This window comes from Zingiber officinale, chromosome 6B (genome assembly GCF_018446385.1).
Source record: "Zingiber officinale cultivar Zhangliang chromosome 6B, Zo_v1.1, whole genome shotgun sequence".
NCBI lineage: Eukaryota > Viridiplantae > Streptophyta > Magnoliopsida > Zingiberales > Zingiberaceae > Zingiber > Zingiber officinale.
Window position 1 is genome coordinate 55,920,328 of NC_055996.1, and position 144,179 is coordinate 56,064,506.

General features: G+C 38.2%; 2 protein-coding genes across 6 annotated transcripts; both read right to left on the reverse strand.

The window, feature by feature from the left end:
- Window positions 1–21,238: 21,238 nt before the first annotated feature.
- On the reverse strand, window positions 21,239–51,332 carry LOC121992460 (F-box protein At3g58530-like). 5 transcript variants are annotated; one of them, XM_042546855.1, is made up of 14 exons: window positions 51,094–51,226; window positions 49,215–49,334; window positions 48,954–49,013; window positions 48,667–48,747; window positions 45,722–45,855; window positions 45,567–45,642; window positions 36,028–36,098; window positions 29,387–29,473; window positions 29,199–29,271; window positions 29,069–29,136; window positions 28,922–28,990; window positions 21,686–21,791; window positions 21,482–21,612; window positions 21,239–21,387 (listed from the first exon to the last, which is right to left on the reverse strand). In XM_042546855.1, exons 3-13 carry the CDS (start codon window positions 48,993–48,995, stop codon window positions 21,547–21,549), a joined length of 873 nt encoding a protein of 290 aa, XP_042402789.1. In that variant the 5' UTR covers window positions 48,996–49,013; window positions 49,215–49,334; window positions 51,094–51,226; the 3' UTR covers window positions 21,239–21,387; window positions 21,482–21,546. The 5 variants fall into 5 exon arrangements, with proteins under 5 accessions (XP_042402789.1, XP_042402785.1, XP_042402784.1 ...); XM_042546851.1 differs by lacking the exon at window positions 49,215–49,334 and having other exon boundaries at window positions 45,722–45,849; window positions 51,094–51,332; XM_042546850.1 differs by lacking the exon at window positions 49,215–49,334 and having other exon boundaries at window positions 51,094–51,332.
- Window positions 51,333–94,732: 43,400 nt separating this feature from the next.
- On the reverse strand, window positions 94,733–95,691 carry LOC121990989 (glutathione S-transferase T2-like). The gene is made up of 2 exons (XM_042545026.1): window positions 95,291–95,691; window positions 94,733–95,135 (listed from the first exon to the last, which is right to left on the reverse strand). Exons 1-2 carry the CDS (start codon window positions 95,689–95,691, stop codon window positions 94,733–94,735), a joined length of 804 nt encoding a protein of 267 aa, XP_042400960.1.
- Window positions 95,692–144,179: the final 48,488 nt, after the last annotated feature.

Below are 144,179 nucleotides of genomic sequence, written 5' to 3' on the forward strand. Positions count from 1 at the left end.
TGGATCTACAAAACCCTCAGGTAGTGTCATGTACACATCCTCGAGCAGGTTTCCATTCAGAAACGCGGTTTTGACATTCATCTGCTAGATCTCATAATCGTGGTATGCTGCAATAGCAAGCATGATCCGAATGGACTTAACATCACTACTGGAGAAAAGGTTTCATCATAGTCAATACCATGAATTTGCTTGAAACCTTTAGCTACCAAGCGGCCCTTATAAATAAGTCCATCCATGTCAGTCTTTCTCTTTAAGACCCACTTACACCAAATGAGTTTAACCCCTTCATGTGGATGAACCAAAGTCCATACTTGGTTGGTGTACATGGATTTCATCTAAGATCTTATGGCCTCTAGCCATTTCTTAGAATCTGGGCTCATCACAGCTTCCTGATAGGAGGTAGATTCATCCTCAATGAGCACAACGTCATCATGGTCAGACAAGAAAAATGAGTATCTCTCAGGCTGACGACGTACCCTATCAGACCTGCGAAGAGGTAGGTCTACTTGAACTGGTTGTTGTTCCTCAACTCCTTGTGGAACAACATCATCCACAACACTTTGTGGTTCCAGTTCAACTTCCATTGAGGCTTCAGTGCTATGGTCCACATCTTGAACTTCTTCAAGATCGAACGTACTCCCACTAGTCTTTCTAGAAACAAAATCCCTTTCTAGAAATACCCTAGTGTTAGCCATAACTATCTTGTGTTGACTGGGAATGTAAAAGTAATATCCCTTCGTTTCCTTGGGATATCCAATAAAATATATAGCACTTATCGGATTTGGGTCCCAATTTGTCCGAGACTTGACGTCGAACGTAAGCCTCATAACCCCAAATCTTCATAAAAGACACCTGGGCATCTCTCCCAGTCCATATCCTATATGGTGTCTTTATTACAACCTTAGATGGAACTCGATTGAGAATGAAGGCTGCTGTGTCTAGAGCATAGCCCCAAAGATACATGGGAAGATCTGTATGACTCATCATAGACCGTACCATATCTAATAAGGTACGATTCCTCCTTTCGGATACATCATTCCACTGTGGTGTTCCAGGAGGAATGAGTTGAGATAGAATCCCACACTCATCTAGATAGTCACGAAGCTCATGGCTAAGGTTTCACCACCTCGATCTGATTGAAGTATCTTAATACTCTTGCCAAGCTGGTTTAGTACTTCATTCTTGAATTTTTTGAACTTTTCAAAGGATTCAGACTTATGTGTCATCATATACACATAACCATATCTACTGAAATCATCAGTAAATGTAATGAAGTACCTATAACCACTGTTGGGTTTTTCGGGTCGCGAAAACCGCATTTTCGCGTCACGGAAACCCCGAATCACCCATGCCACTGGATCTCGTGCGAATGATAGATTTCAAAAATTTACATGTACGAGTTTCTACTTAGATCTACTTCTAGATCTACATGAAGAAAAGGTTATACCTTTGAAGCGCGCCCTTCGCGATCTCGCAAGTCCAAGGTACGCCGGATCTCGAAGTTGTCAACGTAGACAACTCTCTAGTGATATCCACACGAACAAGATGTGTTCTCTAACACTCAAGGATGGAGAAGAGAGCACCCCAAGTGTGCTAGCACTTTCTAGGGCTCTCGGGTAGGATTTGAAAGGAAGAAAAAGAGAGGATGCAAAAAGAATCTCATACACTCAAGAAGTAGTATCCTCCTTTGTGACCTTCACTCTTCCTTATTCTCTTGGAACTCACTCAACCACCTTCTCCTTCTCTTGGAAACTCACGGCAACCGCAAGCAAAGAGGAGGAAGAAGCTAGGAAGAAGATGATAGAATGAATGCACACATCAATACCCAAAACCAAAACCTCCACACTACATTAGTGTGGCTGGCCACACCTTGTAACCTCCCCATTTAATGTGGTCGGCCACATTAAATGGAATGGAATGTGTAACCTCCATGAGGTGGCACACCATGATGAGGTGTAGATGATGTGGAAAGGTTAGTCATGCTATGTAGGATGAGTCAACCTTCATGATGTGGTAATATCAAGTCAAACTTGATATTTCAACTTCCATTTGGTCAAGTCAAAATTGACCAATTTTCTTCCTTATTGAGTTAAATCCAACCTTTGATTCAAGTCAATTTCAATTTAATGAATCTCAATTCATTAATATAAATTGACTCAATGAATCAAATTTAAATTAGACTCATTCAACAATTGAATCTAATTGAGTCTAACTCAATAAGTCTAATTTGAATTAATCCGAATCTAATCCTTGGTGCATCATATGAACCTAATCCAATTGGTTCATCATATGAATGTAATCTCTATCCACTTGTTCTTTGTGTGTGACCCAATAGGTTCTTGTAACGTTGGCAATGTTTCTAAACTCCTTTAGAAACATAAGCAATAAGCGGCATCTAGCAATACATCATTGCTACCCAAGTTACAAGAATGTTGAGATCCAACATCACCTTGTGACTACTAATTGTGACTCCTCACAATATATGACAAGTGTCCTTCTATCCTAGATATCTAGATTGATCAATGTGAGGCATAGACCGTGTCATCCTCTGACCAATCTAAATTTTGAACTCCAAGTAGACTCACTAAATCAAATGAGCTCAATATCTCATATTGACTCATTTGGGCATGGCCATGCACTTCGTGGTCTCACTCTATCAAGAATACCAATGTCTCTCCCGTCATATAGGAGGGATAGATCCCATCTACATCACTCACATCCCTCTGCATAATTCGTTACATACCCAGTAATCGCCTTTATAGTCCACCCATTTACGGGTGCCGTTTGACGAAACCAAAGTACATAACTCCTTATGTAGGGAACCATGGTGACTTCAGGTCTAAGGACTAGTAGTCATACTAATAGCCACATGAGAAAGTATATGACACTCATATAACGATCCATGGTACTTTCTCATGGCGGGTCATTCAGTATACATTCTCTAATGCATACCCATGTGTCAACTTGATATCTCTATATCCATGACTTGTGAGATCAAGTCATCGAGTTGACCTACATGCTAGTCTTATTACATTAACATTGTCCCTGAATGTTAATATTCGACTAGGAATGATTAATAGTAGTGTTCCCTATATCATCTCACTATCGATTCAACCAATCGATTGATATAGGTAAGAACCTTCTACTCAAGGACGTTATTATACTTAGTTTATTTTGCACCAATACAAGTAAGTATAATAACCAAAAAATCAAATACCTTTATTTATATAGAATATGATACAATAAGTTCAAAATACAATCATCAAATGATTGGCTCTAGGGCTCTAGCTAACAAACCACCCCTAGCAGTGACATTGAAAGGTCCACATACATCACTATGTATAAGTCCTAACAAGTCAGTCACTCTCTCGCTGTGTCCACTAAAGGGAGTCTTGGTCATCTTGCCCAGTAGGCATGACTCGTATGTCTCATATGATTCAAAATCAAATGAGTCCAGCAAACCATCTTTATGGAGTTAGGATAAGCGTTTGTCATTTATATGACCTAAGCGACAGTGCCAGATATAGATTTGGTTCATGTCATTTGACTTGAACCTCTTGGTACTTATGTTATAGATAGGGTTCTCAAGGTCTAGAATATAGAGCCCGTTCATCAGAGGTGCACTACAATAGAACATATCATTTAAATAAACTGAACAACATTTGTTCTTTATTATAAATGAAAAGCCTTTCTTGTCTAAACAAGAAATTGATATAATGTTCTTAGTCAGAGCAGGCACATAACAACAATCATCCAATTCTAGTACAAGCCCAGAGGGCAAAGATAGAGAATAAGTTCCTACAGCAACAGCAGCAACCCGTGCTCCATTACCTACGCGTAGGTCCACCTCGCCCTTCGTCAATGCCCTGCTATTTCTCAGTGTCTGCACATTAGTACAAATGTGAGAAGCACATCCGGTATCTAATACCCATGATGAAGAAATAGATAGATTGACTTCTATAACATATATACCTGAAGTGGAAGTCTCACTTCTCTTCTTCTTAAGATCTTCCAAGTACACTTTGCAGTTCCTCTTCCAATGTCCGGTCTGACCGCAGTGGAAGCAGGTAGCATCCTTGGCAACCCCTCCTTTGGGTTTCAGTGCCTTGCATTTGCCCTTGGGTTGGGACTTTCCCTTACCTTTGGGCTTGCCCTTGCCCTTATGCTTTTGTACCATCAGAATGGAATTGGGCTTAACCTTCTTAAGGTTGAGCTCAACAGTTCTTAACATGCTAAGTAGCTCGGGCAGTGACTTGTCAATTTCGTTCATGTTATAATTTAGAATGAATTGACTATAACTATCTGACAAGGATTGCAAGATCAGGTCAGTGGGAATCCCAACCTCTGTAGGTTTTCTATGTACCCAATCATTTTGAGTACATATGGACCTACGGGAGTCCCATCTTGCATCTTGCACTGAAACAATGCCTTAGAGATCTCGAATTTCTCGTGCCTCGCTTGTCCTTGATATAGTTGACGAAGATGTTCAACTATATCATAAGCACCCATCAACTCGTGTTGCTTCTAAAGCTCAGAGTTCATGGTCGCGAGTATAAGACATGACACATCTAATGCGTCATCTTGATGCTTTTTGTAAGCATCTCGATCAGCTCGCGTGGCAGTGGCAGTGGCAGTGGCAGGATGTGCCTCGGGAATGGGCTGCTCCAGGACGTACAATTTTCTTTCCTGAGTGAGAACAATTCTCAGGTTCCTGTACCAGTCCAGGAAGTTAGCTCCATTGAGCTTGTCCTTATCGAGGACAGAACGCAGGGAGGAGTTCGTGTTTGACGACATGGTAATCTACAACAGAAAAATACATAAAATAAATATCATATTCCAATTAATCATCTAATTAGGCCTTTAATTAAATGATACTCCCACTGAATTATAGAACTTTTGTAGAATCAAGTCACGGACGTGGTCAAACCACACCTACTAGATTCTAACCAACTATAATTCGTGCGGGACAAGATCCACATCATACTACGCCCTGAGTTATCTTTGGCTAAATCACCAAGACTTAGTATGATCGGTAGGTAACTAATTACCAATTACATCTCTATGCAACTCTTGTTTATAGGATCAAGATCCGCATATATATTAAAACTTGAGTTAGCTTTGGCTAAATCGCCCAAGAGTTCATATAAATGTGATTTTGACCTATTTACCAACCATTGGAAAATGCCTATAGTTAAACTCGATCCAATTGAGTTAACTAGTTACTCAATCTAATTGAGTTGTACTCACCCATGCGTTGATAGGCGGGACCAAGATTGCCCCTCCGCACCCTACCAAGATAATATGCGTTGCTCTGTTTTGGCAGATTCAACAACATGTGATCGAGGTAGTGATGGGTATCACGACATGGTAGACATTTCAAGTTGACGCGATTGAGATCTAATCTAATCGACGATGTGTATCAAGTACGCGATTTAGATCGAATCTAATCGTTAAGGCACTAATTAATTACTAATCTAGCATGCATCACATACACATGCATAAGCAATTAATTAAATTTTGTGATTAGTCATGGGCCTACTACGATCTTCTCAAGCCAATGAGAAGATCGGTTGGTCAATCTAGGGTCAAAATGAGCATAACCTAGGAAAAGCTAGACAAGAGTCATCCAATAGCTATAGGAGTTTGGGATACAAACCTGAAGCCAAGAGGGATGTGACTTCCTTTCATAGAGTTCCATATAGCTATGTGACCAACCCTAGGTGTAGAGGTCAAGTCAAAAATACTAGGGAAGGAATCCCTAAGAGTACTTTTGACAAGACCAATGTGACTAAGACTTTTAAGAAGTCTAACAAAGTCACAAAGAAGGTTACAAGGGAAGTTATCCCTAGGAGTGACCTAGTAGAAGTGACCAAGGTTTCTAAGAAGCCTAGAAAGGTCCTTAGGAAGGTATCTAAGGAAGTTATCCCTAGCGAGTACCTAGAGCATCCAAGGAGCACCAATAGGTATTGGGTTCCTAGGAGCATATTCTCTACACCCTAGATGAGTTTAGAGGATGTCAACTCTAATTAGAAGGGTAGGTAACCCAACCTTGGTAAAGTTGACATTTGAGAGCATTTTCAAGGTTATTGTTAACTTTTGAAAATGAAAAGGATTATTAGTGTTACTCTTTGAAAGAGTAAAATATGTCAAAATTTGAGGAGTTGAATCTAATTTAAATTAGCACAATTTGGAGAATCATATGAACTACCAAGTTGGGATTTTGGTATGTTCTTAGGGAGTCAAGGGCAAATCTGATCTTAAAATATAAGGTGATTACTCCTTTGGAAGGATAAATATGCCAAAATTTGAAGAATGTGTTTAATTTTAATTGGCATAAATAAATCAAGAGATTAAAGAAATGTCAAGTTGGGGTTTGACACTTTATTGATGAAATTGGGCAATGTAGGATTTCATTTTAAGATTAGCTAAAGTTTAAGGACACTTAGATATGTAATCTAGGTATTTTATATATGTTAATTTGCCATGCTTTGTTTGTCCATCATATGTCATGATATCACGTGTTACATTCATTTTTAGTATGAAAAACACAAAAATTCCATGTCATGTTATACATACATCATATAGCTATAGCATTTTTTCCTTTTGAAAATTACTTATTTTGATGTATGCCATGTAACATCATGCATTATGTTAATTTCCTTGTAATTAAGGACAAAAGACATTTATCATGAATGGTAAATATCCCAACAAGTGGGATGATACCAAGTGACATCCTAGGTGGATGATTATAAGTTTCATAATGCCTAGATAGTTATGCATGATCCTTTAGTTTAGAGCAAATTCAAATATACATCTCACAAAGAACCATAAGGTGACTTGTATGTGTTTTAGTACACATTAGATGTTGGTGTGGTTAGCACTAACGGTCTAACCCAGGTTTTGATGAATGACAAATAGGTTAAGTTAGTTTTGTTGTTGATCTAACACTCTGACCGAGTGTGTAGGAGAATCCCAGACAGGTCGACGGGCTGACCGGATAATTGGCACGAAGCCCAGTTAGGTCAACGGGTCGACCAGATAGCTGACATGAAGTCCAAACGGGTCGACGGACTGACCGGGCGTTTGGCACGAAGTCCAGCTAGGTCGACGGGCTGATAGGATAGCTGGCGCGAAGTCCAGACGGGTCGAAGGGCTGACCGGACGTCTGGCAGGTAAGTGAAGGTAAGTCACTGGAGGGGAGTGACTGTGAGGACGCATTCCCGGGAAGGGAACTTAGGCGCCGATCCGACTTAGAACTATTTCGGAACTCTAAGTCGAGATCGGACTAGACTCCGGTCTCGGAAAGACGGAATATAAGTCATACTCTTTCTATTTTGAATTATAAACTGTGCTAATAATCTGTTTTGCAGGAGATATGAGTACCTCGGACTAACGTTTTTCTTGCAGGAAGGAATCTGCTGGAAAACAGGGTCCACGCGCCTAGGAGGTACCCAGGCGCTCGGAGGTCCGGGTGCTCGGGAGGTACCCGGGCGCCCTGAGGCGGAATTTTATCCCCAACGTCGTTGTGCCACATGGAGTTCACTGGTTGGCTCGGCTACGTCATGGTCGAGGCGCCCTGAAGCTTCCAGACGCCCCGAACCTCCTATATAAGGAGGGTCAAGGCTATAGCTCTAACAACAACTCAGAATATACTCTATTGTGCTCTTGCGACACTACGAAAAGTTCTCTGACAAGTGCCAGTTTGTTTTTAATTTTTATTCTATTGTCGGTTCTTTCTTTCCTAATTAATTCTGTACTTAATCTTGTAATAATCTTTCGAATTAATTAGTGATTGTCCAACAAAAGCACCCTTTTGTGCGGGCCTTGGAGTAGGAGTCGATAAAGGCTCTGAACCAAGTAAATCGACTTTGTTAGTCGTGCTCTCTCTTTTTGTTTTCCGCTGCGTACTCGTACTTAAAATTTTTTTCGATATTCACCCCTCCCCCCCTTTATCGACTCTTCACGATCCAACAAGTGATATCAGAATAGGTACCGCTTTGATTTGGTGTAACCACTAATCAGATAAGGGGGTGAAACTTTCCTTTTACTCATTTTTCGGCTTTCAATTTTTTCGCATAATTCCAAATTAGTATTATTATCTTTTTGGAAAGTTTTTTCGTTGCAATTAAATCTAAATTGGTGCGACACCAATTTAGTTCTTTTTATTCTTAATTCTTCCCGCACTACTAATCCAAGACCAAGTCTTGGGATTTTGTTTGTCGTTGCTTTATTGTGTGCAGGGTCATCATGTCTCAGATCGAAGGTTTCAGTACGGTACGTCCTCCCCTATTCAACGGGGACAATTTTTAGTACTGGAAGAAATAAAAGGATGGAAGTCTACCTGAAGATGAACTTTGACCAATGGCTCAGCGTCACAAAAGCCTACAAAACACCAGTCGACAACTCTGAAAATCCACTAGATCCGGAACAGTGGACTTCAGACATAAAGAAGAAAGCATCGACGGAGAACAAGGCAATCAACACGTTACAATGCGGACTAACAAGGGAAGAGCTGAACCGAGAAGGACCGCACCAGAACGCAAAAGAACTGTGGGACAAGTTGATTGAGTTGCATGAAGGAACCAGCGACGCTAAGGTGACGAAACGAGATTTGCTATTAAATAGAATTTTTAATATAAAAATGTAGGAAGGAGAAATGACAAGCCAGCTTCACGCGAGGATCAAGGACATCCTCAACGGGCTCCACGCGATAGGCCACCAGATGGAAAATAGGGATCTAATAAGGTACGCATTAAACGCTTTTCCGCGTAACTCTTTGTGGGCATCTATCGTGGATGCCTACAAAATTTCTAAAAATTTATCAAAATTAAAATTAGATGAACTGTTTTGCGAATTAGAATTACACGAGCAAACTAACGCTAGGATCGAGAAAGGTATTGCTTTGTTTGCAGGTTCCTCCAAAGAAAAGAAGAACAAGCCTGAACCTGAAGAAGATTCTGATCAGGATTCTGAAGACGAAGAGTACCTGGTGAACCTGATAAGGAAAATGTTCACCAGGCGGAAGAAAAGCTTCAGCAAGAAGGATCTACAAAAGATTAGTTCTCCAACCGAACCGAGGAACGTGACGTGCTTCGGATGCAACAAAAAGGGGCACTACAAGAACGAGTGTCCGAGATTGAAGAACGACAAAACGAAGCCAACAAAAAAGAAGGCCCTCAAAGCAACGTGGGACGACTCGTCTTCGGAAGGATCGGAGGACGAAGACCAGAAGAACCAGAGTTACCTCGCACTGATAGCCCACGAAGCAGAGTCGGAGGACGAATCGGAAGACGGGTCCGAACCCGAATCAAGCCACGAGTCCGTACTCGTTTTCGAAGGTCCCGAAGAGGTATACCTAAATTTAAATAAAAAGTTCTTTAAAATTATTTCTTTCTTAAATAGTAAATTAGTTAAATTAGAAAATGAAAATAAATTGCTCCTTGAGGAGAATCAAAACCTCAAGGAACAAATTACAAATAATAATCCAACTCAAGATCTAACACTTAAGGAAGAAAATTTGACACTAAAATTAGAATTAACAAATTAAAAAATATGTTAAAAAAATTTACAACAAAATCTAAGAACCTAGATCTAATCTTAAATAATCAAAAAGTAATTTACAACAAAACCGGACTTGGCTATAAGTCAAGTTCAAATAAAACATTTAATTCATTAATAACCCAACACAAACCAATAAGAAAAGCTTGGGTTCCGAAAGCGTGCTTAACCACGCAAGTAGGACTTAACCAATACTACATACCTAAAAAAAAATATACTATATAAAATCAGATAATTCAAATCAAAAACCTAAATACAAATCTAAATCAACAAATTCAAAAACTAAATATTTTAAAACCCACCAAAATTTAGAATATCATGAAGTTAAATATAACTATAAAAGAAATAGACATAAACCTAGAACGAAAAATTAAAGGCTTATAATTCAGGGGGAGGCTCCAGAATAGCTGACACCTTCAAAACCAACCTATCCGGAAAGATAACCCAAACTAATCTACCCGGCAGGGTACTTAGGACTAATTAGAAAGGGGTTCAAGTTTAACTTGAAAAATGGTACTGGTGAAGTTTTAGATGATAGTACGTTAGGGAAGCTTAGTCTATGCATGTCTAGGAAGATATGACTTCGACCTGGTGCATTTGACTAAGTGGAACTGACCAAAGCTACCCTTTATGGATCCTAACTAATTAGACCAAGGTTTTGTACTAAGTCCAGTGGATAGGATTATTTGGAAAACCTCGAAGGCATGGTTACTCTAATGATGTCTAAGTGACTCACCATAGCCCAGAAGTTTATCCAGAAAATATCTCTTTGTTGAACCCAAAGTTAAACCTGAATCTAATACAAAGTTAAACCAAACCCTAAAATTGAATCTAATTCATCTTACAAAATTATAGGATTCCCTGATTGAGAACGTAGATCGAGTGAGATGACTAACGACTCAATTAAATTAAAATTAAAATATTAAATTAAATTAAAATTAAAATATTAAATTAATTTAAAATTAAAATATTAAATTAAATTAAATTAAAATTAAAATATTAAATTAAGTTAAAATTAATTTTTAAAAAACTTAAAATCTTATTTTAAAATTAAACTTAATTTTCTTTAACTTAAAATTTTATTTTAAAATCAAACTTAATTTTTTTTAATTAAACTTAATTTTTTTTAAACTTAAAAACTTATTTTAAAATTAAACTTATTTTTTTTAACTTAAAATTTTATTTTAAAAATTAAACTTAATTTTCTTTAACTTAAAATTTTATTTTAAAATCAAACTTAAATTTTTTTAAAACTTAAAACTTTATTTTAAAATTAAACTTAATTTTCTTTTAAACTTAAAAACTTATTTTAAAATTAAACTTAAATTTTTTAAAAACTTAAAATCTTATTTTAAAATTAAACTTAATTTTATTTAACTTAAAATTTTATTTTAAAATCAAACTTATTTTTTTTTAATTAAACTTAATTTCTTTTAAACTTAAAATTTTATTTTAAAAATTAAACTTAATTTTCTTTAATTTAAAATTTTATTTTAAAATTAAACTTTATTTTTTTAAACTTAAAATCTTATTTTAAAATTAAACTTAATTTTCTTTAACTTAAAATTTTATTTTAAAATCAAACTTAATTTTTTTAAAAAACTTATAACTTTATTTTAAAATTAAACTTATTTTTTTTAAAACTTAAAAACTTATGTTAAAATTAAACTTAATTTTTTTTAAAACTTAAAATTTTATTTTAAAATTAAACTTAATCTTTTTTAATTTTAAAACTTAAAAATTAAACTTAAATTCTGTTGGCTTGAAAATTAACTTCTTAGATAAAATAATCAACCTTGAAAATAATTTTAAAAGACTAAAATTAGACTAACCTTAATTCCTACCTATTGTAGGAAACCTGGTGGATTTTGGACAGTGGTTGCTCCAAGCATATGACTGGAGATCACACCAAGTTCACCCAACTCACTTACAAAAGTCTAGGAACAGTTGCCTTTGGAAACAATGACAAACTCAAGGTAATTGATATAAGTAATATTGAGCTAAAAACTGGCTTTATTATTACAAATATGTTACTGGTTAAAAATTTCAAGTATAATCTTCTTAGTAGTTAGTATTAGCCAATTGTGTGACACATGATACAAAGTTAAGTTCTTAGCTTCAGAATGTTCAATCAAGCACCTAGAAAATCCTAAGATAAACCTAAAAGGATTTAGGAAAGACAACATCTATGCAATTAACTTAACCATTTAACACAAAAAGAAGAAACTTGGTTATGACATAGAAGAATGTCACACACAAATTTTAAAAATATAAGAAAATTAAATGGATTAGTTAGAGGCTTACCAAAATTACCTAACTTAGACTCAACCATATGTAATACTTATCAACAAGGCAAACAAATAAAATCTACCCACAAACCAATCAATCAATCTCAAACTAATTCAATATTAGAACTTTTACATCTAGACCTGTTTGACTCTCATGGGGTCAAATCGATAAACGGTAGTTTATATTGTCCAGTAATAATAGATGACTATTCTAAGTTCACTTGGGTCAAATTCTTAAAAAATAAAGATGAAACTTTTGAAATATTTACAAACTTTTGTAAACAAGTTGAAAATGAAAAAGACCTTAAAATCAAAAGAATTAGAAGTGACAATGGGGGAGAATTTAAATATCATAACTTTAATAAATTTTGTCTCGACAACGACTATCATCATGAATTCTCATGCCCTAAAACTCCCCAACAAAATGAAATTGTAGAAAGAAAGAATAGAACTCTGCTTGAAGCATCTAGAACAATGCTGAATGAATATAACCTACCTAAGTACTTTTAGGCAGAATCTGTTAGTATAGCCTGCTACGTGCAAAATAGAACAACACTAAACAAAATACATAATAAAACATGTTTTGAACTCTTTTATAATAAACAACCGAATATAAAATACTTTAAAGTATTTGGGTGTCTAGCCTTCATCTTAAATACAAGAGAACACTTAGGAAAATTCACATCTAAAATAGATAATGGAATTTTTGTAGGATACTCTCTAAATAGTAGAGGTTACAGAGTTTATAATAAGGTTACCTTAAAAATTGAAGAAACTACTAATGTAAAATTTGAAGAATCCAAACAAACCCAACTTTAACCAATTGAATTTGTTCAAGAAAATACTAATTATGAGGGAACCAATCAATTTCTAGATCACGAAGAGGAAGAAGAACCTCAAGAGAGTTAACCTCCCAGAACCATTAGAGTGAACCCAAATCATCCAACTAGTCAAATAATTGGTGACCCAGACCTAAGGGTTCAGACTAGGTCATCATTTAGAAACCTAAGTCAAATTTCATTAATTTCAAAAATTGAACCTAAAACAGTGGCTGAATCATTACTTGACCCAGACTGGGTAATTGCCATGCAAGAAGAACTAGCCCAATTTAAAAGAAATGAAGTTTGGGATTTAGTGTCACCACCCAAAAATAAAAAGATAATAGAAACAAAATGGGTATTTAGAAATAAATTAAATGAAACTGGGGAAATCACAAGAAATAAAGCTAGACTAGTTGCTAAATGGTTCAGTCAAGTAGAAGGACTTGACTAAGATGAAACATATGGCCCAGTGGCTAGACTAGAGTCCATTAAAATGTTACTTAGTTATGTAACCCACAAAGGGTTTAGACTGTACCAAATGGACGTTAAGTCAGCCTTCCTAAATGGACTGATAAAAGAAGAAGTCTATGTAGGACAACCGCCTGGGTTTGAAAATCTAGAACACCCTGATTATATCTTTAAATTAAAGAAGACTTTATATGGACTTAAACAAGCTCCTAGGGCATGGTATAAAAGACTAACTTCTTACCTAATTTCTAAAGGGTTCAACCAAGGTTAAATTGACCCAACCCTATTCGTTAAGTTAATACAAAATGATATTTTCATAGCCCAAATCTATGTAGATGATATCATCTTTGGGTCAACAAATTCAGAATTTTTAGATGAATTCACAAGTCTAATGAAACAAGAATTTGAAATGAGTTTAGTAGGAAAACTAACTTATTTTTTAGGATTACAAATCAAACAAACAAATGAAGGAAACTATATTTATCAACAAAAATATACTAAAGAATTACTTAAAAAATTCGGAATGAAAAATACTAAAGAAATAAAAATGCCTATGGCTGTGAACACAATCCTAGACAATGACCCAAATGGAAAATCGATTGACTTAAAATATTATTGGAGCACTATAGGGAGCTTATTGTACTTAACTGCAAGTCGACCTGATATTTTATTTACAGTTAGTATGTGTGCTAGATATCAAACCTGCGCTAAGAAATCACATTTAACTCAGGTTAAAAGAATCTTTAGGTACCTTAAAGGAACAACAAATGTAGGTATTTGATATCCTAGAACTAATAATTTTGAATTAATAGGGTATTCTGACTCAGATTATGCTAGGTGCAAATTAGACCGCAAAAGCACAAGTGGTGGTTGTCAACTACTAGGTCCATCACTTGTTAGCTGGTTTAGTAGAAAGCAACACTGTGTTGCGCTATCTACAACTGAGTCAGAATATATAGTCATAGGAGAATGCGTTGCACAATTATTATGGATGATACACACATTAAACGATTTTAACTTAAACCTTACAAATGTAAAAGTGTTAATTGACAATATTAGTTCAATTAATTTAACAAAAATTCAGTGCATCATTCCAGAACTAAACACATTGAAATTAGGCATCACTTTATCAGGGATCATGTCACTAAATGAGACATTGAACTCAGATACATTAAGTCAAAGTCTAATTTAACTGACATATTTACTAAACCCCTCCCTGAAAGTGAATTTAGCAATCTACGTAGAAAATTAGGGATTTGCCTAATAGATTAGGAATTTTAAAATTATTTTAAAAAATAAGCACTTTCAAATTCTAAGGTAAAATGCTTTTATGATTTCAAAACCTCCTACTTTTAGAATTTCAAAAGGTGTTAGCCTTAGACTAGAACAATTCCTTAGAAATCATGTTCCCCTAGGGCTAGAACTTGAGCATCTCACCAATACCCTAGGATTCCCTTGTTTGTGATTGCCAAACATAGAAAGGAGTGAGATGCATAGGCAGATTGCCTGGATTTAAGATGCTTATGTCAGTGCATCGATATAAGTCTGGACGTTAAATACCAAACATATATTAATCAAATTAAGTCAATCAGTATAGTCAAACACTAACTGATACTTAGACTTAACTTGACTAACCAAGTGAAAGCTGCTATCTTCTAAATAGTCAGTAAGTAACTAACCGGTTAGACAGATTTAATAATGTCAGATTCAGGGGGAGCAATAATTATTGTCACATCTATTTTTTATTAAAAATATTTTTGAAATTAAGTTTTGGAAAATATTCTTCTAAAAATGTTTTAGAAATGTACTTATGAAACCTAACATTTGTAAAACTAAGTTTTATGATTTTGAAAATTTTATGTGATAAACTTGGTTTGAAAATTGGTTTTGAAAATCGAATGTTACAAACTTAGTTTTGCAAATTAGATTTCACAAACTTAACTTTGAAAAATTAGATTTTGAACATTGAATTTTACCGATTTTTGAAAATCTTACTTTTGTAAAAAATTTTTTATAGAATTTATGTTTGAAAAATGTTTCAAGTTCAAGTTTATTTTGAAAAATTTTGGAACATATAAACTTATGTTTGGAATTTTGGTTTTTTTTAAACTTATACTTGAAAAATTAGCTTTTATAAATTTATAATTGCAATAATTATCTTTTGAAAATTAATCTGCAAACTTACTACTAAGATATGTTGCTAAATTAGTTATTTTTCTAACTTAGTCATTTTTCAAAACTTAGTTATTTTAGAAAAGTTATTAAAAATTACTCTTTCTAAGTTATCTTTCTTATAACTTAGCCATTTTGAAAAAGATAAGAGATACTCTTTAAAGCAAAATTTCTAACTCCCATGAGTCGATCTAATTTGTGTTTGCATTCTTTTTGCAATGTTTTTGTATTTATGTTTATTTGATCCATGTTTACATTTGATGAATGTCAAAGGGGGAGGATTAGGTGGTTAAGTTAGCTAAAACAAAATTGAAAATGAAAACTAACTTAAAAACCTGTTAATGCTTGTTTTACTTGCATTTTACACTAACTTAACCAAGTTATCATTTCATCAAAAAGGGAGAGATTGTTGGTGCGGTTAGCACTAACGGTCTAACCCAGGTTTTGATGAATGACAAAATAGGTTAAGTTAATTTTATTGTTGATCTAACACTCTGATCGAGTGTGCAGGAGAAGCCCAGACAGGTCGACGGGCTGACCGAATGTCTGGCACAAAGCCCAGCTAGGTTAACAGGTCGACCGGATAACTGACACGAAGTCCAAACAGGTCGAACGGTTGACCGGACGTTTGACACGAAGTCCAGCTAGGTTGACGGGCTGACCGGATAGCTAGCGCGAAGTCCAGACGGGTCGAAGGGCTGACCGGACGTCTGGCAGGTAAGTGAAGGTAAGTCACTAGAGGGGAGTGACTGTGAGGACGCATTCCTTGGAAGGGAACTTAGGCGCCGATCCGACTTAGAATTATTTCAGAACTCTAAGTCGAGATCGTGACTAGACTCCGGTCTCTGAAAGACAGAATCTAAGTCATACTCTTTCTATTTTGAATTATAAACTGTGCTAATAATCTGTTTTGCAGGAGATATGAGTGCCTCGGACTAACGTTTTTCTTGCAGGAAGGAATCTGCTGGAAAACAGGGTCCGCGTGCCCGAGAGGTACCCAGGCGCCCGGAGGTCCGGGCGCCCTGAGGCGGAATTTTATCCCCAACGTCGCTGTGCCACGTGGAGTTTACTGGTTGACTCGGCTACGTCATGGTCGAGGCGCCCTGAAGGTTCCAGGCGCCCCGGACCTTCTATATAAGGAGGGTAAAGGCAGAAGCTCCAACAACAACTCAGAATCTACTCTATTGTGCTCTTGCGATGCTGCGAAAAGTTCTCCGATAAGTGTCAGTTTGTTTTTAATTTTTATTCTATTATCGGTTCTTTCTTTCCTAATTAATTCTGTACTTAGTCTTGTAATAATCTTTCGAATTAATTAGTGATTGCCCAACGAAAGCACCCTTGTGTGCGGGCCTTGGAGTAGGAGTCGATAAAGGCTCCGAACCAAGTAAATCGACTTTGTTAGCCGTGCTCTCTCTTTTTGTTTTCCGCTGCGTACTCATACTGAATTTTTTTTCAATATTCACCCCCCCTCTATCAACTCTTCACGATCCAACATTAGATACAAGTGAGATGTTAGGATGTAAACAAAACTCAAGATGTTGATTTAGTGCATCTTGTTGAGTTTTATGTTCATCAAAACACATAGTTATGTGTTTTCCAATCATTGGGAAAGCCAATGTACAAGTTATGTGCATTGAACCCAAAGAACATGGTTGGATATTGAGTTTGAAAATATTTTTAAAATGCTTTTGAAAATCTTGGTGAAGACTATTTTTGATAGTATTCATCATTGAAAAGTTAGACACAAATTAGGAGAAAACATTGAAGTTTTCAAGAGTGTTCAAATTTGTCACTCTTTGAAAATAGGAAGTATTTTCATAGAAAATTATTTTTCCTTGATAGAATATACCCTAAAGAGTATTTACATGAATTTTTACGATTTTTGTAATTTTGTATAATTTTTGGGGAGTTTCTGAATTTCGTTGAAACTAAATTTCAAAAAAATCAAAAACTCAATCGATCAGCCGATCAATTGGGATGGTTTTAATCAATCAGTTGATCGATTGAGAAGCCAATTCCCGTGAATAGAGAGTCAGTGGATCGATCAGCCGATCGATTGACCCAGGCTGGATCGATCACCCGATCGATTCGGAGGGAATTTCTGCGAGCAGTAGCTTGCGAAATCGATCAATGGATCGATTGAAGTAGCTTCAATCGATTGAGTCCCAACTTCAATCGATTGGGAAGTCTGATTATGGCTGGAAAAGCCTGATTTTAGCACATTAAACCACTTCAAGTTCCAATAACCATTCCAAATCCCTTGAAATACATTTGTATACATTTAGGGGGAGTTTTCTTGATGAAAACAAGTATAGATTGGTTAAGATAAATCAAAGTGAAGTTTAGGATGGAGTTTAGTTTCAATTTCGAATTTTACAAGTTTCGATTTTCAAGGGTCATTAACCATTCCTAATCCTTTGGAATACACTTGTATACATTTAGGGGGAGTTTTCATGATGAAAGCAAGTATGGATTGGTTAAGGTAGGCTTAGGTGAAGTTTAGGTTGTGGTTTAGTTTCATTATTAAATTTTGAACCTCAAAACTTTAAATTTTGATTTTCCTAATTGTTTAGGAACTCCAAGTCATTGTTGGTGCAATGACAGAAGTTTGACCATGTTTTTAGGGGGAGCTACTCCTTGAATGTATGAAAAATTTATCTTCAAGGACCTTGGAAGAGGGTTAAACCTTCGTGATGGATAATACTCAGGGTCGAGTATTGGCGAACAACGGAAGATTGATTATCTTTATTGCTAGGATGATAAATGCTCTCGGATGAGCATTGTGGAGTAGGTTACTGCTCAAGGGGGAGCATTGGATTAATGAAGGGGATCAGACCTTCATTGGTAACGTGAAAAATGCTCTCGGATGAGCATTGAGAAGAAGATTACTGCTCAAGGGGGAGCATTGAATACAATGAATGGGAGTTTCATTGGGAAGTTGATGCAATCTCTAGGATGAGCATTATGAAGTGAAGTAGAGCTCAAGGGGGAGCTTAGGCGGCAATGAATAATATGAGATCTTCATTGTGAGGTTGTTAATAACATATGAGGTTGTAAACAACGTAGAGTTAACTCTTATGGAGAAGAATTTGTTTTCAGTTTTTGATATGTGACAAAGGGGGAGAATGGAAGGTTAAGTTAGGCCTTCATCCCAAGCAAGGGGAGTTTGCCCTCTAGGAAAGGGAGAGAATGAAGGAAACCTTAATTCATGTCTTGTCATAAAGAGGTTAAGGCTATGAGATTTAGCCTTGTGATAAAGAAGAGGTTAAGACTATGAGATTTAACCTTGGTATAAAGAAGAGGTTAAGGCTATGAGATTTAGTCTTGTGATAAAGAAGAAATTAAGGCTATGAGATTCAGCCTTGTGATAAAGAAGAGGTTAAGACTATGAGATTTAGCCTAACTTAAAGGTATTGTCAAATATCAAAAAAGGGGAGATTATTGGGGCAATTTCCCTAGGTCAAGGTTGACCAGTTTGACTAATCTTAAATTGAGTCAAGCTTGAGTCAGGATTTGAGTTTTGATGTTTGACAATATAAGGAGATTGCTGGAGCAATCGTCCGGTTGTGGAGATGGTCAAAGGATTGACCAGGTTGATGATAATACAAGTCAAGTAGGTCAAGGTTGATAGGAGACTTGACTGGGAAAGTCCTAACTGGATGTTAGACATTTGGAAAGTCCTAGTGAGGAGCTAGGCAGGAGAAAGTCCTGGTGAGGAGCCAGACAACGAGAAAGTCCTAGTGAGGAGCTAGACAGGAGAAAACCTGGTGAGGAGCCAAGCAAGTGGAAAGTCTTGGTGAGGAGCCAGGCAGTTGGAAAGTCCAAGTGTGATCTTGGCAAAGGAGAAAGTCCTGGTGAGGAGCCAGGCAATTGGAAAGTCCAAGTGTGATCTTGGCAAAGGAGAAAGTCCTGGTGAGGAGCCAGGCAATTGGAAAGTCTAAGTGTGATCTTGGCAAAGGAGAAAGTCCTGGTGAGGAGCCAGACAATTGGTAAGTCCAAGAGTGATCTTGGCAAAGGGTGTAAGTCCAAGCATGTGGTCTTGGCAAGGTAAGTCCTAGTATGACTTGGCAAGGAACACCCGACAACTAAAATGAAGCCGAAGGAAGCTCCTGAAGGCAAGGTGTGAAGGATGGAAGGATATCCGAGAGACGCAAGGCTGATGGAGGAGGCTAGAAGGCTAGTTTGAGGTTGGTCGGGTGTGGGCAAATGCTAGGCATGGAGACCCAACATGTCACGGTTGACCGGAAGTTGAGTTTGGGACTTTGGATTTGAGTTTGAGTCAAGTTCAGAGTGTTCAATCGATCGGGCGATCGATTGAACAGGGTCCAAATCGATCGATCGATCGATTTGGACCGTGCTGTGATTGTGGGAAGGTCCAATCGATCGACCAATCGATTAGGATGTGAAATCGCAAGCACAGAGACTTTCCCAATCGATCAAGCGATCGATTGGGAGCTCCAATCAATCGATCGATCGGGAGCTGCCAATCGATCGATCGATCGATTGGGCAGCAGAAGCTCTCACGCGGACGCGAGAGTACAGAAAGGCGCTGAATCGATCGGGCGATCGATTCAGGCAGTCCCAATCGATCGGTCGATCGATTGGGAAGTGACCGTTGCGCAGGATACAGGTGATGGACGACTGCGATGGAGCGGTGCTGACGTGACAATCGATTGGGGTTGATTTCAATCGATTGGAAGCACAGGATATAGCCATTGCGGAGCGTTTTCTCCGTAGATCTTTGCGATCTCTTTCCTGCGAGCTTACAACGATCTTCAGCGACTTTCTCCGATCTTCACCGCCAGTTCTTGAAGGCTCTTAGGAGTGTTCTCTCAAGGTTCAAGAGACAACAACAAGCAACAAGTAAGCAAGAAGAAGTAGCGTTTTCATTTGTATCTTGTACTCTCTTCTTGTATTTTTGTTTGTGTAGTTGTGTGAGTTTGTACAAGGCTTCTCCGCCTCCGGCTGCGATCGAGAAGGAGTGTTTCATTAGTGGAGATAGCGTCGTGTGTGGATCCTTGGATTACTCACCTCATCTTGAGATGGATACCAAGTAAATTCGTGTGTTAGCGTTGTAGTGTGTTTGTATTTTATTTTCCGCTGCACAACAAGATGAAGCAAACCGACGCAAGCGCGACGAAACGCTATTCACCCTCCCTCTTGCGGACACATCAATCCCAATAAGCTATTCACCCGTTCCTTTGTCCATGTCGACCAATGTTGGCCAAGCCTGTAAACGTGGCTGAGTCAGCCACGAGTGTCCTTTTCTTTCGTCGTGTCGAACAGTGTGCCTGAAAAGTATCCAAAGGTAGTCGTCCATGTGTCATACTGTTCAACAGGGGTATGCTTGGATGCTTGGTTTTGGTAAACCAACGATGGGCTCATGATTTTGAGCCCGAGGTTTTGTAAAAGTGACGCTATCCCGTCACTTACTCAAGACTTAGTGGAGAAGAAAGGAATCTCCGCATGTGACGATGGACCCAGTGAGCACCCGACATGCTCACGACATGTGACGATGCCCCTTTTCTTTTTCTATTTAAGTCCTATTGTAATGATGGAAGAGCATTGTACATTATTTTATCAATGAATGGACACATCTCGATCAGAACCAAACATTTCTTTGATTGGAAGGGAAATTTGATCCCTTATATAGCGTACATCAGGCATAGGTCTAAGTTGAGTCCTACCAAAACTACTAAATATAAAATTAAAACAATACTTTATTTCAAATTTCCATTAGAAAGGGTTTGACAAATTCATGACTGTGCTGAACAAAAGTCCAACAAGGCAGAAGGATTCATGTATTCATTAGTGGAGAATCAGATATTTGGCAATGATAGGGATCAACTTTATGTATTCATTTTTTTAAAAAAGGTAGATGTTCTACCATCAATTGAGTAGACACTACTAGACACCCTACCTGGCTCAGAATTTGCAGCAATTACCTCAATTTTATAAGGAAAACATTTTTTAATTGTGATAAATCTGGAGACAAATGATTATACAATCTTCTAATTATCCCAAATGAGGATATGTGACCCTCGGTAAAATGGGTTGATAATGGTTCCAAATCGCCAAACCTTATAGACAAAAGAAACAACTTGTTAATGTGGTAACAACATTCTCCAAACATATTAGTAAAAACAAATGAGATAAAATTAAACTTGTGTTTACCTCTGTTAAAAAATTGGCAAGTGGAGTTCAGCGAAAAATCTAGTACTGACGCATGAAGTTTCAAACTAACTATGCACTTTGAAGCACCTCAACAATGGGAATAAGTGTAGCAAATGCTCCCGGCTTCTTTTCTGAACATTCACAAAGAGAAAAAATAAGCTACAAAACACAATGAATAAACACGTGGAGTACTAGATACTTGACCTTGATGCCAACACAACCATTAACATCGAGTGTCATCAGTGAATTTGAGCTGAACTTTGATAAAGCTTCTAGACATGCATCTGTAACACTGATTATCCCATGTAAGCTGTGTAATAAACATTACATGAAGTTAATGTGATAGTGTGAAGTGTGAACCATAGTGTCTCCATAATCCCATCTCCATTAACATGATCAAATCTTGAACTTGCAAACATGCAGATAAGATTCTACCTGTAGTACCTAGGATGACTCCAATATCTAGGGACTAGGGAAGGAACAATAGAAAATTTTTATTGGAATATTTTTCTTTTGATGGTCTCCTAGGTTTAAGCATATAAAAGCACAAATCCCTCTCCCCTCTAATTTATACTATCTTTCATGCTCAAACTCTCTCCCTTTCTTCAATTGCCATGACTCATAATTCTCTTGCCCCACAAGCTAGCGTAGATGATTCATGTAATGGTGTTGCCACAGATAAGCCAGGGGTCGATTTCTAGCGGATGCAGAACCCTCGTGGGTTACCTCCCCCATGCATGCGCAACTGTTGCTGGGTGAAGCCCCTTATGATTTACCTGTATCTAGCTAGGGGATCAACGATATTGGGCTACCTAAGGTGAGCGTTATCACCTTTTGCCACAAATGACTCATAATTCTCTTTTGTACTAAATTCATCACCAAATGGAATCAAAATTGCAAAATGATCCCCTATTTGTAGCTTACTAATGGATTTATATTTGTATGCTTGCTATGAAAGGATTTAGAGAGTTGAGTAGCTATCAAAGCCATTAGAGAGTGATTTGTGATTGGATGAGGTAAAGGTGCAATAGGATTTAGAAGTTTAAAATTTATCATGTCATGCTAATCAAGTGCATCTCAGATCAAGAATGATAGTGTTAGGAATATTATTATGGGTGCTCTCATTTTTCATTGTAGACGGTAGGGGAGCCAGCTTTATGAAAAGGAAGAACCACCACGCAATACTCCATGCCTCCTTCAAGATCTTCTAGAACTTCACCACTTGTTCCAGCCCGCTGACCCATTGAGCAAAACCCAACTCAATCCATCAAGTCAAGATGCTCCATGAGCTCCATGTGCACATATATGAGAATTGTCAAAACTTAAAAACATGGTCAAATGTGACCATAATTTAGCATGGTTTCCAAGAATATCATGTATGCTCGCTCGAACATTATACCACACCATCCGCCAACATTGATTGCATTATTGAAAATTATTGCATGAGCTTATTTTTACATTAATTTTTATCCACATCATCTTTCAGATTATTAGGAATGTTCCATCCCCAACATTTCAATTGGCTTCAGCTTCAAGATGAGGAAACGGTGAATAAGATGAAGAAACACTACGACTAACGTGGTCCAAACGGAGGCACTAATACGAAGCTAGTTCATTGCACTGCCCTTGGATAGCAGTAGTCTAATCCAAACCTGATAATCTACCTTGTTGCAATGTAAATCTCATAAGAAAGGGTGCATGGTTGAATAATATTGCACTGCTAGAAGCAGGTTTGTTGCCCTTGTTGATTCATGAAATATTAGTGACTTATTGAGTGTAGATGCTGTGGGAAATCATGATTTGGTAACTATAAAAATATTCCATAAATTATACAATATGATAGCGTAGCTAGTTTGCATAAAAATTTGTTTAGTTGTGTTTATATAAGTTTGCTTAGAAAAGTGTGTTAAAGCTTCTAGGCTTTTTATTAGAAAAGGTATGATACTTCATGAAGAATAAGTATCGATCTTTAAGATTCCATGTATTAGACAACTTTGGAGTTAAAATAATTTTAAATTTCCAACATGAAACTAGAGTCGAAACTTGTTGATTGGGTCTTAGTACTAGTCATCTTATAGTTCACCATCATTCAAGCATTAGCACAGCCCTCATCCATGAACCATTCACATTTTGATACCTGGTTTGATTCCAACTCTCCTTGTTCTTTCCTTACAAATAAGAAGCTAATTCTTTTTTCTTTCTTTGGTATTTTCTATCTTATTCCTAATCTATCCTCTCTTTATCTTTATGTCCTTTTAATCTTATTTTCCTGTACTCTAATCCCTTCTATTCATCCATTTTTAGTCTTTCTATTATCATTCCCTTGTCTTATTTATTCTCCTCTTTTTCACTCCTCCTCTCGTTCTACATCTTTTTGCTTGTCCTACATTTTATTTATGCCTTCTAAACATTTCTCTTGCTCTCTTTTGTTTTAATTGTATCCTCATTCTTCATCCTCCTGTTATTATTTTCGTACTTTGCATTTTTTTAAGGACATTTTCATCATATTTCTAGTTAACTACTTAAACTCCTTTTAATTATTTATTCTCTTCTTTATGTTTCTTTATTTTAGGTTTTATCTTCTTTTTCTTCTATAACTCATTATTTAGTTTTTGATTTTTTTAAAAAAATATTATTTCACTCCTTATCATCCCATATGGTTTCATTCACCACATATCGCATACATCTACTATCATCTCCACCTTTTACCGTTTTGTTCCAACATTATCATATAAGTCATAATATTTTCAATATATCGCTAGTATTCTAAATGATGGCCGAGGCAGGTATCAACCGCACCGCCTTTGCCTTAGGTAGTGCTTTAGGCGGTTAAAGATAGGCAAGGCTAGTGAGGCAGGTGAGGCGCATGAGGCAATCAAGGGTTTAGAGTTTAGGGCAAGACGGTTAAAGTCAACAAAATTAAAAAAAATCCTAGATATATTAATACACTTTCTCTCCCTTCCAAAACATAAATAACTCCACAAACCCACCAAGTCACCCACAACCCACCTCCTACCTAGAGCCACCCCTACCGCAGCTGATTGCTGCTACTACTAACACATTAGGTTAGCTTTTGTATTTTTTTAGTGAGTTCTTGTTCTAGTTTTTAATCTTTTATTTAATTATTAAAGATTAATGGTAAAAAATGAGAAACAACCAGAGGCGGAATTGAAACGAAAGTCTAGTGATATTGTTTGGGATTATAGGGTGTTATATTTCAAAGAAAATAGAGATTGGATCACATGTAAATTGTGTAAGAGGCTTATTAAGGGAAGAGTTTATTGGATAAAAAATCATATTGTGGGTATTGTAGGACAAGTTGAAGCATATCCTAAAGCATCCGAAGACAAAAAAAAAAAAGAGTAAGAACTTATCTTGAAAATAGCAAGAATAAGAAGCGAGAAAGGGTGGAAAAACTAAAAGAAGAGAGGACGGAAGTAAATATAGGTGTTGATGTAGAGGATGATAATTGTCAAGTGGAGGGAGATTCTTCTAAAAAGAAGTCAAAACATCTCAAGTCTATTAATAAGTGGGCATCCGCAATCGATCCAACAATGGCAAGATAATAAAACATAAAAGATGCATTGAAGTTAAAATTTACAAATGATGTGCATGAGTACCTTGCAAGATAGATTTATGAGATGGGGATTCCTTTTCATGTAATTGACAATCAAAGCTTTAGATAATTTGTAGAGGTGGTTGGCCAATTTAGCACGGGCTACAAACCTCCAAGCCAATATCTTCTAAGAGAGCCACTTTTGAAGCAAGAAGTTGAGAGGACCAAATTATCTCTAAAAAAGCATGAAGAAGAGTGGATGAAAAATAGATGTTCAATTATGGCCGATGAATGGACGGATTGCAAGAGAAGAAGCATTATGAATTTATGTGTTAATTGCAAACTAGGCACTTCATTCCTTAGTATATACCATAGAACTTTGACTATTACGAGGAAGTATACCAAGAAGAGAGATATTGTGAGGCCCGGGGTGACTAAATTTACATATGATGAATGGAGAAAAACAAAATTAAGTAGTGTGAAGGGGAAAGCGGCGGAGGCAATGGTAAGAAGTATCTCTTTTTGGAATGGTGTTTCTTTAGCTTTGAATGCTTTCACCCCTTTAGTGAAAGTTTTACGCCTCGTTGACGGTGACAAAAAACTCTTAATGGCCTTTTTATTGGGTGTACTTAAACAAGTCAAAGAAGAGATTAGAAGGCTTTCAAAAAACAAGATCATGTCACCCCTATTTTGAAGATTGTTGATGAGAAGTCTAAGAGTAGACTTGATAGTCCTTTGCATTATGCCCCTTATTGAATTATATTTTTTTACTTCAAAGATCCAAACATACAAAATAACACCAATGTTATGAATAAGTTCTTGATTGTGTTGACAGAAGTTTTCCCACCGATAAGGGCATGCAATCCACCATTTCTAATGATGAATTGTTGAAGTATAAGAGTAAATCTAGAAACTTTGGAAGAAAAATGACGGTTGTGGCATATGAGAAGGGAATATATACCATGACTTTGATCCGGGTACATCTCTTTGCTTTATTTCTATTCACTAACAAACATGTCTCTTTTACCTATTTTTGGGTTTATTATTTTTTTTATCTCTTTACTTTTTAAAGTTGGATGGTGGTCCAATTATGGTGGTGCCCCTCCAAACTTACAAAAAATAGAAATGACATTTCTCTTTGACAAGTAGTTCATCGGGGTGTGAAAAAAATTGAAGTCAATTTGAAGGGGTAAGTAGTAATTCATAAATTATGTTATCTATTCTTTATTCTTATTAGTTTTTAATAATTTTCTAATTGTTAGATACATACTACGAAGAGGAATAGGCTCGAGACATCAAGATTGAATGATCTTATATATGTCAAATTGAGCATCAATCTTATAAAGAAAAGTAAGAGAAATGGACGGAGATTTGCTTATATCCTCTTAAGCTAGTGAAGCTCAAGGTTGGCTTGTTGATGGTGGTAATGAAGATAAGGTAGAGCCAGGTTCAGGATTTACTTGGAGAATGGTGGCGGAGGTCTCGAGAGTGGATGCAGTACTACAACCAAGGAGTGCAAGAAACATCCCCATTAGAGAACTTGATGAGGATTTAGATACATCAAAGGAGGAGAACGAAGAAGATATTGATTTTGAATCCAATGATGAGAGGATTGTGGATGTAGTTGATTGTGCATGTGTAAATTATTTAGAAGATTAGTTATGTTTAGTCTAGTCCTTGTTGGTTTGTTGTCATGTTGGATTGAAACTTTGAATTTTAAGCTTAGGCTTTTGGTAAAATTAATAATATTACTTTTTTAATATTAATATGGTAATGAATCTTTATTAATTATCTTGTTAGTTATATTTATATATTATTTGTACCTATATAAATTGTATTATATTAAATGAAGCTTATTTATGCATAAAATCATTTAATTACATATATTACATAAAGAATGAAAATTATTTATAATATTATGTATAAAAATAGTAAAAAAAATCAACTGCTTAGGTACTGCCTAGGCCGCCAAGACAGTAGGCGATCACTGACCGCTCCACCACGGCCTACTGCCATTTATAACATTGAATATTGCTTGAACAATTTGTATAAATATACCTATTCGACTATAGTAATAAATCAATGAAGTAATTATTTCTTTCGTTCTAATTTTTCTCTTTCAATTCTGATTCTATTATATTTTTCTCGTGACGCCTATAATTAATTTGCCCACCTTTTTTTAATTCCTTCCATAGTTACACTACACCTAAACATACTAATTGTACATACTTTTTTTTAAAAAAAATATCTTACATTCAATCATGTCGTTGTCATCTTAAAAAAAGATCTAAGATGCCTTTCGTATATTCATAATCACGTTGCACCTTTCCTCACTATTTTCCTTTAAAATCTCCACAAGTTCCTCCTCTATTGCTCCTCTCCATCTTTATTTTATTCTATTTCCCTAATGCATTCTTCATTTCTTCCTCCTTTACGGGAATCATAATTTCCTTTTAGATAAGTTCGTTAGAATTTTTAGAAAAATCAAATACAAAAGCCTGTTAGAGTTGTTAGAGTTTTTATTTTAAAAAATTTATTAATTTGTGAAGAATAACTCATGTTATCAATCTATGGGGTTAGGATATCATATAATAGATAAGTTCGGAGTTAATATATTTTTTTAATTTCCAACATATGTTACATGTTGATCAAGGACTTTATCAATATGATGATATAGCGTGGAGTGCCCATTAAGGTTGTTCAACAATTGTACGAGGATCACATAATCAAATTTTTGCACTCAGATTTTTTATGGCATCTAACTTTCAGATTTCCATCCTAATGGGTGAGTTCCCGCTGAGAGTCTTTAAGGAATCTGAGTTTTCTCATTGGAATACAGGAGATTAGAGTCATTGAATATCATTTGTGAAGGCCATGGAGAAGCCCCATAACAATGGAGGAAAAAAGAAACTATGATTTAAAAATTCACTTCATTAAAATATGGAAAATGACAATATGCTAGAAAACAAAGGAAGAAGAGTGAGGTACTGACAAGAGGAGAGAAGTTGTGAAGAAAAATATAAAAGATATGCGGGGACTTTATAGGACCATACACAGGTGAGATGGTTTAGGAGAGAACATCTTGCTGCAATCTGAATTTGCTTGCAACATGTCTAACATCCATGGAGACAACTTTTCTTGGTGGTGGAGAGGGGCAGTGTTGCCCAGTTAATAGGGTTGCACCAGCGGGTTGATGTAGTTGTGAAACAGCGATAAGAAAAGAGGCAGAAATATGATCAACAGACAGTAAAGGGACCTATAAAACAAATCTGCAACTTGTGGTAGGTGAGAGAATACAGAAAGTGCAAGGTGAATGAGAAGCTTTGTAGAATAATGAAAGATGGTTGCTCCAGTGGATTGATGTGATTGTGAAGTAGCAATAAGAAGAGAGGTAGGTATGAGATCAACAGATGGTGATGAGGCCTATTAAACAAATTAGAAATGTGTTTGGTGAGCAAGAAGGGTAGCAAGTGCAAGGGAAATGGGAGGCTTTGAATTAATTCTCTAACACCCATGCCATCAGTGCTATTTATTATTTAGTAGCTCTGCCCGAACCACCTACAGCGGAGTGTAATAAGACGAGATACAAGGGGACAATGGAAAAAAAAGGTGGTGGTGTGAGGGGGAAGGGGGGTCGATGTGACTAAACAGGGAAAAAAAGCAGGGACAAGCAGTAAACTTAGGATTATAGACATTGTGACACCAATTACCAAGTGCACAGATAGCTTATTTCTTTATTAAATTGAGCTCCCGATGAATAAAGAGGCATAGCACTGTAAACTAAAATAACTTAAAAAAATTATCAACACTTGAAATAGGACTAGTCTTTAACCAAAAAAAAAAAAAACCTTGTCTTTAGATACACGAATTACACTAAATTTTACCTCAAAAGCTCAAGAGATCTGCAACCTTCTGCTATGGCAACCACTCCCGTATCAGTGACACGTACACACCTTCCATATAAAACATAAGAGTTTCAAGATTCATTGGTCTTCTTGGAGATCAGATGAAAGCATTTGCCAATAATTTACCATGTCAAATTCAAGGAAGCAAGATTTTTGCATCCTGCTATGCAGGAAAGACCTTCATCAGTTAGATTCTGAAATACAATTAGTACAGTTAGATGTCCAATAATATGATCAATATGAATTTAACTATTACCTGAGCACCACAGAGATCTAAGAATGTGAGATGAGACAAGCATGCTATCTTTTTATATGCTGCATCAGTTAAACTGTACGAAAATAACAAAACTATGACAATAAATACAACTCAGCTCTGTTAGAGAGCACAAAAACTTTCAATTTTTAATCCAAAACCACATTAGATCCAAGAATTTCAAGTGATACCTTGAAAGAGCATAGAGGTTCAGTCTTTCAAGCAAGGAGCACTTAAGCAGTATCTGTTGTAAACCACCATCAGTTAACTTTGTGCACCTGGAAAGCATGATCTTGGAGATTGAAGGCCAGTAGCAACCAATATAAACATAAGCAGGCAAGAGAATTACTGATCTTCTTCAATATATTTGATTAACAAATATATTGAAAATAATAAAATATACAGAGTGCATAGCAAACTAATGCTATCCAGGAAGGATGAAAAACATTGAAAAGGTTGTATTTAAGGCATTTTCCATTTTCCAGATATTCCCTATTATTCCAACCATAAACCTAAAAAAACAATATAGACCTCATGTCCAACTTCTTACCATAGGTATGTCGATATGGTTTAGTCAACATTAGAGAGGAAACAGTTTCTGGAAAATCTCCTGCTTCCACTGTTTCTTGAAGTGTGTGATTTATGCTACCACGTTGACAAGAGTTTGTGTCTTTGTGATATCCTATCATTTAATTAATTATTATTTGGCTTTAGTTAATGATAATTGATATTTTAGCCAACGTTCCATGGCTAAAGATGGCCCAATTAACTTTAAGGTTTGGCTGAACCTATGGGTGGTTTTGATTTGAATATAGGCTTAAAATTGGCTAATAATTTGGTTGATACAAAGTTCATTTGAGGTTGAATTGACTGAACTAAAATAATTCCAACTCGTCCACTTGTTTAAACCTGAGATTTAGTTTCAGGTCATCACCACCTTGTTTTCATTGCATAAATTGTCTCCTTCTCCCTGGTACCTGATTCTCTATGGCCTCATAGTGTGCCTCTAGATGCTTCCATCGTTGAGCACTCTAGCAGCATTCAAGGACTCTCCTTAACAAGAGCAACCAGGGGCGATGCCTTTAAACTAGGTCTAATCATGATGATATCCCTTTTCTGCTCTCTTAATTTCTTCTCTTCTTAGCAAAATGGCAATGATCTTTGCCAATCGGTAAGCAGTGGACATACTAGGCAGCAAGGTTCATGCAGCCTCCCCCTCTTGTATGTTAGTTGCCCTCCTATCTGTTGATCAGATGTCACTGATTGGCGACTTCAAAGCAATAATGATTCATGTCTCCAACAACATTGACACCTATGTTGGCATTGGGAGTGCAGTGCTACAGATATAGCACAGTGATACTGAAGATCTAGACTCCAATGAGATGTAGTAGTTGACACCTTCGTGTGTGGAATCATTTTGATATGCCAACAGTGTATATTCGCTGGTTACCAGCTGTTTTGAGCAGAAGCTTTGCATCTATGTAACTGACACAACACCTCTTTTTGCTAGATTGACAAACTATTCTTAGATTTGTCGACAGCTAAATTTCGCCTTTAGTGTGCCATGCAATGTGTTCTACACGGAAAAATCAGTGACAATTTTATCAATTTGATCAGCAACCTCCCTTCATGTTGGTAATCGCTAACCTTTTATCCCTCCTTGTCTATGCTTAATGTGCAAATTAAATTTACTTATGTCTCGTGTTAAGGTTCAGCACTGACCAAAATGAGCAATCTTTTGGAAGCATAGATGGAGAGACTCTCTGCCTTCCTAAACCAGCATGAGTTGGATCCCTTCTTTCTTGTTGGTTGCAGTTTATGTGGTTGCAATAGAGTATGATTGGATCTTTGTGTTAGGCATATCAACGGAACAAGAGTTCAAGAGGCCATGTAGCTTCTTTCTGGTAATCCTTGATACATCATCTATAGGCAAGATTTTTCTCTCTTTTCATTAATTTGCGCCATGATGTTTTCTTTTGCTATTTGATCCATTTGTCTTATTTTGTATTGTTAAATTGTGTTGCATTCTTTCTGTTTGTGTTGATTGTTGCTTTTGTGGAAGTACTCCCTTGTGTTTGCATATGTGCTAGTGATTGCAATAGGTATGAGATCGTGATATTATTTCCCAAGAGGTTTTGTGCTTGTCATGATACATGATACATGATAGATGTTATAAGGGCTTCCAATGGTTGTTTTTAACGGTGTTATAACTGATTTTTGGTGTTAAAACCACTGCAGGTCGGCGTTAATGCCAACGTGGCATTGAACACGTTCAATTGCCTTCTTTATAAAAAAAAAAAAAAAAAATACTCGAACGTGTGCTCAATTGTCTTCTTTATAAAAAAAATAATAATAAAATAAGATGTTTATAAAAAAAAATATCTCACTTGTCACGCACTGAGTTTATCTTCTCTTGAACACATGAGTGTATTTTTTTATTTTTTTAAATTTTATTTATTAAAAAAATTATAAATTTTAAAATGTATTAAAAATAATTATTATTATTTAAATATTTTAAAACATATTTAAAATGTATTTATTTAATATGATATAATTTTAAAATGATTGAATGGACTGTGAGATCCATAAATAATGAGTGTTAATGTTAAAAGGAATGTGGGTGAAAGAGATATGTTGTTATAATGAGTATGTGGTAGTGGACCCTATGTTTTTTGATGAAGTGGTGGATGTTATAATGGGAGTGGGTTGCGGATGCCCTAACACTGCTTGTATAGAGGTTTTATATATTTTTATGTTAGTCGAGGAGATATAGTTATTTGTCATATGTTAGTTAGACTATTTGCTGTGAAGGCTAAGTACTAACTGATGCATAATATATAATATGCAAGGACATATTGTTTATCATGTCATACAATGTGCCAAGCTATTCTTTGCTTATGCTCATATGTGTAGTTTTCGCCCTACCTCATCTTGATACTGAAGCAAGAATGGACCAATTATGCCCTTACCTTTAAAGATCAATATATCAAGAATCCTTGTGAGCATTATTTCTGATAAAAAGTTCTAATTGAGATATCAATAGCACTCACAAATTCCACGACATAAATGTGTGTATGTTTAATTCATGCATCATGGGGCATTTCAACTAAAGATTGAACCAGATGGATGAGGTCATAAAGTATTCTAGCATATTCCTTAATAGAATCATTGCATTCTGTTGATAACCAATATTCATAGAAAGCTTATGCCACGGATTGGAAGTATAGATATTTTTTAAGCCTTATTATAATTATTTTTTTTGATAATCCTATTTGAGCTTTCGGTCCAACTAGTCCTCAAGGATGATGGCCGGCCCCACAAATCGACCACCACGCAAATCCGGAAGTGCGAGCGGCTCCTCATTCAACAGCCAACGTCCCAAATTTTTCATAAGGAAAATGTCCTGTAATGCCTTAGTTGAGATTTGAATCGTGAGTGCTTGAGAAACTGCTTGAGCACCTTGCTGTTTCACCATAGCCCGAAGGGCTTGAAGCCTTACTGATGTTGGAGCTAGTTTATCTGAAAATAGCTAGATAATGCACACTCTTCCCCTTTTGAACCTGGGTTTGGGTAGAGCTGATTAACTCTAACAATCTAGTATCCCTACACAAATGCATGGAAAACTTGATAAACATACCAAGAGATGGGAGTCCTAAGTGTTTGGAGTTTACTGAAATATTGGCATAGTTAGCAAACGCTGACCATCTCATTGCTAGTGTAAAATACGGCACCTAAACATAAATAAAATACTAAGGTTATTTGAGGAATAACCTTAACGAAATTTTTAGGAAATTTTAGAAATTTTCTGAGAATTTTTCGGAGCCCGTATGGTGTATGTTAAGGGGATGCATGTATAGGCTAAGGAAAAGCCTGCTATGGATGTCCCAATTAAAGTGGGAATTAATTATTTTAATTAACCTAGGAATAATTATCTAAACCTAAATTCCTAACCCTATTTTTCCTCCTCGCCGCAAGCCCCAAACTCTCTACCAAGGCCGACTTTTCTCCACCTCCCGATCCCTTTCCTCTACCCGATCTCTTCCTCCCTGAGCTCGCGACACCACCGACCCTTCTCCCCTTTCTTCACGCTGCTGTGCCCTAGTTCTCCTCGCGTCGACGCCCTCTCTGCCGAACACCGAAGGCCACAACCGATGCCCTAGGTGTCACCCTCTTCCTCTGCAGCGCGCCGTCGCCGCACGGAACAGCGCCGACCGCCTTCTCGCTGTGCCCTAGTTTCCCGATGCCGATTTCTTCCTCTCTGCCGAGGTTGCGTCACTGCCGTCCCCTGCGGACTCACACCCGACACCGCCGAGTTCACTCTTTCTTCATCGCACCGCCGCCGACGATACTTTGCTTTCCCTCTGCCCTAGTGCCAGTAGCCGGATCTCTTCCACCTCCGGCCGCTACAGGAGCTAGTCAAGTAGTGTCGAGCTTTTCTCTCGCGTATCTGCCCAAGAGCCCTCCAGCCGACCGCCTCTGGCCGATCGCTGTTCTTCGTCTCTCCTGTGCAGCTCCGTTTCGTTGACGAGGACCGATTGAGGGTAGGTTGTCTAGCTTATAGTTAGTTTGGGTACTTGGTTTGGAGGTGAGATTGCTAATTTAGGATCTTTGGTTGGTGGACAACAGCTTCGTCTACTTCCAACAGCTACTCCTTTCCGGTAGCAAACACCCTAGCAGTGAAGTGGCTATGAGTTTGAGGTAAGGTGTAGAGAATTGGATCTTTTCTGTAGATCATGGATTTATTTTTAGATTGTAGAGAAATTGTTTTCTTTTTTTTTGTAGCGCACAAAGATTTGAAACTAGGAAAGGTTAGGAATAAACCTAAACTTATATAAGTTTAGGTTGATTTTGTATAGATTTTAATCTAATTGAATAGTGGAATAGTTAGGGTTAATGTCTATGATCGATTAGGATTTTCCCTAATTAGGTTTGGGTATTTTATTTAGCTGTTTAATTAATAGGAATTTAGCTAAATAAAATACATGTATTGATTGATGCAGGACTTTGATTCGAGTCGAGCGTCTCGACGACGGATTGGTTGATACGATCTTCTTTTTGATGCGAGTACTTCTGACTTATCTCTTGATATAGTCATGTATATTTATAGTGGTAATGATTATGCTTGCATCTGCTTTGATATGCCACTATCTGGTTCCTGTTGTCTGCCTATATTCCTATCTGTTATACATTTCTACTTATATTTTCCTTGATTGCCGTCATGTGTATCCCTATTCATAGAAATAGTGACTTACATTGCCTACTGTGTAGTAGTCTTGTTGTTGGTCATATCTGATTTATGTACTTAGGTTTTGATACCTAGACCATCGTATGATTTACTTCCTTTTTGTGCATTTTATATGGAGGGTATATGGTCTGTATCTACATGTTTAGTGTTATGCACTATCTTGCATGATTGCATGCTGGCGATGGTCAGCTCCATTATTGTTGAGTGCATCGCCAACTACATGATCTGCACACACAACCACTCATGAGTTAGTGATACATCAGGAGGGTGTGTGCATCTTGCTCTGTCAGGACTCCGCCGATCCGCTCGGTAGCGATGACTGCATCGTATAGCGGGCAGGGATCCCTCCCCTATGATATAGGGAGATGAGAGCATTGAGCTCCCCCACTCTGTTTGGGGTAGGAGGATAGGTGTACTCCGATAACATCCTGTCCACTCGGTCACTCAATAGCAGTGATGGCAGAGTGCACAGTTGTCATAGCCCTACCCACTCAGTCTCACCATTGCGTGTGAGATGGCTGACTGGCGTCAGGGGTGACACATGTCATTTTTGCACCATATGCATAGATTACATTTATTGTCTGTGATTGCTGCATTTTGGATGCTGCATTTGTTTGGGTTGCATATGTTTGACATGTATATTGGTGACATTTGTATCTGGTTTGACGACCCTTATATTCAGATAGGAGGTCCTGGTGAGTACAATTTTCTTCAGCATTTCCAGTTTGCATTTCCTATCTTTGTTCATAAAACTGTACCACATGATAATTACCGTTAGTTATATCTTATTATGCATGTCTATCTAGTATCCGCTGAGTTGTTGAACTCACCCCATTGATTATTCTTATTTCAGGTTGAAGCCGTCAGGAGATTCCAATTGCTAGTCCCTTTGTCACAGGAGTATACGTTTTAGTCTTTTGGTTTTCCATTTATTTGCCTTGAAACTAAGATCTAGACTTGGATTGGTTTGTACTTTGGATTTTGTGTGGTTTGTCTTTACGTAATGTACTGGTTGGGTTTATGTTTGTTTGGTGGAGTTTTATTTGATGTGTTTTGCTACGTGTCTGTCGATCGGCAGAAGAGGTAAGTTTAGATGTTGTTTTGCTTTCTTTTGTATTGTGGTGATAGCCGGAAGCTGGCTTTATTATAACTGCGTGGATGGTTTTATTTTTGTTTGTTATATATATACCAGCCGTGTTGGCTGATGAGTGTGAGCCCTGAGGGCAATGTAGAAATGTTTCAGGTTGTCACCCGTACAGGGGAGATGCTGCCGAAATTTATTCTGGCAGAGACTACCTGGGGCGTGACAGCTAGAGATGTGAGTCCTAAGTGTTTGGTGTATACTGAAATATTGGCATAGTTCACAAACTCTGACCATCTCATTTGTTGCAAGTGGGTGCATAACAAATGTTTGAGAAGGAATACAAACAGTTCTACTTATATCCTTAGTTTTCTAGTAAGATCACTACATAATGCATAATGATCAAGTGTCAAACAGGTTGTAATTTTTCAAAAATGAATGAACTCCATGAGAAAATAGAAACACAATGATTAGCTAGTTAAGTACAAAGCACAACATAGACTCACCTAGTAATGTCTAGATCTTGTAACTTCTGGTAATTATCACCAATTAGATGCAAGCAGTGATCAGAGATATTCTGCAATTTTCCAATGAAATTATAAACAAAACATTTCATAGTCATTTTACAGACATCAAAAAGTCACAAGTTTGAGTCGCACAAAGCCTCAGCCGTAGACAAATATTATTCAATAGCCAGATAACACATATTTAATGAAATTAGTACAATATCCATATTAAATTGAACAGTGTCATCAGAATATCATCCTTCTAGTTTAAACCTCTTATTCCATAAATCCAAAATGATGGAAAGACAAAGTTTTGCAAATTAGATGTCAATTAAGTATAGTATGATAGTTCAACATACTGAATCATAGTATAATGTAGAAACATGTTGTCAGCATGCACAAAGCATGCTCGGACTTAACATTACAACAGGGGTATCATGACTAATGTGGTGCAGGTTAATCATTGGATAACCTCAAATATGCTTGTGTACCTGAAATAGTTAGACCAAATGACCAAAATAGTTCCAACTTAACATCCAGTGCATGGTCCTAGCTCTATGTAAGCCAGTTATTAAAGTGGCTATCTGTAATCAATGCTATGCAGCACATAATTATTGTCTGTTTGGTGATGATGCAAAAAGAATTAAATCCCTCCTAGAATTATTTGTATTATTATTGCCTTGAGAGAACAAGTCATACTCCCTGGAGTTAGCCCCCTAACTCAGTGGCAAGGCTGGGCATAAGGATTGGGTCATTGCTCCTTTAATCCAGTCTATTGGTGCAAGGCATGCCAAGCAATGATAGGATTTGCGGTAATGCACGGTGGCTGTCCAGACTTGGATTGTGGCGAGCAGATGCGATGATTGGACGTGTTGGATCTGAGCATTTAGCCAAGAAGACTTGTAGGAAACGCGAGCAATGGCATGCATCGGGTGCATGCAATGCAACACGATGAATGGAACAGTAATCGCCTAAGTCCACGGCACTAGGCCTGGACCAAGTACAAGGCATGCAAGCTGACCTATGGCATGGTGGCAAGACAGTAAATGATGTGGACAAACAATTTGTACATGTGGATAGTAGTTGACAAAACTGTCATGTAACCGTCAAACCAACTGCTACCTATCCGTTATAAATAGGCAAAGTTAGGCAACGACAAAGGGAGATGAATGTGTGAGCAAATCTGTAAAGAGTTCACTTTGTAATCCTTTATTGTGTGAATAATAAAGGTTGGAAGTTTTTTCTATACATTATGTGTTGCTTGCTTGTGACTTTTGTAAGTCAAATTCGAGGAAGACATTCTCTTGCACTTTTGTGGTGCATTTGTGGGCTAAATCAAGTGTGGGACTTGGTGACTGCGCAAGAAAATTGCTAAGGCAGAAATTGACCTGTGACAACGGATATCAGAGCCTAGAAAGATGGTCGGAGCAACCATGAGAGAAAGGATTGCAAATCTTTCCTTAATCAGTTCTATCCCTTTGGGAGAAGATAATTACAATTTGATTGCAAAGATTGCCAATTTGAAGGCTAATATGGAGCGCATTCAGTGGTCTCTGGTTCAGATTTGTAAGGATAATGACGATCTGCACTTTGAATTGGTTATTCCGTGAAGGGCAATAACTTCTAATGCAAAAAAAGGGGCTGGTCGTCCAATGGTAAGAATTCCAAAATCAAAATCTTTTAGAAGCACACTGAGTGCAAGGGAACTTGAAAATTTGTTGTGGGATATGGAGCAGTATATCTTGACTGCTAGGGTGCCTTAAATTGAGAAAGTGACAATTTCTAGCATGTACCATGTCGGTGATGCAAAGTTACGGTGGACGATGCTAGTGCGGGACGATAGAAAATTGCCACTTGGGATCGGTTGAAGAAGGAAATGAAGATTAACTTCTTTCGAGCAATACTTCATGGATTGCACGAGACAGGTTGACACGTCTCAAACAAAACAATTCTGTGAGGAACTACGTCAAATAATTTAATTCTTTGATGTTTGATATTCAAAATATGTATGAGGAAGACAAGTTGTATAATTTTTTATATTGGCTGCAGTCATGGGCACAGATAGAACTTCGAAGGCCAAATATGAAGGATTTGCCTAGTACAATTGTTGCTACCGACACCTTGGTCGCCCTTCACATAAACAAAGACAATCTGAATACTTCTTCATCTTCCAAATCCAAGAACACCCAAAAGGATTAGAAAGGAGAGTGGAAGAAAGATGGCAAGAAGGATGGGAAAAAGAAGGATATGGGAAACAACTAATGGAAAGGGAGAACTGCCGCTAGGAAAGGATAACTTGAAGAACTAGGGTTGCTTCTTGTGCAATAGCCCTCATATCGCCAAGGGTTGTCCCAAACATAAGAAGTTAAATGCCCGCTTGGCGAGGGAGAATGTGGAAGTCTTATAATAAGAAGTTGATACTCTTGTTAATCCTTTACAATTATTAAATCCAATTGTTGATTTTGATCTTGTTGAATTACTAACCAATATGTCACAGGACATGGTGCGGGTGCATTCACTACTCTTACACATTTATGTGGAAATGAATGGGAAAATTGTTAATGTCATGGTTGACACAAGGGGTCACTCATATCTCTGTGTCTGCCATGGTGAAAGAAAATAGGTTGTTGGCTTATAATGATCCTATAATTATTGGCACTTGGGTTGGAAAGGCAAATATGATGGTGATTCCACTTGAGGATTTGAATTAATTATAGGTATTGATTTCTTTTAGAAGACAAAAACAGTACCCATGCCTCACCTGGATGGAGTAATGGCAATGTAAGAGTCAAACCTTTACTTTGTTCGCTGTGTTCACCCTTATAGCAAGGGCTAGAACAAGGGGAAGACGGATCTACAGTGTCACTTGAGAAAGGCTTGAAGCAGGGTGAATCAACTTGCTTGGCTACCTTAATTGACATCAAACTTGACAAGAGTATTGAGTTGCCCAATACAAAGTTTGATAATGTGATGTCGTCGGAATTGCCGAAACATTTGCCACCAAGGAAATATTGACCACAAAATCGAGTTGATCCCTAGTATTGTCCTCTCGCAAGGTCCCCATACTGTATGTCTCCAATTGAATTTGCTGAATTGCAAAAATAGTTGAATGAATTGTTGGAGCCAGGATATGTCCAACCATCCAATGCTCCATTTGGTGCACTTGTGTTGTTCCAGAAAAAAAATGGTTCCTTGAGGATGTGTGTGGATTAAAGAGCCAACAAAGTGACAACCCAATTCCTTTAGTGCAAGATCTGTTGGACAGATTGAGCAAGGAATTATGGTTCACAAAGCTTGACTTGAGAAGGGGATGAGGCCAAAACACCTTGCATGACTCATTATAGTTCCTACGAGTTTCTTGTCATGGCATTTGGTTTGACAAAGGCCTCTGCTACCTTTTGCAATTTGATGAATGAGGTGTTGTATGACTTCCTTGACAATTTTGTTGTAATTTATTTGGATGATACTGTAATCTACAGCAAGTCATTGGATGAGCACTTGGAGATGGTGCTGGTTCGACTAAGGGAGTATCAATTTGTGTGAAGATGGACAATGCTGATAAACCTACAAAGGAGGAGACGAGGCTGGGGATGATAGAGGCGCCTCCGGAGGACAAAAGATAGTCACTGGTACAGGTGGAAAGGGAGAAACCTGGGACTAGAAAGCGGAAGACCCAAAAAATGAAACCAAATCAAAGAATGTGACATAAACAGAGATGAAGTACTGACGAAGAGTAGGGGAATAACACTTGTATCCTTTCTGAGACCGTGGGTACCCAAGGAAAACGCACTTATGAGACCGAGGAGAGAGTTTATCAATGCTAGAATCAAGATCATGAGCAAAACATATAGAACCAAAGACCCAAGGTGGTAAATGATGAAGAGGATGATGAGGGTAGAGGATATGATGAGGTATTTTACCCTGTAGAGTGGAGGAAGGCATACGATTGATGAGATAACACGCAGTAAGTACGACATCACCCCAAAACTGATGAGGAACATGAGAATAGAGAAGAATAGTCCGAGTGGTCTCAAGAAGATGACGATTCTTGTGTGTTGCAATCCCATTCTATTGAGATATATGAGGGCAAGACGTGCGATGCAGTACACCATGAGATGCCAAGAAGGAACGAAACTGAGTAGAAAGATACTCGCATGCATTATCACTTTGCAATGTTTGAAGAGAAATACCAAACTGAGTTTTGATTTCATGAAAAAAAAGATTGAAAAATAGAAAATAATTCTGAACGTTCCTTTATCAGATACAACTATGTACAACGGGAAAAATCGTTTATAAAAGTAACAAAATATCGTGATCCTAATGTATAAGAAACACGACTCAAACCCCAAACATCAGAATGAACCAAAGCAAAGGGGGATATAGCCCGACTCACAGTGCGAGGAGAAAAAGAACTACGAACATGCTTACCTAACTGACGCGACTCACAAGATAAAGACTCTAAGTGAGAAAGACTATGATGTAATTGTTTCAACTTATCAAGACCTGGATGTCCCAACTAAGCATGAATAAGTGGAGATGTCATTGCTGAACCAACAAGAGAGGGTTGTTAAAGCCGATAAAGTCCATGGGACTCACATCCAAAACGAATCATCCTCCCCGTACTCCGGTCCTATAAGGAAACAGTCGTTTTAGTAAAAGAAATAACACAATCACGAGACCGAGTAAGTTGACTTATTGACAATAGATTAAAGGGAGGTCCGGGAACATAAAGAATATTATGAATAGAAAGAGACAGAGAAGGATGAACAATACCAATACCCTTGGACTCAGTTTAGGAACCATTGGCCACGGTGGCAATTGATAAATAACCAGAAGTAGTGAGAGAAGAAAATAAAGATTTATTACCACTGCCTAGGATCTAATTACGAACATGAGAATAATCTGAGGGCAAACCATATAAAGGCAGAGACATAAAAAAATTCTTCCGATTTTCAAGCTTTGCAACAGGAGTGGCCGCAGGTGAAAGTAGTTCATTGAAGTCATAAAGAAGGCTAGAGACCGAACCCATATAAGTTGACATTGAATCCTTAATTTGATGGGCACTGAGAATGGTCATGAGATCTTCACAAACTTGATAGAGTCGCCGAGAGGTGTTTGTAAAGAGTTGTTGAGCCTGTGTCCAAACATCTTTACAGGTTTTGTGTGTGCGAAAGACATCCCTAAGAGATGGATGGATGGTGGCTCAGATAATGCAACACAACTAGGCGTCAACCTTTCTCCACAGAGGACGATCGACAACTTGGACATCCTCTTCGGTTTGAGAGAGATGTGTCTCATAACCCTGTCCAACAAGCCAAAGCTCAATGTGAGAGGCCTAAGAGGAGTAGTTCTTACCATCCAACTGCTCGAAGGAGAGTGGTGCAGTGATGTGGTTGGTAAAAATCAAAATATCCGGATTTGGAGTGCTGGAGGTAGCCATTGATCAGCTCGGTGAAAGAGGGCAGCAGCCTGACTCTTCGGCGACGTCGTAGCACCTCGGAGGCAGGCACGGAGTTTCTCTCCGTCGTCGGACTGCAGGAGAATTAAGGGTTTGTTGCGGCGCGGGAAAATTTAGGGTTTGCTGCGACGGCGCTGGAAAATTTAGGGTTTGCTGCAGCGCAAGGATGTTGTGACGCAAGGATATTCCACGCAGAAGGAAGAGCAGCGGCGGCTTATGCTCACGATCGGGAAAGAGATGCCTCTGCTAGCGAGCAAGGAATGGAGGCGGCGGCTTATGCTCGCGGGCGACGCGAGAGGGAGAAGCAGGCGACGCACGAAGGAGAAGCAGCGGCTTGTGCTCGCGGGCGACGCGAGAGGGAGCGACTTTCTCGAGACCGAGGAGCAAATCCTGGTTGCGGAGGTCAGCGTCGGCGTCAACGACGACCATGGAGAAATCGAAGTGGACGACGCAAGAGGGAGAAGAGGGATCGGGAGATTCTCAAAATATATACACCACGGACTAATAGCGGCAGCAATTGGGATCGGGACTAATAACTGTTGGAGTTGCAAGGTTGCAAACATAGTCCCATATTGGAAACACATGGAAAAGATCATGGGTTTATAAGAGCAAAGATATCTCCATTGGCATGAGGCCTTTTGGGGAGAGCCCAAGAACAAAACCATGAGGGTTTAGGCCCAAAGTGGACAATATCAAGCAACTGTGGAGATATCTAAATTCTTTTCGATCCTTCAATTGGTATCAGAGCCCAGACTGCAAGAAGGTTTAACCGCCGACTGTGCACAAGAGCTTATGGTCTGATTGAGCCATGTGGGTACAATATTGACCTCGAACAAAAGAAAGTGGGGGACTCCTATGTTCGGATCAAGAGGACCAGACACCAGGCTGGAAGTCCTAGTTGCGACTAGGCAAGGAAGTCCTAGTAGGTCGGGTGGACCGAGGGGCAGGAAGACCTGGTGGGTCGAGGATCGGACGTGGGAAGCCTATGGTCCTTTGTTTGAGGGGGGGATTGTTGGGGTTGCAAGGTTGCAAACATAGTCCCATATTGGAAACACATCGAAAAGATCATGGGTTTATAAGAGCAAAGATATCTCCATTGGCATGAGGCCTTTTGGGGAGAGCCCAAGAACAAAACCATGAGGGTTTAGGCCCAAAGTGGACAATATCATGCAATTGTGGAGATATCTAAATTCTTTTCGATCCTTCAATAACGACGACCATGTTTCTCCCGTCCAGGCGTGACTAATAGCGACAGCAATTGGTGGCGGCGGAGGAAAAATTAGGGTTTTGCTCTGATACCATGTTAAGAGAAAATCGTGTGTTAGACACCACGGAGTTATTGACTTATATAGAGAAGGATATACAGCATAATTATAATAATACCCTTAGTTATTATGTTTACAATATTCTAACAGTTTCTATGGAATTTATCAGTGGGTTTTCAAAGGTTAATGGCATGTCTTCTATCATGGTAGTGATGGACAGATTCTCAAAATATGTTATATTTATTGTGGCTCCTTCGGCTTGCCCTTCCGATGTTGCTGCTGAACTCTTCAATCGGAATGTGGTAAAGTTTTTCAAGTTTACCTAATGACATTGTGAATGATAGGGGTGCAAGGTTTACGAGGAGATTTTGGACTTCTTTGTTTAATATGATGGAAACTGATATGAAATTCTCTACTGCTAACCATCCATAAATTGATAGCAGACCGAAAGGATCAACCATTTATTTGAGGAGTACTTGCGGCACTATGTTACAACAAGTCAGAAAATTTAGCTAGAGCTATTAGATAGTGCACAATTCTACTACAATTTGCATGAGTCATCAACCATTGAAAGGAGTCCCTTTGAGTTAGTGTTGGGGACTAGTCAACAACTCCTGCGGAGATAGCCAAGCAAAAATCTAGAGGGAAATGCCCTACAACATATAGATATGCAAGAGAAAAGCAAGAGTTGCTTGAAAAAGCCCAAGACAGTTTGAGAAACGTGGCAAAAAGAATGAAGAAGTGTGTTGATCAAAGGCGAAGACCCTTAGAATTTTCTATAGGGGATAAAATGCTCTTGAAACTTACTCCCCAAGTATGACGAATCTTTTAAGATCATGGAGAAAATTGGTAATGTGGCTTATAGGTTGAATTTACCTGAAAGGCTAAAGGTTCAGCCTACATTCCATGTGAGTTTCTCGAAGGAGTTCCATGAAGATGAAAAAACTCTATCAAGAAGTAGTGCCAAGAGAGGTCCACTTGTTGTAAGGAAGCAATTCACTAGTGATGTTAAAGAAATCTTGAACCACAAAACCTTCGGAATGAGCAAGAGAAACAGAAAAACAGAATTCTTGGTTCTTTGGAAGGGAAAACCTGAACGAAGGCTACTTGGGAAAGGGATGTTATACTTTGGCAATTCGAAAAGCAAATTGACGCATACATGCAGAAGCGTTCGACAAGGACATCGAGTTCTTCTGGTGAGGGAGGTTTGTTAGCCCCTAACTCGGTGGCAAGGCTGGGCATAAGGATTGGGTTGTTGCTCCTTTGATCCAGTCTATTGGGCATGTGCACAAAGCATGCCAAGCAGCAACAGGATTTGCAGCAACGAGCGGTGGCTGCCCAAGCATAAGTCGAGCGGGAGGCAAACTTGGATTGTGGCGAGCAAATGCGCGGATTGGGCGTGCTGGGTCTAATCATTAAGCCAAGAAGACTTATAGGAAACGCAGGCGATGGCATGCGGCGATCGCATGCAATGCAGCACGACGGATGGAGCAACAATGGGGCAAGGGGTTGTCTCACCTAAGTTCGTGGAGCAAGGCCTAGGCTAAGCACAAGGTGTGCAGGCTAACCTTTGGCATGGTGCCAAGGCAGCAAATGATGTGGACAAGCAATTTGTACATGTAGATAGTAGTTGACAAAACTATCATGTAACCGCCAAGCCAACTGCTACCTATGCATTATAAATAGGCAAAGGAGAGGAATGTGTGAGAAAATCTGCAAAGAGTTCACTTTGTAATCTTTTATTGTGTGAATAATAACGATTGGGCGTACATGGTGTATTGCTTGCTTGTGACTTTTGTAAGTCAAATTTGAGGAAGACATTCTCTTGAACTTTTGTGGTGCATTTGTGGGTTGACTCAAGTGTGGGGCTTGGTGGCCGTGTAGGAAAATTTCTAAGACAAAAATGTGACACCTAGTATGGTTGGTTCCAATGCTCTAACGAGGGACAGGTACAAATCCAGCCAAACTCAAGCAATGTGATACAGTCTTATGTTTAGCTCAATTTCATTTTTTTTTTATTACAGTACGGTACTGGTACCATACCAGTCTGATGGAATCCGGAAAGCCGCATTGGATCTAAATTTTAAAAACTGCTTCCTATGCACCCTATCATTCTTTTTGTAACACGGAGTAGCTATTAAATTCCCCATTCAGGAAGTCAGCATAGCATGGCAATACATGAATTGGCATCAGAGCTTGGAAAGGTAGATAATTCAAATCAATAATTCATAGCAATGCTAACTATAATCCATGAGAGTGGTACAGAACTAAGGATAATACTCTGGTCCACAACAATCATACTTTTCAAAAAAAATTCAATTAATAGTTAATGCATTTTGAAGTCTCAAGTTTTCCATCTCCACCAGAAAAGGTGCCTTTGGTCCGCTGAAAGCTGAGTTATTCTCACATAATCTAGTTTCCATTTCCAAATAACAAAAGATATGGATGGCTTATACTGATAAACCCCTCTCTTATATTTTTGCTCCGTACAAGAATTTTCTCTCTCAGCAAGTTTATGCAGGGTTTGGGAATAGTATTAGCAAAATCAAGATAAACTTAAATACTCAAGAAAAATGAACTTGAAGCTCTCTAGTTCATATACTCATATCACTAACAAAGCCCTAGAATTCAATGATATCATTAGAAGCATGCATAATAAAAAGGGAAGGATGCAGAAAAAAATATGTTAGTGCATTATAACTAAAATAATTTATATGAATAATATAAGAAAGGTGGGTAAATGGAATAAAGGGTTCCAATCAAGATAATCACAATTCAGCAGAGATATTGACAGAAGATCTTGGCAGTTGACTAACCTTGCAACCACTCAAGTTTAAACGTCTCAATTCCCTACAGTTCCTTACAATGTGAGTTATACCCACATTGGTCAGCCTGTGATATAAATTTGGATAAATTATAAAACAAAAGTTTGTTCTATAAACAAAGAATCACAGTTTGAGAAAATCTTCACCTGACATTCCAATAAAGATAAAACTCTCTAAGTTGTGGGCAACAACTAGTTATAGCTTCAATTCCTACATCAGAGATCTTTTGACAGCCATTCAGATTGAGGTGTTGCAAGCCTTGAAATACTTTTCCCTGGATCTCAAGGATGGAAAGAAAATGTAAAATTATTGACCATTAGGAGACATAATTTTGAATCATGTTAAAGGATGTAAAACATTAATTTAGATGAATTGAAACTCCTTTGAAAGAATGCATCCCTTCACTCTGTAGCTCAAATGTTTCATCAAGTTTTTCCATCCAGGCAGCATTGTTAGCTTGAACTCATATAGCCCTTGTAAACTTGAACATGATAGCACCAACATATAATTTCTTATTTTCTTTACTAGGAAAGAGAAAGACGCACAGAATTATTTTCATAAACTAGTGTAAACAAACTTAAGGCAAAGTAACCAAAGTGTTACAGTATTGTCCTAGCTTTTCTTGCAAAACTGCATGCATCTCAACTAAAGCCTTTCTACAGATATTTTAATTGGCTTAAGTGATACGTCAGCTGTATTGCTGCTACCTAGCATCTATGAATCAAGTTCTTTTAATGGCACTTTTCTTGCTTTAATCAACCATTGTAACTTGAGTAACTTAACCAGAATGTCCAAGATTTGCATAAATTATCTGAGAGCAACTCAATTTTCAGAGGTTACCAGAAAGCTCTTAAAAATAAAACCACGTTGAATGTAAATGCCTGAATATTTTCTCTCAAATAAAATTATAGAAAGTTTGCTGATATTGAATAATGTTACATTCGTGATAGTTGCTTATTTCTGTATATGTGAGATACCCTTCACTTCTAACTTTTAAGTTAGATGCCTGAAAAGGCCTGTTGCGATGGCACAAGAAATATGCCTTTGCCACATTTGGAGCGTTGCCAATGTGCTTCTAAAAACCAGCTTTGACAAAGCAACCCTACCACCTGTGCTTCCTCTGCTTTCAAATTCACCAAAAAGAAAGTGTTCAAAAATTTGGTTTTCGAACTGATCTCACTGTTCTCTCAAACCACTACATATAATGTAGTGTATTATGATGACAACCAACATCAGTCATTTATTTTCAAGAGTCACATGTCAATGCATTTGTGGTATTGAAGCAAGTATCACCCAGTACAGCCATTTACATTAGACCACCCAAAGTAGGTTGGCCTGCCTATTGGTCTATGAATGAACTGGTAAAATCTTGACTAGCCCTCAGTTGGCAATTTTTTTTTCAAACTACAAAGCAAGGTAGTCATTTTATTGCACTACTTGTAATCAACTTTTTTCATTACATTTTCTTATGCTTCTTTGTCTCCTAACTATTTGATCTTTATTTCTTCTTTGGCTTCACATTTCATTACTAAGACTATCTCAAACACCTGTTTTTGATTCAGAATGAAGACTATCCATGGTATAGAAGATGATATCCTTGCATTATAATGATACACAGAAGGTAAATTATCATCCTCCTAGTAAATCCACAGTTAAAAGTAGATAGGTCTTCGCTGTGAAGACATCACCTAGAGGTAGTGTGCATCTGCTGAAGCCTAGATTGGTGGCTAAGGGATAGACTCAAATTCATTGAGTTTATTATCTTGATAATTTTCCTTGAGTGATTAAAATTGCTTCAGTATGAACACTTCCTCATTATGGTAACAATATCTTAGTAGTTGCTTTAGGAGTTGGATAGAAATATTCCTTCCTTTAATGTGATCTTTTGTTGCTGAGTTGAGGAAGTGATCTTGTGCACAAAATGAAAAAAGAAAACCTCTTTCTTGTTGAGCAATCTTCTAAGGCATGTTTTGGTAAATGGAGGATTTAGCTATTCTCTTGTTTAGTTTGGAATGCTTTTAGTGTTTTACCATACCTCTCAGTCTAGGAGAGGAATAGGAAGTGCATCATTCAAACGATTTGTATAGATGATATTATCATTACTTGTAATGATTTTGCAGAAATCACGAGGCTAAAAGCGTATTTTCATCAATTGTCGAACCAAGGATTTGGTGACTTGAATTGTTTCTTTTCACAGAAATTGCTCACTGTAGGGCAGACATTTATTCTCTCACCAGAAAAAATATGCACTTGAGGAAGCTGGCAAGTTGGAAACTAAACAACAGATACTCTTAGGAATTGCAATGACAAAGAAGATTATGACAATGGGAGTTAATGAGTTATTATCTAACTCAGGAAGATCCTGTAGAATATTTAGTACATGAAACTATCTAACACTTGTTTTGTGAGGATGATCAATCAATTTCTAGAGGCTCTATATCGCAAGGCAACTTTAAGGACCCCATGCTACATTACAAATACTCTGCCACAGGTCTTATCTATCTTGATAGTGACAATCATCAAGTAGTAGGGTATATCCATGCAAATTGACTAGGGCTGCCTTGGGTAGGTGGGTTATGATGTTCACTTGGAAGGAAAACTGAGAAAGCAAAGATGAAATATAGAAATCTTTCCACATATAAGCTTAACTAGCTTGAACACTTAATAACTAGTTCTAGAATTGAATACATTTGTAATAAGTTGAGTTTATCTTTGACCAGCTTAAGGGAGTGTCAGAGACTTGATCGTAAATACATGAGGAACTAGTTGTAAATAGATAACCTAATGGTAGGCATTAACCTAACAATTTCCCCATTAACCACAAACCAATCCAAATCAACTGTGAAATTTTGGTTCAATCCTAAAGGTAATCAATTAGCTTTAGTTTAAAATTTGTTTGAGTTAGTTTTTACCAGTTCTGAGTTTGACCAATTGAACACAAAAATGAGCAGTAAAAGTATCACTTCATTTTCTGAACTAAACCATAGACCATAAAAGTCCATCAACAACTATTTCAAACTAGTTTGTAACAAAATATATTGAGAAAAAAACTTAATCACAAAAATGGTTAGTTATTTCTTTAACAAACTACCTGGCCTTTAAGTAGAATAAAATGTTCATCTTCAACTTGTGCAAATTCAAGGTTAATCTTTTTGACAAGCTGATATCGTTCCTGAATATAAAATGATTATTAGACTAGCCCCAGCAAATTTGAGCATGGAAAAAGAACATGAAGCGTTTTGACACTGAGTAAAGAATGAAACAATTTAATTTCAGAAGAGCCATAATGGATTGGGGAAAAAAATGAGAAACCAAATATTAAGATAGCAGTAATGAGCATAAAACGTGAGAAATTATTCCACATAAGAGAAGACAGACCAATAAGAGTGCAGATCTTAGCCGTTCTCCTGCTTTACTCATCTCATGCAGATCAAGAGCCTAAAAGAAGATTTTATTGGAAAATCATTCAGCAGCCAAAGAACTTCAAATTTAGTGTAGAAAATTTGTAATCAGGCAGATCTATATGAAACTTTCTAAATATATGTGAGGGCATGTATCCTTTCAAATGAATGAAAAATAACCTAGACATGTATTTTGAAAATTCATAAGGGAATTTGGTTGGTGAAATCTGATTATTACCTCGAATTGCCCCCATGTAGGCCAAAAGATATCCAATATGATTCAATAGAAATTCAACTAATGATTTCAAAATTGGACCAGAGATCTAGCGTGCAAGACTATTGGTAGAACTAGTCGAACCTATTAACACATAAATGAAGTCATAAATATTTAACAAGCACATCATCAACATATAACAGCTAATAACAACGTTTTCAAAATAAGATCTGAGATAAAATTGCGACAGTTACTCATATGATGGTTTAATCTGTTGAACTAGTTGACCCAAAAAAGATATAAATATAATTTACATTTTCATAGAGTATAAAATATATTTATATAAATCAACAGAATTATTAAAAATTATGATAAAAAAGAGCAACTTGGTGCACAGCTCCGCCAATGCGGGGTATTAAAAACTATGATAATTAAGAAAAAAATAATATATAAAATAAAACCTTACATATTGTATATTACAGCTTACATATATGATGTATGTTTTGGCTCCATAACTTTTTTATAGAAAAAATTACCTATTTCTGATTATTATTTTTTTTTTGGTTTTTTTCTTGTTTCTAGGTTCATATATAAAACCAAACCAGATTGGATTATGGTTCCTGGTTTAACCAGTTTACAGACATATGGTCCGATTTTGGGGGAAAACTGAATGCAACAGGCTCTCACCTCTGAGATTTAGATTTTTCATAATGAAAAAGGTAGAAAAAGTGCAACCTTGAAACTCTTCTTTGATGTTCAGAATGTTGGACTCTCGTCCAGAAAAAAAAAATGAACATGAGAGATGCACCAGGGTTGACTGTTGGACTCCACCTTTAAAGAAGCAACTAATCATATATTCATAATTTAGGAGATGTCAAGCAAAGGCAGCCACATAATCCAGAGCTAGAGAAAAGTCTACCAACAGACACTACTACCTAGAGAAGAAAGATAGATTGCAAGGACATAGCTATGTCACAATGTGTTTCCTGCAAGATGATTGTGAATGCTTGAATAAGGCATTTGAAAAGTAACTGATGAATGGGAGCCTTTGTAAAATAAATTGATACAACAAGTGTGTCAACATTCATCAAACAATCAACAAAGATGACACATGAGATCATGAAAGTGGATCAAAAGATGCAATTATGGAGGATGCACATATATGATGATGAACAGTAACCAAACCATGGATTAATGGATGTTTGCATATTGTCCTTTATTCATAGTTTCATTTTAGATATTATATTAAAAAAAGAAGAGGAGTAGTGATTTAAGTATTCAACAAATGATAAGATCCCAAGTATGTAAACTTTTAAACTTAAGGCTGCACAGTGCACACTAATATCTAACTAGAGATAATTCCATACACGTGGTTAAATACATAACTGCAACCTACTACATGGTAGAAGTAAATGCGCAGTCAACCCTAAATTAGAGAAGTTCAAAGATACTATCAAACAAAGAATTTAGCAGTGCACATTGATTGAAATTATAATGCAACAAGATCCAACACAGAAGTGCAATGAAAGGCATTTGCCCTTTAATGGAAGAACAGATAGATTCTCCCACTATTCGGAAGTCTAATCATATTTAATTTTAAACAGATTGTTCATTAGTAGGTAAATGAGTTTAACAGGCCGCGTAATGGCATTCGATGCTCGCCAAGCTTGTAAGTCGTAACTTTACTTCGTTTAAGAAAAATTGAGTAAACCTAATTCATCAGGAACATGCATATCATTAAGATCCAAAAATAGGATACATTTTGAATAGTCATACATTGCAAGAGAAACATCGACCTAGCTATCACGAACAATTGAACATTATAATCAAGAATAACCGAGTGGAAACAGGATCCGGGAAAGGAAAAGTGAGTAAGGGAAAAGAAAAGGATCCGCTGGTTTACCTCCCAAATCGTGGAAACAGATAGGAGAGCGCGGTAGCACCATGGACTGACCAACAAGAGCGAGTAGACGTCCCTCTGGGCCAACATCGGACTTACGATCGTCATCACCATCGGCACCGTCTCTCGCTCCCAACTACGACTGCTCTCGCCCGTGCCGGCCATGTCAAGTCCGGCCGCGTACTTCGATCTCTCTGTAGAAGTGCTGCCTCGAGGTCAAGACTCAAGAAGAAAAGAGCGAAGCTTCTTGTAAATTTTACAAAGTGATTTAAAAAGTTAGGAAAATGCATATTTAGTATTTGCATAAAAAATTAGAAAATTACTAAATTATTTTTTAGATTAAAAAAAAAGACAAAACACTGATTCAAGTGACTTGAACAGATAACACCTTAATCTATTTTTTTCATCTTAAAAATACCTTTATTCTAATATTATTAAAATATATTTATTTAAAATAATAAACATATAATAATTTTAAATAATTTAATAAAATTACTTATAAGTATTTTTTTTTAAATTACTATTTATATAAGAGTTTTTATTCAAAATTATTATAATAATATTAGAGTGAACTTTTCATAGTGGGTGATTTTACTTTAAGTTCATTAGTTTTGGCCAATCTTATGTTATAAAATATGATATTATTCATTTTAAATGATTCAGTATTATAAATTTTATAATTAAATATAGATAGATAAATTATATGAGCTATTTTTTCTAGCGCAATGATCCTTACTAGAAAAATTATACATCTAAAGAGATATTTTACCCGATAAAAATTAATCTCAAATTTTATTAAAACAAATATTCATGTAGACCAACGAATGAATGGACTTAAAATAAATCAAAATTAATAAAATCAATTTTTTAATAAATCAAAGGTCATTAAAATTAATCAATTATATATATATATATATATATATATATATATATATATATATATATATAATTGATTAATTCTTTCTATATCAGAATAATTGAATTTTTCTTACTCGTCGAGTGATGTCATCCAATTATCATTAATCAATTGATATTAGACATCAAATCAGATTGAGTTACCTTCGATTTAGATATATATTTTTTAAAAAAATAAAATTTCAAATTTATTGAAGTAAATTGCTTAATTCCATTAGTTTGATTAACCGATCTTTTAGTCACGTGAAAAAAATAGTAAAAAGTAGTTTGGTACAACAGTAGAATGTCTTTTCAATTTCTCATATAAAGGATTAAATTTCAGTTTCGGTAAATTAATGGATGAATTTTTTTAAATAAACAGTTGACCCAAGAACATTGATCAATCGATCGTCCGATATAAATGCTTCCTAATTTACTTTACTAATTGATAGAAAACTTTTATAGGATCTTATCAATAATTCTAAGATTAATCAATGGAAATTGAATACATAATAGCCAATTAAAACATTGTTATAGTGTGTTATGATTAATTTCTTTTATAGAAGTGATAATAATGATTATTAAGATAAATGGAATATATAAAAATAATATTATGAATCAAATTTTTAAAAACAAAAGTAATTGTGATAATTTAAAAAATAACTTGAGGGTTTAGGGTTTAGGGTAATTGTGAATCAAATAATGTTTTCTATTTTCATTTTCTGGAAAACGCGCATTTTCTAGAAAACAGAAAATGACTTTTTGTCATTTTCTGTTTTACTAGAAAACGACTAGGTATAATTCGATCTTTGAATTATTTGTGTTTGGTTAGATAACCTGGAAGACACATTAGAATACATGACTTGTACAGACATAGAATGAACTGAATTAACTGTATATCATTGTTAACTTGACTAGTCTGTAGAGGATTGATGTATTTTATTTCATGGGAACTTTGACCATGGACTGTATGTACTTGGTAGTATAACTTAGAAGATACATTTGAACAAGATGACCCCCACTGATGTGGAAAAGTGTAGAGCTAGCTGCTTAACACTTATGGAAATACAACCGTTGCATGGGTGTATAACTAGGAGATGTACAATCTTATATATGACTTGTACTGATGCAGAAAAGATGAAGTTAGTTGTGTATCCTTTATGTGACTAGACACCACATGAAGGAAGATGCAGAAGACGGTTTTTGAGAATAGGGTGAGGGTCAGTCGACTCGTCTAATGCTGTTCCATAAGAGATCCTGACTCATGGATAGATCGAATATGGTTCGATATCCTTGATGATCCCTAGAGATATACAATCCACAATTATGTGGAGATAGGGTGTTAGTTGATTAACACCTATAAAATCGAGCTAATACTAAGTGGAAATATCAGATGATGATCTTTGAGGGGTAGAGTGTCGATTGACCGTTCTTTCAACCATCTATTTAGTGATGGTGCTCCTCTACCCTTGTATGCATAGCTCACCACTAGAGGTTACTGAATCTCAGGTGAAGCAATCATAATATAGTGGGTGACAAGATAATGGTTGGTCGACTTGGCTAACATTGTCTCCATCGAGTAACTCAAGACCTTGACCACATGATTATTTACTCAATGTCTTGAAGTTTATATCTTAGATCAGAGAGTTTGACCTTTTATTGATATTTGTTGAGGGACATTTATAGGCACGATTAAGAGAGTTATGGAGATACTCTCTTAATGGGTAGACTCTCAATTAGAAGGTTAAGTCACCCTTTAGACTTTGGATTGTCATTTCTTTATTGTGGATATTTAAATATCTAAAAGAATGAGATTTGACATAATCTTTGGATATTTTTGGATAAGATTAGTAGAGTTTTATACTCATATCTCATAGATTGACCGTATCTCTACCATTTGGAGAGTTGTTAATTATCGAACAAGAAGTCAAGAGATATTCCTTGGACTTCAGTAGTTATATATCATTGGTTGGATGGTGATATATTTTTACATCTTATAGTACCCCATGATGAAAGAGGGTCACTAAAAGTTAGATTTGTGAGGACATGACTAGTTTGTCTCACTAAAGATATATGATAATAATTTTTCCACTGGATATAATCCCTGTAGTGGTGCAATATATACGTGTAATGTTGAACCATGGTAGATATATTTCAGTTCATTGGCAGTGGGTGCTAAAGGTTGGGTGACTTTCTTTTACTTTATCATTGTTCAAGAGACTATCAAGGTTGATGCTGAGGATGCTTTAGGATTGGTGGATATTATGAGAACAGTTGTGTGATATGTTATCTTTTGATGATCTTTGGTAGATATTTGACTTGATAATTTATTATTTGGTATTTGTTGTTGATAGTGATATGAGGAGTGGCATGTCTGTGATATTTATGGATTTGGTGATTAGTAGTTGATGACCAGATTACAGACTCGTTATCGGTGATCTTACGATTGAGTGTGCCTATTGTGCGGATATTATGAGTCCTTAGTATTGCCATTTGCCATAGATATTTTCATGGATTCGATGAATATGGTATTCCTAGGGAATATGTATTAAATTGGTAATTATCTTCATTGGTAATATTGTGATATATTTCGAATCTGAGGTGGACTACGAACAATATCTTCGCATACTTGTGGAGATGCTTCGACGAGAGCATCTTTATGCGAAGTTTAGTAAATGCATATGTTGAGCTATCTTCTGTGGGATTTCTGAGGATGCATTGTCTTTAGCAAGGGTATATCAGTGGATTCATAGAAGATAGAAGCTGTTACTAGTTGGAAGTAGTCAAAGTTTATATAGGAAACTCACAACTTCCTTGGTCTAACTAGATATTACCATAGATTGGTTGAGGGTTTCTCCAGCATTATTATGTCATTGACTGGACTATCTAGGAAAGAAATGAAATTTTCTTGGACAGAGGCTGGTGAGACAAGTTTTAGAAGCTGAAACGAAAAGATGATTACTGCACTCGTCTTAGTTTTACCTTATAGTGTAGACAGATTTGTATTATACACAGCTGTATCGTACTAGAGGTTAGGTGCAATACTGATGTAGCATGAGCGGGTAGTGTCTCATGTCTCTTGTTAGTTGAAAGATCATGGGAAAAATTATCCAGTTCATGATTTGGAGTTAGCTACCCTCTAGGGAAAGCTAGTGTGCCTCCAGTAGGAAATCTTGAGGAGTTCTGACTTGTCACCAGGTTTTGATTACAGGATTGATATAGAGTTTCATGAGTTGGGATTGGTAGAGTAGAGACAGACAGAGCGAGAGACTCTGGAGTCCATTGTTACGTAGTCACCTATTGTTGAGAAGATTTAAAGGGATCAAGCTAGTGATCAACATTTTCGGTTTATAGGTGGTAGAGTAGTCTCAAGACTATAAACAGAATTCTTGTGTGATGAGAACGAGATTCTTTATTTTTGTAGGGGATTATGTGTGCTCCTGAGTCACATCTTGCCTGGGAGAAGTTACTTCAGGAAGCACACCGATCCAGATTTGTAAAACATTTGGGTGATACCTGAATGTATAGAGACTTGGAGCGTCCCTATTGGAGGAACGACATGAAGAAAGATATCACGAAGTTTATAGCTGGATGTCTAATATGTCAACAAGAGGAGGGTAAACATCGGAGACCAGCATGTTTGTTTCAGTAGATATGTATACTAGAATGGAAATGAGAGCATGATATGATGGACTTTGTTGTGGAATTACCCAGGTCTCGAAGAGGATATGATACGATTTGGATAATCGTTGATTGGTTGGCTAATTTGCTTCCTTTCTATTGATTTATAGGTTAGATTCTTTGGATTAATTAGCAGGATTATACTATAGAGAGATTACCAGACCTTATGGTATATCCCTAAGTATTGTATCAGATGGATATTCACAACTTACATCATGGTTTTGGTAGAGTTTACAGCAGGTCATGATCATAGAGCTCTATTTTAGTACAACTTTCCATCTTGAGACTAATGGATGGTCTGAGCCCACTATTCAGATGTTAGGGGATCTATTGATAGTGTGTTATATGGATTTCAGAGGTAGTTGTGAAGACCATTTATATTTAGTAGATTTTACCCACAGTTGGCTAGGTAGCAGTGTGAGAGTAGCGGAAGCAGGGTGAGCTCATAACCCCACAGAGTCATCCTTTACGGTTGGAGATTTATTCATAATACTGGGATGGAGTGGTATATGAGTATGTTGCTTGGTTGTTACCCTTGGATGAGGATCCCTGAGTTGAGCAGTAAATTTGAGGATAAAATTTTTATTAGTGGGGGAGAATGTGAAATACGACAAATTCAATAATAAGTGTTATTGGAGTAATAACCTTATTAGATTTTTAGGGATGTTTTAGAAATTTTCGGGAATTAAATGGAGTCTGTATGACATATTTAAGGGGATGAATCAATTGGGTTTAGAGGAATCTTGTTTAGAATAACTATTAAGTGAGAGTTAATTGAGGAATTAACTTAGGGTTTAATAAATTAAACCCTATGTATATAAGTTATATTACGTGCCCTAAATTATTTGCCAAAGCTTCCTCCTTCTCCCTTCCTTTCTTGCGTTGATTCCCCTCGCCCTCTCCCTTCTCTCCGTCTTGCCTCCGAACACCACGAGCTAATGCAAGGTCGTCCCCACCCTGACGCCATTGATCTCCACGGCCACCAGCATCAGATGTGGCCACGATGGGGGAGGAGGCCAACCCCTTAGCCGATCCTCTTCTCCTCACTCGATGTTGTCGTCTCCTTCATGTGAGGCCAGATCTGTGATGTCGTGGCTGTTTCCATCGTGAGGATTGAGTTGTCGGGCTCCCCTCAGTCTTGATGCATCACCGTCGCCCAATCATCCCGAATTTCACTCTTGAGAGCTGCTGCCTTTGTCGTCGCCACCACCTGATTGCATCATTACTGCTCGACCCAACCACCTACGGTGTGAGAGCCACTGTCATCCACTGTTCTTTAGGGCCGCTTTGCCTTTCACTCGATCGCCACCCACACAACCCTATTGCTGGGTGTTGTCATCGTCGGAAGGGAGGATCATCACCTACCCTCCTTCGTGTGTGAGAACTCTAGCTGAGTAGCTTATGATGCCATCCGTGGAGCTATCGCTGGTGAATCCCTAATCCCTTACTACTGACCCATAGTTCCTTTCGCCAGATTTGAATTGCAACCACTTGTTGAGTGGGAGCCGCTGATCTCCATGAGTCATTGCTAGAGCAGTGAACATCCACTGGAGAAGAAGAGGGAGCCATGGGTAACAAATCCCTTAACCTAAGCTTTGTTGATCTATGATTAGTGTTGATTCAGGGTTATTTGATTTGGAGGGCAGCACTTTTACCTAGCTCCGATCATCGCTGTGACACCATCCTTTCATCGAATTTGAGAGGAGAGCTCTACTTCTATTCTTATTGCAATTGGATTTCTTCATCAAGTAGTGAATCAGATTTGGGTAAGTTATGGAGGTAATTTCATATATGAACTAGATTTGATTCTAGTTGTGGAATTGATATGGTGTCCTAATTCTATTTGGTTGTGATCTGATGCTTGAGTGAATTTGGGTTTGTGATTGATTATCATGTGGATCGATTGTTATAAAGATGAACGTTTTTGGTTGAATGGAGGATTGATTCATTGCTGCAATTGGATGAGTTTTTGATTGATTGTGGGTTGGATTAATTGAAACAGATGAATTATGTAGGGTTGATTCATGATGTTTAGTAGATGGTATAATAGACCGCAGAAATTGATTAAGTTATATTTGATGGATTAATGGATTTTAGATTACGATTGGAAAGATTAAAGGATTCATGGATGATTTGATTAGAGTTTTCCCTAATTAGTTTGGGTTGAGATTTAGCTAGTTGTTGCATATGTAATTAGCTAAATTATATATCATGTGATTTGCAAGACTTTGATTCGAGACATGTGTCTCGTCATGAAATTGGTTTATCATGATCGACAGATAAAGACGAGTACTTCCTACTTTGTCTCTTTAGTACTTTGACCATAGTGCATGAGCTTTATATTCGGATAGTTGTTGTATTTACCTTGACTTCACTCATATTTTTTCTGTGCTTGATACTTATCCACTCGATCTTTGAGATAATCTACTTGATATCTATACAGTCTCATGTTACTATTCATAATATTTAGCAGATAATAGATACCATGCTTACTTACTTTGATTTCTGTTTATTCATATACCTTGTTGAGAATGCTGGCTTCATGTAGCATACCTAATTTCTGTTTATATGTGATGACTGTTGCATCTTGCACATTATATCATTGCATTCATGCCGACGACAATGTCTCCCTTGTGGTTGAGAGGGTCGTTGGCCAGAGCCGCATGCTCGACCACTCATGGGTAGTGGTAGCTGGAGTTGTGAGCAACAGGGACCCCCTTCGCTATGTAACTATATAGCCAATCACCACCTGCCCACTTGCTCACTCGAGAGTAGTGACGGCCTTTGAGTGTTATATAGTTGTCATCAATCCGACCTCTCAACCATACAGGAGTCGTAGTGCAGAGGGGTGGGCGGGATGACCATCTGTGCATACACTGTTATTATTATACCTATTGATGCTGTTGATTGCTTATTTATGTAGTTGTTTTATTATATTCATATGATATGCTTACATACGTTGAGTTATATACCTATTGCATGTGCTTAGACATTGGCTTTCTTGTTAGTAGTATGTATATACCTTGCAAGTTACCCTTTAGATATGAGCAGTACTATAACAAATCTGTACTACTCATGACATCCTATTACTAGCCTAGGATATAATTTCAAGTATGGACATTTACTATGATATCATTGTAGTATTTGCTAAATAAATCAATAAATAATTTTAATTTTAAATATAATTTATTTAATTTAATAAACTCAAAATCATTCATTCTGATTTGATTTGAAATTTATTAATTTAACTTAATCAATTTAACTTTACAAATCTAATTAACCCAAAATTCAAACTAATTCAACTTTAATTCTCAACTTAATCAACTTAATTAATTCATAAATTATCTAATTTATTACAAAAATTAATTAAAGTTGATTCAATCCAAGTTTAAATGATCTTCATAATTTCATCTAATCTAATTTAACTTAAAATTAACATTAATTAATTCAAAATTAATCAATTGATTATTATGTTACTTTAATTAATCTGATCAACAACTTAAACTAATCATCTTAATCAATTATTTAATTATTTTATTTTCAAATTATTTTGAATTTACTTAATAAATTATTTTAATAATTATTAATCCTAAATTAATTGATAAATCTAAATAATAATTAATCAATTTTAATCAATTCGAAACTAACCTTAATTAAATTTAACTTAAATAATTCAATAATTAAATTTAAGTTAATCTAGAAAAAAATAATCATTAATTAACTTAATCAAACTTAATTTTAAATTAATCCTTAATTAAATTAACTTTAAACTTTAACGGTAAATTAAACTTTAATGATTAATTAAGTATTAACTTAATCTTATTATCAAAATAATTTGAATTATCTCACACAACTATAGGTTTATTTGGTTTGATAATTTAGAAATGGTGAAATGAATTAAGTAAATTAAAAATAATTCCAAAACTTTGGTCTAATCTATGTTTATCATTTTCCGTTTGAATTTTATGTTATTATTTAATTAAGGGGAGCATCAACATCATTTTTTTGAATCAATTTTAAAACCAACCTTTCCTAAAATTTTTCAAAATTCATATTTTCAAAACTTATTAGTTCAAAATTTCTTTTAGACTTATGGATTTTCAAAATATATTTCAAAATTCTCTTTACAAAACATTTCAAAAATTATACACATATGTATTTCCTTAAAAAATATATATGTTCTTAATTAGAAAATTTTGCATAAACTTTTTAAAACTTAATTTTTGCATCAAAGTTTCATCTTCAAAAATTTTGACTTAGATTTTTTTAAAAAATTTCTAAAGACTAATTTCAAAACTTAGTTCATTATTTTCTCTTAGAAAATTTTCTAAATTCAAAAGTTTTTCTTAGAAATTTTTTTTGACAAATCTTAAAATTTATACTTTCTTAAAATTTTTTCTAAACTTATAACCTTATTCATGAAAATTTTCAAGTTGTTCTCCAAAAAACAATCATTTTTAAAATTTATCTTAATTCTTTTAAGATAATTAAAAACTTAGAAATTTTGTGAGAAATTTTTTAAACTACACTTTTTTGTACAACATTTTTCCTAGAAAATTTTCAAAATCATGAATTCTAACTTATACTTAGGAAACCTTGGTTACAAAATATTTCAAAGAAATTTTACTCCAAATCTTAGTTTTCCCTTGAAAATTTTCAGATTTGGTGTTTATTGATACCCTAGTTTTTTTTATGGGTGTCAAAGGGGAGAGATGCTATGATATAATTCAAGGAGAGTTATTGAACTCAGGGGGAGAGTTAAGAAAAAATGTTTGTTTACTTAACTTTACATATTTTAAATTTAACTATGAACCTTGGTTGCCAAATATCAAAAAGGAAGAGATTGTTGATGTAGGGAACTTAAATTTTGATGTTATCAAAGGTTCAAGCTAAGTCTTATTGTAATATAATAAATTGACTAAATGTGCAAGATGTTTACTCAACTAGGAAAATCTCTAGTCACGGCTAGGCAGGAAAGTCTTAGGAGATCGTGAAAGATAGGCAGGAAGTCCAGGTGGGTCAAGGATTTGACACATGGTAGTTGGACTCGATAGATCTAGAAGACCCGATATCGAGGGGAAACCCTAATGATCTGATCCAATGTTAAGCTAAAGTCTAAACATGTCTGAATGACTCGATGTTTGGCAGGCAGGTTGAGGTAAGTAGTTGGAGTGGAGCGACGGGGAGGTCATGTCCTGAGAAGGGACAAACTCTAGGTTGCTGATCCAACTGAAGAAACCAACAGAAGTTTCTAAGTTGAGATCAAGACAGTCCTAACTATCATACTCATGTATACTTAATATCTATTATCTAACTCTATTTTACAGAATCAGTATATATTATCTAACTCTGTGTTACAGGATTATATAACCCGTTAAACTTCAAAGGGTCATAACTTTTGATTCAGAACTCAGAATCAGGCTTTGTCACCAACCACACGTGCACATCCCAGAGATCTTCATTTGACCAAGGGTTCAGTTGACTAAACAGGAGGTTCAATTAACTGATTAGGTCATTTTATCAATCGATTAAATGGAGGTTTGGTTGACTAAACAAGAAAGAATGGAAAAATAGATAAAGCTTGCAAACATGGTATTACAGCGTGATCGGTCGATCGAACTCAAGGATCAGTTGACTAAACATTAAATGACATTAATGACATGAAGATTGGATCTCGGCAAAGAAGGAAGGATGGTTGATCAATGGACTGATAGGGTGATCGATCGACCACATTGATTAGTCGATCAAACATCTTTTCGGTCGACCGAACATGACTTATAAAAGGACCTCGAAATCTGCATTGAAAATAACAACTTTGTGAAACTTCTGATCTTCTTCCTCCCTATTCATGCTTCTACTGATCTACACTTCTATGTGCAACGACAACAAACAAGCTCCAACAATCTTCATATCAAATATTATTTGTCGATAAATTTAAGTCTAGCTTGCATAATTTCTTATAAAACTCTTGTATGAATTACCTTTTCTTTGAAGGTTTTGGAAAGGAGATTTTTAGTAGATTACCTAATGGTGCGATCAAAGATTGCGGGTCGTGGAGTAGAAGTCAACATAGGCTCCAAACCAAGTAACCAATCGAGTCACTTGTATTGCTTTTACTATTCTATTCCGCTGCTTACTTTGATAAATGAAAAGATTGTTAACAAGCAATATTCAACCCCCCTTTCTATCGTGTTTTAGATCCTTTAGAGTTACCTAGGAAGATGGTTAGGATTAAGAGCTCTAGGGGGAGCTCAAAGAGTCAAATTGGGACCCATGGTCAATGTATCTCAAGTGGACCTTACTTGAGATTCGAGATGAGTCATCAAATGTGCAAAAATGGTTTAGAGATGGACTTGAGTCTCTAATCGAGTTGGTTGGCACAATTGAGTTGAGTTTCATCCATGAAAATATGAAATGAGATTCATATTGCATGAAAATTGGTTTAGATGTATAGATGTTATATAAACTAATGCTAGGGATGCATTATGGTTTAGTATGGGCAGATATATTAAGAGAAAGCCAAAATTAAAAAAAAATGATAATCCCAGTTAGCTTCATTGACTATCCCTGGGGTGACCAGCTTGGTCCTACGGAAGTTTTCCATCGGCCACCAGGGTAAATCGAGAAGCGCACGCGGTGGCCAGTCCAGAAACCCAACATCCTTTGATTACACCCCCCCTCCCATTTAGAGAAATTTTGTTTGCAAATATGCTGTAGCTGGGGTTCGAACCGTGGGTCCCTGGGTGACAATCTGGATGTCCTACTGTGGCACCATGACCTCGGGGACAAGAAAAAGCCAAAACTAGGACTTTAGGTTAAGGTTTAATTAAACAATTTAGATAATTTTGGATTTTATATCAATCTTTGGATCTGTGATAGATATATTTTTAAATATATTTTTCTAAGTAGACACGGGTAAAAGTAAAATAAACATCTCCATAAAATTTGGAAATTTTTAAAGGTCTGTGGAATTTCTAGTATATTTCTAAAATTGGGTTCAAAAATATATTTTGGGCTAAAATTTATACCAATCGACTAGTGATATTGTTCATCAAACACAGAATAGTTCTATGAGTTTGTTTAAATTAGAGCAGTCGACTAGGGACTATGGCAGTCAATTGATACATTTTGAAACTATTTTTAATAATAGGAAATGACTAAAAAGATGATATACATGTATATAATTTTATGAGGGAATAATACATGATAATTATGATCATTAGAGGTTAAAGAGTCTAATAATTAGGATATTGTTAGATCTCTTTTTTTATGTATGGTAAAGGGGGAGAAGTTTATGTTTAAGTGGGAAATCTTAATACCTTTGTAAGAAATTCTAGCTCAAAGGGGAGCTTAGGTGAAGAGGGAGCCTAGGATTAGATTCCATAATATATACATGAATAGATTGCATATTTATTTACATGTTATTACATTATATGTTTTCCTTACTTAAATGGGTTGTTAAACATCAAAAATGGGGGATTGTTGGAGCAATCAGTGCGACCATAGATTTTGATATTTGGGCAAAGGTTTAAGTTAGGTTATTTATTGTATTTGATATGCACTATTAAGTGTGCAGGTGGCAGGTACATGAAGAAAAGTCCAAGTGTGATCTTAGCAAAGGAAAAGTCCAAGTGTGATTTTAGTAATGTAAGTTCAAGTGTGACTTAGCAAGGATGAAGTCTCAGAGTGAGGAGCTCTTAGCAAGGATGAAGTCCTGGAGAGAGGATCTCTTGGCAATGTTGAAGTCCTAGAGGTGAGGAGCCTCTTGGTAATGGAAGACTCGACAACAAGGATAAGGCCAAAGCAAGCTCTTAAAGACAAAGTGTGAAGGATGGGGAAGCATCTGAAGGGCGCAAGGCTGATGAAGGAGGATAGAATGCAAGGTCAAGTTGAGCTGGTGAGGATGAGTGCTGAGTGATTGTACTCAGGGTAAAAATCCTACTATTAAAGTTGACCAATCGACTGATATATGTTCCAATAGACTGGTGGTTGAAAAATAGAAAGTGTGAGCTTTTGTTCCTCAACCTCGGGTGACTAGTCGACTGGTATGTTCATCAGTCGACTGGTCCCAGTTGACTGTTCAATTGATTCGAAAGAACAAAATGTTTCTATTCTCTCAACCGAAGTAGATCAGTCGATTGGTGTCTTAGTCTGTCGACTAGTATCGATCCGTTGGAGTGTAACAGTCTATTTTCCATAGAGGTCAGTTAACTGGTGACTTTACCTGTTAACTGGTAGAGGGAAAATAGCTTGGATATTTCCCCCCAAGCTTTATATAATGGAGTTTGGTATGGATGATTTGGGTGATAAAATTAGAGGGTGTTAACCCCTAATTAGAGTCTCCAATCAATCGTGATCCAAGTGTGCATGATTGAGTTTGTGGCAAGGTTTCTCCATCGAGAAGGAGCCATCCATTAGCCAGAGTTTGCCAAGGATTGATCCACTGAAGGATCACAAGGATTGTCTACCTTACGGGCACGTCATGGAGTAGGAGCATCATCTCCGAACCACGTTAAACAAAATATGTTAGAGTTTGTTTGTTTTCTTTCTTGTTTTTGGCTTTTGTATTCATATTAATTTTGTATTTTTGTTGTGCACTAACAAATACGTAGGAAGCTAATGTTGGTGCAATATCCCACAGGTCAAGGGTGACCTGGTTAACCAAGCTGAGCCTTGGTTAGGGTTTAGATGTTTGACAATAAGATATTGATCGAAGAAGAGTCAAGTAGGTCAAGGTTGACCGGATACTTGACTGGGAAGTCCTAACTGGCATGTTAGGCAGAAGAAAGTCCTAGTGAGTGAAGCTAGGCAGAAGGAAATCCTGGTGAGTGAAGCCAGGTGAAAGTCCTAGTGAGTGAAGCTAGGCAGGAGGAAATCCTGGTGAGTGAAGCCAGGTGAAAGTCCTAGTGAGTGAAGCTAGGCAGAATGAAAACCCTAGTGAGTAAAGCTAGGTGAAAGTCCTGGTGAGTGAAGCCAGGCAAGGAAGGAAATCCAGATGGATCAAGGATGATCGGACATCTGGTGTTGGGAAGTCCAAGTAGGTCAAAGGGATTGACCGGATACTTGGCAAGAGGAAGTCCAGATGGGTCAAGGTTGACCAGACATCTGGTGGAAGTCCAAGTAGGTCAATGGAGTGACCGATACTTGGCACGGCGAGAAAAGTCCAAGTGGGTCAAAGGATTGACCGGACACTTGGTGGAGAAGTCCCAGCAGGTCAAGGGTGACCGGATGCGAGGCATAAGGATGTACCAACAGGTCAAGGTTGACCGGATGTTGGTTGAGGAACCCTATGACTCGAGTTTTGGAGTTTGGGTTGCTGGATCGATCCGGGTAAGTAAGTTAGTAGGCCTGGATCGATCAGGGTGATCACTTCAGGATATCGATGTGAGGATCGATCGAGGTCGCGCGATAAGCGCCGGATCGATCCGTGGATCGATCCAGCGCTTTCGAGCAGAAGCTCGGATCGATCCGTGATCGATCCAGCCTCCCGATCGATTCGGAACATTTGAATCGATCGGGATCCGACCGTCGGGTTTAAAGCCGCAGGCGAGCGTGGTCTTCGGCATCTCTTCACGAGTTCTTCTCAGATTCATTCCAGCTCCTCCACAGCTCTCTACAAGCACGTGATCGCCAGTTCTTGAAGGTTCTTGGAGGCTTTCCAAGTCAAGAGGCGGATCTATTGCAAGAGGAAGAAGTTAGGGTTAGGGTTTTTACTGCACATCTTGTAAGCTTTTGCTTAACTTGTATTTCCCTTTCTTCTTCTTGTATTGAGAGTGTTGTAGGGCTTCTCCGCCCTCGGTAGTTACCGAAAAGGAGTGTTTCATAGTGGAGGGTGTGTGCGTGGTGTGGATCCTTGGATTAGTCACCTCCTTTGGAGGTGGATACCAAGTAAAATCCTAGTGTTAGCGTGGTTGTATTTGTTTCTGTATTTTCCGCTGCACATCCAAGAAGAAACAAGCAACGCCAAGCAACGAAGCGCACCGAGCGAACGCGACGAGCTATTCACCCCCCCTCTAGCTACTTTTGGTCCTAACAAGTGGTATCAGAGCAAGGCCGCTCTTCACCGGAATCATCGCCGGAAGGGGCAAAGAGCTAGAGGGTGAAGAAGTTGGAGCAAATTCTTCAAGTTCAAGACTTTATCAAGCTCAACTTCAAGATGCAATTCCAAGATGGACTTGGATTTGACACAAGGGTGGCTCCACCTTACACTTCCACAAGTTTTGATTCTTGGAGATCAAGAATCGAAAACTTTCTTATGATGGAGATAGAGCAATGGTTTGCTCTAATGGAAGGCTTCAAAGCTCCAACGAACTCCAAGGGCAAGCTTCTAAAGAAAAGCAGATGGAGCTCGGAGCAAATTCAAAGGGGCGAGGCAAATGACAAAGTGACCAAGCTTTTGGTCAACTTATTGCCTAGCCACATCTTGGCTCAAGTTGGAGAATTCGAAGATGCCAAGGAGCTTTGGAGCAAATTGGCCAAGCTTCATGAAGAGATCCCTCCACTGTAGATCAAGAAAAATCCAGAGAGGGTGACTCTTTGGAGCAAGACCAAGAGGAGGATTCCGAGGTTGAGAGATGCTCAACCTCAGAAGAAGAGGAAATCCAAGAAGCTTCATCCTCAAGGGAATGCAACGAAGGGAACAAGGAGGAGCATACTCCTTGTTTCATATTCAAGATGATGAAGCCTCCACCTCTAGGATTGAGGGGAGCAATCCTTGGTGACACCGGATCAAGAAGAAGGAGAAGCTTCTACATCCGGGTCAAGAGAAGAAGAGGAGGAAGAAGCTTCTACCTCCACAAGTCAAGAAAAATCAAATGGAGGAGAATCAAGGTCCGATCGAGAGGAAGCTTCTACCTCCGGATCCAAAGAAAAAGATGCCACCCCTACAAGCAAAGGTATAAATACTTCAATTAATAATAAAAATCATATTATATGCTTTGAATGTAGGGAACATGGGCACTACAAGAGCAAGTGCCCTAAATTAGCCAAGAAGAAGGGCCAAGTGGCACAAAAGGGCAAGGTGAAGCCCAAGGAGACCATCCCAAACACAAAGAAGAGCAAGGAGCATATTATATGCTTCTCTTGCAATCAAAAGGGGCATTATCGTAGTCAATGCCCCAAGGGGAAGAAGAAGGTCAAGGCTCAAGGAGGCACTAGTCAAGGGGGAGCCTCCAAGGTAAAGAAGAAGGTAACATTTATTGAGCCTACTCCTTTACATTATGGTAAAAAGCATGATAGGTCTAACTTTTATCATTTTAATGCAATTTACCATAAGAATAGAAAGCATGAGGGCTTTAAGGAAAAGAATGTGGCCCTACATGCTAAGACTATCACTCCTAGGGTTAGGAATGTAGATAAAAGTCTAGGCAATAACTCTAAGGATTTTAGATACAAGCCTAGAAACCAAAATGCTCATGGACTTAATGAAAAACCAAATTCTAAGGATTTAATGATAGAAAATCAAGTCTTGAGATCAAGACTTGATAAAATGGAAAAGACCCTAAAAAGGATGGAAAATATCCTAAAAGGGCAAAATGAGCAAAACCTAGGGCTAGGAAAGTCAAAGTCATCAAATAGCCATAGAGGTTTGGGATACAAACCAAAGGCTAAGAAGGATGTGCCTAGTTATCATAGGGTTCCATATAGTTATGGAACAAACCCTAGGTTTAGTGGTCAAGTCAAGAATACTAGGGAAGTCATCCCTAAGAGTATTTTTGCAACCAAGTGACTAAGACTTCTAAGAAGTCTAAGAAAGTCACTAACAAGGTCACAAGGAGGCTATCCCTAGGGTTGACCTAGAAAATGTGACCAAGGCTTCTAAGAAGCCCAACAAGGTCACTAGGAAGGTATCTAGGGAAGTTATCCCTAGTGAGTACCTAGAGCATCCAAGGAGCACCAATAGGTGTTGGGTTCCTAGGAGCATCTTCTCTACCCCATAAATGGGTTAGAGAGTGTCAACTCCAATTAGAAGGGTAGTTAACCCAACTTTGAGGAAATTGACACTCAAGAAGCATTTTCAAGGTTTTTGTTAACCTTTGAAAATGAAATGGAACTATTATTTACTCCTTGAAAGAGTAAAATGTGCCTAGTGGTGAAAATTTGATTTTAATCTTAAAAGGCACATATTGGGAAATTCATAAGAACTACCAAGTTGGGATTTTGGTATGTTCTTAGAAAACTTAAGGCAATCCGGGCCTTAATTTAAAAGTGCTACTCTTGTGGAAAAATTAAATATGTCAACATTTGAGGAATATGCTTAATTTAAATTGGCATAAATTAATCAAGGGAATTAGAAATGCCAATGTAGACTTTGGCATTTTCTTGAAGCACTCTAGGGCAATCTAGGTTTAAGTTGTAAGTTTAGCTAAGGTTTTAAGGATACTTAGATAGTTAATCTAGGTATATTTTATTTATGCTAAATCTTGCCATGATTGTTTGCCCATCATATGCCATGACATCATGTCTACTTTTGCATTCATGACTTATTATGAAAAATACAAAAATACCATGTCATGACATTCATACATCATGTAGTTATAGGATATTTTCTTTTGAAAATTATTTCCTTTTGATGTATGCCATAACATTATCATGCATTAGTTTAATTTCTTATAATTAAGGATAAATGGCATTTAACAACACTTATTAACATGTGACATCCTAGGTGGATGTCTAATATCTTTGAAATGCCTAGATAGATATGCATGATCCCTAGAATAGGGCAAAACCAAAATCTTACATCTCACAAGGACTATAAGATGACTTGTATGTGTTTTAGTGCACATTAGATACAAGTGAGATGTTAGGAAGATGAACAAAACTCAAAATGTTGATTTAGTGCATTCTTTTGAGTTTTAGGTTCATCAAAACACATAGTTATGTGTTTTCCCATCATTGGGAAAGCTAATGTACAAGTCATGTGCATTATGCCCAAGGAACATGATGGGATATTGGTTTTGAAAATGGTTTTAAAATGTTTTTGGAAAACCTTGGTGGAGGCTATCTTTTGATAGTAATCACCATTGAATAGTTAGACACAAACTTGAAGAAAACACTAAAGTTTTTGCAAGTTTTTAAGTTTGTGTCAAATCTTTGAAAATATGATGTATTTTCATAGAAAACTATTTTTCCTTGATAATATATGCCCTAAACAATGTCTACACGAAATTTCATAATTTTTGGATTTTTGTAGAATTTTCTAGGGGTTTCTGAAGTTGACTGAAATGGAATTTCAGCAACTATCGGAGATTGATGGGTCTCAATCGATCCAGGGATCGATTGAGAGCAATCTCTCGCGAACAGAAGTCGCTGGATCGATCAGCCGATCGATCCAGGAAGTCTGAATCGATCAGTGGATCGATTCAGAAAGGTTCAATCGATTGGAACCCAACTCCAATCGATCCAAGTTGCTGATTTTGGCTGGGAAAGCCTGATTTCAGCACTTTGAACCTACTTTAGTCTAGGTAACCATTCCAAACCCTTAAAATACATTGGTATACATAAAAATGGTGTTTTCGTGTTGAAAACAAGGATGGAATGGTAAAGGAAGGCTAAGTTGAAGTTTAGGTTGAGGTTTGTTTCAAATTTTGAACATTTGAACCTCAAAACTTCTAAATCTGGGTTTCCTAAAGGTTTAGGGATTCCAAGTCATTGTTGGTGCAATGACAGAAGTTACCACCATGTCTTTAGGGGGAGGGACTCTTTAAAGACATGAAAATTATTTTTCATGAACCTTGGAAGGTGGTTAACCTTCTGTTGTGAAATTGCTCAAGGTTGAGCATTTAAACTTGAAATGGGGATAAATGGGGAGTGGATATCCTCATCATTTCAAGTGGCAACTCAAGAGGTTGAAAATGCTCAAGGTTGGGTATTTGTCAACATTGAGGGAGAAGTTAAGGATAATGAAGGGTATGGGACCTTCAATATTGAGTTGATCACATGAGTGAAATTGTGATCACGATGAGCAACTCTTCAGGGGGAGAGTCTTCAACAAATGGAGTTGTTGAAGTGTGCCCAAAATTGGAGCATAGGTTGATGTGTGTCCAAAGACGGGTTGATGTTTTTTTTGTAGTGTGTTGATGTGTGCCAATAGGGGGAGAATGAAAGGAAGAAAGTTAGGTTTTCATTACCTAGAGGGAGTTTGCCCTCTTAGGGGAATAATGAAAAGCTTAATTTATGGGTTCATTACCTAGTGGCATGAAGAAGGAGGCTATAGGATTAGCCTAACTTACATGTGGGATTGTAAGTGTTTTTGTGGTATTGTCAAACATCAAAAAGGGGGAGATTGTTGGTGCAATATCCCACAGGTCAAGGGTGACCTGGTTAACCAAGCTGAGCCTTGGTTAGGGTTTAGATGTTTGACAATAAGATATTGATCGAAGAAGAGTCAAGTAGGTCAAGGTTGACCGGATACTTGACTGGGAAGTCCTAACTGGCATGTTAGGCAGAAGAAAGTCCTAGTGAGTGAAGCTAGGCAGAAGGAAATCCTGGTGAGTGAAGCCAGGTGAAAGTCCTAGTGAGTGAAGCTAGGCAGAAGGAAATCCTGGTGAGTGAAGCCAGGTGAAAGTCCTAGTGAGTGAAGCTAGGCAGAATGAAAACCCTAGTGAGTAAAGCTAGGTGAAAGTCCTGGTGAGTGAAGCCAGGCAAGGAAGGAAATCCAGATGGATCAAGGATGATCGGACATCTGGTGTTGGGAAGTCCAAGTAGGTCAAAGGGATTGACTGGATACTTGGCAAGGAAGGAAGTCCAGATGGGTCAAGGTTGACCAGACATCTGGTGGAAGTCCAAGTAGGTCAATGGAGTGACCGGATACTTGGCACGACGAGTAAAAGTCCAAGTGGGTCAAAGGGATTGACCGGACACTTGGTGGGGAGTCCTAGCAGGTCAAGGGAGTGACCAGATGCGAGGCATGATGTACCAACAGGTCAAGGTTGACCGGATGTTGGTTAGGGAGGTTTGGGACTTGGTTTTGGGCAAAAACCAAGTGCTGGATCGATCCGTGGATCGATCCAGGATGTGGATCGATCAGTGGATCGATCCAGATTCTTCCCAGCGAACAGGGATCGATCCGTGGATCGATCCAGAGGTCCCGATCGATCGGGACGATGCTGCTTCGCGCGATAAGCGCTGGATCGATCCGTGGATCGATCCAGGCGCGTTTCCAGAGCACAGAGGCGCTCTGGATCGATCCGTGGATCGATCCAAAGCCTCCCCGATCGATTCGGAACATTTGAATCGATCGGGATCCGACCGTTGCGTCGGGTTTAAAGCCGCAGGCGAGCGTGGTCTTCGGCATCTCTTCACGAGTTCTTCTCAGATTCATTCCAGCTCCTCCACAGCTCTCTACAAGCACGTGATCGCCAGTTCTTGAAGGTTCTTGGAGGCTTTCCAAGTCAAGAGGCGGATCTATTGCAAGAGGAAGAAGTTAGGGTTAGGGTTTTTACTGCACATCTTGTAAGCTTTTGCTTAACTTGTATTTCCCTTTCTTCTTCTTGTATTGAGAGTGTTGTAGGGCTTCTCCGCCCTCGGTAGTTACCGAAAAGGAGTGTTTCATAGTGGAGGGTGTGTGCGTGGTGTGGATCCTTGGATTAGTCACCTCCTTTGGAGGTGGATACCAAGTAAAATCCTAGTGTTAGCGTGGTTGTATTTGTTTCTGTATTTTCCGCTGCACATCCAAGAAGAAACAAGCAACGCCAAGCAACGAAGCGCACCGAGCGAACGCGACGAGCTATTCACCCCCCCCTCTAGCTACTTTTGGTCCTAACAGCTAACAATGTGGGTGATCGACTATTCATCCACCTCTAGCTTGGTGATTTAGGTCCCAACAACTATGCCCAAAAGTGCTTGAATAGTCCATAGAAGATTTGCCACTCCTTTGATAAAGGAGACATATAGCTTCTTGTCAGGATTATTACTCATAAGTCTTTAACCAAAGCAAAACATGTCATGATGAGTCTTCTTGGACACATGCTTGAGTAATTTAAATCCACATGATAAAGAACTATTACTTGGGCTAGGTTTGATATAGTTAGCCTAGTGGGGATGAATATATAGACCATGTCCTGAACCAAATGGGTATAAAATGAGTGAAAGGAGCATGCACATTGATAATTATAGATGCTGAAGGGTTTAAAATTATTCTGGGAGAAACTGTGATTTTCTGATCAATTGGAGGTCATGATGTACTACTAGGTGTCACTCATAATCAATCTATAATTAATATTTAATTATGAACGACCAACATAACTGAGAACCTATTGGGCCATGCACTATGAGTATATCCCAAAGGCTTAAAACAAGTTTGGAAATTAAATTATCATATTGAGAGAAATTAAGTCTAGTAGGACTAGACAAAGGGACAAATATAGAAAGTATTTATCAGATTGGAAGTGATGGTGGATTATACTGCTTGTAGGTGAGGTTAGATCTCTTTTGGTTTAGTTATAAATCAAAATTGGTTTAGTTTAATAATAAACCAAAATTGATTTAGTTTTGAGCAAAGTTGGTTTGATTTTGAACTAAACTTAATGCTAATAGATTGGATTACAATAATGGCTACGAGTTTTGATCTTGCTATCAAGCTCTTATGGAGATGTATAAATACCCCTCCATAGGAGAGAAATAAACAATAACCTAAAAATTGTTTTAGGGCTTGTCTTTCTTCCTCTCTCCCTCTTTTTGCCGCTATACAAGGGCTTTTCGTTGCCACCCCTCCTTGCACTGCTACAAGCCCACCACTGGCGCTTCCAACCTTTTGGCTTTGCTACCTCCTATCGACCATCCTGCTACTAGTCTCTGTTGGGGTTGCAAAGTTGCAAACATAGTCCCACATTGAAAACACATGGAAAAGATCATGGGTTTATAAGAGAAAGATATCTCCATTGGCATGAGGCCTTTTGGGTAGAGCCCAAGTGTAAAACCATGAGGGCTTAGGCCAAAGTGGACAATATTATGCAATTATAGAGATATCTAAATTATTTTCGATCCAACAATTGGTATCAGAGCCTGGACTGCTAGAAGGTTTAACTGCCGACTGTGCATAAGAGCTATGGTCTGATTGATCCATGTGGGTACAATATTGACATCGAACAAAGAAAGTGGGGGCTCCTATATTCGGATCAAGAGGACCAAACACCAGGCAGGAAGTCCTAGTTGCGGCTAGGCAAGGAAGTCCTAGTAGGTCGGGTGAACCGAGGGGCAGGAAGACCTGGTGGGTCGAGGATCGGATGTGGGAAGCCTGTGGTTCTTTGTTTAAGAGGGGATTGTTGCGGTTGTAAGGTTGCAAGCATAGTCTCACATTGAAAACACATGGAAAAGATCATGGGTTTATAAGAGAAAGATATCTCCATTGGCATGAGGCCTTTTGGGTAGAGCCCAAGAACAAAACCATGAGGGCTTAAGCCCAAAGTGGACAATATCATGCAATTGTGAAGATATCTAAATTCGTTTCGATTCAACAGTCTCTACTGTAGGACAAAAGCACAAACTGATGAACAACAGCAAGGAATTGTTGTGTCCTTATGTGTCAGCTCCTTCCTCCTGATGTGCGTATTTTATATAGGATTTTTGTTATATTTTAATGCACCTTTTGATCTATTGGGCATGCATATATTTCATAATATCATCCTTTTATGTTTCATTTTGATATTTTCCTATTCTAGAGATTTGCTTTCATGTATTTCTTTTTATAGGACATGAAAAAGAGTAAAAATAGAGATTGAAGAGCAATAGATTGAAATTCACAACTTGCCACAGGTGCCCGTGCCAACTAGCATGGGTCGAGCTTCAATTGAAAAACCAGTCCAGCACCTGTGCCAACCGGCATGGGCCATGCTCCAATCAGTTGAACTGGTTATGGGTGCTCATTCACACTAGCATGACTCGTGGCCAAAGTTTCCCTACAACCGTTGAACGTGACACAGGCGCTCATGCCCTTTGGCACAATCTGTGTCATGCCACTCAGCCTTTGCCTATAAAAGGCTTATTGCAACCCCTTGAGAGGGGATCCCATCTGGAGTCGTTATAGGGCTCCAAGGCGACTTGAGAAGATAATTTGAAGGGGATTCAATATCGTTTAGGCTTAAAAGAGAGATTGAGAGCGTCTGAAGAGAAATCTTGCGACGAACCTAAGATTTTCTTCTTTATTTTTGAAATTTTGAACTTGTATCTAATTTGTTGCCATCTGAACATGATATCTGGCTGTAACTCCATATCTATGGAGTAGATTCTTAATTCTAGAATTAGGAATTTTCTCTTTGTGATGTGAACACTCTTTTGATTGATCTATTAATGTTTAATGTTCTTTTTTTTTAATGATGAGTTGATTTGCGATCTGAATCTACTATATAAACATGATCTCGATACTAAAGAATGAGATTCGAATCTCATAAGGATTTGGGGATGAATCAAAAGGAGAACCCAATCCTCTAATCAGTAGAAAACTAAGGCGCAGAGAATCAGTTATGAAAGTAGATCAGTATGTCGCAAGGAGCAATATGATGTCATTGATTTTAATGGATCAATCTCATTCAGATTCACAAAAGTAGGAGAAGGGTTATTTGGGCTTATAGGATCTAATAACAGGGTTGCCTTAGGGAAGCGATCTCTAATTTCAACCACTTCGAAAGTAAGCGATGAGTTGAAATTAATACACCAGTGTAGTTCTAAAAATTTACATCAGATGCATAGGATAGTCAACCTACATAAACCAATATTAAGAATAAGAAACTAAACATAGATCAAGTGTTTACTAACATAGTGGTGAAATTGAAGTGTAACGCCCGAAAATTCTCAAAATTATTTTAGAAATATTCTATGAATTTTCTGGAATTTTAGAATATTTTTGTGGAATTTTTAGAGTAGCGGGAGTAGCAAAAACAAATAGAAGAGAAAATAGCCTACGCGGGAATTGAACCCGAGACCTATTGGGTCCTACGACTTAAGGTGAACTCTAGTAACCAGGAGAACCCAGCAGGGCCGTGCTGAAAGGAAAGGAAAACAATTTTATTTAAGTTAGAGTTGGGTGAATTAATTCCTTAATATAAATAGGGAATTATTAAGTGGGGTTGATTTTGAACGCAACTTCTCCTCTCCCTCACCCTAGTCACGCCGCCCCTCTCTTCTCCCGTTCCCCTTCTCGGCGCCTAAGACCAAGAAGGCTAGGTTTCCGTCCCAACAGCCATAGGAGCACCTTCCGGCGACGACTCCGACACGAGGACGTTTCTCTCCGCGAGAAGAACGCGTGGACGCAAGAGAATCGTCGAGAAGATCGTCTCCACCGGAAAACTAGCGACTAGATTAGTAAGAAATTAGCGCAAGAGGTAAGAAACCCCTCACTTGCAGTATAAGTAGCTCTTCGTATGATTATATGTGTTGAAATTAGTTACATGTAGATTTGTCGGCACATAGGGTGTATTTAACCCTCCTTGCAGATTTAGGGATTTAGTTGAGCACCTCTAGATGGGCCAGACAAGTCCTTCCCCTTCAATTGGAGGATCTAGACGTTGTCGGATGCCTAGAGGTGGTCTCTCCAATAGAGGGGAGAGTTGGAGCACACTAAGTGTTCGATAAAATGCTCAGCTCAGTGAAATGTTATAGTTGGCAATTTAATAACTCAGTAAATGCAATAGACGCATTTAAAATAGCTTATCTAGTCTTGCTATAGCTTACATGGGACTACAGTCCAATGGGTAGGCTCCCACAGTCGCCTCTAGGTTCATATAACCTAGCTCTAGGTTCAGATAACCTAGAAACAGCAAGATAAATTAATTAACTTATGATCTAGTATATTTTACTTTCAGCAGTGGCACTGTACTGGATTAGATATCCATTGGGTTGGGCTCCCACAGTCGTCCCTAGGTTTAGATAACCTAGTAAACCCTACTAAATTCGGGAATTGCAAACCCGGGTCTAGTTAGGGATGCGCGCATAGCAAGTACAGTTACCGGGCCCAAACAGCAGCATGATTATTATTTTAATCTATTTATGAAAATAGTTTTCAAAATTTCACAAATACTTATGTGAATTCAGTACAGCTTTAGCATTAGTTTAGAATTAGCTCAGTTCAGTTTGTTTGTATCAGTTTGGTTTTCTATGGATACAATATGATAGCTTATGTTAGCACTTGTTGCCATGACTAGTTTGTTTGTATGCCATGCTATGCTTTTACATGTTCAGTATACATTTCAAATAGCATGTTTTAAAAACATAAATTGCATCGTATGCATATTTTAGTGAGGTAGATGGTTTCTTACTAAGCTCTCAAGCTTATAGATACTATTTTCCTTATATTGCAGATAAAAGTAAAGGAAAGATGGACTAGCGGAGGCTGGAGGACAATGCAACGAAGATGTGTGTGTGAAAAAGGAGTTTGGAATGAAGATCTCAGGGGTTTAGCAAGTCTAACTATTAGAACCTTGTTATTTTTAGTTTTCGCATTTCAGTTTGCTTAAAAGTCATGAACTAGTGAAATATGCACCATGCCATGTTTAGAATGCTAGGTAATTGATGTTAGAATGCATTTCAGTTAGTTTAGAGTTTGTACATGTGATTTGGGCACGAAACAATGCTGAAATCAGAGCTTTGCTGCGAAATCAGAAACCCCAATCGATCAGTGGATCGATTGGGGCCCTCAATCGATCAGCGGATCGATTGGGGAGTCTGGTTCTGCGAACAGTAAGCTTCTGGATCGATCAGCCGATCGATCCAGTCACATTCTGTCGCGAACAGAAGGTTTGTGGATCGATCAGCCGATCGATCCGAGCTGAACCCGCGTACAACGCGTCGTTGAATCGATCACTGGATCGATTGGACATACTGGATCGATCAGCCGATCGATCCAGACGCTAGTTCCCGCATACAGTAGGGTCCGGAATCGATCACTGGATCGATTGCCCAACCTGGATCGATCAGCCGATAGATCCAAATTAGTCCCAGTGCACAGTAGCACGCTGGATCGATCCGTGGATCGATCAGAGGCCTAGTACTATTTGAAAACACCTTAGTTCAGCCCCGGATGATAGCAAAAACCTAGAACACCCCTCCTAGCATAGCCACAGCAATTCAAGGGGTAGTTTAAACATTAAGTTCAGATAGTATAGCGATTAACAGAAGCATATTCATTAGTTCAGCAAAATTTTAATCAGATCAGCTTTCCACACATGAATTAGCACAGCATAATGTAACGATCGGCCTTACAGCCTAGCCAGTAGGAGGCGGGTCATTACAGAGTGGTATCAGAGCAGAAAGTTCCATACTTCCTACACACACATCAGCATTGAACCTGCAGCTTCCAAATAAGAATATCTCTCACTTGTTATGTTTATTGCTTTCATGTTTGTAGATAACTAAAGTATGCTTATCTGTAATAGTAACAACCATGATAGTATTAGCTATGTGACATGAACATTTAGTTATGTTGTCCTTTGTTCCTTTAGAAATGGCAAGAGAACGCCCAGCTAGAAGGGCACCGGCTACTGAGCCCCAGCATGAGGCAGGCAGTTCAGTGCCTCCCCCATACCTTACAGCAGTAGTGGCTCAGTTAGAGAAGCAGCTAGCAGAACATCAACAGGAGATAGCCACCTTAAAGGCTAATCAGCAGAATACTCCCACTGTCATCCCAGAACCAAACATAGCAACCCCAGTAGTTATAGAGGTTCCACCAGTCCAGCCTACAACACCAGTAGCCCCAGCAACAGAGGCAAAGAGAGAAGCCTATCTGATCCAGTGGCAGAGAATCAAGCCCGAGAACTTCTCAGGCACCAGTGAACCATGGGATGCTCAAGCCTGGTTCAAAACACTAGAGAGTACGATGGAGCTTCTGGACTGGCCAGAACATGAACAAGTGAAGTGCGCCTCCTTCTGCTTGACAGGAGATGCACGTATGTGGTGGGAGAGAATTAGAGCGAAGCGCCCAGTGAACCAGATGACATGGGCTGACTTCTAGAAAGAATTCTTCGAGGAGTTCTTTCACATGCGGGTCACAAATCGCCACTACGACGAGTTCACTGAGTTTCGTCAGGGCAACCTATCAGTTGAGGAAGCCGTGAAGAAATTCAATAGACTGACTCGTCTATGCCCCGAACTAGGCAGCGCAGAAAAAGAACGAGTCCGGTTGATGCTCAAGATGCTGAGGCCGGAAATAGCAATGAACGTGGCTGGCGGCGTTCATAGGCCGCAAACCACCGAAGAAGCAGTGCTCTGACCACCGAGCACTACCAGAACAATATCAAGCAGCAGAAGCAAGTCCTCTCAGAGTCCAAAGGGCAAGGAGGCTCAGGTACTCAGAAACAACAGGGCCACAGCTCTAACTGGAAAGGGAACTCCAGCAACAAGCGCAAACCAGGGAGTTACCCAAAGGGAGGACCAGCCAACAAACAACCTAGTTATCCTAAATGTGCTACTTGTGGGAAATTTCACCCAGGAGTTTATCGCAAGGGCACACGAGGATGCTTTGAATGTGGACAGGAAGGGTATATGGTTAAGCAATGCCCGAACAAGACAAGTCTTCCTCAACCACAGCCGATACAGTATGGAGGCCAGCCAGCGCAGCTACATCAGATGCAGGCCGTTTTAGATGGTCCACACATCAGCCAGGGCAGACTAGAAGCCCCTCCAGCTATGACAAATGCGAGGATCTACTCCTTAACCAGAGAGGACGTAGGGAATGCCTCGATAGTTGTTACATGTCAGATTAGTATTTTACAGCAAAATATGACTGTCTTATTCGATACTGGGACAACCCATTCTTATATATCCAGGACATTTTCTGAAAAGTTAGCGATACCCCCAGAGGTACTCAGTAGTCAGTTTCTGACGACACTACCTTCAGGAGAAATTATGGCGTCCACGCACTGGCTCCGGGCAGTGCCAGTCATTATAGCAGACAGAGAACTCTTTTGTGATCTGATAGTGCTAGATATGACTGATTATGATGTCATCCTTGGAATGGACTTCCTGATCAGATACGGTGCCTCTATAGAGTGCCGTAAATAGAAAGTCGTATTCCAACCTGAAACAGAAGTACAATTCGAGTACATCGGAGAACCAAAGAGAAAGGCCAAGAAGTTTCTCTCAGCTCTAAAAGCACAGAAATTAATGGATTCAGGATGCACGGGATTTTTAGCGCATGTAGTCAATGCCAGTCAGGACGAGGACCAATAGTTAGTAGAGGTCCGAGTCGTATGTGACTACCCAGCAGTCTTCCCTGAAGAGTTACCAGGCCTAGCACCAGACAGGGAGATTGAATTTGAGATAGAACTCATTCCCGGTACGAATCCTATCTCCAAAGCACCTTATCGCATGACTCCAGCAGAACTGAAGGAACTTCAGGAGCAATTACAGGAGCTGCTTGACAAATGTTTCATACGCCCTAATCACTCACTATGGGGAGCGCCTGTATTGTTCGTGAAGAAGAAGGACGGGAGCATGCGCCTGTGCATAGACTACCGGGCACTGAACCAAGTCACCATCAAGAACAGGTATCCTCTTCCCAGAATAGATGACATATTCGATCAGCTAAAGGGAGCAGCAGTGTTCTCTAAGATAGACCTCAGATCAGGTTATCATCAGGTGAAGGTTAAAGAAGGGGATATACCCAAGACAGCATTCAGGACTAGATACGGACACTACGAGTTCGTAGTCATGCCCTTTGGCGTGACAAATGCTCCAGCTACTTTCATGGACCTCATGAACAGAGTATTCAGGGACTACCTAGATAGATTTGTTATTGTGTTTATCGATGACATTCTTATCTATTCAGGAACTCAGGAAGAACACGCAGAACACCTGAGAATAGTATTGCAGACCCTTCAGCAGAACCAGCTGTACGCCAAGTTCACGAAATGTGAATTTTGGTTAGATCAGGTGTCCTTCCTGGGTCACATCATCTCAAAGGATGGTATTATGGTAGACCCCAGTAAAATAGAAGCTGTGAGTAACTGGAAAAGACCTAAGAATGCCAGTGAAATCAGAAGCTTTTTGGGACTAGCAGGCTATTACAGAAAATTTATAGAGGACTTCTCCAGAATAGCCTCCCCACTGACAGCTCTTACCAGAAAGAACAGAAAATTTCAGTGGACAGAGGACTGTGAGAACAGCTTCAGTGAGTTAAAAAGGAGATTGACCAGTGCACCTATTTTGACTCTACCAGAAAACACAGATAGCTTTGACATTTACAGTGACGCCTCTAAATTGGGACTAGGAGCAGTACTGATGCAAGAAGGTAAGGTGATCGCCTATGCCTCCAGACAACTCAAGGAATATGAGAAGAATTACCCTACTCATGACCTTGAGCTTGCAGCAGTAGTGTTCACTCTCAAAATTTGGAGACATTACTTGTATGGAGCTCAGTGCAGAGTGTATACAGATCATCAGAGTCTGAAGTACTTCTTCACTCAGAAGGATCTGAATATGCGACAACGTAGATGACTTGAGCTGGTCAAAGATTATGACATAGACATCCTCTACCACCCAGGAAAAGCCAATAAGGTGGTAGACACACTTAGCAGAAAGTCCGATGCTACCTTACTATCCCTAGCAGCCATGTCACCGCCCCTACAGAAAGAGATCACAGATTTTGTTCTCGAACTTATAGTAGGACAGCTCTCTACTATGACATTAGCATCTAACCTGCTTGGTGACATTCAGACAGCTCAGGAGCAGGATCCTGAAATTCAGAAACTCAAGCAAGGGTTAGCAGAATCAGAAAGTAGAGAATTTAGAGTGTCCGATAGTGGGGTATTATACTTCGGTGACAGACTCTGTGTTCCAGATCAGGAGGAACTAAAGAGGAAGATTTTAGACGAGGCTCACAGGACTCCTTATGCGATGCATCCAGGCTCCACCAAGATGTACCAAGATCTAAAGAAACATTTTTGGTGGCCCGGGATGAAAAGAGACATCGCTAGATATGTTAGCACCTGTCTGACCTGTTAGAGGGTCAAGGCAGAACATCAGAGACCAGGAAGAGTTCTGCAACCTATTCAGATTCCAGAATGGAAGTGGGAAGACATCTCTATGGATTTCATAGTGGGCTTACCCAGAACCACAAATGGTTTCGATGCCATCTGGGTAATAGTCGACAAATTGACTAAATCAGCCCACTTCTTAGCTATCAGGATATCCTACTCCATGGAGCAGCTAGCTCAGTTGTATCTCAAGGAGATCGTCAGACTGCATGGAGTCCCGCGAACCATCATTTCAGACAGGGACAGTAGATTCACATCACACTTCTGGGAGTGTGTACAGTCAGCATTAGGCATTAAGTTGAAATTTAGCACAACTTTCCATCCTCAGATAGATGGTCAGACGGAGCGAGTAAATCAGGTACTCGAAGATATGCTCCGCGCATGTGCCCTAGACTTCAAGGGAAGTTGGTGCAAATATCTGAGCTTAGCAGAATTTGCATACAACAATAGCTATCAGGCCACTATTGGTATGACACCTTACGAGGCTCTCTATAGGCGGAGGTGTAGATCTCCAATCTGCTGGTATGAAAGTGGTGAACAAAAAGAACTAGAACTTCAGACAGATCTAGTAGCAGATACCACAGCAGCTATACAGCAGATCCGCCAGAAAAGCTATGCTGATACACGGCGCAGACCCTTAGAGTTTTCAGTTGGGGATACAGTATTTCTCAGAGTGGCTCTCATGAATGGAGTAATGTGTTTTGGGAAGAAGGGCAAACTAAATCCCAGATATGTGGGACCATACCTTATCACTAAAAGAGTTGGCAAGGTAGCATATGAGCTAGAGCTACCACAGGAGATGTCAGCCATCCATAATGTATTTCACGTCTCTATGCTGAAGAAGCATATCCCAGATGCCACCCAAGTGATTGAGCCCCAGTCGGTACCAGTCCGCGAAGACCTCAGCTATGATAGTCGACCTCTTCAGATAATAGACCGAGTAGTTAAGAAATTACGGAACAAGGAGGTACCATTAGTAAAAGTCATTTGGCAAAATCACACCACAGAAGAGGCAACGTGGGAGACAGAAGCTAGTATGAGACAGAAGTACCCAGAGTTATTCTAAGTTCGAGGATGAACTTTTTATAAGGTATGGGGGATTGTAACACCCGAAAATTCTCAAAATTATTTTAGAAATATTCTATGAATTTTCTGAAATTTTAGAATATTTTTGTGGAATTTTTAGAGTAGCGGAAGTAGCAAAAATAAATAGAAGAGAAAATAGCCTACGCGGGAATTGAACCCGAGACCTATTGGGTCCTACGACTTAAGGTGAACTCTAGTAACCAGGAGAACTCAGTAGGGCCGTGCTGAAAGGAAAGGGAAACAATTTTATTTAAGTTAGAGTTGGGTGAATTAATTCCTTAATATAAATAGGGAATTATTAAGTGGGGTTGGTTTTGAACGCAACTTCTCCTCTCCCTCACCCTAGTCATGCCGCCCCTCTCTTCTCCTGTTCCCCTTCTCGGCGGCCAAGACCAAGAAGGCTAGGTTTCCGTCCCAGCGGCCATAGGAGCACCTTCCGGCGATGACTCCGACACGAGGACGTTTCTCTCCGCGAGAAGAACGCATAGACGCAAGAGAATCGTCGAGAAGATCGTCTCCACCGGAAAACTAGCGACTAGATTAGTAAGAAATTAGCGCAAGAGGTAAGAAATCCCTCACCTGCAGTATAAGTAGCTCTTCGTATGATTATATGTGTTGAAATTAGTTACATGTAGATTTGTCGGCACATAGGGTGTATTTAACCCTCCTAGCAGATTTAGGGATTTAGTTGAGCACCTCTAGATGGGCCAGACACGTCCTTCCCCTTCAATTGGAGGATCTAGACGTTGTCGGGTGCCTAGAGGTGGTCTCTCCAATAGAGGGGAGAGTTGGAGCACACTAAGTGTTCGATAAAATGCTCAGCTCAGTGAAATGTTACAGTTGGTAATTTAATAACTCAGTAAATGCAATAGACACATTTAAAATAGCTTATCTAGTCTTGCTATAGCTTACATGGGACTACAGTCCAATGGGTAGGCTCCCACAGTCGCCTCTAGGTTCAGATAACCTAGCTCTAGGTTCAGATAACCTAGAAACAACAAGATAAATTCATTAGCTTATGATCTAGTATATTTTACTTTCAGCAGTGGCACTGTACTGGATCAGATATCCATTGGGTTGGGCTCCCACAGTCGTCCCTAGGTTTAGATAACCTAGTAAACCCTACTAAATTCGGGACTTGCAAACCCGGGTCTAGTTAGAGATGCGCGCATAACAAGTACAGTTGCCGGGCCCAAACAGCAGCATGATTATTATTTTAATCTATTTATGAAAATAGTTTTCAAAACTTCACAAATAGTTATGTGAATTCAGTACAGCTTTAGCATTAGTTTAGAATTAGCTCAGTTCAGTTTGTTTGTATCAGTTTAGTTTTCTATGGATACAATATGATAGCTTATGTTAGCACTTGTTGCCATGACTAGTTTGTTTGTATGTCATGCTATGCTTTTACATGTTCAGTATACATTTCAAATAGCATGTTTTAAAAACATAAATTGCATCGTATGCATGTTTTAGTCAGGTAGATGGTTTCTTACTAAGCTCTCAAGCTTACAGATACTATTTTCCTTATACTGCAGATAAAGGTAAAGGAAAGATGGACTAGCGGAGGCTGGAGGACAATGCAATGAAGATGTGTGTGTGAAAAAGGAGTTTGGAATGAAGATCTCAGGGGTTTAGCAAGTCTAACTATTAGAACCTTGTTATTTTTAGTTTTCGCATTTCAGTTTGCTTAAAAGTCATGAACTAGTGAAATATGCACCATGCCATGTTTAGAATGCTAGGTAATTGATATTAGAATGCATTTCAGTTAGTTTAGAGTTTGTACATGTGATTTGGGCACGAAACAGTGCTGAAATCAGAGCTTTGCTGCGAAATCAGAAACCCCAATCGATCAGTGGATCGATTCGGGCCCTCAATCGATCAGCGGATCGATTGGGGAGCCTGGTTCTCTAAATAGTAAGCTTCTGGATCAATCAGCCGATCGATCCAGTCGTATTCTATCATGAACAGAAGGTTTGTGGATCGATCAGCCGATCGATTCGAGCTGAACCCGCGTACAGCGCGTCGTTGAATCGATCACTGGATCGATTGGACATACTGGATCGATCAGCCGATCGATCCAGACGCTAGTTCCCACATACAGTAGGGTCCGGAATCGATCACTGGATCGATTGCCCAACCTGGATCGATCAGCCGATCGATCCAAATTAGTCCCCGTGCACAGTAGCATGCTGGATCGATTCGTGGATCGATCAGAGGCCTAGTACTAGTTGAAAACACCTTAGTTCAGCCCCGGATGATAGCAAAAACCTAGAACACCCCTCCTAGCATAGCCACAACAATTCAAGGGGTAGTTTAAACATTAAGTTCAGATAGTATAGTGATTAACAGAAGCATATTCATTAGTTCAGCAAAATTTTAATCAGATCAGCTTTCCGCACATGAATTAGCACAACATAATGTAACGATCGGCCTTACAGCCTAGCCAGTAGGAGGCGGGTCGTTACACGAAGTCCTATAATTGCCTTCACCAATCGATTTAATTCGATTTACTTTGTCTCTCTACTGTCTTCTTAATCAAGCCTTTTCTCTATCTTTTCTCTTCACTCTAGTCTTTTGATTTTCTTGTTCTTGAGACTCTACACCAATTATTAGTCTCGATAATTAAATTTGATTAGTAAGCTAGTTCTCAATCATCAGTCCTTATGGGTTTAATATCTTTATTACTTATCAATATCTTCGTGCACTTGCATATTTATCACACATCATCTCCCTACCATCGGTCTCCCAGCCATCGAATAAGCCTTCCAATAGCCAAACAATAGCTAAGGTGTTGTTGTACCATTGGACAACAATTGAGGAACGATTATCTTCTCGATTTGTGTTGCCGGGTTGCCCTTGTTGCAGGGCACAAAATTAGGCTAGAGTTCCTCTCTTGGATTGTGTCATCCTTCTCCTTTGTCTAGTACCAAAATGAAAACAAAGCTTTTGATTTAGAGAAGTCATCTCAAAGGTATCTCGGTGTGGATACGAATAGAGACAATCCTTGTAAGGATTGCTAGTTGATGTCGTTTCCATTTAACGTCATCCAATAGTTATATTTTCTAAACGAAGCTATTATACGATTATGTCTATGCATGTGTATCCTGTGATTATGTCTGTGTCATGCATATTATAATAATTTAGGAAATTATTATACTCTCTCTGCATCTTTTTTGAAAATACATTTTAAAACGTACATAGAGACACCTAACGGCTGGTATAATTGACCTCTAGTCAAAATTGATTGGGTTGACCAAGCTCAAATTGGATTTTGATTTTTGAGCAATATATAGGTGGTAAAGTAAGATGTGGAGCATGCCAATGTTAACTGGATACTTGATGATATCGGAGGTCCAATGTGGCATTGGCATAAGGTAAGAAAAATCCCGATGGGTCACAATTGACCAGACACTAGGTGATCAGAAGACCAACAGGAAGTTGACATGAAAGTAAAAAGTGCAAGTGGATCATGGCTGATCGGACATTTGGTGGTTGGAAGCTCAATAAGAAGTTGGCTAGAGAAGGGAAGTTCAAGAGAGTGATTGAGAACCAGATACTTAGCTTGAGAAGTAAAGTTCAATTGGGTCATGAAGAATCAGACACTTGGCAAGAAAAGCAAAGTCTAAGTGGATCATAAAGAACCATACACTTAATAATGATTGAAATCCAAGTAGGTTAAAGTTGATCGGATGTCAAGCAATGATAAAATCTCGATATGTCAAGGTTAACCGAATGCTAGGCAACATAAAGTCTCAGTAGATCAAGGTTAATCGAATACTAAGCAAAGAAAGTCTTGATAGATCTAGGTAAATCGAATACCAGGGAAGATCATAATTCAATTTAGTAAGGTTGAAACAAGAGTATTAGTCTATTGATAGGACATATCAATCAACTGATAAACTCTAAACTCTAAATTAAGATTTTGAAGTGTTTTTAGGGTTTACTATAGTAGCTAGGGTTTCTGCTATAGTACTAGGGTTGCTACAGTGTCAGGGTTTATTGTAAACCCTAGACCCTCGAGAATTAGGGTAATCGGGTTTAGGGTTTACTACTACAGTGTTTTTGTAAAATACCGGAAAATAGGCGAATATTAATAAGGGAATATTCTGGAATTTTTGGAAATTTTTCGGGAATTTTTCGGAGCTCGTATGAACGAGTTAACGGGGACAAAATGAGGCCCGGAAAAGCCTGTTTAGGCTACCCCATTTAAGTGAGGAAAAGTTGATTTTTCCTTTTCCTTTTTAAATTCTTTTTCTCCTCGCCGATTCTTTTCCCTCTCCCCGTGCGCCCGACGCCGCTCCCACGCCCTAACCACCACTCGGCGGTTCTCTTCCTCTTCTCTTTGTCGCCGAGCCCTAGTCCTCTTCTCTTCCTTCTCTTCTCTACCGAGTCGAACCCCACTTCTCCTCCGCCCAGCCGTGCCCTAGGACGAGCGCCGACCACTGTGCGGTGGATCTGAGCCACACCGCCGACGCCTCTTCCTTTGCAGAGTGTCGTCACCGCACCGGACAGAGCCGGCGCCACTGCTGACCACCCCGTGCCCTAGCCGAGCCCTCGCTGTGGAGTTCACCGCCGCCGACTCTTGACCCTAGCACCATTGCCGACAGTCCGAGCTTCCTTCTGGTGTTCGGGCCCTAGCCACAGCCTACACAGCCGCGATTTCCTCTGCCCTAGGTCGGGCCGACTCCTGATTTCCTCTCCTCTGTGCTGCCGCTGACCTCAACAATCGACTTCGATTATAGGGTGCTGGCGCCGCCCGATTTTTGACTGTCGTCTCTGCCTTCGATTGCCGCCCAGTGGCAGTAAAGGAAGGGGTAAAGTGTTTAGGTTATGTTTTGGAACATGATTTGGAAGGAAAATGGTTGATGTGGTTTGTTTGTTTGTTTCCAGCAGCTAACATTCCTTAACGACAGAAATTTCCAGCCAACAACTCTTTGATATCAGTACAAACTAGTGGCTGTGAGATTCGACTGAGACATTCAACTCAGGTGAGTGATATTTCGTTTGTTAGGTTAATCCTTAAGCTAGGATGATTAGGGTTAAGGAACTAACCCTAGTGGATCCACTGGTTTTATTTAATTACAGTTTGTTAAGGGTATTGGTTTGATTAGTTGGATCCAATTTAGAATTTCTTAAATTGGATTAGAATTTAATTTGGCTAATTGTGGTATGATAGAATTAGCTAAACTAGACCTTATGTTTAATATACAGGATCTTGACGCGAGACGAGTATCTCGGAGTCAGATTGGACCTTTTTATTTTGGAGGCGGGTACTTTTGACTTTTTGTCTTTGATATGCTTAGTAATGAAATTAACATGTTGCATTAATTGTGTTTCTTACCTGTTTCGGTTAATCACTACCAAATCTTGGTACATGCTTGATTTATTGATTGTTTGTTTGCATTTCGGGTTGATACCTATATGATTTCACATGCTCATGGGTAGTGATATAACCATGTTTTACCATGTCAGGACCTAGGTTTGATACCTTATGTGATCAGTATACCTTGATATGATTTATTTACTTTGGTGCACATTATCATATGTCCAGAGATTGAATTAGCATATTACCATGCTTAGTGACATGCACCATTCGCATGATTGCATGCTGTGTGAGAGATTGCTCCATTATTGTCGAGCACTTTGCCAGTTTTCATCATTGTTCGGTGCTTCGTTGTGACGCTCATGGGTAGCGTGACACAGCGTGGTAGCACGTCAGTTTGACTCTTCCGGTGCTCCGTTGATCCGCTCATGGGTAGTGTGACACAGCGTGTAGCACGTTAGAGATTCCTCCCCGTCATAGCGTACCGGGAGATGAGAGCATTGCGCTCCCCCATTTATGATTTGGGGGTAGGAGTACGTATGTACTCCGACAGCATCCCGTCCACTCGGTCACTCATCAGGGGTAGTGATGCAGAGTGCACGGTTGTCACAGCTCTACCCACTCGGTTCCACTTATGTTATGAGTTGGCTGACTGGCGTCAGGGGTGACCATGACATTGGCATCATATGCATGATGCATTTATTGTTTGTGATTGTGTTTGCTGCATTTATATGCTGCATATTGTTTGGATACCTATGTTTGACATGCATACAGGTCTTCTATACCTTTCGGACGGTTTGTCCTTATACCGGGTCCTAGTTAGTACAGATTCTCTCCTGTCTTCTTCGGTTTGCATTTACCTTTATCTTTATCAGGAGACTGTACGCATGATTAGTGCTAGGTGTTATTTCTTTACTTTGCATATCAATTGTACCTGCTGAGTGTTGGACTCACCCCGCCTCCATTGTTGTTATTTTCAGGTTGATGCTGTCAGGAGGGAGTTCCAGTCGCTAGTCCCCACTGCACGTAGTGCTAGATCCCCTGCAGACCTCGAGGATTGATTGACTTTTGAGTTTTCTTCTCGTTTGTCTATGTTTAGACTTGATTTGTTTGATACTTGGACGTTGTATTTATTATTGTGATGTCGATGGATTTTATTTGGTCTTATTCTACTACATGCCTGCCGGGTCGGCATAAGAGGTGAGTTTCGTCGGATTTGAGTTTTACGAGTGTAGTTGAGTAGGGTGGTTTTCGAGTCAGAGTATTACTGCTTTGTTTGATTATATATAACTGCGTGGATGTTTGTGTGGTTGTGTTATATTTATTGTTATTATTCCAGCCGCATGTGGCTGAGGTATGGAGATATGTAGAAAGTTTCAGATTGTCCGTCGTACAGGGGAGATGCTGTCGAAATTTCTTCGGACGGGGACTCCTCTGGGGCGTGACAGTTTTTGCAATAGTACCAATTGATTGGTGCAATCGATTGGTGACTATAGTAGGGAATAGAATGCTTCCGAATCGATTGGCCAATTTGATTGAAGGTAAGCAATTGATTGATGAGTCTTACTAATCAAATTGATAAGATAAAAAAGAGTCAGACTCACCAATCAATTGATAAGGTAAAACAGAGTCATTCTGTAGGTTTAAATAGTTGGATTTGATGACAATCGATTGGTGAAGGTAAGCAATCAATTGCTAGATAAAAATTAACCTGAATGCAACCCTTTTAAAGAGGACTTAAGAGGAAATCAAAGGTGTTATTTCTTAGAGATGTGAGGATGAAGTGTTTTTGTATTTCTAGACCAACAAGAGACACTCTCAAGCAATCAACAACGATAAAAAGTAAGATTCTTGTAAAGTTGTTTACATTCTTGTATTTACTTTTTCATCTTGTATTGTTGTGAAATTTATTGTAAGAGACTTCTCTGCCTCTAGAAGGTTTATGATAAGTAGAAAGTTTAGTAGAGGTAGATCACTTGGACTAGGCCTTGGATTAGTCATAAAAGCAAATACCAAGTAAAACCATGATGTTGTGCATGTGGCGTCAAGTTTAATTTAAGTATTCTATTACACATTCAAACGATTAGCTCGCAATCGAGACAAAGCAATCAGAGCTATTCACCTCCTCTAATTTGTACCAATCCTAACAAGTGATATCATAGCAAGACCACTTTTCATCAGACTAATCATCGAAAAAATAACGAGCTAGAGGAAAAAGAAGAAGTCAAAATTTTGAGCCCTCCAATATCAACAAGTCAAAGGACTGATCATCATGTAACGCCCGCCCTCCCTGCTACCCTAAGGGACGGGGCTACGATACTCTACGTATAAATTTTTCTTTTTAAAACAGCGGAAGACTTAAAATAATTTTCATAGTTTTAATAAAAACTTTTCTTTTAAATTTCTTTTGAACTATACTATCACATGGCATCAAAATCATAACATCAAATCCAGTGGAACCATAATGTCAAGCCACACATGTTTAGGTATCACAAGTCATAAAATACCAATGCATAGTTCTTTAAAGAAACTTTAAGCAGGTTCTTAATTAGTTGCCTAGCCACCGCCACACACATCTTCGTTGCCCCTCCTGCTGCTCCTTTAGCTCATCCAACTTTTCCCTTTATCTGTGGTACAAGGAAAGTAAGCTGTGAGCACTCATGGCTCAGTAAGTTCCTTTCCTACTCACTAAAGCAAAAAATCAGCACATAATCAAGAATGCATCAACAAGTCATAATCTCAACTAATCATGACATAACATAGCATTCTATTCAAGCATATCATGCATCATAATATAATCACAACTAGTCATAGCATATCAAGCATCACCATGGCCGAAACATATACATAGTGCATTGCATAAAACATAGCTAGACATGGCATAACAAACAAGTATCATGGTATATCAAAGCATGGCCGAAACATGTATATCAAAGCATCATACTATGGCCGAAACATGTACATCAAGGCATCATCATATCTATGGCCAAAATCTATATATCCGGCATCAACAAATCCATGGCCGAAACATGTCTATAAGGTATAGCATGAACATAACATAATCATACCTTATCATGACATATCATAATCAAGAGCATAACATGAAACATAGCATAATCATAAGGTGTATGCAATATGATTTTGGAAAACATGTATCCGAAAAACATGTGTATGTCTCATGATCTTTAAAACCATTTTCTTTTACATATATACTTGAAAGTAATCTCAACATAAGGGGGATCCCGGCTATGTACCACTTACATATTGCGCGCCACCTTGTAGGTCCAAGGTAGCAAGTCTTGAACCCTACGAGGCAAACATACTAGGCCCTTAGTCCTAGGGGCACTTAGGAGCCCATCCCTAACGAGGTCCTTAGTCCCCGGGGCACTTATGGAGCCCACCCTTGGTACAAGCCTCTAACAAAGAAAGTAAAGTACATGTCATACATATCATGTATCATAAAAGCATGCATCACTTAGGCACACATCATATCATAAAAGTATGCATCACTTAGGCATACATCACTTCATAAAAGTATGTATCACTTAGGCATACATCACTTTATAAAAGTATGCATCACTTAGGCATACATTACAGCATCAAATCATGCATTTTTAACCACATATCATAACATAAAGCATGCATTCTTTTAAACACTTAGCATATCATCAAAGCATGCATATATTAACCACATATCACATTCTAAAGCATGCACATTTTTAAACACTTAACATATCATCAAAGCATGCATATATTAACCACATATCACATTCTAAAGCATGCACATTTTTAAGCACTTAACATATCATCAAAGCATGCATATATTAACCACATATCACATTTTAAAGCATGCACATTTTTAAGCACTTAACATATCATCAAGCATGCATATATTAACCACATATCACATTTTAAAGCATGCACATTTTTAAGCACTTAACATATCATCAAGGCATGCATTTTTAACCACATATCATATCATAAAACATGCATGTCTCTAAGCACGTATCATATCATAAAAGCATGCATATTTCTTAAGCACATATCATATCATGAAAGCATGCATATTTCTTAAGCACATATCATATCATGAAAGCATGCATATCTCATATCATAAGTCATAAATCACAAGCATACATATTAAGCATAAAGGTGTATCTTGTGAATATCCTATCATAGGAAACATGGTATCATATTTATCTTGGTTTTAAGCTTCCTAAACCCTTGTGGCCGAAACCCCTTTAGAGCTTAATTTAGGTTAAACACAACATCCAAGCATGTGACACCTAAATTATCATCATAACATTTTCATAGGAAGCATTATAAACATGATTAACTTAGTTTCTAAGTTCTTCAAGTCCCTAATTTCATGTGGCCGAAACCTTAAGGTGTGAAACAAGGTTCCATATGACATAAAAGCATGGACAACTTTAAATCATATTTATAACATTTTTACCAAGGAACAAGGTAAACACATTTGACACATTTGAATTAGTTCCTAAGTTCTTTAAACCCTTAACATATGTCATGGCCGAAATTTAACAAGTTCTCATTAGGGCTACAAACAAGCATACAAGCATGTGAACTTGGACTAACATTATGTATAAATTCATACAAGGCATCATACAATAGTTATGGCCGAAACATACCCTAGCATCATTTTAGGACATAAAACAACATATAGCAATTGAACCTTGGCTTTCTACTTATCATATTTCATGTAGAGTGACATGAGCATATTTAATTTAAGTCCTAGGGTTTCTAGGGCATCTATTCCTTCATGACCGAAACATTCAAGGGTTCATTTAGGTCATGGAAAAATTATACAAGCATGTGAAACAATCAACACATTATCCTATTTTCATAAGAAGTACTTTTAACACATTTGGTTTCATTTCTAAGGCCTCTAGGTCTTTTAAACCCTACTTGGCCGAAACTCACAGAATATAAACTTGCTTCAAATAGCCTAAAAGCATGAGAATTTATACAAGTTTCATAGCATGTATAAGGACAAGCATAATGAGTATACATATGAATTGTGTCTTAGGCTTTCTAGGTTTCTTTTTCTCTTTTTCTTTTATTTTTTTTCTCATGGCCGAAACCTACCATTCCTTAGCTAGGTTTTTAAGTGGCCTAAAGCATGAAAAACCTAAGTAAGTTTCATGGCAAAAGTTACTAAGAAACATATATACAAATTGGTTCATGAATAAACTAGGACCCCTTGTGGTCATACATGTTATATGTCATGCAACTAATTTTTCTACACCCTAATTAAGCATGAGGGCATTAAACAACTTCCATATCTAAATAGTACAGAGGTCTTGAGCATATTAAAATTTTGTTTAAGCTTTTCTAAGCTATCCATCTCATCATGGCCGAAAAAACCTAAGAAGGAGTTCATGAAATTCTAGCAATATTCAAGCATACAAATCCATTAAGATCTTTGTATTCTATCACATGAGCATGGTTATTTAAATTTAAAGGTCTTCCTAACCCTAAACCATTTCTTGGCCGAAACATATAAGAGGTTTTCTTTTAGTTTCAAATATCTTTTAAACAAGAAAACTAATACAAGATCCTTAATATTTCATAGGGAGAATCTTGTACTAATTTGGTAAAACAATAATTTCCCTAGCCTCCTTAAAATATTTTTGGCCGAAATTCTAGGGTTAAGTACCCCACTGATCAAGTATCATATAGGTATAAAAACATGAAGAAAAACCCTTCTACATAGCATAGAAAATCTATCATGAAATGAAGACTAGTTTTAAACATCACTAGATTTTGAAAGCTCTTCTTGGCCGAATTTTCTTAAACTTGTTTCTAGGTTTTAAAATCCTCATAAAATCCAAAAAGCACATAAAAGCCTTGTACCACAGGTGAGGGGAAGCTTACATCCTTTTTCGCTTGTGGATCTAAGGTATGAAGAAGAAGAAGTAGCCTCTTCTTCTAGTTCCTTTCCCTTGATTCCTTTGCTAAGTCCTCCTTGTATCTTAGGCTTTCTTAGGGAAAAAATTTGGCTTTGGGGCTGAAGATGGAGGAGAGGGGACTGTGGTTTCGGTGAGGGAGAGGATGAATGAGAGAAAATGAGAGAAAAATAGTTTTCTCTTTTCTTGCTCCCTTTTATGTTAAGGGGGAAGAGGTAGCAAACTTAGTTTTTGCTTTCCTTCTCCCTTAGCCCTTTTTTTCTATTTTATTTTTATTTTTATTTGTTTATTTATCCTCATCATTCATGGTGAAATAAGGGGGATTGAATCCCCTTAATTCCTCTTTAAACATTTCGGCAAAACCAAAGAGGAAGAAGGAGAGAAAGGGAGGAAGACAAGTTGCCTTTCTCTTGCTCCTTTCTTGTTTTCTTTTGGCTAGCTTTTACTCTTACCTTTATCATGAGTTTCCCTCCTTTGTTATCAACATATTATTCCTATCCCAACTGGTTATTACCCATTAATTCTATGAAATATAATATAAGAGGTTCAAGGTTCAATCCTTGACCTTCACTTCTTTTTATTTCATTTTATTTCTTTTTGCTTCAACTCACTTCCTATTATTTTTCTAAGGCAAAATCCTACATTCATATATTTATCTTACAAGCTTAGTGGGTATTACACATCAAAGGAGCTCAACTTTATAATGAATCCCCGAGATAGATTTAGATATGACATCAAATACCTCCACTATTAAAATTGGGAGCATTCAAGCATTGGAAGGCAAGGATAGAAAACTTCCTCATGGACATAGAGCAATGGTTTACCTAGTGAAAGGGTTTGATATTCCAACGGCTAGCAAAGGGAAACTCCTTAAAAAGAGGAAATGGACCAAACAACAAATCTAAAAATTTGAGATAAATGACAAGGTAATCAAAATCTTAATTAATTTGATTTTTAATGATAGTTTGTGTAAGATAGGTAAATACAAAGATGCAAGTGAGCTGGAAGGCTTCTCCCTTCCAACTTAGGGAGAGAAGCTCTCTCTTCTCTCTTGAATTTCTAGAGACAAGGTGGTTGAAAGCTGGTTAAAGGGATGAGGATGGCTCTATCGAGGGGTTGGTGAAGGTCCTCCGGCTCCCCATCGACAACAAAGGGGAGGAGGTGGTGGCTCTCGAAGGTGATGGCCAGAGGAGACTCTAAGGTATTATTTGGAGGTGCAGGTTAGTTTTTCTATTTTCCCTCTCCTAATCCGGCTTTCCCTTCCTTTCCTTGTTCCCACATCGTGGTGCCACTCTGTCGAAGAGTTTTTCTAAGATCTTGTGATTTCCATGGCTCCATAGGCATCATCGAAGAAGGTTGTCGGTCAATTTGGGTAAGTGTGTAGGGTCATCAATACCAATAGTCAACCACTTGCCTTCTCGATAAGTTTTCTAGTTACTAAGAGCATCCACAGTGGTTAAACCTCACTGTGAGCTCCTTCGTTGCCACGTCTGCGCCACATCAAAAGTTAAAAACCTCACACCTCTTTCCACTATCAAAAAACCTCTCAACAACTCCTTCATGGGTCCCACACTTTTCATTATATATAATTCTCATTTATCCTTCATATTTTACATTATACACCATTAAATTTTTATAAAATTTAAATTTACCACTTGCTAACATGAAATAACATTAATAATTAAAAAAAAACATAAATATTACATTGCATCAAATGAAAAGACATACATTATAATAATATATAAAAATAAACGTAAACTCATCTACACCAGGCCATGTCTCTGTTTAATTTTTTCCACCATTTTCTCATGTAAATAAAGTTGTCCTGGTGTCATCTCACTGATATCCTTCATAAGAATTTCATAATCCTTATGAAAGATCTCGGCTTCCCGCAGAGCCATTTTTTGCATTTGATATTCTTTAATATCTTGCCATTCTTTGTCGATGTTATGTTCCATTGTGTCACCCTCTCTGGCTTTAGATTTGCCCTTCCTCTTCGCTGCCTTTTGCCCTATCAGACGAATGCGGACTTCAGAGTCATCTAAATCAACACTTGTATTTGGATTTGATGTTGAAGTGTTTCCTCCTGACTCGGATGTCCTTGCCTTCTTGTTAGAGTAATGAGCAACTGATTGTGGAGTATATTTCTCGTAGTCTTTGAGAACCCTCCACACATGCATATACTTAAAATCCTTGTTATTGTTGTTGGCTTTCCACATATTCAGTGCATTCTCCAACACATTTCGTCACTCTAACCGCTTTGCCAATGAGTATAAGAATTATTATAAGTTGCAGAAAATTCATTTACCATCGGTGCAAACCTGTAATAATGTGATTTTAGACGCTGATAACTTCTCGTCATAGATCTAGTGGGGCGATGTTTGTTGTAGTAATCACCAATACGTTTCCAAAAAGCTTGATCCTTCTGGTCATTACCAATGATTGCATCAGTGCTTATAGTTGCCCATGACTTCGCAAGGACCACATCTTCATCGGGAGACCAGAATCTTCTTTTCGATTCATTTTCCTCGAGCTCAACTTCACGCTCTTCTTGTGATGAGTGTGGTGGCACCTGAGTTGCTGGAACAGATGATGACGTTAGAGATTCTTTGTCGCTGATAGATGGATCAATAGTCGCCCTTCTAGATTCATTCGAAAGTATGACAGGTGGTTGATTAGGAGAAACCCCGTAAGGATAAGACATCCCAAGTTGGCTACCCATTGCTGACCAGTCTTGGGATGAATACATACCAAATGGAGCTGAGGCGGTGTTACTTTGATTCCACGGCTGAAAATTTTTTTGAGAACTTTGGGAATTTAGAAAATTTGGAGAATATTGTGGAACATATGAAATATTTTGAAAATTTGGAGGATATTGTGGTTGAGAGAAAAAATGAGGATATTGGATATTTGGAGGAATGCGAGTATTTTGAGAAGATGTATTTCCTTCCGTATTTGAAGAATTCAAAAGATTCGTAAAGGAAGTATTGAGATTTTCATCCATCTCGAATACAAATAGGGAATGAAAGGAAGAATTGAGTTGAGAGCAAAGATAGCAATGGAATGAATGCAATAGATCTCATATTTATAGATTTTTTATATATTAAAAAATTAAATTATAACCGTTGAACAACGGCTAAAAATTAGCCGTTGCTCAACGGCTGTGCTCACTGAAATGAGAAGCAGGTACCAGACTTTTTGATTTTTTTTTAATTATTAAAAAAATAAATAAAAAATTAAAAGACGAAGAAGCGGCTCTGCAGCGGCAGAGCCGCTTCTTCGTTTTAATCAAAAAACCTCCCTCCACTATGGGAGGGAGGTTTTTCACTCAGTCCACGTCACAGTGGGAGCTCTCGGAAAGAGCTCCCACTGTGGTTGCTCTAAATGGATGTGATGGGTGGCTCATCCTTTTTGGGATTGTCTCTCCAGCAAGTCTTGTTTCCAATTGGTGAGTTGGGCAGTGGATCCCTCAAGGAATCTGTTGGGGTCTTCCTACCCAATGGCAAAGAAGAAGATAGGAACCAAGAAATCCCCCATGAGCCAATCTAATAACAAAGCTGGTACATCAATTCCAACATACCTTCAAGAATCACCATTAGCTAGGTAAGAGGTGTCGATTTTGACTGCCAATTGGAGTGACACAACTAATGACATGGTGGATTTACCTGGAATGGAGAACATTGATGTGGCTGATGAACAAGCACACCATGCCATGGAGGATGATGATCATTTTCCACATGCAGTTGAGGTGGATGTGCAAGGGTAGAATGTGGCTGATGCCTAAAACCAAGAAATGATTGATGACCATTATCAAGACACCGATATAATTGAAGTTTAGGCCGGTGCAACTAAAGTTCCAGTCGAAGTTTCTGGACTTCCAGTGGATGATAGACCCCCTGGGAGGAGATGCTCATGGACATGGAGGTCTTGGGTGGAGCTTTTCAAGGACAATCGAAAGATGAAGATGATGACACATCTACAACATCACAATACCATTAGGGAAAGGATACAGTTTGACTATGATGATATCAAATCTGTCGAGAAATTAATGGATTACTATTTGGTCGGATGCTTCATAGGACATCACCCAGTAAGGGATCGTGTGCAAGTAGTGGCTCATAGATGGAGAATCCCCTATAAAATTTTCATGTACAAGAGTGGCTGGATAATTTACAATTTTAATATGACTAAGGACCGGCAGAAGGTTTTGCATGGAGGCTCTTATTTTGCATTTGGAATTCCCCTATTCTTGAAGCATATGTCTTGTTATTTTCTTTTTGATGAGGATGAAAGATTTATTCCGGTGTGGGTTCAGATCCATGGGCTCCCTTTGGACTGTTGGACGTTAAAGGTGCTTAACTTGATAGGATCAGAGATTAGGAAGTTGATGGACACTGACAAACTAACTCAAACTCGAGAGAGGCTAACCTTTGCTCATCTCTTGGAGGTTTTTGTAATTGGTAAAAGAGTCAAGAGGGTTCCAATCACATTGCCCATGGGGATTTAGTTTGATTTAGAGATAAGATACAAAGTCATTGTCAGATTTCTGTGAAGAATGTCAGAGAATTGGGCATCAGAAAGAGAGTTGTCGGAAGGATCCACACCACTTAAGGCCGACTGAAAATGCAATAGGCATGCACTCTTAATTTGCTCAAGGAAGCCATCGTTCAAGGTGTAGATGATAACATCAAGCACTAATAACTTGATGGACAACAATCGAGGGTCTACTAGTGGTCCAACCAGCTCCTCTATAGCTGGAAGCTATCAACCACAAGCAACAGTGCTAAGGAAGGAGCTGGTAATAATCAAAATAGTTATGGGTGTTAGCGCTCAAACAACCGCTCAATGAATTTTACAACTTGAAGTATAAGGGGCTTCTATAAGTCCCTTAAACATGGGATGCAGGGGGCGGGGGCGGTCCAACATATCGTTAAGGACAAAAGTATACTAGTAATGAAATTACTAGAGACTAAGCTAATTGAAGTCGCTCTTGATCCAATACTACGGTGAAAACTTGCAAGTGTGGGCACTGCAAATAATTTAACTTTTCTAACCATGGATGTATATTGCTTCTTTGGGATGTGCAACTAGTTGTCATGGATATCATTATGACAATCGATCAATTTATGCATTGCCACATTAAGTGTCAAATAATAAGGAGGAGTTTCTTAGTGATATTAATTTATGAATTTCATGTTATTGTCAACCGAAGACCGTTGTGGGAGACTCTTACTCAGCTTGGGGGGAGTATTATAGAACTTTGGTTGATCATGGGAGACTTCAACTCACTGTTATCCATCCATGAAAAGAAAGGGGGGATTACCGATTACGAATCATGGAATGTGGGACCTCCAACTCTTTGTCTAAGCTTGTGGTTTATGGATCTTCGTTTGATTGAATGTCGATTAACTTGGACTAATGGTACACTTTCCTACAAGTTAGATAAAGCTTTAGTGAATTCACAATGGTTATCGACAAATTATCATAGTTATGTGGAGTTCAGAGTCCTAGGTGTTTATCAGATTACTCTTATGGCATAGTGCATACTCTAAATATACAAAGAAGGCTAGATAAGAAGCATTTTGAGCACATACGAAGAAGGCTCGGAGGGCAAAAGAAGAATTAGAGGCAATCGAGCATACCATACTCTCAGGTGGGGAACCTTCTACTGACTATGGACACTTAAGGAGACATGTCACGTTACTTAACGAAGCATAAAAATAGTTCTATCAATACAGAGCGAAGAATGTATATCTAAAAAATTTTGACCGGGGTACCAAAATTTGTTATGATCTAGTAAAAAGGAACAACAATAGGAATGTCATTGTCATGCTCTCTAAATATATAGGAGAACAAACAACAAATTAAGGGGAGGTGGTTAAAGAAATTTTAGGGTATTTTCATGGTTTTTAGGTTAAACTAAACATTGCATGAATATGGATAGCTCACAACTTCTTAGATAGCGGCTGAATACTACTTAGGCACTAGATTTTATCAAGTCAATCATGGTGAGCTATTTTATTTGATATAGGAGGAGACAAGGCCCCGAGGCCGGATGTGTATGGTGCAAAATTTTTCACATCTACATGGGAAATGGTTGGGTTGGATTTCATTGCTATGATTTAGGAATTCTTTTGGACCGGTATACTCCTCAAACAATGAAATCATACATTCATTGCTTTAGTTCCTAAGATAGATCATGCCCCAGGAGTAGCAGACTATCAACCAATTTTCTACTATAATATTTTCTACAAAAGGATCTCCAAAGTCTTGGTCATTCGGTTAGCTACGGTTATGACCATTTTGTTGGGCCTAACACAAGAAACTTTCATGTAGGGGCATTCCATCGGAGAAAACATCAATTTAGTACAAGAATTGCTCTAAAAATATGCCCCCAATAGGATCTTCCCTAGATGTATGATTAAAGTGGACTAAAGGAAGGCATTTGATATGATTGTGTAAGTACCTGTTGTGATTTTGGTGTGATCAACCAAGTCAAGTTAGATCCTGTGTATATTTGATGCCTTGTGTCTAAGTGTGCAGGAATTTTGGAGCACAAGAAGTTGAGCAAAAGATGTAGCTAGCAAGAAAGATGACACGGGAGAGAGTCGACGGGCTCGATGTGTCCGAACGATGAGGTGCTGTAGAAGAGTACACTAGTGGACAAGAAGGAAGCGTGCGATGTTTCTAAGAAACGAGAAGTTGGAATGGAAGCTTGCTCAAGGAGAAGGCCAGAAAATAGATTCGGATGAGTCGTATTCTGGATGACCAAAATCACCCAAGTGAACGAAGACGGGATGGTGGAGAAATCGGACAGTCAACGAAGTGTTGATTGTTCAGGCGCTCAGACTGGTCTGGGTGCCCGGACCGCCCTAGGCTGGCCCGGGTGCCTCCATAGGAGCCTGCGTGAACGAAGGTGTCCAGGCACCCGAACCAGGATAAATTTATCCAGATTAAGCCATTGCAAGCCATTGAGACGTCGATAAAGTTTTATCCATGACCAGGCACTCGAAGCCCTTCCAAGTGCCCGAAGTCCTTCCAGGCACCCGGAGTTGCCACATCAGCAAACAACCATATTCAACCAGCAGGCTATAAATAGAGCTCTAGTCTCAGTAGTTCAGTACAACACTTATAAACGACTTTTATACTTTAACTACTAGTTCTATTCTTTACTTTTCTATGCTTTCAACATTATAAGAGGCTACTCCTCCTTTGGAAGAAGGAGATTTTAGTGAGTTACATTTGCCTTGATTAGTAATTCTCTGATTACAAACCAAGTAAATATTCTTGCCTCTTTCTTTACTTCTACGCATTTAAATTTCTAATTTTTAAACAAGTGTTTACCTAATTTAGTCCAAATATCGAGAAAGGGTATTCTTGTAATTTCATACAATTCACCCCCTTTTGCCACTCGACCAGAGACCTTTAGATTGATTGGGACTTTCTCATGTCAATACTTATTATTTTGGTTTTCCCCAACAATATCAAGATTGGATCTGTGAATGGGTTACCATATTTTCATATTCTGTAGGCCTAAATGATGACACTCATGGTTTCTTCAGCAAACGACGACATTCAAAGCAAGGTGACCCACTATCACCCTTATTATTTAAGCTATGTTTCATGGTGATATCAAGAAGATTGAAGGTGGTCTCATCACCGCCTTCTATTCATTTTATCTCATGTGTAGAGATACTTAAATCACACACTAAGCATACGTGGATGACCTTTTAATATTTGCAAGAGCTTATGTAACCTCAATCATAGTGATGGCAGACTGTCTGAAGGACTTTGGGGATGAAGCAGGGCTTAGAACTAATCCCTTGAAGTCTAATATGTATATAGCAGGAGTGGATGACACAACCGAGGCACAATTACTTCAGATTACTAATTTTCAAGAAAATTTTCCTTTTGGTATTTAGGTATTCTTCTTGCTATGAAGAAGTTACGAATTATAAACTATAAGCCTCTGCTTGATGCGATAACAAAAAAAATAAGTACATGTCAAAACACACATTATCTTATGTTGGGTGCTTGGAGTTGGTCGGATCAGTACTTCAGGGGTTGTGGTTCGCCATCCTCCCCATACCTTATGGGGTGATTGATAAAATATATGATATATGTCAAACATTTGTTTGGTCCTCCAAGCATCCTCCAATCTCCTAAGCTAAGATTTATCTTTCTAAACAAGAAGGAGGATGTGGACTTGGGACCTTCAAGCATGGAATAATGTGCTATTATGTAGGACATTCTGGAACATTCAATCCATGATGGATTCATTATGGGTGCGATGGATTCACCTTCACGATATCAAAGGAGCTGATTTCTAACAATGATACTTAAAAGCCTCAGATTCCCCATTGGCTAAATGACTCATCAACATTCGAGATCAACTAGTTCAGAAGCTCAACAGGTAGGGTGCAACAAATATGAAGCTCTTGGAATGTTTTGTTGGGGAGAAAAATGAGACAACTAATGCAATAATTTTTTTAGCCAAAGGAACATGTGGTATCCTAGGCATTAATAATATGGAGGGCAATTATACTGCCCAAATTTCATTTTAGTGTTTGGCTATTTGCTCATGGAAAGTTGAGAACGATGGACAAATTATCTTTTGAAGTGTGCAAGTGTTGTGTTTTGTGCAAGCGGTCTAATGAATCAAATGCACATATCTTCTTTGAGTGTCCTATTATCAAAATCCTATAAAACAAGGTAAGAAGATGGCTGGACATTTGATTTGAGGTCCAAATGATGGAAAGATTGTTGCAGGTTTTTCGGCAATACTACAGAGGCAATGGGTGCATCATGAAGGCTTGATATATTGTTGTTACGTGTATGATTTATCTTTTATAGGAATGTCACAATAGATATCATTTTGAGAATGATGTACCTGATATTGATAGGATGTTCAACTACAAAAACATGTTTACAGGTTTGTGGACCTTCAATGATTATATATCGTTGAGACAATTATATATATTTATCCCCCCCCCCCCCCCCACACACACACAAAAGGATGCAAGTGAGCTATAGAGCAAGTGAGCTATAGAGCAAGTTGGTCAAAATCAATGAAGATCCAACTTTGGCACAAAATGAAGATGAGTCTGAGGTGGAAGGCTTATTGTCTCAAGAACAAGAGAACTCAGAGATTGAGAAGTGCTCAACATCCAAGGAGCATGATGAATAAATCTCAACCTCAAGTATTGAGGGAGAGAGGTCTTTGACACTAGAACAAGAAAAACTCTCTACATCCAAATCTAGTAATAAATAAGAGTGTGCCACTCTATGAATGGAGATAGCTCAACTCAATAAGGTATAATAAATTTTATTTTTAAAAATAAATATCACATCTTGTGTTTTGAGTGTAGAAAAGAGGACACTAGAAGAGTAAGTGTTCTAAATTGATGATTAAAAAGCCTTAAGTGGCACCAAGAGTAAAGGAGAAATCCAAGGAAGATAAAACCTTGATACACAAAGGCAAGAAATATATTGTGTGTTTCACATGCAATCAAAAGAGACATTATCGAAATCAATATTCAAATGGGAGACATCAAAGTAAAGAAAAGGGAGGAAGCTCAAACTTAGGGGAGCTTCTAAGGTATTATTTCATAATGCAATTCACTTGTATCATGATAAAAAGCATGTTAAAAATAAGTTTTATGAATTTAGAGCATATTATCATGAAAATAGGAAGAATAATAATTCTAAGGATAATTATAGATCATATCATGCTAAAACAACTCTAATTAAGGATATGAAAGTAGAAAACAACCTAGACAATATTCATAAGAATTTCAGACACATACCTAGAAAGAAAAATGATCAATGTATTCATGAAAAGTCAAAAATTAATGACTTAGAAATGAAAAATCAAGTTTTGAGATTAAGACTTGATAAGTTAGAAAAGACTCATAAAGAAAAAATGTTAGGACCAAAAGAATTAACATATCTCCATAAAGGTATAAAATTATTCACTTTGGGCCTAAGCCCTGATGGATTTATTTTGGGCTCTACCTAAAAGGTCTTATAAGATAGAGATATCTTCTATCTTATAAACTCATGATCTTTTTTATTTATTTCCAATGTGGGACTTTGATATTATTCTCAACAATCTTCCTCTCAAATGAAGGACCACTATTATTCTCATGATATGGACCTCCGCTTAAGCATTTGATCACGCTTGACCTGCTCCAGACCTCATCTCAAGTATCCCATCACTATTGACCTACTCTAAACCTCTCCTCAAGCATTTGATCAATCAAGGTCACTCCTCTCCTCTAAGACTTTTTCACCACATATGGTTCACTCCCCCAAGATTTTAACCAAGCATCTAGTCACCCTTGATTTGCTTGGACTTTTCATCACCTAGGGTTCACTCCCGAAGGATTTTTTACCAAGCATCAGATCACCTTTGACCTTCTTGGACTTTTCACTTAGAGTTCACTCTTTTGGAAGCTCTCACCTCCTTCATTCAAGGCCACTAGTTCACCCACATAGCTCAATCTGGACTATGACTCTAATACCACTTGTTACGACTAAAATAACTTACATAGCTATACAATTATATGATATTGTCCATTTTAGGCCTAAGTCTTTATGAATTTACTTTTGGACTCTACCCAATGTGTCTCATTCCAATGGAGATATATTCCATCTTATAAACCCATAATTTTTTCATATATTTCCAATGTGGACTTTAATTATATTTCCAACAAAAAAAATCTAGGTTATATAGGTAAAAATCATCTAAGGATAAGAAATGTTTGAAATACAAACATAAGGATAAGGAAATCATGGTTTCATATTATAGAGTTCCATATAACTATGGAACTAACCCTAGGAGGCCTAGAAGTGGAGTCAAGTTTAGAAGGGAGGTCATCCCTAAAGTTGACCTTGATGAGACCATAATGACTAAGGTTTCTGAGAAGCTTAGAAAAGTCATTAGGAAGATATCTAGGAAAATTATCCCTAGTAAGTACTTAGTGTAGGACCGTTAGATTCGATAGAGGGGGGGGTGAATATCGATTCGAAAAACAAGAGTTTAAACGCAGCGGAAAAGTAAAATAGACACAATGGTTTTACTTCGTTCGGAGCCTGTGACGACTCCTACTCGAAGGCCCGTGGTCCTTGACCACTTTCGTTGGGCAATCACTAGCAATTCGGAATAATGATTACACAAGAACCGTACAGGGAATGCTAATGATAACTGAAAAACAAATACCGACAAAAAGGGAAAAGAACGGAGCGTAGTGTCGGAGCTTTGTTGGCGTCGCACTGAACGTCGAGCAGCAAGACCAGCAGTAGAAGAGTTCTCAGCTTGATTGATTCTGAAGCTCCTGCCTGGGGCTTCTTTTATATGCTGTTCCAGGCGCCTGGAATGTGACGTAACTGCTCAAACCAAGATGCTCCACGTGGCGATGACTTGGCTGGATAGAATTCGCCTTCCGGGCGCCCGGACCACCTTGTTCCAGAAAAACTCCTTTTTCCTGCAAAACAAAGTTAGTCCGAGGCAAATATACATCCTGTAAAACATATTGTTAGCACAGTTAAAGTTCAACAGATGGATAAAAAGAGTATGACTTAGATTCCGTCTTTCCGAGACCGGAATCTAGTCACGATCTCGACTTAGACATCCGAAATGGATCTAAGCCGGATCGACGCCTAATGTCCCCTTCCCGGGAACGCGTCCTCACAGTCACTCCCCTCCAGTGACTTACCTCACTTACCTGCCAGACGTCCGGTCAGCCCGTCGACCCGTCTGGACTTCTCGCCAAGCGTCCGGTCAGCCCGTCGACCCGCTTGGACTTCTCGCCAGCTATCCGGTCAGCCCGTCGACCTAGCTGGACTTCTCGCCAAGCGTCCGGTCAGCCCGTCGACCCGCTTGGACTTCTCGCCAGCTATCCGGTCAGCCCGTCGACCTAGCTGGACTTCGTGCCAGACATCCGGTCAGCCCGTCGACCTGTCTGGACTTCTCCTGCACACTCGATCAAAGTGTCAGACAACAACAAGACTAACTTAACCTATTTGTCATTCATCAAAACCTGGGTTAAATCGTTAGTGCTAACCGCACCAACAATCTCCCCCTTTTTGATGGAATGACAACCTGGTTAAGTTAGTGAAAACATATGCAAGAAACAACATGCATTTATGTGGTTTTAAAGTTAGTTTGTGTTTTCAAATTGGTTTAGCTAACTTAACCACCTAACCCTCCTCCCCCTTTGACATTCATCAAAAATAAGCAAAGGTAAACAATTATAGTGAAGAGTTACTGTAAAAGGTAATCAAATTTTGAAACATATCTAAGTTTGGTTCAAAAATTAAGAGATAAAAGTACAATTTTTAACACCAAGTTTAAAAAAATAGTCAAGTTGACTTGGGGGAGTTTAAAGTTTTGAAAACTTGTTTAAAGCATTAGCTTTTAGCTTTTAGAAAAATTGCTAAGTTTAGATAGTCTAATTTTCAAATATAAGTGTATAAGGTCTAAATTTCAAGATCAAGTTTAAATTTTCAAAACAAGTTTCAACTTTGAAACGCTTTTCAAACATAAGTTTTCAAAACCAAAATTCCAAAACTAAGTTTGAAAAATCTATTTTTCAAAACTGATTGAAATTTATTTTTCAACACTAAGTTTGTAAAAGATTCAATTTTCAAAATTAAGGAAAATGATTTTGAGAAGCTTAGTTTGTAAACTTAAGTTTTGAAAAATCTAATTTCCACAATTTTCAATAACAACGTAATTTTTTTTTTAAACTAATTTTTGTAAAATTTAACTTTCAAATCAAATTGTCAAAATTAAGTAAACTCAAATTTTAAGAACTAGATTCAGGACAATTTTCAAAGTAAAGTTAAATTAAATTTAAATCTTTACTTTTAGTTTTCAAAGGAGTTTGGTAAAAGTAAGATCATATTTTTAGAATGTTTTTGTAAAATTTGTTTTCCAAAATCAAAAAAGTACTAGTTTCAAAACCATGGTTTAAAATACTTGAAAAGTTCAGTTTTCAAAGACTAAGTAAAAAGGATAAAAAGTTTGTGATTTAAAAAAAATTTCACAATTTTAAACAAGTTGTTTTTAAACTTTGATTTTCAAAATTAAGTTTAAAATTCAATTTTGGAAAACTAAAGTAGTTTTATTTCTCCCCCTAAATTTGATACTCCTTTAATTTATTACTCTCCTTTAATTTGTTAAATTTTCTAGGGGATTTAAAAAGAAAAAATTGAACCTCCCCCTGAATTGGTTACTCCCCTTAATTTAATATCTCTCCCTTAAGTTAATACTAAGGTTTGGTTGTGTTAAATTTCAAAAGCCCTAACACATTTGCCTAATTTAGTAACACTTATATTATTATCTCTGTATCCTTGGTATAACTGTTTATTTGAATTTGATTAATCAATTATTAATTAATTTTAGATTGCGCTTAACTTTAGTTTAAGGTTAAATAAGATAAGATTTTATTAATTCAATAACAGTTAAGCATTATCAATAATTTATTGATTAGTTTTTACTTGATTTAATAATTTAATATAATCTAAATTTTGTATTAATTGATGAAGGTGTTAGTTATAATTTAACTTTTCATTTACTTCCTTTTAAGTTGGATTAACTTAGTTTAAAGTTGGTAGTAATTTGAAGTTAAACTCGTTATTAAACAAGGTTAAGTAAGGTTCAATTTAAGTCAAACTTTAATTATATTTTAAAAAATAATTAATATTTTAAAGGTTGATAAAAAAAATGATTTAGAGTAATTTTAATATTTTTACTAAGGTTAAACCTAGGCTCTAATCAAATCAAGCTTAGTTCTCAAATAAAGTTAAACTTAAATAGTTAAGTTCTACTTATTAATTACATAATTAAGTTTAAAGTTAAAGTTAACGGAATTTAAGTTTTTAAGTTAGGTATCTAAGTTTTAAATGAATTTAAAAGAATTATAATTATTAATATTTTTAAGGGATTTCTAACAGGATTTTAAAATGATTTTTATAATTATTTAATGACAATTAATATACGTTCAATTCAGTTTTGATTTTAGATTAAAATTAATATCAGTGATTAATTTAGGTTTAAGTTTTAAGTTTAAGTTAAATTTTTAAGTTTTAATTGTAATTTCAATATTAAGTTTTAATTTAAGTTTTAATATTCAGTTAGGTTAAATTAAGTTGAAAAATTATTTTAAGAAAAATAATGTTTAAGGGAAAAAAAATTAAAATACTTTTTAAAGTTTAAGAGTAGTTTTTTTTTAAAAATTTAAAATGGTTTTTAAAAGACGTTTTAAATAGTTTTTAAAATATTTTCAAAAGAGTTTTTCTAAAATAATTTTTAAAATGTTTTAAAATAATTTTTAAAAGAATTTTTAAAGTTTTTAAAATGATTTTTAAAAAAAATTTTAAAGGAATTTTTAAAGTTTTTAAAATGATTTTTAAAAGAGTTTTTTTTTTAAAAAAAAATTTCAAAATAGTTTTTAAAGAGTTTAAAATAATTTTTAAAGAATTTTTAAAATAGTTTTTTAAAGATTTTTTAAAATAATTTTTAAAGAATTTTTAAAATAGTTTTTAAAGAATTTTTAAAATAGTTTCTAAAGAATTTTTAAAATAGTTTTTTAAAGAGTTTTTAAAATAATTTTTAAAATAGTTTCTAAAGAATTTTTAAAATAGTTTTTTAAAGAGTTTTTAAAATAATTTTTAAAGAATTTTTAAAATAGTTTTTAAATAATTTTTAAAATAATTTTTAAAGAATTTTCAAAATAGTTTTTAAAGAGTTTTTAAATAATTTTAAAAATAATTTTTAAAGAATTTTAAAATAGTTTTTAAAGAGTTTTTAAAGAATTTTTAAAATAATTTTTAAAGAATTTTAAAATAGTTTTTAAAGAATTTTCAAAATAATTTTTAAAGAATTTTTAAAATATTTTTTAAAGAATTTTTAAAATAATTTTAAAGAATTTAAAAATAATTTTAAAATAGTTTTTAAATAAATTTGAAAATAGTTTTTAAAGTATTTTAAAAATAGTTTTTAAATAATTTAAAAAATAATTTTTAAAGAATTTTAAAAATAATTTTAAAAATAGTTTTTTTTTAAATAATTAAGTTAAAATAATTTTTAGGTTAAAATAAAATTTAAGTTAAAATAATAAATTTTTAAGTTAAAAAAAAATCAAGTTTTTAAAATAAATTTTTAAGTTAAAAAAATAAGTTTTAAAATAAATTTTTAAGTTAAAAAAAATTAAGTTTAATCTTTAAAATAGAAAAAAAATTTAATTTAATTTTAATTAATTTTAATTTAATTTGCATTTGAATTTCCAAATTTAATTTTAATTAATTTTAATTTAATTTGAAATTCAAAATTTAATTTTAATTAATTTTAATTTCGTTTGAAAATTAATTAATTTAATCCTTATTCATCTCACCCGATCTCGATTATCAATCAGGGAATCTTATAATTTTGTGAGATGAATTAGATTTAATTACAGAGTTTGGTTTAACTTGTGTTAGATTCAGGTTTAGCTTTGGTCTCAACAAATAGGCATTCTTCGGATAAACTTCTAAGCTTGGTGAGTCACTTGGACGTCATTAGAAGTAACCAACCTTTCGAGGTTTTCTGAATAGTCCTATCCATGGAGCTTAGTATTAAACCTTGGTCTAACTAGTTAGGATCCATTTAAAGGTAGCTTCGGTCGGATCCACTTGGCCAAATGCACCAGATTGAAGCCATATCTTTCTAGACATGCGATGCCCAAGCTTCCCCAACGTACTATCATCAAAAAACTTCACCAGTACCGTGATTCAAGTTAAACTTGAACCCTCTTTAACTAGTGTAAAATACAGCACCCAAATAATATTTAAATAATAAGGTTATTGGACAAATAATCTTATTGGATTTTTCAGGAATTTTTAGGAATTTTCTGGAAATTTTTCGGAGTCCGTTTGGCGTAGTTTAAGGGGATCATTTATAGGCTAAGTGGAAGCCCGTTCGGGTTACCCCATTTAAGTGAGGAAATGTTTTAATTATAAAATCCGTTTTCTTTTATTTTTTCCCGATCCATCGCCGTTTTCCCCAAAACCACCGAGATTCCAACCTCTTTTCCCCGATTCCCCTTCTCTTCTCCCTCACACGCTCTCTTCTCTTGATGCCATCGCCGACATGGGAGCCGCCGATCATCCTCTCTTCGTCGGTGCAGCCTCATCGCCGATCGCCAGAGAGATCGCACCGACGGGTCGAGCCTCCCTCTCTCAGCCTGATGTCGCGCCCCACGCCACCGCCCAACGCCGGTTTCCCTTTCTCCTCTCCATGCCACCGTCGGCTACCGCAGCTTGACGCCGGATGTCGCAGTCTACCGCCAGATCGCCGATTCTTCTCTTCATCGATCCTCTCCCGATTTGCCCTCATCTCGACACTTGATTGCCGACGCTGACCCCCTTTAGCTCCGATCCAGCGGTCGTCTGTCCAGCCCTAGCCGGACACTAGAAGCTCGCCGGAAAGGAAATTGAGCCACCTTTGTTTCTTGCCGCAGATCTGTGCCGCCTTGCCGTTGTCGATGGGAAGGGGGAGCCATTCGGTGGCTTTGTCACACCCACATCGCAAGCGTTAGCATCTGCTGGGAGCTCAACTAGGTGGTGCCGCTGTTGTCCAGTGCATTGGAGCACTCGATCGGTTGTAGACGAGAGGAGGAACCCGATCGCTCCAGACCTTATCTCATCCTCTTCATCCGATCTAAAGTAGAGAGTTGTGTTTTCCTCATGATTGTATTCTGACTCCTTCACCGAGCAGTTGTGGATCTATAGATCCGATCTGAGGTAAGATCTGTGTGGGTTCTGATTAAACAACAAGTTGGTTGGATACTAATCTAATGATTTGTTGTGGTTAGTTGGCGGATCCATTTACTCACAACATCATTCGGTTGCTGCATTGAAAGGTTGAAGATCTAGTTTGAGGGTAAGATCTCTAACTTAAAAGGGTATTGATCAGAAATTTGGCTTAATTTCATATGTGGAGTGGATTTATTATGGTTATTTGGTGTTTGATTGATGTAGTGGTTGCATGATCTTATAGTGGCTACATTTGGATACGGTAGCAAGTTCTCTGATTTAATTGACGACGAAGTCTTTGGATTTGGGGAAGTTTGGTATATGCTTAGATGTAATGCTACTTGTTTGTATTTTGATTATAGATTGGGTGAGTTGTACATATTATATAATTAAGGGAGATCTGATTCTTGGCTGTGATGGATTGGAAATCTATTGTGGTTTAATCTAGAATAGAGATCATTTATGTATAAATGATCTTGTGAAGGAGAGATGAAGTTATTTGATGGGTATCAGATTTGAGATTTTAATAATTTGTTGACAATAAGAATGTAATCTGATTAATGGATGATCTAAATTGATTTAATCAATTGAATGGATTAAATTATGGTTGATATTGGGTTGGATCTTATTTGATCTATAAAGGAGATAATTGAGGTTAATCATTTCGATTAAGGTATCCACTAGTTAGTTTGAGTTTTGGGGTTTAGCTAGATATTACATATGTGATTAGCTAAATTGTACATCATGTGATTTGCAGGATTTTGATTCGAGATGAGCATCTCGACGTGAGATCGTTTGGCACGATCGACACATAAGGCGGGTACTTCTTGACTTGCTTCTTTAGTATTTTGATCCTAGTGCATGAGCTTTATGTTCAGATAGTTGATGTATCTATCTTGACTCCACTCTTATTTTTTCCTGCGCTTGATACTTCCACTCAATCTTTGAGCTACTCATGTCTGTTTCTATACAGTCTCTTGTTGCTATCGATGATATTTAGCAGATACTATATTACTAGATACCAGATACCAGTTATCAGATGCCAGACATTAGATATTAGGTATTGGATATTTAGACACATGATACCATGTTTATATGCTTTGGTTGCTGTTTATTTACACACCTTACTGAGCATGCTGGCTTCATGTAGCATACCTGTTTCTGTTTATATATATATGATGACTATTGCATTGTTTGCATCATATCATTGCATGCATTGCCGACGATCCTGTCTCCCTTGTGGTTGAGGCGGTTGTTGGCCTGGGCCGCACGCTCGGCTACTCATGGGTAGTGGTAGCTGGAGCGTGCCGCTTGTCCTGTCGTGCCACACTCGGCCACTCATGGGTAGTGGCGACTGGAGTCGCGGCAGCAGGGACCCCCGTCGCAGACGTAGCTATTCAGCTACTATGCACCTATCCATCCGGTCACTCGAGAGTAGTGGCGGCCTTTGGGTGGTACAGTTTGTCATCGATCCGGCCTCTCGACCATACAGGGGTCGTGGTGCAGAGAGGTGGGCGGGGTGACCATCCGTACATACGCTGTTGTTATTATATCTGCTGGTTGTTTACTTATGCTGTTGTTGCTTATCTATGTTGCTGTTGTTTATTTATGCTGTTATACTTACATAGGTTGAGATTTATACCTGTGATAGGTGTTTAGACACTGGCTTACTTACTATTGACCTGTATATACCTCACATGATACCATGTAGTTATGAGCAGTACTGTAGCAGGACTTTGCTACATCTACCTTCCCTTACTAGCCTAGGATATGGTTTCAGGTATGGACACTTATTATGATATCACTGTAGTATCTGCTATTTCCATACGAGACTGTATACCTTTGCATCTCTAGTTCTTTACTATACTCATGCACTATCTGTCTATTACCCGCTGAGTCTTTATACTCACCACCCCGTATATTGGTAATTTCACCAGGTAGTAGGTAAAGGATTTATGGAGTCGCCTAGAGATCCTGTCCGTCAGTTCCACGTCACATTTGGGGATGACCTTACGATTTCGGTATTTCTTACGTTAGTTGTATTTTGGGTTTTGTACTTGTTTATGTATTTGTATTCTCTTGTATTTGGTTTGATATTATTGTGTCAAGTCGAGCCGGCTCGCAGTCAGTTGATTTGTGTTTTGTGATCGTTGTTTGTGATTTTCGCTGTGTTGATTTTAGTTCAGCCGTGTGGGCTGATTAATATATATTATATAACTGCGTGGTTGTGTTTATTTCTGTTCCAGCCGAGTGGGCTGATTATATAACTGTGTGGTTGTGTATATATATTCCAGCCGTATATGGCTGATGTATTTTATATGTATGTATGCCTCAGATTGTCACCAGTACAGGGGAGTTGCTGCCGAAATTTTTCGGTAAGGACTCCTCTGGGGGCGTGACAACTAGTCCTAATTACCCTGTCGGGTAGGTTGGTTGGGGTTACCCTTTTCGGGTAGGTTGGTTAGGGTTACCCTGTCGGGTAGGTTAGTTTTGGAGGTGCCGGCTATTCTGGAGCCTCCCCCTGAATTATTGGCCATTAATTTAGTTTTTAGTTCTGGGTTTATTATTGTTAAGTTTTGGTTAAAATTTAATGTTTAATTTATAATTTAGATTCAAGTTTTTAATTTTGAATTAATTAAATTAGTCAAATTATCTTTTTTTAAGAGAATGTATTTAATATTTAAATTTTCTTTCAATTTCACTTTTATTAAGTTAATTGAATTATCTTTCTTTAATAGCTTATTTTTAAAGTTTAAGTTTTTATTCATTTTTAACTTTGAATTAATTAAACTGTTTGAATTATGTTTCCTTAAAGGTTTATCTTTTAACCTTTTATTAATTGTTAATTTTGAATTTTTCGGATTATCTTTATTTAATATGTTATTTTTAACATTTAATTTTAATTTTGTTAAATTTAGTTATGATTTTATCAAAGTGTTTGATTTTATTCTTATATTTTCTTTATTTTTTAAGTTGATATAATTAGTGGAATTTATTAGATTATTCTTATCGTTAAAATTTAATTTTTTATTAATTAAATTATCTTGTGTTTGGATAGGATTTTCTAGATTAATATTGTCTAGATTATTAAATAATTTATTAATTTTATCTAGATCAATATTGACCTTGTCATCTCTATCATTTGAGTTTTCAGATTTGTTTAGGTTTAAGTTTGAATTTTTTAAATTAATTGGATTTGTTTTATCAGATAATATCCTAGGGGTATTTTTGTAATTATTGTCAACTACATTATTTTCACATATATTTTCAGAAATAACCAGATCAATGCTCATATTTTTTAAACTACTATTAGCAGGGGTATTTTGGTAAATATCACTAACCTTGAGCGCAACCCCTAATTCAGTAGGCTTTTCGATTGGATCTAACCCGAGTTCGGATTCGATTTTTACTTGATCCTCGAGCTCCATCGGCTCCTCGTGAAGTTTGATCAATTGGGTCCAAAGCTCATGTGCATCTTTGTACTTTTTTACTCTGCATAAAACATTGTTAGGTAAAACATTACAAATGATTTTACTTACATTTGTGTTTAGTTCTGAGTTCTGAGAAGGTTTTCTCAATATCAGCCAATAATCAATGTCTACGCTTCCTAAGAAGCATTCCATTAAGCGCTTCTAGTAGTTGAAGTCTTCATGATCGTATGGTGGTGGTTCGTGGGGGTTCCGTCCTTCTTGAAGAGTCATTTTTCTTGCACACAGAGAAACAGAAAAAAATTCCAAGACTTGGTCTTGGATTAGTAGTGCTGAAAAAAAAAAATAATATTTCACTATTTTTGGAAAAATAATAAAATATTATTAAAATATTAATAAAATATTTGAAAAAAAATATTATTTCAAAATTTTGAAAATGTAATATTTTTTAAATACTAAACAATGGTGAAAAGATGGCGATGTATTTTTCAAAAACCGTTTTGGAGGGAAAAAAAACGAAAGGCGTAAGGTTTTATTTAAAAGACAAACGATATCTAATTTTTCTTTAAAACGCCCCCCCTTTGCCTGATTGGTGGTTGCACCAAATCAGAGCGGAACTTGGCTCTGATACCACTTGTAAGACCGTTAGATTCGATAGAGGGGGGGGGGGGTGAATATCGATTCGAAAAACAAGAGTTTAAACGCAGCGGAAAAGTAAAATAGACACAATGGTTTTACTTCGTTCGGAGCCTGTGACGACTCCTACTCGAAGGCCCGTGGTCCTTGACCACTTTCGTTGGGCAATCACTAGCAATTCGGAATAATGATTACACAAGAACCGTACAGGGAATGCTAATGATAACTGAAAAACAAATACCGACAAAAAGGGAAAAGAACGGAGCATAGTGTCGGAGCTTTGTTGGCGTCGCACTGAACGTCGAGCAGCAAGACCAGCAGTAGAAGAGTTCTCAGCTTGATTGATTCTGAAGCTCCTGCCTGGGGCTTCTTTTATATGCTGTTCCGGGCGCCTGGATCCCTTCCAAGCGCCTGGAATGTGACGTAACTGCTCAAACCAAGATGCTCCACGTGGCGACGACTTGGCTGGATAGAATTCGCCTTCCGGGCGCCCGGACCTCCGGGCGCCCAGATCCCCTCCGGGCGCTCGGACCACCTTGTTCCAGAAAAACTCCTTTTTCCTGCAAAACAAAGTTAGTCCGAGGCAAATATACATCCTGTAAAACAAATTGTTAGCACAGTTAAAGTTCAACAGATGGATAAAAAGAGTATGACTTAGATTCCGTCTTTCTGAGACCGGAATCTAGTCACGATCTCGACTTAGACATCTGAAATGGATCTAAGCCGGATCGACGCCTAATGTCCCCTTCCCGGGAACGCGTCCTCACAGTCACTCCCCTCCAGTGACTTACCTCACTTACCTGCCAGACGTCCGGTCAGCCCGTCGACCCGTCTGGACTTCTCGCCAAGCGTCCGGTCAGCCCGTCGACCCGCTTGGACTTCTCGCCAGCTATCCGGTCAGCCCGTTGACCTAGCTGGACTTCTCGCCAAGTGTCCGGTCAGCCCGTCGACCCGCTTGGACTTCTCGCCAGCTATCCGGTCAGCCCGTCGACCCGCTTGGACTTCTCGCCAGCTATCCGGTCAGCCCGTCGACCCGCTTGGACTTCTCGCCAGCTATCCGGTCAGCCCGTCGACCTAGCTGGACTTCGTGCCAGACATCCGGTCAGCCCGTCGACCTGTCTGGACTTCTCCTGCATACTCGATCAAAGTGTCAGACAACAACAAGAATAACTTAACCTATTTGTCATTTATCAAAACCTGGGTTAAATCGTTAGTGCTAACCGCACCAACACTTAGTACACCCAAGGAGCCCCAATAGATATTCGATTTCTTAGAGTGTTCTCTCTTCACACTAAATGAGTATAGGATATGTCAACCCTAATTGGAAGGATAGTTAATCCAACCATGATAAAGTTAACATTTTAGGGTGTTTTCAAGGTATTATAATATCCTGACAATGAAAATTCAAATATTATCTTGAAAGATTTTGACATCGGACAAGATAGCAATTATCATATGGGCTAACGAGAAGGGGGATAATCCCTTCTTTTTGAGGAGAAGGTAAGAAGAGAAACTACAATCTTTTAAATTTTTTCAAAAAAAGAAAATTTTATATAATAGCCGAAGATAAATCCTCAAACAACTAAATACATGTTTATATAGACTCCAACCTTAAGATACAAAGAAAGAAAAGAAATCCTAATATATAGACCCCAATTCTTAACTTATAAAGAAAAGAAAGAAATATTAAAAGAAAGGAAAAAATTATTAATAGATTCATAATCCTAAAATTCCTAAATTGACTCAAAATATAAAGAGATAGAAATATTAAAAATACCTAAAATACAAAAAAAAACCCAAAATTATTAAAAATAATAATAAAAATCTTCGAATTCTTCTGTATCAATCACCCAGGTTGAAAAAATGCGTCCTCAAGTTTAAAGTAATAGGTGGTAGTCTAGGAAAAAGATCATCTAACACTAAATCAGCAAAATCTACTAGCACATATACTCCATCTTCTTTTGCAGCCATTATCCTTTTGTATGAGATACCACTAGAAGCCACACATGTTTTTGGTTAATTATGAGTACTCGATATCAGAGTATACAACACTAGGAATGTTACTTTCATTAACTTTCTTGGAGTAGATTTGTGCAGGAGCAGAAGAATCACAGCTCACAACATGAGAGACCGATAAACCATTTGCATGCACATTGTTGCCATTCTTATGTAAAGAAAGTTTCTAAGACATTAACTTCACATCATCTTGACCACATTTTGGGTTCGATGACTCGTACTTCTACACCTTTTCTTGTAGAAAACATATATATTCAATAACCTCCAGAAGAAATGATGCTTCGTTTCTCTTCTGATCGCTATGAGGTTTGACCCCTTTGAGTATATGAAATCTATCATTGATTTTGCATCTTCTTATTTGTTCTATGGTAGAATGCTTTGATCGTGGTGTATTTGGCCTTTGATCATTGCATCTTGCCTTTGCTTTTACTTTGATACTCAAATCTTTACAAGCGGAAGAGCCTTCACATTTCCCAAACTCTTCATCGTTGTTCAATCTATTGTAGCCCTGGATGGGTACAGAAGAAGCCACCACTATGAATTGCTTCCTCTCCCAAACTAGATCGTGTCTTCTGAAAGTGCCGATGTCATCCCGACACCGGCAATAGAGGTAGGTTTAGAGGTGTCGTGTGTAGTAAGGAAGCAAGATGGCCACTGCCCTGTCATCTAAAAAGAACTTCAAGAGGACATATCCTCAACATCCCCATCAATTTCTTTGAAAACTTCTTCTACTTCCTCATCATCATAAACTGGCTAGCTAGTTGACTCAGTCTCGTCTTCATCATAAATTGGATCATTAGCCACCTTGGTCTCATCTCCCACATCTTCCTCAATCCATAAATTATTGTCATCATCCTCTTCTTCCAATACATCCTCATCAAATTCTAATAGGTCAAATTCCTCCTCCAAATCATCTTTGAATTTGTCAAGGTCATCTTAGACGTCGAAGTCATTGCCCTCCATGGTGAAACCTAATCTTCCTTGGAATAAAGTTTGAGAGTAATCAAAGGAAAAAAGTGACTTTTCATCTTCTTCTTCCCAATCTTTAATCTTGATTTTACCTTGTCTATCTCGTCAGCCTTGTAAGTGCTCTCACCACGCGGATGCTCGATCCTTGAGTCTGATGACAATAAGCTTTACCTTCATTCTATATAGAACTTGCTTATAGTTAAAGATCTACTCCACTTTGTTGATCCAATCAATGAAGCCCTCTACTTGTAATGTACTAGAAAATTCAAGAAGATCAATCCTAAAGTTGAGGTCTCCATAAGGCTCCTCCTAACCATGGCGTTCCTAGTATGTAGCTCGCTAGTGATAACAATTCTCAAAGGTAGACTCAGATTCACAATCTAAGATCTCATCATCTTCAAGATTTTGTGTCGCTAGACTCTAGATTAAATCTACAATTTAGTCAAAACCTGCCTGCCATGACAATGATCATGACTGTGATGACATTCCATTGGATTTGATGCTTGACTTCCTCAATCTGAACATGCCAACACTAATTCCAACACTGTGTAAGATAGCGATTATCCTATGGGCTGATAAGAAAGAGGATAATCCCTTCTTCTTGAGGAGAAGACAAGAAGAAAAACTATCATCCTCTAAATTTTTCTGAAAAAAGATATTTTATTTAATAACTTAGGATAAATCCTCAAACAACTAAATACATATTTATATAGACTGCAACCTTAAGACATAAATAAAGAAAAAAAAACCTAATATATAAACCCTAATTCCTAACTTACAAAGAAAATAAAGAAATTTTAATAGAAAGGAAACATTATTATATACTCACAACTCTAAAATTTCTAAACGGACTCAAAATATAAAAAGATAGAAATTATAAAATACCTAAAAAACTAAAATTACCAAAAAATAAGAATTATTCAAAATCTTCAGATCCTCCTCCATTAGATTTCTATAGTATGCCAATAAGAATTTATTTCTTAAGTTGATAAAAAAAGACACGATAGGTTAGAATTCAAAAGTGTGTCAAATTAGGATTTTTGACACATTCGAGGGAGATAGTGTAAGTACTCTGGATTAATTTTGATATGATCAACTGAGTTAAGTTATACCATGTGTATTTGATGCCTTATGTTTGAGTGTGTAGGGACTTAGGAATATAAGAAGTCGAGCGAAAGATACAGTGAGCGAGAATGATAGCATAAGAAGAGAGTCGACGGACTCAGTACATCTAAGGGACAAGGGACGAGGAGCTGTAGAAGAGTACACTGGTGGAATGAGAAGGATGCTTATAATGCATTTGAGGGACGAGAAGCCGGGAGGAAGCCCACTTAAGGAGAAGGTTAGAGTTGGGTTCGGATAAGCTCAACTTCAGATGATCAGAGCATCACCCACGTGAGCGAAGATAGAAAATGGTCAATTTGGTAGTTGACTATGAAGACCTGAGGTGCCTTAGTTGTCTTGAGGCACCTCAGATGCATTACAAAGCAGTTGCCGCAGAAGAGACTTGAGGCACCTCAGTTCAATTGGAGGCGCTTCCAATAAAGCAGAGCTTTGTGACATAGATAAGAAGTGGGAATCCATGTCAACAACAACCGAGGCACCTTCGGTGAATAGAAGCACCTCCGATGCCACCATATTAGGTTTTTGAACATTGCATGGATAAAACTTATCTAGTTGGAGGTACCTTGGACCACTCAAGGTGTCTCAGATTGCCACATTAGCAAAATGATCACTTTGACCATTGAGCTATAAATAGAGCCCTGAACTAGTTGTAAAGGGCACATTCTATACTTTCATTTCTAATTGTATTTTTTCTAGTTGTGCTTTTAATTCATGTAAGGGGCTTCTATGCCTCTGACGTTGTCGAAAAATGATTTCTTAGTCTTATTGTTCTCGTGTGGCTAGTAAGAGAGGGGTGAATTATCCTGTTAAGAAATTTAAAACTTTCTTTTGCTTTCACACTTTAGCAAAGACAACACATGTTAGTTGAACAAAAGTTAATTAACATAAATAAAAAAAAGAGGCAAGATTTACTTGGTTTGCGATCAGAAGATTGCTAGTCCAAGGAAGTGAAAGCTCCACTCAACAAATCTCCTTTAGACGAAGACGGAGTAGCCTCTTACAATGTTGACAACTCAGAATCGTAAAGATAGTAAAACAAATGAAAGCATAGAGTTTGTATTCGAGTGTTATGTCAAATGAAGAGGATCAAAACTCTATTTATAGCATACTAGTCAAACTAGCCATTTTGCTAACGTGGCATCTCTGGCCACCTGGACCCACTCCAAGTGCCCCCAGCAATGTGCCTTATCTGCATGTAATGGCTACTCAATAGTACAATGATAAAAATTCATCCTTATCCGGGTGCTTGGACCAGTCTAGGTGCCCGGATTGCTACTAACATGGACCTAAGCGTCATCTGCAACAACGTTTAATTTGTTCGATGAGGTGCCCAAGGGAGTCGAGGTGCCTAGACATGGTCCAAGCACCTGGATAAGTCAACATAGTATTGACTTATCCGGTCTTCTGCTCTGATTGCTTAGGTGATTCTCTAGTCATCCATAGTTGAGCTCACCTGAGCCCAATTCTGGCCATCTCCTCGAGCAGTCTTCAGCTCTGACTTCTCTTCCCTCAGAAATGCTGCAGGTATCCTTCTCGCTCCACCGGCGTACTCTCCCGCAACTTCTCATCTCTCGGATGCACCGCGCCCATTGACTTGCTTTCCATGACATCTTTCTCATCCATCACGTCTTCCACTCAACATCTTGTGTTCCTAAGTTCCTGCACACTTAGACACAAGGATCAAATACAACATGACCTAACTTAACTCGGTTGCTCACATCAAAACTTACCCGGGGTACTTACACTTAATGCACTTAATTTTACCTTAGATTAGCAACCTCCTCGATTGTAAACCAAGTAATTCTTCATGTCCCCTTTATTTTGTATGTTATTTATTTCTGCATAATTAATGTGTGTGTCCTTACTAAGTAAGTATCAAGAGAAAATATTAATTTGAATTGTATGCTATTCAGTACCCTCTAGCTGGTCCACTAGATCCAACAAGTGGTATCAGAGCTCAACAGCCTTAGAAGGACTAACCATCAACTAAAGCAACAAAAAGATGGTCTGATCAGGCATTCATCTTAGGCTGATCATGCCAGACTAAGTCCACCTGCAGGGTTTACATGACAATCCTTATGAACTCCTCAAGGGGACATCATCAACCTAGATTACTAGGACATAGTTTCCTTCTATAATCAACAACACATCATATAAATAATATCATTTCTCAACTTTTTGTAAAGCAGAAATGCCTTTCGGACTCCACCATAGAAGCTGAGTATATGACAGTCTCTTAGGTAGCCATAGAAGTTGTATGACTCAGAAACTTCATGATGGACTTAGATGTGATTTCTAGTTTGCCCAAAATTATTACAATTTATTATGATAATAGTGGTGTAGTAGCAAACTCGAAGGAACCACGCGCCCATAAGGCAAGTAAACACATAGAGCGCAAGTACCACCTAATACGAGGAGAGGTTGTTGTTGCCAAGATTACATCAGTAGATAACTTGGATCCTTTCACTAAGGCCCTTCTGGCGAGAGCTTTTGATGGATATGTTGAGAGGATGAGAATCAGATGTATGGCAGTATATATGGTAGCATAGTCTTTTAGTATAAGTGGGAAATTGTTGGGATGTATACTAAAAGCCTAGCTTTTTATATGAACATTTATTTTATAAAAATCACATTGGTCAAATGTCTGCATTTATGTTAAATACAGTTGTCCATTTAATTTGTATTATAGATAACATGGTGTGTGATGCCACATAGAAGATCATGTTATCAGTTCCTTATAAATTATAAATAGTAGCTCACAACCAAGATGGAATGGGACAAACCATTGGAGTGGTTGTAGTGTAATTTGATATTAGTTTATCTTAACTATAAAATTATACTAGTACACTATGTGTGTATTGAGCAAGACCATTAGAGCTTGTTTCTTTTTATACTGACTACATAAAAGAACAAAACCTCTGTTATTATGGATGTGCGTACTCTTAATTCTGATATAATAACAAGCACACATACTTAGTATTTATTTATTTGATTTATCAATGGGTGAGATTTAGTTCGTTAAATCAATGGGCCCGATAAGTTGGGAAATGATATTATTTATATGGTGTGTTGTTGATTATAAAAGAAAACTGTGTCCTAGTAATCTAGGTTGATGATGTCCCCTTGAGGAGCTCATAAGGATTGTCATGTAAACCCTGCAGGTTGACTTAGTCTGGAATGACAATGAAGTTGGGTGGTACTACTCTTGGAGCTAGATATTAATTAAGTGAGTTGTTAGTAACTCATTTAATTAGTGGGCATTCGATATCTTAAACACAGGGAGATTAATGCACTCATAATAAGAAGGAGCCCATAATATAATTTGGGATTGGCGTGGTAGTTCAATAATAACTCTTTAGTGGTATAAGTTATTATTGATGAACTTGATTTCGGTGTTCGGGGTGAACACAGGAAGCTTAAGCTCATCTGGAGACCAAAATTAATTTCTCCTCTCGGTCCCTGTTGTAGCCTCTGTAAAGCCATGTATCCACAAAGTTCACTTCTTACCCAAGTAACGGGTTGGACACAACCTTGCTTGGTGCAAGGGGGTCGGCCAAGCATTGGCTTGGAGCCCAAGTAGTGGCCGACCAAACCATACTTGGTGACCAAGCATGGGGCCGACCATAGGTAAAGAATAAAAGGAGTTTTTAATTTTGTGCTTAAAACTTTCCTTTTATAGCCATCCACATGGTTTTAAAAGAGAGTTTTAAATTTTAAAATCTTTCCTTTTATAGCTATCTACAAAGGATTAAAGAGAGATTTTAATCTTTCCTTATTTGTAGTTTAAAAGAGAGATTTTAATTTTTGATAAAACTTTCCTTTTTTGTAACCATGATTTAAAAGAGTTTTAATTTTAATCTTTCCTTTTTTGTAGATGTCTACATGATTTAAAAGAGAGAGATTAATTTTAAAACTTTCCTTTTGTTGACATGTACAATAGTATATTTAAAAGAGAGAAATTTTAATTGTTGTTAAAATTTTATTTTTTTAAAGGGAGGCCACAAATAAGGAAGTTTTAATTATGTTTAAAACTTTCCTTTTTTCCATTAGCAAGGATTATAAAAGAAGAGGAGGTGATGGCTTATGGTGCAACACATATTATTATTCTCCTCTTCTCCTTGCTTGTGGCCGACCCTCTCCTTCTCTCTTCCCTTAAGGCCGGCGGCATCTATATTCCCTTCTTCCTCCTTTTCTTCCTTCTAAGGTCGGAGCTTAAAGAAGAAGAAGGAGAAGACAAGAAGTACCTAGATGGCCGATTGTTTGGAGGGGAAGAAGAAGAGAAGGAAATTTTCTATTTTGGCATCCCTTGGTGGCTCGAGAGTCTTGGAAAAGAAGAAGTGGTTCGGGTGGAATTCATCTCGGTAGATCGTCGCTCACATGACATCCAAGAGAAGGAGAGGAATACAAGAGAAGATCAAGAGGTCTTTAGCTACAAAGAAAGATATAACTAATTAATTGTTTCTGCTTCGAATTAATTAGTTAGTTTTCTTTGCATGGATTCTGAAACACCAAGACAAGAGGCTAGCGATTTTATGTTTCAATTTCGTGCTATCGATTTTGTATTTCGATTTTGCGTTTCGATCTTGTGTTTTTATTATGGTTTCTGTAGTTAAACCTAGGGTTACTGTAATAAGTTAAATATCCAATTTCTTTGAAAGACTTTATCTAGGAAGTGGTGGATGATCCCATAACCAAGAAGGCCTAGTGCCTCGCCATGTTTAACCTGGAAGCCAATTTTTGAAATAGATATTTAATCAACTTCTGTAATATGGTTTAACTTAGGAAGATCACATTGGTTAAACTTGGAGTAAAAATCTTAAGTATCGTTTCCAATCCAAGTTTAACTTTTGAAGAGAAATTTGGATTAATAATGTTAAGCATCATTTGCAATCCAAGTTTAACTTCAGTAGAGCACATGGGTAGCTAGGTTAAGTTTTGTGCTTGCACAAATTTTTGTATAGGGGAAACAGAACGGAATCCAAGTGTAGCAACCAACAGAGAAGACCCCCCCTTTTTTATACCACCTCTCATGATCTTCGTGACCATGATGTGACATTATGTGTTAGAGTTTGTTAGGTAGTTCCCCGAAGAGCTTTCGAGGAATCTTTTTTGTACCGACAGATGTACATTTCTTGTCGTTTATAACTTAAACCTTTTCTGAAGTCATTGGAGGGAGATGTTATTAAAAATAAATCATCAATGAGAAATCAAATAGACTCTGGAGGAGTTTCCATAGGAATATTCCTTGATAACTATGCCAAGCTGTTAAAATGTTGTTGGTTGTTTGTCTGCCAAATATATCCCGATCAGTCCGTAAGGCCGACCATATTGCTTGTCATTATATTCTGTTATAATATCTTGGCCTGTCCATAAGGATGGCCATATTACTTGTCATTGTATCAATCTACCCTATCATATGTTAAATATTACAGGGATCTATTTTAATATAGTGCCCATGGTGTGCCAAAGCTTCATTCAAGAAATCACATGGTAGATTATGTATGTTAGAGCTTTATTTCAGAGATAAGATGACACTAAGTAAATAAAACCCAATTGGCCTATGCCTGACCGAGTGGATATACAAATTTTTCTAAGCATAAGTATCTCTAAGCCCGCTCGGTCCTTACTCGGCTAGGCGTACAAGGGAAACCTTGTGTTCGATCGATTTTCGTCCAGCCGATCTTATATTAAGAGTTTTATAAGACCTCATATCTCTAAGTCCGTCCAGGCTTTACCTGACCAACCGTATATTATGAACTATTAGGAAATCTAGTCTTCTCAGCAACCCAATTGAGCATTCTAAAGAACCTAATGTGTTGTACTTCAACTTGTCTATACCGTGTATATATATATATATATATATATATATATATATATATATATATATATATATATATATATATATATATATATATATATATATATATAAGTTTAAGTATCTCTGGGCCCACTCGAACTTTTCCCAACCAGGTATTCACAGAGAACTTTTATATTTGATTAACCTCTATCCGACTGACTGTATATTAAAAGATATATATAAGGTTAAGTATCTCTGGGCCTAGCTGGGCAAAGATATATATAAGGTTAAGTATCTCTAGGCCCGCTCGAGCTTTGCCTAGCCGGGTGTTCATAGAGAACCTTATGTTTATTCGGCCTTTAGCCTACCGACTATATATTAAAATATATATATAAGGTTAAGTATCTCTAGTTCTGCCCGAGCTTTGCCCGGCCGGGTGTTCACAGAGAACTTTTATGTTCATTCGGCCTCTATCCAGCCGACCGTATATTAAAAGATATATATAAGGTTAAGTATCTCTGGGCCCTCCTGGGCTTTGCCCGACCAGTTGTTCACTAAGAACCTTATGTTCGTTCGGCCTTTAGCTAGCCAATTGTATATTAAAAGATATATATAAGGTTAAGTATCTCTGGTCCTGCCTAGGCTTTGCCCGATCGTGTGTTCATAGAGAACTTTTATGTTCTCTCAGCCTTCGTCCAACTGATCTTATATTTTTGTTAGGCTAAGTGTTGCTTAGCCTAGCCGACCCTTTGCCCGACCTGGCTTTCCTTAAATCCGGTCGGCCGTTAATTGGTCGAACACCCTACCTTTTCTTTTTCAGAGTAAAATCCTAAAATATTTATATTTAACCAAGTTCACACCCGATTGTCCTTATCCGGACATTCTACTATTGAGTTGCACGGGAAAGATCCGAGAATTTTAAGGCTGGACAATCAACAAAAACTATGTATGGAATGCTCATCTATTTTGTCTTTGACCACCACATCACCTTGACTTTAATTACTACGTCATCTTTTGGATCTACTCGTTATGACCTGTATCAGGCATCTATAGTAGACTCCTACATCTCCAAGGACCTTGAGGTATAGAAAGTTTATTTTTGATCGAATTACACAAATCTCACCGTATAAGACTATGAAAAGAGAAGGACTCAAATCAGAATCTAGCACTGAAAGCGAAGCAGAATAAACCAGACTCGAACACATCTCTCGATGAAGTTCCAAACTAGACTTGGAAAATGCATAAATTTTTTAAAACTAATAACTTTGATAAGAGATAGTCCACAAAGCTTCTACGAAGAAAGGAGAAAAGAAGAGTAGGGTACTACAACTGTAATGAAGAAGGGCACATCAAGGACTATTGTCCTAAATTGAAAAGTAAGGGAAACGAGAAAGAAAAATGATCCAAGCAAAAGAATCTCAAAGCAATATGGAATGAGTCATCAATAGAAGAGTCTGAGATCGAGGAATATGCCGAACTAGCACTAATGATAAGTCACCAAGAAGAAAATGAAAAAGCCACTTCAGAAGAAAGCATCGACGAAGGTGGAGCATCTATCTACGAGTCTGACATGGTAAGTTAGTGTTGGGTTTTTCGGGCCGCGAAAATCGCTTTTTCGCGTCGCAAAAACCGCTTTTTCGCTTCGCGGAAACCCCGAAACTCCCTAGCCAACGGATCCGTGCGAAGAGTATAGAACAAAATTTTACATGTATGAGTTTACTAACTAGATCTACTCTTAGATCTATATGTTTAGAAAATTACCCTTGATGCGTGCCCTTTTCGAATCCCGCTCGTCCAAGGAAGTGCCGGATCTCAAGATTGTCAACGTAGACAATCCTCTAGAAGTATCCACACGAACAAGATGTGTTCTCTAACACACAAGGATGGAGAAGAGAACACCACAAGTGTGCTAGCACTTCTTGATGCTCTCGGATGGGATTGGAAGAAGAAGAAAGGAAAATAAGAGAACATACTCTTCTAAAAATCTCTATGTGACTTTCACTAACATTTCTTCTTGGATTAGACTCACTCTCCTTTCTTCTCCCTTTCTTGAAACCCATGACCAAGAGAAGAGAAGGAGCAAAAAGAGAGCTTGAGGAAGAAGATGATGTGAATGTGAGTGAATGAAAAATTCATTCTCATTCAAAACCAAAAAGGTAACCCCCATTCTCATTAAATGTGGCCATTAAAGAGAATAGATTTGTAACCCCCATGAGGTGACACACTTTGATGATGTGGCACATCGTCATTAGTCCTCCTAATGCCAAATCACTAATGATGTGGCAAATAGTCAAGTCAAACTTGACTCTTCCTCTTCCTCTCAAGTCAAGTCAAACTTGACTTAATCTCTCTCATGGTTGATCTAATCCAACCATTTAATTCAAGCCAATTTAATATAATGAATTTAATTCATTTAATTAAATTGATTCAATGAGTCATAATCTAAATTAGACTCATTGAACACATGAATAAACTTGAGTCCAACTCAATTAGCCCAATTAGGATTACTCTTAATCCAATTTGATTCATCACATGAATCTAATCCTCTTGGTTCATCATATGAACCTAATCTCCATCCACTTGTTCTTTGTGTGTGACCCAATAGGTTCTTGTAACGTTGGCAATGCCCCTAAACCCATTTAGGACCATAAGTAATGAGCGGTATCTAGCAATACATCATTACTACCCAAGTTACAAGAATGTTGAGATCCAACATCACCTTGTGACTACTAATTGTGACTCCTCACAATATATGATAAGTGTCCTTCTATCCTAGACATCTAGATTGATTAATGTGAGGCATAGACCGTATCATCCTCTAATCAATCTAAATCTTGAACTCCAAGTAGACTCACTAAAACAAATGAGCTCAATATCTCATATTGACTCATTTAGGCATGGCCATGCACTTCGTGGTCTCACTCTATCAAGAATACCGATGTCTCTCCCGTCATATAGGAGGGATAGATCCCATCTACATCACTCACATCCCTCTGCATAATTCGTTACATACCCAGTAATCGCCTTTATAGTCCACCCAGTTACGGATGACGTTTGACGAAATCAAAGTACATAACTCCTTATGTAGGGATCCATGGTGACTTCAGGTCCAAGGACTAGTAGTCATACTAATAGCCACATGAGAAAGTATATGACACTCATATAACGATCCATGATACTTTCTCATGGCGGGTCATTCAGTATACATTCTCTAATGCATACCCATGTGTCAACTTGATATCTCTATATCCATGACTTGTGAGATAAAGTTATCGAGTTGACCTACATGCTAGTCTTATTGCATTAACATTGTCCCTGAATGTTAATACTCGACTAGGAATGATTAAGAGTAGTGTTCCCTATATCATCTCACTATCGGTTCAACTAACCGATTGATATAGGTGAGAACCTTCTACTCAAGGACGCTATTATACTTAGTTTATTTGGCACCAATACAAGTAAGTATAATAACCAAAACAAATGCCTTTTCTTTATATAGAATATGATACAACAAGTCCATAATACAATCATCAAATGATTGGCTCTAGGGCTCTAGCTAACAATCTCCCACTAGCACTAGTGCCAATCAGTGTAGGCTTTAAGCCCCAATGACCTAGTGTGACCATCATGCTTCCTCTGTGCCAAAGCCTTGGTCAAGGGATCTGCGATGTTAGCCTTTGTGGGTACTCTGCAAATCTTCACATCTCCTCTCTTGATAATCTCTCGAATGAGATGGAAGCGTCGTAGTATGTGTTTGGTCCGCTGGTGTGAGTGAGGTTCCTTCGCCTGTGCTATAGCTCCATTGTTGTCACAATAGAGCTCAATGGGGTCAGCGATACTGGGAACCACCCCAAGTTCAGTGATGAACTTGCGGATCCAAACTGCCTCCATTGCTACCTCTGATGCAGCAATGTACTCGGCCTCTGTCGTAGAATCAGCTACTGTGTCCTACTTCGAACTCTTCCAGCTCACAGCACCACCATTAATGCAAAATACGAACCCTAACTGCGATCGATAATCATCCTGGTCGGTCTGGAAGCTAGCATCACTGTAACCCTTTACAGCTAGCTCATCATTGCCTCTATATATCAAGAAATATTCTTTAGTCCTTCTTAAGTACTTAAGAATATTCTTGACCACTATCCAGTGACTTTCACCTGGATCTGACTAGTATATGCTCATCATGCTCAAAGCATACGAGACATCAGGTCGAGTACATAGCATGACGTACATGATAGATCCTATGGATGAGGCATAAGGGATCTGATCCATGCGGTCTCTCTCCTCTCTAAAAGAGGGACCTTGAGTCTTCGAAAGACTCACGCCATGTGACATCGGCAGAAATCCCTTCTTGGAGTTCTGCATGGCAAACCGAAGGAGTACCTTGTCAATATATATACTCTGACTTAGGCCAAGCAATCTCTTAGATCTATCTCTATAGATCTGTATCCCTAGAATGCGGGATGCTTCACCTAAGTCTTTCATTGAGAAACATGTTCCTAGCCAAGTCTTGACAGACTGTAGCAAAGGGATGTCTTTCCCAATGAGCAGTATGTCATCCACATACAATATGAAGAAGACAACTATGCCCCCTACAACCTTCTTGTAGACACAAGGTTCATCTTCATTCTTGATGAAACCAAACTGTTTGATTGCATCATCGAATCGAAGATTCCAGCTCCGAGAAGTTTGCTTTAGTCCATAAATGGACTTATGCAGCTTGCATACTCTGCTAGTATGCTTTGGATCTACAAAACCCTCAGGTTGTGTCATGTACACATCCTCGAGTAGGTTTCCATTCAGAAACGTGGTTTTGACATCCATCTGCCAGATCTCGTAATCGTGGTAAGCTGCAATAGCAAGCATGATCCGAATGGACTTAAACATCGCTACTGGTGAAAAGGTTTCATCATAGTCAATACCATGAATCTGCTTGAAACCTTTAGCTACCAAGCGACCCTTATAGATAAGTCCATCCATATCAGTCTTTCTCTTAAAGACCCACTTACACCCTATGGGTTTTACCCCTTCAGGTGGATCAACTAAAGTCCATACTTGGTTGGTGTACATGGATTCCATTTCGGATCTCATGGCTTCTAGCCATTTCTCAGAATCTGGTCTCATCACAGCTTCCTGATAGATGGTAGGCTCATCCTCTATGAGCATAACGTCATCATGGTCAGACAAGAGAAATGAGTATCTCTCAGGCTGACGACGTACCCTATCAGACCTGCGAAGAGGTATGTCTACTTGAACTGGTTGTTGTTCCTCAACTCTTTGTGGAACAACATCATCCACAACACTTTGTGGTTCCAATTCAACTTCCATCGAGGCTTCAGTGCTAGGATCCGCATCTTGAACTTCTTCAAGATCGAATGTACTCCCACTAGTCTTTCTAGAAACAAAGTCCCTTTCTAGAAAGACTCCAGTCTTTGCCACAACTATCTTGTGCTGACTAGGAATGTAGAAGTAATATCCCTTAGTTTCCTTGGGATATCCTATAAAGTAACACTTGTCGGATTTGAGTCCTAATTTATCTGAGACTTGACGTCTAACGTAGGCCTCACATCCCCAAATCCTCATGAAAGACACTTGGGCGTCTCTCTCAGTCTATATCCTATATGGTGTCTTTATCACGACCTTGGATGGAACTCGGTTGAGTATAAAAACTGTCGTGTCTAGAGCATAGTCCCAAAGGAATGTCGGAAGATCTGTGTGACTCATCATAGACCGTACCATATCTAATAAGGTACGATTCCTCCTTTCGGATACACCATTCCACTGTGGTGTTCCAGGAGGAGTGAGTTGGGATAGAATCCCACACTCAGCTAGATAGTCACGAAACTCATGGCTAAGGTATTCTCCACCTCGATTTGATCAAAGTATCTTAATACTCTTGCCAAGCTGGTTCTGTACTTTATTTTTGAATTCTTTGAACTTTTCAAAGGATTCAGACTTATGTGTCATCAAGTACACATAACCATATCTACTGAAGTCATCAGTAAATGTGATGAAGTACCTATAACCTCCTCTAGCCGCGACATTGAAAGGGCCACATACATCACTATGTATAAGTCCTAACAAATCAGTCGCTCTTTCATTGTGCCCACTAAAGGGTGTCTTGGTCATCTTGCCTCGTAGGCATGACTCGCATATCTCATATGATTCAAAATCAAATGAGTCCAGCAAACCATCCTTATGGAGCTGGGATAAGCGCTTATCATTTATATGACCTAAGCGACAGTGCCAGAGATAGGTTTGGTTCAGGTTAATTGACTTGAACCTCTTGGTATTTATGTTATAAATAGGGCTTTCAAGATCTAGAATATAGAGTCCGTTTATCAGAGGTGCACTACAATAGAACATATCGTTTAAATAAACGGAACAACATTTGTTCTTTATTGTAAACGAGAAACCTTTCTTGTCCAAACAAGAAACTGATATAATGTTCTTAGTTAATGCAGGCACATAACAACAATCAACTAACTCTAGTATAAGCCCAGAGGGCAGAGATAGAAAGTAAGTCCCTACAGCAACAGCAGCAACCCGTGCTCCATTGCCTACTTGTAGGTCTATCTCGCCCTTTGTCAATGCTCTGCTATTTCTCAGCGCTTGTACATTAGTACAAATGTGAGAAGCACATCCGGTATCTAATACCCACGATGAAGAAATAGAGAGGTTGACTTCTATAACATTTATACCTGAAGTAGAAATCTTATTTCTCTTCTTCTTAAGATCTTCCAGGTATCCTGTGAAGTTCCTCTTCCAGTGCCCTACTTGTCCTTGATATAGTTGACGAAGATGTTCAACTATATCATAAGCAGTCATCAACTCATGTTGCTTCTGAAGCTCAGAGTTCATGGTTGCGAGCATAAGACATGATACATCTAATGCATCATCTTGATGCTTCTTATAAGCATCTTGGTCAGCTCGCGTGGCAGCGGCAAGAGGTGCCTCCGGAATGGGCTGCTCCAGAATGTACAGTTTACGTTCTTGAGTGAGAACGTTTCTCAAATTCCTATACCAGTCCAGGAAATTTGCTCCGTTGAGCTTGTCCTTCTTAAGGACAGAATGCAGAGAGAAGTTGTTCGTGTTTGACGTCATGGCAATTCTACAACAGAAAAATGCAGAAAATAAATATCATATTCTTTTAAATCATTTAATTAGGCCTTTAACTAAATGATGCTCCCACTGAATTCTATAATTTATGTGGGACAAGATCCACATCATACTAACCCTTGAGTTAGCTTTGGCTAATACGCCCAAGATTTAGTACGATCGGTAGGTAACTAATTACCAATTACATCTCTATGCAACTCTTGTTTATAGGATCAAAATCTGTATTTATATTAAAACTCGAGTTAGCTTTGGCTAATACGCCCAAGAGTTAATATAAACGTGATTTTGACCTATCTACCAACCATTGGATAATGCCTATAGTTAAACTCGATCCAATTGAGTTAACTAGTTACTCAATCTAATTGAGTTGTACTCACCCATGCGTTGATAGGCGGGACCAAGATTATCTCTCCGTACCCTACCAAGATAGTATGTGTTGCTCTGCTTTGGCAGATTCAACAACAACATGCGATCGAGGTAGTGGTAGGTATCACGGCATGGTAGGCATTACGAGTTGTCGTGATTTAGATCTAATCTAAACGATGATGCATATCATATACTTGATAGATCTAATCTAATCGAAGGGTGCATCATGTGCACGACTTAGATCTAATCTAATCATTAGGCACTAATTAATTACTTAATTAACTAGCATGCATCACATACACACAAAAGCAATTAATTAAATAATTTTGTGATTATGTCATGGCCCTACTACGATCTTCTCAAGCCAATGAGAAGATCGGATGGTCAACCTAAGGTCAACAGCTTCTCAAGCGCCTTCCTTTTGACCACCTTGTGTTGCTCTCGCCTTCCTCGTAACTCCGTCTTGAGTGGACCTTCCACTGCTTCAAAATTTACATTACATTTTGAAACTCAAGTTACATTCGAGTCTAAATCTAATTTACAACCAGAATATAAATAGGGAGGCACGACGCGCAGGTCGCGTATCAAATACAGCACATACAAACACATGACGGCACGTAGGCCGTATTATAAATTACAACACAAATCCAATAATATTGGGTCTTTTTGGGCCATGACTATCACAAAAATAATATATAATTCTAAATTATATATTTTTCATAATTTTCTGTAATTTTTCATAATTTTTACAATTTTTATGAGTAAATTTTTCCCGGCGGTCCCGATTAGCGATTTCGGGCGCAATCGCGGAGCAAATCCCCTTGCTGGGTTAGGGGCAGTACTGTTGGTTGCTACTCGAAAAACCTAGAGGTTCCACTGTACAAAAATTTTGTACAAAGGTCTGAACCTTTTCCTAGCTACCATGTGTTCTTTTAAATTAAATTTTGGATCGCCTGCGGAACTTAACACGTTTGATCCAAAACTTAATTTATTTGTTCTTTTAGGTTTAGACTTGGATCTCCTGCGGAACTTAACACGTTCGATCCAAATCACCTAAGTTATTAATTCCATTAAATATTAATTTCCATAATTGGTTCCCAGTACTGACGTGGCGAGACACATGACCTTCTTGGATATGGGAGCAACCACCACCGACTAGAAAAAACCTTTTAAGGAAAGCTAATATTTAATTTCCTAAAATAACTTTAGGTTAACCGAAAGGAACAATCAAATCACAAGGAAAAGTAAAAAACAAAAGAACACAACATCGAAAAACATATTCGAAATACTAGAATCGTAAGCCTCTTGTATTTGGTATTATTTCCAAAAATAACTAGTATGATGCAGAAAGGAAAAATTACTAGTTATACCTTTTAGAAAGACCTCTTGATCTTCTACCGTATTCCTCTTATAACCTCAGACGTTGTGTGGGCAACGATCTTCCGAGATGAGAAACTACCAAAACACCTTCTTCTCCTCCTAGCTAGGTTCGGCCAAAACACAAGCTTCACCAAGGAAGAAGAAAAACCCCAACCAAACTCCAAGGGATGCAAGCTTTCTCTCCTTCTTCTTCTCCAAGTAGTATCCGGCCACCACAAGAGCTCCAAGGGAGATGAAGAATTTGGCCACCACAAAGAGGAAGAGAGGGAGAGAGGATGGCCGGCCACAACACCAAGGAAAAGAGGGAGAAAATAATAGAGGTTGTCTACCATGAAGGCACCCCCACCCCTTCTTTTATATTCCTTGGCTTTGGCAAATAAGGAAATTTATTTATAATAAAATTTCCTTAACTTTCCTTGACAACAATTAATTAATAAAAATTAAATAAAATTTCCTAATTAATTGTATATGGTCGGCCACCTTATGTAGAGCAAATAAGATGATTTTAATCAACAATTAAAACTTCCTTATTTGTCTTTGGAAATTAAAAAAAATAAAATTTCCCTTTATAATCCCTTCATGGTTGATAAAAATAAATTTCTATAATTTTAATTTTTCAACATGTGAATAATTTTCAAAGAGAAAAATAAAATATCTTTCCAATCTACAAATAAGGAAAGAGATCTAATCTCTTTCTTTAATCTTTTGTAGATCCTTTTAAGAGAGATATTTTAATTTTAATTCTCTTTAATAAATTATATCTTCCACATAATAAAAATTAAAAATTAAAATTATTTTTAATTTAATGGGGGCCGGCCACCTAAGCTTGGGTTCAAGCTAGAGCCTACCACCCATGAATTAAGGCTTGGCCGGCCCTAGCTTGAACCACAAGCTAGCTTGGCCGGCCCCTTTATCATGGGTATGAAGGTGAGTATAGGTGGGTATAGTACTCTATAAATAAGAGGCTACGATAGGGACCGAGAGGAGGAATTGGTTTTGGTCTCCCGATAAAATTAAGCATCCCGTGTTCGCCCCGAACACATAACTTAATTTTATCAATAATAATTCATTCCACTAGAGAACTATTATTGAACTACCGCACCAATCCCAAATTACATTTTTGGGCTCCTTCTTATTATGAGTGTGTTTGTCTCCCTGTGTTTAAGATATCGAATGTCCACTAATTAAGTGAGTTACTGACAACTCATTTAATTAATATTTTAGTCCAAGAGTAGTACCACTCAACCTTATCATCATGTCGGACTAAGTCCACCTGCAGGGTTTAACATGACAATCCTTATGAGCTCCTCTTGGGGACATTATCAACCTAGTATCTCTAGGACACAGTTTCCTTCTATAATCAACAACACACACTATAAGTGATATCATTTCCCAACTTATCGGGCTTATTGATTTATCGAACTAAATCTCACCCATTGATAAATTAAGAAATAAATATCAAATATATGTGCTTGTTATTATATTAGGATTAAGAGCACACACTTCCATAATAACTGAGGTATTCGTTTCTTTATTAAAGTCAGTATAAAAGAAATGACCTCTAATGGTCCTACTCAATACACTCCTAGTGTACTAGTGTAATTATATAGTTAAGATAAACTAATTCCTAATTACACTACAACCTTCCAATGGTTTGTTCCTTTCCATTTTGGTCGTGAGCTACTGTTTATAATTTATAAGGTACTGATAATATCATCTTCTGCATGTGACACCACATACTATGTTATCTACAATATAAATTAATTGAACAACTACAAACAAATGTAGATAATTTGATCAAATGTGATTCTTTATTCAAAATATATGTTTACAAAAGCTTAGGCTTTCAGTATACACTCCAACAATCTCCCACTTATACTAATGACTAAGCTGCCATATTTTCTGTCATACATCTGATTCCCATTCCCTCCACATGCCGATCGAAAGCTTTCACCGGAAGGGCCTTAGTGAAAGGATCTGCCAGGTTATCCGCTGATGCAATCTTGGCGATGACAACTTCTCCTCGCTTCATGATATCTCGTATCAGGTGGTACTTGCGCTCTATATGTTTACTCGCCTTATGGGCCCGTATCAGGTGATAACTGCACCGCTATTATCACAATAAATTGTGATGATTTTGGGCAAACCAGGAATCACATCTAAGTCCATTAGAAAGTTCCTAAGCCATACTGCTCCTTTAGTTGCCTCAGAGGCTGCTACATACTCAGCTTCCATGGTTGAGTCCGAAACACATTTCTGCTTAACACTCCTCCATGAAATGGCTCCACCTCCTAAAGTAAACACATAGCCTGATGTAGACTTACTGTTGTCCCTATCTGATTGGAAATCTGAATCCGTGTAACCCACAGGGAGCAAATCGTCTGCTTGGTAAACTAGCATATAATCTCTAGTCCTTCTCAGGTACTTTAATATATGCTTTACCGCAGTCCAATGTCCTTGTCCAGGGTTACTCTGATATCTACTGACCATGCCCACGACAAAACAGATATCAGGTCTCGTACATAGCATTGCATATATAAGGCTTCCTACAGCCGAAGCATAAGGAACTGCTTTCATGTCTTCTATCTCCTTTGATGTCTTCGGAGACATCTCTTTAGATAGAGCTATTCCATGCCTAAAAGGTAAGAATCCTTTCTTGGAATCCTGCATGCTAAAACGAGCAAGGACTGTATCTATATATGAAGCTTGGGACAGACACAACATTCTTTTCTTACGATCCCTTATAACTTTGATCCCAAGAATGTGTGCACAATCTCCTAAGTCCTTCATATCAAATTGTTTGGACAACCATACCCTTACGTCTGATAATACCTTGACATTGTTGCCAATTAACAAAATATCATCAACATATAGTACAAGAAATACCACCACGTTTCCGTTACACTTCTTGTATACACAAGACTCATCCGGACACTGAATAAATCCATATGACTGGATTACTTCATTAAACCGGATGTTCCAAGACCTTGAAGCTTGCTTTAGTCTATAAATGGACCGATTGAGCTTGCACACTAGATGCTCTTTGCCATTTTCAATGAACCCTTCTGGTTGCTTCATATGGATGTTCTCTTCAAGACTTCCATTTAGGAAAGTTGTCTTGACATCCATTTGCCAAATCTCATAATCCATATGAGCAGCAATGGATAAGAGTATCCGGATAGACTTAAGCATGACTATCGGTGAAAAGGTTTCCTTATAGTCGATTCCCTCTTTCTGAGTGTACCCTTTCGCAACAAGCCTAGCTTTGAAGGTTTCTACCTTCCCATCTGTCCCTCTTTTCCTTTTGTAGATCCACTTGCATCCAACGGCTTTTACACCATCAGGTGGTTCTACAAGCTCCCAGACCTTATTAGAGTACATAGACTCTATTTCAGAATTCATTGCCTTTTGCCAAGATGCTGCATCTATATCTTGGAGTGCTTCGTCATATGTTCGGGGATCAGGTTCATGTTTACCCGGGATCAAGTCCGAAGACTCTCCCAAAAACATGAATCTTTCAGGCTGCCTTACAACCCTCCCACTACGACGAGGCACTGTCTGTGGTTGTGTATCATGTGTGACACGTGTTGCAGTCTCTTGTGGTACTTCATCTTGTACTGTTGGTACTGAAGTAGACGTATCCTCTCTAAGTTCTTCTAAAACAACTTTGCTACTGGGCTTGTGATCCATTATATAGTCTTCTTCTAAAAACTGGGCATTGGTGCTAACAATGACCTTCTGGTCTTTAGGACTATAAAATAAACCACCTTTCGTTCCTTTGGGATACCCCACAAACACGCGAACTTCTGTACGAGATTCTAACTTATCAGCATCTGGTTTCAGCACATGTGCTGGACTACCCCAAATCCGAATATGTCTTAGACTGGGCTTTCGCCCATTCCACAATTCTGTGAGAGTAGAAGAAACTGATTTAGAATGTACTAAGTTCAGAATGTACACTGCTGTTTCCAGAGCGTATCCCCAAAATGAATTTGGTAATTCTGAATAACTCATCATCGATCTAACCATTTCCATAAGAGTCCTATTCCTTCGTTCTGCCACACCATTCTATTGAGGTGTACCAGGTGCAGACAGTTGGGATTGAATCCCGGCCTCTGATAAGTAATCCCTAAACTCTCCTAAGAGGTATTCGCCACCATGATCGGACCGTAGTGTCTTGATACTTTTACCTAGTCGTTTCTCCACATCAGCCTTGTATTCTTTGAATTTATCAAAGCACTCAGACTTGCGGTGCATTAGATAAATGTATCCGTATCTTGAATAATCATCTATAAAAGAGACAAAATATTCAAAACCACATCTTGCTTGGACAGACATAGGACCACACAAATCAGAATGAACCAATTCTAACACTTCTTTGGCTCTATACCCCTTGGCCTTGAACGGCCTCTTGGTCATTTTACCTTCCAAGCAAGATTCACAAGTTGGAAAATTTTCCAACTCTAATGAACCCAAAAGTCCATCGGCTATAAGCCTCTGAATCCTACTTAAGTTAATATGACCAAGCCTTAGATGCCAAAGATATGCTTGGTTCATTTCCGAAGGTTCTTTTTTTGAGTTAGAAAATGAGTTATAAATTTCCATGTTTTGCTATGTGGGAGAAATTGGATTTAAAGTATACAAATTGCCAACTAATGCACCAGAACAGATAATCACTTTATTTCTCTTAATAACTACATCGTTACTAAAGGAAACTGAATATCCATCTAAAAACAGTTTATAAACTGAAATTAAATTCTTTCTAAAACTGGGTACATAAAGACAATTTCTTAAAACCAAATTTCTATTTCTACTAAAAGATAAGTAGACGTCTCCCACTGCAATAGCCGCCACCTTAGTAGCATTGCCCATGTAGACGGTAATCTCTCCTTCAGATAGTCGTCGGGTTTCCTGGAACCCCTGCAAGGAATTGCAGACATGATCAGTGGCTCCCGTATCTACACACCAGGTGCTGGTAGATAACACCGCTAAACATGTTTCAACAACTAGAGCATGAGATATACCTTTGTTTTGGTTCCTACGAGGACAGTCCGCTTTCCAATGTCCTGACTGCTTGCAGATGAAGCACTTGCCCTTCGGCTTCTTCACTCCAGCTTTAGATGCTGTACTCTGAGATTTATTCACTTTCTTTGCTGAGCTAGCTTGTTTCTTCTTCTTCTTTCCTTTCGGTTTAGAAGTAGAACCATTTTCAGCATAGTGAATATGAGAATTATGACGAAACAAACCTTCTACTGCCTGAAGTTCTATCAGTAGTTCCGCCAATGAATATACCCTTTTGTTCATATTGTAATTCAGGCGGAATTGCTCAAAACTTCTCGGTAGTGTTTGGAGGATCATATCGATCTGGGTTTCCCCATCAATTTCTCCTCCAAGGATCTGTATCTCGTTCAGATAAGCCATCATCTTTAGGATATGATCCCTCACAGGAGTACCCTCTTGCATGGTGGCTGTCATTATCTTTCTCATGGCTTCTTGCCTAGAAGCCCTATCCTGGTGACCAAAGAGTTCCTTGAGATTGTTCATAATATCATAAGATGTTGGTAAATCTTGATGCTGATGTTGCAATACATTTGACATTGAAGCCAAAATGTAACACCGCGCCATCTTATCTGCTTTTACCCATTTCTTATGATATTCAATCTCCTCTTGGGTAGACTCACCAGTGGGTGCTTCAGGACAAGGCTCAGTCAGTACAAATTTATAGCTTTTAGCAGTAAGAACAATGTCCAGGTTCCTTTTCCAATCTATGTAATTAGGACCAGTAAGTCTATTCTGTTGTAGTATGATGGACAGTGGGCTGAAAGTCATCCTAAGAATCACAAATAAGTTTTGGTCAGAACTCTAAATTTAGAATAATATTGATTCCTCAAACAATACTATTTTAAATTAACCAACACCTCAAAACACCGTGAATTTTGTATGCCACGATAGTGTGGACGTATACAAATTCAACATTTGTAAAAGCAGGGTTTTAACCCATTAATTTTATTATCTTGTCAACCTAACTTTTTGACAAATAAAATTAATAGTTGGTGTCTTTTGGTCACACAAATAACAGCAGTGACTCCGATGGGGAGGATACTATTAGATGTGCCTAAGTGTATACCATTACTTGACACTAAGTGTAAAATACCGGAAATAGACGAATATTAATAAGGGAATTTTCTGGAATTTTTGGACATTTTTTGGGAATTTTTCGGAGCTCGTACGGACGAGTTGACGGGGATAAAAACGGGGCCCAGAAAAGCCTGTTTGGGTTACCCCATTTAAGCGAGGAATTGTTTCTTTTATAAATTCCTTATTTCCTTTTCTTTTTCATTTATTTTTTTTTCCGTGCCTATATTTCCTTCTCTCCCGAGCCTCACTCGGCCCCGACGCCGATTCTTCTCGCGCCGAAAGCCCTAACCGCCGGCGTGCACTAACCGCCGGCCACTCGGTGGTTCTTCTCCTTCCTCTTCTCCTCTTCCTTTGATGGCACAAACCACTCGCGGAGCATCTCAACGCTGCCGACTTCTGCCGAGCCCTCTTCTCTCTCGGGTCTTTGCCGAGCCGCCTTCTCTACTCGACAGCGACGTCGCCGCACGGGACAACACCGACGACTCTCGAGCCAACGCAGCCGAGGACCCGACTCTAGCCTCTGCCCCGACTCCAGCGACGCCGTCCCTGTGCCCTAGCACCGCCGCCGACACATCCCCTCACCTCTTGCCGCCGGCCACAGACCGAGCAGTGCCGACCATCACTGGAGACTGCTTGTTTCCGTGCCCTAACACTGCCTTGCTGCCCTCTTTTGTGCTCTGGATCAGCAATCGGCCACTGCAGCCTCCCTTGTGCGCTGTTTGGTTGATCGCAGCCTAGCTCCTTGCCCTAAATCTGCCGAGCCCTAATTTGTTCTTCACTGCCGTGCCCTAGGTTTTCCCCTTGTTGGTGAGTGAGGTAAGCAGCTTACCTTTGTTGTTTCTTTGTATTTGATCACTGGTTGGATGCAGAAATAACTCACAGATTTGGTTGATTGATATCTAGGTTTGGTGTCAACGGGATTAAGTTGTTGTTGGAGCTGAGGAATCTGATCATTATTCGTACACTTAGGTGAGCATGTTTAGTGAATTTGGTTGGGTTCCTATGGAGGATGTTCCATGCTGTATAATTTTGTATAGGGTATTAGGTTATATCTGGGTTAGATTTAATTTTGGGGTAGGCAATTGGTTATGTTAATTAGGGTTTTCCCTAATTTAGTCTCATGGATTTTATTTAGCTATTTAAATTCTTATGAATTTTAGCTAAATAAAAATATATATATTGATTGGTACAGGACATTGATTCGAGACGGTGTCTCGACGAGGGATCAATTTCGGATTGGACCTTTTCTATTTTCGGAGGCGGGTACTTTTGACTTATTGTCTTTGATATGCTTAGTAATTAAATTAACAAGATGCATTAATTGTGTTTCTTACTTGTTTCGGTTAATCACTGCCCAATACATGCTACCTGTTGATTGATTGTTTGTTTACATCTTGTATGGATATGTACCTGATTCCACATGCTCATGGGTAGTGATATAACCATATTTTACCATGTCAGGACTTAGGTTTGATACCTTATAGGATCAGATACCTTGATATGATTCATTAGCTTTGGTGCACATTATGATATGTCCAGAGATTGGTTTAGTATATTACCATGTTTAGTGACATGCACCATTCGCATGATTGCATGCTGAGTGATTGATTGCTCCTTTATTGTCGAGCACTTTGCCAGTTTCATCACTGTTGCTCCGTTGTGACGCTCATGGGTAGCGGGACACAGTGGTAGCACGTCGGTTTGACTCTTCGGTGCTCCGTTGATCCGCTCATGGGTAGTGTGGCGTGTAGCACGTTAGAGATTCCTCCGTCATAGTGTACCAGGAGATGAGAGCATTGCGCTCCCCATTTATGATTTGGGGTAGAAGGATATGTACTCCGACAGCATCCGTCCACTCGATCACTCATCGGGAGTAGTGTTGCAGAGTGTGCGGTTGTCATAGCCCTACCCACTCGGTCCCACCATTGTTGATGGCTGACTGGCGTCGGGGTGACCATGACATTGGCATCATATGCATGATGCATTTATTGTTTGTGTTTGTGTTTGTTGCACTTATATGCTGCACATTGCTTGGATACCTTGATTGACATGCATACAGGTCTTCTATACCTTTCGGACTGTTTGTCCTTTTACCGGGTCCTGGTTAGTACAGATTCTCTCCTGTCTTCTTCGGTTTGTAGTTACCTTTATCTTTATCAGGAGACTGTACGCATGATTAGTGCTAGGTGTTATTTCTTTACTTTGCATATCAATTGTACCTGCTGAGTGTTGGACTCACCCCGCCTCCATTGTTGATATTTTCAGGTTGATGCTGTCAGGAGAGAGTTCCAGTTGCTGGTCCCTGCAGACCTCGAGGATGTGATTGGTTTTTCATTTGGTTTCCTTTTCTGTTCTAGACTATTTGGACTTGTTATGTTCTGGATTTATTTACTTATGGACATGGTATAGATTTTATTATATCGATGGATTTGGATTTGGTTTTTATTCTACTACATGCCTGCCTGGATGGCAGAAGAGGTGAGTTCGTCGGATTTGAGCTTTACGAGTGTAGTGGAGTAGGGTGGATTTAGTCGAGTATTATTTCTTGTTTAATTATCTTAGCTGCGTGGTTGTGTGACGGTGAATAGATTATATATAAGCTGCGTGGTGATGTTTTATTTTGTTGTTATTATTCCGGTACTTTGGTGAGGTATTTTGAGATGTAGAAAAGTTTGATTGTCCATGCGGGGAGATCTTGAAATTTTCTCGGACGGGGACTCCTCCAGGCGTGACAATTTAGTGGTATCGAGCCAGTTTTACGATATTTTGTTTCGTATTTTGGGATTTATCTGATACCAATTTATTTGGTATCGAGCGGGTTATGATACCGCTTTCGGTGTTCGGAGATTTATCGGATACCTGTTGTTGGTATTCTGGATTTATGGGTTAGCCAAGTTTGCGAGTCAAACTGGGCATTATCGGATTTTCGATATGGTTATGTTTCGGATTTATTTGGATTTCCGGCGATATGTACGTTCGGAATTTTGAGGTCAAATTGGGGACTGGACAGCGACGGAACATCTCCAGACGGCAAATAGGTATGTTGTTATTTTATGTTTGTTATATTGGTATTGATATCTGTAATTTAATTTAACAGATATGAGACGATCTACTCGTATTGCTGCGAGACGTGGTGCTGGACGACCACGTGCGAGGACCACGGGATCTCTGGATATGCCAGAGATGCCCACTGTTAGTGAGCCTGTCAGTCAGGGACAGACTCAGGATGCAGCGGGAGCATCGGGCTCTCAAATCCCGATAGCTCCTGTAGAGATACCTACTTTGGCCACACTGACGGTATCCGCCTACCACATTTACCGTACCATTAGGGTACCATTGGTGTGCAGACATACGCTCAGTAGCGACCTCGACGTATTCGATACCACCGCCATGGACCTCGATTGTACCCTACACGGTGCTTTGTGCCCCATTGACTCTGATGGCGGTGCACCATATCCGTACCATTACCTCACCGTACCTCCAGTGCCACCATTTTGTTCCCGATCGGTACCACCGGCTTATGCTCCGGTATATCCAGCAGCATCGGGAGTTCCTCCTCCGGTTTATTCAGCGGTACCACACATAGTATCGGCTCCGTGTTTCGCGTTCCTGCGGACACAACTCCGATATTGCCATTTGCCGCGAGCTAGGATTCCGGCCTTGGCGAGTCGATGAAGACTCGTTTCACTATTTTCCGCGGAGATCTCGATCCAAGTATAGCTCTGTCATGGATAGAGACTATGGGCGGACTTTCTTCTATATGGCTTGCTTGGTGGGAGAAAGCGGTGGTGCTTACTATTTGGGATGAAGCTAATGCAGTGGGTTACTCGGTTCTATTATTGGTGGCGCAGCGTCACATGGACGAGTTCGAGAGAGGCTTTTGAGGCGTTTCTTTCCATCTTATCGGATGGCTCGTGACGAGTTTTATGAGTCGAGGCGGAATAATCGCTCGATGACCGAGTATATCTTGAATTCCTCCGGTTGGCACAGTTTTGTCCAGAGTTAGTTGCGGAGGACAGAACTCGCATGATGCAGTTTATACAGGGATTGGACGGTTACCTGCATGTACAGCTTGCCGGATTAGGGATTACATCTTACTCTGATGCATTGAATCGAGCTTTGATGATAGAGTTAGCTCGGCAGACAGCATATCCGGACAGGAAAAGAAAGCATACGGGTCAGACATCAGGGCAGGTCCAGCAGACACAGGCGACAGGACAGCATCAGAGTAGTCGCAGACGATCAGGTCAGAGTTCTTCTGGGGTTTCTCGTAGGCCTCAGAAGTCAGGACAGTTTTCCTCAGGACGTTTCCGGTCTCCTCGGCAGGATCGGAAACAGTCCACCAGCGATATACAGTGTTTCCGATGTGGTTCCAGAGACCACATCACTTCAGCCTGCACTCTGGAACAGTCAGTTTGCTTTTATTGCAAACTGCCTGGGCACCAGAGCCGAGATTGTCAGCTGAAAGCTCAGCACACGGCTTCCGGAGGGTCAGGTCAGAGGGGACAGTCTAGTCAGTCAGGGGCATATCGTGGAGGGCAGAAAGCCCAATCTTCACAGCGTCAGCAGGGAGCAGCTCCCTCCGCAGCAGCATTTGGCATGCTTGGACAGGAGTACTCCAGTGCTTCTGTAGCACCCCAGAGTTTTGCTTCAGGACCTTATTATCCGACTCAGGGGCAGTATCAGACTCAGTCCCAGCCAGCTGCACAGTATCAGTCACCATCCTCTCAGTCTTATCTGGCACATAGTCCAGCAGCGCCTCAGTGGCAGGCTTCTGCCCAGCCGCAGCAGCCGCTGGCAGCGTTACCACCTCCTCCTCCGCCAGAGACTGGTCGTGTTCATGCTATTACCAGAGAGGATGCTCAGCGGGCCGACGGATCCGTTTTCCGCGGTACGATTTCTATTTATGCATTTACTGCTGATATTTTGATTGATACTGGTAGTTCGCATTCTTTTATATCCCGTACCTTTATGCGGGAGATTGGTAGATTACCTACTGTTAGGTTGCGGCGATTGACTGTCTCCCTACCGTCCGGTGATACTTTAGACGTCACCCAGGAGATCAGAGGTTGCCCGTTAGACTTTGGCAACATGATACTTACGGTAGATCTTCTAGTATTGGAGATGATCGAGTTTGATGTCATACTTGGCATGGATTGGCTGTCAGTTTATCATGCTACCGTTTGCCTGACGAGGGTGGTCACCTTCCGACCTCGAACCAACCCTCGTGGAGTTTCACCGGCATTAGAGACGGTATCTCGATTATTTCGGCGATTCGGTAGCGCTGTCTCACACCGTCATGGTTTTGTTGTCGTTGATCGATGCGAGGGCGGTAGTAGTTCGCACTTTCAAGCGTTCACGTAGTCGGAGTACCGGATGTATTTCGGAGCTACTGGTTTGCCTCCCGAAGGCGGTGGAGTTCGCTATTGGTGATTAGGG

Coding starts and splice junctions, on each gene's coding strand:
- LOC121990989 (XM_042545026.1), bottom strand. CDS start 95,691: ATGGGTAGCCAACTTGGGATGTCTTATCCTTACGGGGTTTCTCCTAAT. Junction 95,136..95,290: donor CTAAAATCACATTATTACAG/GTTTGCACCGAT, acceptor GCATGTGTGGAG/GGTTCTCAAAGACTACGAGA.
- LOC121992460 (XM_042546850.1), bottom strand. CDS start 51,255: ATGGCCGGCACGGGCGAGAGCAGTCGTAGTTGGGAGCGAGAGACGGTG. Junction 48,748..48,953: donor TAAGATCTGCACTCTTATTG/GTCTGTCTTCTC, acceptor TTTTATATTCAG/GAACGATATCAGCTTGTCAA. Junction 29,137..29,198: donor TAGATCTCTGTGGTGCTCAG/GTAATAGTTAAA, acceptor ATTGTATTTCAG/AATCTAACTGATGAAGGTCT.